The sequence below is a fragment of the Conger conger genome, chromosome 2 (genome assembly GCF_963514075.1).
Source record: "Conger conger chromosome 2, fConCon1.1, whole genome shotgun sequence".
NCBI lineage: Eukaryota > Metazoa > Chordata > Actinopteri > Anguilliformes > Congridae > Conger > Conger conger.
In genome coordinates, this window is record NC_083761.1 from 18,766,665 (window position 1) to 18,910,843 (window position 144,179).

The 144,179-nt window shown below is 39.4% G+C and overlaps 1 protein-coding gene and 1 long non-coding RNA gene across 2 annotated transcripts; both read right to left on the reverse strand.

Moving 5' to 3' along the window:
* Window positions 1-3,332: 3,332 nt before the first annotated feature.
* On the reverse strand, window positions 3,333-95,769 carry tcerg1l (transcription elongation regulator 1 like). The gene is made up of 14 exons (XM_061232461.1): window positions 95,497-95,769; window positions 92,679-92,825; window positions 92,234-92,414; window positions 79,386-79,552; window positions 69,136-69,162; window positions 27,800-27,905; window positions 25,342-25,424; window positions 21,559-21,647; window positions 18,341-18,495; window positions 17,351-17,426; window positions 10,800-10,938; window positions 9,269-9,358; window positions 9,028-9,146; window positions 3,333-6,247 (listed from the first exon to the last, which is right to left on the reverse strand). The coding sequence occupies exons 1-14, from the start codon at window positions 95,767-95,769 to the stop codon at window positions 6,091-6,093; spliced, it is 1,809 nt and encodes a 602-aa protein (XP_061088445.1). The 3' UTR covers window positions 3,333-6,090.
* Window positions 95,770-114,937: 19,168 nt separating this feature from the next.
* On the reverse strand, window positions 114,938-120,913 carry LOC133111820 (uncharacterized). Its single transcript, XR_009705020.1, has 3 exons — window positions 120,819-120,913; window positions 116,135-116,271; window positions 114,938-116,036 (listed from the first exon to the last, which is right to left on the reverse strand). It is a non-coding gene; the product is annotated as an uncharacterized LOC133111820 (long non-coding RNA).
* Window positions 120,914-144,179: the final 23,266 nt, after the last annotated feature.

Consider the following 144,179-nt stretch of genomic DNA (forward strand, 5'->3'; position numbering starts at 1 on the left):
TGAAGCAGCAGACAGGTACCGGGTGGCCAGAAGGGCTGCGGCTTCGGCAGTCACTGAAGCAAAAACCCGGGTATGGGAGGAGTTTGGGGAGGCTATGGAGAAGGACTTTTGGTTGGCCTCGAGGAAGTTCTGGCAAACCATCCGACGACTCAGAAAGGGAAAGCAGGGCTTGTCTCAGGCTGTTTTCAGCAGGGGAGGAGAACTGCTGACCCGGACTGGGGATATTGTCGGGCGGTGGAAAGAGCACTTCGAGGAGCTCCTGAACCGGAACAACACGTCCTCTGTGGAAGAGGCAGAGCCCAAAGACTTGGGGGAATCTGCACCTATATCCCTGGCGGAAGTTGCTGAGGTAGTCAAAAAGCTCCTCAGTGGCAAGTCGCCGGGTGTAGATGAGATTTGCCCTGAGATGCTGAAGGCTCTGGACATTGTTGGGCTGTCTTGGCTGACACGCCTCTTCAGTGTCGCGTGGAGGTCGGGGACAGTACCTGTAGAGTGGCAGACCGGGGTGGTGGTCCCCATTTTCAAGAAGGGGGACTGGAGGGTGTGCTCCAATTACCGGGGTATCACACTCCTCAGCCTCCCTGGGAAAGCTTACTCTAGGGTACTGGAAAGGAGGCTCCGACCGACGGTCGAACCTTGGATTCAGGAGGAGCAATGTGGCTTCCGTCCTGGCCGTGGAAAAGTGGACCAGCTCTTTACCTTGGCAGGGTTGCTGGCGGGGTTATGGGAGTTTGCCCATCCAGTCCACATGTGCTTTGTGGACTTGGAGAAGGCTTTCGACCATGTCCCCCGGGGAACCCTGTGGGGTGTACTGTGGGAGTATGGGGTACCGGGGCCGTTGTTACGAGCCATCAGGTCCCTGTATAACCAAAGTGAGAGCTGTGTCCGCATTCTCGGCACAAAGTCAAGCACGTTTCCGGTGGGTGTTGGACTCCGCCAAGGTTGCCCCTTGTCACCAGTCCTGTTTGTGGTATTCATGGATAGGATCTCAAGGCGCAGCCGAGGTGAGGAGAGTGTCCGGTTTGGTGACCTCAGAATTGCATCTCTGCTTTTTGCGGATGATGTGGTTCTGCTGGCTTCATCGGACCGTGACCTTCAGCACGCACTGGAGCGGTTTGCAGCCGAGTGTGAAGCGGCCGGGATGAGAGTCAGCACCTCCAAGTCCGAGGCCATGGTTCTCTCCCGGAAAACGGTGGATTGCTCCCTCCGGGTTGGGAACGAGTCTTTGCCCCAAGTGAAGGAGTTCAAGTATCTCGGGGTCTTGTTCACGAGTGAGGGTAGAAGGGAGCGTGAGATCGACAGGCGGATTGGTGCAGCGTCAGCAGTAATGCGGGCGTTACACCGGACCGTTGTGGTGAAGAGGGTCGATCGAGGGTCGATTTACTGGTCGATCTACGTCCCAACCCTCACCTATGGTCACGAGCTTTGGGTAGTGACCGAAAGAACGAGATTGCGTATACAAGCGGCCAAAATGAGCTTCCTCGGTAGGGTGGCCGGGCTCAGCCTTAGAGATAGGGTGAGGAGCTCGGACATCCGGAGGGAGCTCGGAGTAGAGCCGCTGCTCCTTCGCGTCGAAAGGAGCCAATTGAGGTGGTTCGGGCATCTGATCAGGATGCCTCCCGGGTGCCTCCCTTTGGAGGTTTTCCAGGTTCGTCCAACTGGGCGGAGACCCCGAGGGAGACCCAGAGCCCGCTGGAGAGATTATATATCTCTCCTGGCCAGGGAACGCCTCGGGATCCCCCAGGAGGAACTAGAATGCGTTGCTGGGGAGAGGGACGCCTGGAATACCCGGCTTTGCCTACTGCCCCCGCGACCCGACTCCGGATAAGCGGGTGATGATGGATGGATGGATGGATATATATATATATATGCTGAGAGTTTATTAATTCATGGCATTTTTAGAAGCAATTCATGCTTTGAGCGGAAACCAATGCAGTGTGATTTGGCTTTGTTACATGGAACACTTGTTTCTTGAAGGTGTAGGTTGCAATTCACTCTATTTAACAATTATTTGTCTAGTATCACCTCTATTGTTAGAAGCAGGAGAAAATTCTGTCTTTAGAGGCATTGAGCTTGAGTACCACTTAGAATATTCATGCTTGTTAGGTCTCCTTAGAAAGAGAATAAAATCATGAATCTTTTCATAACAATATTATACTGCTCAGTCCTGCTTCTAACAACATAAGAACATAAATAAATAGCTTGCTAGTTCAAACTAAGATAGTTCCACCGACATTTCCAGGGAGTCAGGATAGTGGACATTTGGCAGGTTGAGCTGCTGCTGTTGCTGTGCACAGAGCAGCTGCTCTGGCAATTTCTAAATTTTCATCAGTGATTTCAGGAAGATTCAGTAATTTATTTGATAATTGATATCCTTTCATCATAATTGACAAATTAAATTGAATACATTTATTTTACATGTTGGATAAGTAAAGGGTTTTAACAATTGATGCACTTGGTATTCACAATTCCGAATATCAAACCAAGATGTTGGCTGTTAAAATGACTTGATTTGGAAATTGACCATATTTCTTCTTAAACTTCACTTCCCCGACAATACTGTATAAATGATAATATTTATGTTAAGAGCAAGATATAAGAAAAGACTTGGAGAATACTCACCATTTAACTGCATGATTAGTTAGAAAGCTTGTTGAACAATGATTCAGTCACAGATTCTAGATAGACTAACCAGATGGTACAATTAATAGTGAGTAAAAATGCTATATCTATCTTTGGAAATGAAACATTCATATTGTAATGCATCTTAAACATGAAGGTAAGGAGAAGAGTAAGGAAGAGTAAGGAAGGAGAAAGGATGAAAAAATGCAGGAAACAACCATCTGGTTACTAAAGAGAATTGAGCAAAACACAACAGAATGACAGAGGTGAAGACATACTGTAAACCATTGTGTTTATCTGTGGAAAACTTTCACATGCCCTGTGGATTTTCGAAAGCTGTTCGGAAGATGCAGTAGCTTGGATTAACTGCTGTGAAATCATTAAAGCTCTTGAAATCATTCCACTCAGAGCAGCATGTAAGTGAAATCTGGCCTCTCCTGAACTGGCAGCAGTGATCACACATCCCTCAATGTCCATCTTCTCCCACCTGTGTGATGTAAGTACCTTTTATCCCCGTTCTTACCTATCTGCTTTTGCCTTACACAACATTGTATTGCACATTTTAAAATATTTTTTTTTGTTGTTTATTTTATATTTTTATTTTTTTACCGCATGTTAAGACCAGGGACCTCATTTATTTGGCTCTATAGAAAAAAGATTACTTTTTAAATTGAATTTCCCTTGATTTAAATATTGATTTAAGCCAGAGGTTAATGTATCAACACAGAATCCACAAAACCTTTAATTGAAAAATAAATGAGAAAACATTACTTAGTAAAAGAATCAATTAGTACCTATCTAGCATTTTAACAAACAAACCACTGCAAATCCAAAACGAATACTAGTCTTTAGGATAGTTTTCAGAATGTCTTCCTACACATAATGCACATTTATTAGCTTTTTTTTACATTAATGATGACAGTGCCGAAACTCTCTTAAGTAATGTCAAACAATATTCTTTCCATACAATACCATTGTTTGTTTTTAACCACAATGCACTTTTAGACAACATCAGAAAATCCATCAATACACAATACCATTAATAAATATTTTTGTTCTTCAATATTTTAAAATGTTAATTCTTTTCCAAAATTTTAGTGTGCATCATCAAACATCCAGAATTCCTTGTATATTTACATATGTATGTCGGCATGTGTATTGTGGTCACATACAGTCAGCTCCAGAACTATTGGCACCCCTGATAAGAATAAAGAAAAAGGCTGCACATAATAAACATCACAGACAATAATCTATTTGTTATGTTCAAACATACTGGAAAACAATATAATTTTATTTCAATCCACTTACTCTCATGTTTCAATATTTTTTATTCAGTAATCTATTTTCTGAAAACCATAAGTGTCAAAATTATAGGGACCCCTAACATTTATCATGAATAAAATAAAAAAGCTATACAATTTTACCTAATTTAGTTCATCTCAGTCTAAAGGAACTACATTGTGTCATGGCTTCCTGTTTAGAGTATAAAAATGGGGTAAAGTATGCAAAATCCCTTTGTCAGCCATTAGCATGGGAAAATCCAAAGAACTGTCAATACAGAAGAGACAGATGGTAATTGACTGCCACAATTCTGGTAATGCCGGATAGTAATGCCAACATAAACAGTTAAACATACCACACCACTTAGCACCTTCAGGGCACTTACGAAAACATGGAAAAAATCTAATGGTTGCAAACTTGCCAGGAAGAGGATGCAAGTCCACATTGTTCCCACAGACAGTAAGCTTCCTGGAGAAGGAAGCAATAAAGAAACTAAGGACCACGGCTCAATAATTGCAGTGATCAGTTGAATCTTGGGGTCATCAAGTCTCAAAAAGCCATAAAAGAAACCTCTATCCTAACAAACTCTATGGAAGGGTGGCAAGAAGAAAGCCCTTATGAGCACAATAAACAAAATTAAGCATGTGGAGTTTTCCAAACGTCATTGGAATTATGACTGGAAGAGAGTGCTATGGTCAGATTAAATGTTTTGGCCATACACCCAGTGGTACAGGGGTTCAATTTTCAATGGCATATTTAATTGAATGAAATCATATTGAATTACAGAAAGTACCAGGAAATTTGGGTGGAAAATCTGGTTGTCTCTGCTAGGAAGCTGAGACTTGGTCATAGCAGGACTTTCCACAAGGTCAATGATTCCAAACATACACATGAAAATCTACACAGAAATGGTTAAGTGAAAACAACATCCATGTTCTGCAATGGCTCTCACTCTCTATAATTAAATGCCATCAAAAACCTGTGGTCTGAACTGAAGAGGGCAATCCATGAGTGCAAACTCAAGGATATGAATGATCTTTAAATGTTCTGCATGGAGGAATGGTGAAATCCCTCCAAATGTGTTATCTAACTTTATCTAACCATTCTCTAACCATTGACATAGGAAAAGACTCATGGCTGTCACCTTTGCCAGAGGAAGTTGTATAAAGTAAACCTGGGGTGCCAATAATTGTGAAACCTGTTTTTTGGGGAAATACATTTTTTATTAGATTCTTTAATCATTAAAGCACACTACTTCACACATTTTGGAAAATAAAGTTTATGTCAATAACAGTATAATTTTTTAGTTGACAGTATTATTTGTGCTGATTCATCAAGGGTGCCTATAATTCTGGATCTGACTGTACATATGTAAGCCGGGTCTCACAACCCAAATAATCAATGAATTTCTAGCACAATGAAATTTGTACCGATCTTATGAATGAGGGCCTCCTCATATTGCATGTCTTGATCAGTTTCTCAGAATAAATACAAAACAGAATAAAAATTTTCTTTCACTAAAAGGTAAGCCACCAATAATGGCTGGGTACCTTGCTTGGCAGTAACACAACACAGTTGGGACATGGCACGTGGGATGGAGATAGCCACCCACACAGATAAAGGAGACGTGATAAAGTTTCAAAAACCAGTTAGTTATTAAAAACCAATCACGAAATAACAATAAAATAAAACATGTATGTTGGAAATTAAATATCATTGGCTTCTCTTTATTGTGAGGACTCATTCATTCATAGGATAACATATTCATATAATTTTAGGGTGCCTGGAAATTCACTGGATAGATATGAACGGGTTGTGAGAACAGGTTGCTTATCAGACATACACATGCATACTGTATCAAAGATAGTTATACATGTAATTATGTATTGTACTTAACAACATTAATGCTAAATTCATGTTTTTCACTGAGAGTTGAGCACGTGAAACACTGAATTTTAAAACAGAGCTTCAATATGAAACATTTAATCGCTGAGCATTGACTTCATATTCCACACAGTCAAGCCAGGCATCACCAGTGCACAGATGTACTGGGTGCATATTTGTCTGCTTCATCCTTGTATTGATTCAGGGATATTGACAGGTACTTTACAAAATTGACAATCTGATTTAGTGGTCAGCAACCCCTTCACAGTTTAAGGAATAGTTCATCACAAAGCTTGTGGCTTCTCATCTCATCTTCCGCAGTCTTAGTCTGTTTTCTTTGTCTCGTTTCTTGAGTGCATTGACAAACTGATTGAAGAAGTGCTCCTGATCTTTCTTTTTCTGAACTTGCTTGAATCGTTGGTCTCTGCCATACTTCTCTGAGAATTCTTTGAAAGTTGACCTGCAGTGCATAAGCAGACAGAGGAAATATGTGCTTTAAATTCCAGAAATGAAGATCAGCACCCCATGAATACGCTCCTATATAATGTGAGCTCTTCAGTTCTACCTCAGATAGAACAGTTCTGTGTTGCTAGTTCCAAATGTTTAACTAGCTTGTCTACATTGTTAATGTTACGTAATGGTAACACTTTAATTGAACCCCTCAACACAAGGCTGACATAACACTGTCAGATACATGACAAATCTTACAATGGCATAACAGATGATGTCATGTCAAAACACATAAAACACTTTACAACAGTTTGCCATAAGAGCAGGGCAGAGAGTGTTTACCAAAATGACATTTCCATGGTATTTTTCTCCAACTTAATGAGATTTCTTAATTACACAGAGCTGGAAGACAAGAATAAATAAATAAATAAGTAAATAAAAGACGAACAAGGTCTATGCACTTGTGCCAGTTATACGTTCTGGTATACTCTGGACTGTTAAAGTAAAAAGTACAAGGATACGTCTTTTCTCTAACTTCAATGATTTGTTTTCATCAGTCTCAGCTCTTTGTGTTATTCATGGAGAAATCCAAGAAAACCCAACGTTAGCCTGCCTGACAAGAATTCATTCTGTTTTTATTTCATTAACAATTCCCATGATCAGATTTTTCTTCAATTTAGGTTTAATGACTGGATGAAGTGCCTGGTAAGAGCTGTTCAGACAACTCATCCTTGTTCACTTCTACAGAAGACATACAATCAATGAGATACAGATCCAATGCTCTGTAAAAAAAGTAAACCCAAATCAATGTTTATATTTTCCAACCGTCTCTAAAGCCCGGCCCTTAATTCAATCATCTGGACACAGGGGGTTGTATAATAAGAGGTATGTGCTTTGGCACTTCTTATTAGAAACCGGCAATTTGTCCTCGCATAGCCACTGCTGTATACAGTGGAATGATTTCAGCAAAACCTCATTCATGGAGAACATCATATAAAATCTAGCCAGCACAGGATGTGAACATTGATACATTTTTTATAAAAAATAAAATAAAAATGCTAATAAATGTACTATTCTACTGGTAAATGTGACTTGAATAAACATGTAATAAATAAATAAATAAATAAATAAATACAACTTTGGTAGCTATCTTTTTGGGTGAAGACAACAAGCACACCAATCAGGCGATGCCTGGAGTACTATTGACCATTGATTAGTTACTGTAGATAACGGGCTAGCACTGTCCTATCCTTTCTTAAGTATCTGTTGTGATAACAATAATGTATAATAGAGCTGTGTTTTGTAGCTAGCTAGCTGCATAAGTAATGGAACTTTCCATTAGAAAGCAATGATCTAGCAGTAAACAGTCAGGACACTGGCACTTATAAACACTTTATGACGTTATATGGATTATGATCAATGTCAGCATAATCACAAGTAAATACAATTGTGTGGCCCATTATTTTTAAAATATTTATTTAATAGTAATTTAATCCATTGAAAGTGTGTGATGAAAGTTGAATATCTTGACCATGAAGCTAAGATATAGCAACTGCCTTTCCATACCCAAATGAAGTCTCTGGTTGTGTATAAACTAAGTAAAATAAGGCTGAACATATATAATACATAGCATGTCTGAAGAAGTCTATCCTTCCTGATTTCATTTTCACAACAAATCATATATAGCTAAGCTGTATACAGTTCTACAGTCACTAGCAAACAGGCTATAGCAAGGAGTGCTTCTAGCAACACGTCACTTGAGACAGAGCCAAACCGGAAGCAATTTCACTAATGGCAGTGAGCAAGTGCGGGCTGGCAGGGCGAAATCCCTCCTGGGCCGCGAACGGGTTATAGCGAGAGCGATATAGAAACAAATACACTTGAGCTGAAGCCACAACTAACTACCTGGTACAAGGGTGTTCGTAATTCGGTCAGAATTAGAACCAAACCAATCTCCCAATCAGCTGCAATATAGTTTGATAGAGCAAAGCACACTATGACTGAAATGCCCAAGGCTGAGGCACTAGAAACTAGTTAGCTAACTACACTGTAGGCTACAAGCTTGAGAAGAAGCTGTAACCAGACTGAAGAGGTGAGGAACATCTGCACTCCCATTGGAATTTCTTAGAGCTTAGATATTTCTGGTCAATGATGAAGTGAGAACATTCTCTGAGACAAAAAAGCAGGGACAGTATACAGTTCCACAGTCACTAGTAATATCAATGGTACAAATGGTTGGCATTTATATAGTGCCTTTATCCAAAGCGCTGTACAATTGATGCTTCTCATTCACCCATTCATACACACACTCACACACCAACGGCGATTGGCTGCCATTCAAGGCGCCGACCAGCTCGTCAGGAGCATTTGGGGGTTAGGTGTCTTGCTCAGGGACACTTCGACACAGCCCAGGCGGGGGATCGAACCGGCAACCCTCTGACTGCCAGACAACTGCTCTTACTGCCTGAGCCATGTCACCCCTCAATACAGCAGGTTGAGAGAGTGGACAGTTCCAACAGTAGTCATGAAGCTTCAGGGGAAGTTATTAGACGTAGTCTAGTGGCAGCCCTTGTGCATGACTTGCGAGTTGAACCACGAGCAATGAAAAAGTGCAGACCTGGGGCGTCCTGGGATTTTAATGGGGCACGCTATGCAGCTCAGGTCACCCCATGTGACGTGTGACTCGACCTGCGCATGGCTTGAGGTGGAATACCCAGTAGTTTAGACTACCTCTGGTGGGCTGGAAGAATGAAATAGAACAGCATATCTAAAATAAAAAAGTAAAATTACCTGGATGTAATTTTGGACTCCTCAAGAAGTTTTCTAAATTCCTCTTTAGCCTGCTGTAATTTTCCCTTTTTTTCCTTGTACTCCTCTTTCATTCTAGCCTTGACAAACTGATCAAAGATCTGAAATTGAGAGAAGGAGAGAAAGGATCCACAATTACCTCTTAGGTGAGGCAATTCACGATGCTCAAACTGACAACACTGAAATCTGCCAGAAGATGAAAAAAATATGTTTGCCTACATACCTGTTTTCTTTCTTCTGATGTTAGTAAGAGATATCGTGGATCAAACACTATTTTATGCAACTCTTTTTCCCATGTAGAGAATGCTGAAACCTATGACAAGAGAAACAAAAATAGTGCAACAAAGTTATATAAAATATACCTGTATATCAGCCTGATAACCATTTTAAGACTGAACATTCTATATTTTCATAAGAGCTGCTCTCTGGTTTCCATGCAAAATGTGACAATGCCAATGTCCTATCCCTAGTTCCTTGTCTCTGAATTTTCGACCGTCAGCATCCAGGGTTTGGTTTCAAAAAAGTCAGTCACAATATTTTACAGTATTGTGAACTAAATTTCTCATGGTTTACCACAGATCCGCCTTGCCTTCACACCAGTCATTCATGTCGCTTGTTCAGCGAGTCGAGCAGTTCAATCGCTTTTCATTTTTACCTTTAAATGTGGACATACTTTTTTTTTATTTACCATATTTGTTTGCACACAGTGATCTATGCATTCTGGGCACACTAGTGGGCTTATCCTTTAGCATGTGCTGCACTGCTCGTCAGTGTTTAATTTAATTTACATTGCTTGACTTTATCATCCGCAACTTTTTCCAATGCATCTTTCCCTTTAATATCAACCTCAGATCAGGATTTTGCTTTGTCTGACCTCATCATGCCATACAAAGAAAAATATATATGTCATATACATTTCTTTTTCAATATGTATATTTATTGCCATTGTTTTGTTTACACTACTGTATAAAACTGGCAATGTTCACCAATTGGGACATCTTCCCTGCAAACTGAATTTATTGCGTGCTTAATGTGCTCAAACTCATGCATCGCTACAGTAGCAAGGGAACGACAATGATTTCCTGAGCAGCTGCTTTCCTGCTTTCCTCAATGCATGCATTTTACAAAATGTGCTAGAGATGCAAAATTATGGTTAGATTTCTTTCTCTTTCATTCTTTTCAGTTTTTTTTCCCCCTAAATAAAAATGATCACATCTCACACATATCCGCTTGCACATCACTTTTTCTTTGTGAAACGAGCCTCCGGCTATCGACATCGCAATTCCCCTTGAAAAGTGTAAGGGAGGCTTTTTTTATTTGCAAACAAAGTATAGCAAGTTGTTCATGATTGTTAAACTGTATCTGTGCAAAGGAAGCAACGTTGCTTCGAAAACTTTTTTGGCAAATCTTGGACAGAAAGAATCCAATTTACATTTTACCATATGAAGGAATTAAATTGTGTTTTTCTGAATAAATGAAAGAAGGGAAAATCCTCGCTTTAAGTATAATCTCATTTCTAATGTCACAACAAAGACTCAGTTTTGTCATAAATATTGTGACAAATACAGATATAATATAGGTCATACCATTTACTCTGAGGGTAAGATAGAATATGGCAATACAAACAACAAAGAATACATTGTACTTCAATTAAACAGAGGCCTACTGTATATGAATTATGTACAAGGATGACACTATGCTTATTTTCATTCCAAAAACTTTCTTGCACACTACGCGACCAAAATCTACATTACCCCTCTTTCAAGAAGCATATCCCTGAAGTGGGCGATCCTCAGTTCCAAGGGTAGAATTGTCCGATGAGGAAAGGTTTTGGCACATTTTTCTTCCTCCCCCATGTTGTTCTCTTCATCTGCTTCAATGGGATCCTCCATTCTGATAATCAAGGTAAAACATACAAAGGTATAACAATTAGTAATCACACAATGGCTACCATGCCATTCAATCGACCACACTGAAATGCATATTGGAGATTATGGTCAAGATGATCCCCCCCTCCCCCAAAATGGATACATTTTCCCCCCAGTTCTCCCAAATTATGGATCATCAATTCCATTTTTTTAAATTAAATGTGCATGCAACACATATTGCATACCCTATAAGTGTTTGTGTTAGCATAGCAACCAGCTGCATTTGTTAATAATTACCACAGCTCTACTCATAAATCTTCCTATTTTTAGAAGGGGTGGGGGGGGGGGCAGGGGGTATCAAATCCAGTGTTGCACATCAAGCTGAGGCTACAGATGGTTAGTTATATAGACACGACACCCTGCGTAATTAGCATCACAGTGCTAATTATCCGCTTTGGATTAAGTGGCTAAAGTTCATACCATGACAAGTCATGTGGATTCACAGATGAATTTATAGCATGCCTTTTGCAGACTACTAACCATCCCCAAGGTATAGAATACAGTATAAACAAGGATTTAAAATGTTCTTCCAGCACCTTGTATTCTATTGTGACCTGTGGGGTCAACATTACTCATCATGGAGGCAGTATTCAATGGTCAAAGAAAGAAATGGGTTTAAGAGCCACTAGCAATTTAATACAAGAGATATCAATGTACAGTAAATGATTGGCATTCATATAGCACCTTTTATTTTTAAGTGCTGTACAATTGATGCTTCTCATTTACCCATCCATACGCGCACTCACACACCAACGGAGATTGGTTGCCATGCAAGGCACCAACCAGCACGTCAGGAGAATTTAGGGGTTAGATGAGGTTTTCTCAGGGACACTCTGACACACCAAGGACAGGATTGAACCGGCAACCCTCCGACTGCCAGACGACTGCTCTTACCACCTGAGCCAGTGTCACCCCACAGTAACATGTCATTAACACTGTGGGGAAGAATCAGTATTGTGAAAATGATGATAATACCCAACATAAATTACACTCTGAGCATGATGCCAGAAATAATAACAAAAACATTGTTTTACACCCTTCACCAACACATCCGAGTTCATCTGGGGGAATAAAAAGGTACACTGCTCCTTCAGCTGGCTAAGCAGTCCAGCCAACAAGAGAGGGTAAAATGTCCCAAAATACACCTTCACTATTTGGAGATGGGATCACTATAAGACGATGGTTTAAATTCAAGACTGGACTCTAAGCTACAGTATTTCTACAATTTTCTCAACATGACAGAGCACTCATTTGGAAACAGTGCTGAAGGTTGGACCGAGGACATAAATATTCCCCTAGATGTATTAAAAAAATAAAAAAATACATTTGAACATTGGACAATAATGACTAGGAATGAATAAGAATCCTCACTAGTAGAATGTGCAGCTGGTGATTTTAGTAATTTCATATGCATTTTTAATATTGTATGTGCATTGAAATAGATTTTTATTTCCCTGTGATATAATTCAGTTCCATTACTTTCTGGAAATGGATTTTCCCATAATATGCTTTTGCCACTCAGAATCCAATATTAAGCAAACTGCTAAATGGTATGGTTAATTAAATGGTATATTTCATCTGACCAATAATGAAGATTAATTCATAAATATGAGCACAGAGAGAATTGTAATCTCTTCCCCGTTCTGCTTTTTCATTCTTAAAGATTTGGTCTTCCATCATCCTGCCTTCCATTGTCTTATCACCGATGTGAAAATTTAACGAAGAATGGCTTTGTAAAATGTCAGGGATGCTTGCGGCATATGAAAAAACCACATAACAATGCCCACCATTTTCTTTTCAGGCACGAGTTCTCCATTTCTGCAGCCATGTGTGTTACTGTCACACTTAGTTTCACAAGACTTTGTGCATTAGGAACCAGGCTCCGAGGACTATCACTACGCTCTATACTTGAGTTGTTTATATATTCTTAATATATAAAAAAATGCATTGTTATGTACAGAAAAGCTGTGCTTTTACTGAATATTTCACAAGGTATTCAACATCAGATGGTTCTTTTTGCTGTAATATTTGTCCGCTATCGTCATTCAAACACTTTTACCTTAACTTTCACAACTTCCATAGATTTATGGTCTGTGTTAAAACAACGTAACCCTCAGATAAAGGCAATAATGTGCTGTTCTAACTTTCATTCTCTCTTCAAATAACCTTGATGACATGCATGGTGTTCACCTAAATTAATACATAGCAGTGCTTGTGCAAAAAGAGCATGTATTATTTGCTATGGCAAATGATGATGGACAATATAATTTAGCAAATCACCAGACACATTTCTGCAGCAAGGAACTCACACACACTATTGATTTATTGTACATTATGTGTCATTCACAAATTGCAGGGTTACTTATATAATGACATGGCACTGTACTATATGTTAGACCATAATAAGGGCAGCATTTCATCAGACACATTTCCCCTGATATTTAATCGAATGCAATGTCAGTCACTACAATAATAATAATAATAATAATAATAATAATCCATCCATCCATCCATCCATTATCTGAACCCGCTTATCCCGATCAGGGTCACAGGGGGGCTGGAGCCTATCCCAGCATACATTGGGCGAAAGGCAGGAATACACCCTGGACAGGTCGCCAGTCCATCGCAGGGCACACACACCATTCACTCACACGGGCAATTTAGACTCTCCAATCGGCCTAACCTGCATGTCTTTGGACTGTGGGAGGAAACCGGAGTACCCAGAGGAAACCCACGCAGACACGGGGAGAACATGCAAACTCCGCACAGAGAGGCCCCGGCCGACGGGGATTCGAACCCAGGACCTCCTTGCTGTGAGGCGGCAGTGCTACCCACTGCACCATCCGTGCCGCCATATTATTATAATAATAATAATAATAATAATAATAATAATAATAATAATAATAATAATAATAATAATAATAATAATAATAATAATAATAATAATAATCAACAAAAAAATGAGTTTGCTTGTCAGGTTCTGCCTTATGCATATGAATTGGACCTATAATTGGACTGATAATGGAAAAATGAAAAAAAGCTGAGCTTCTGTTAAAAGATTCATTCTCCAACTTTACAATCCTGACAGAGTTTAATCAAATTAATACAATTAAACAAAATGTTTAATAGGACATGCCTGATGATATATGTGATGAGGTCCATAGTATGGCCATAGCATCTTCCAGTGAGTTTTGAGGAATTTGCTTGGTTCTGAACTAAACCTTCAGAATTTCATCAATAAGGACAAATGAGTTTGGAATTCAATCATGAGCAGTTCCTTTCTTTCTCCACTCTTTACTCTTTCTATCACTCTGTTGCAGGTCAATACTGCTGTCCATAAGAGTTTGTTCCAGAAATAACTTTAAATGCAGGACTTTAGGACTTTAGGACTTTAGTTTTTAGCAAACTCGAAACCGGTCATTCTGTTCTTAAACCTTACGATATGTTTGCATCTTGCAGTGAGCCGAGGTTATGCTGGTCTTCTCTTTATTTTAGTCTTTGACAGACCAAAGCCTACATTCTGGAAAATGTTCTTTATCTGCTCGGAAGTTTTTCTTCAGAATTATTATTAATCTTCGGTCATCCACTACATTGGTCTTCCATGGTCTGACAGGTTGTTTGCTTTTGCTCAGCTCACCAGTTGCAGATTCTTAACAATTGATATTGACACACCCAGTGTTTTGCCTATGTCTTTGATTCGATCGATTATTCTGATTTTCCCACCCTGCTTTACTGGCACTGACACTTATTTTGGTCTGCATCTAAATACAACAGATTCAAAATTCCAGAATCAATTGAATGTTCATTAACTTTATAATGCATGAACTAATGATGCACCAACACAGCACCTACCCAAAGAAACTATCCAAATACTTATGGACTGCATTGTAATTCCCTGCATTATATAATGATACTGTTGTCCTTCACAGCTTGCATTTGTTTTTCACCATTATTTAATCATGAAAAAACCCCATTGAAATCAAAATCTCTTTTGCAAGGGCAAAGTTGTGGGATAAAAGGATAAGCATTCTGTTGTGAAACCCTTTGCAAATAGTTTGGTGTGCACACTGGTTCCTCATTGTACATGTGCTTTGTGCTTTTGTACTTTGTGTTAACCTTCAGCGAAATTCAGAATCGCACAGTAATACTGGTGTGAGGAGGCTTATGGCACCAGTGCAGAATGTGTTGCTATTCCTACAGTGCCTGAAATCATAATGTACTCTAAGTACTGGTCTGTTTTATATACAACATTTTTAAACAGCACCCACACCATGCATTTTAATACCTCCTTTTTATGATTTCAAACAAAACCACATAGAGTGTACTGGATAATAGCCTTGCCATGAAAGAGAACATTATGGAATACATGGGCAATGAGTAAAGCTTTAAAAAAAAGAGGAAAAAATCAGATTTGCTCTCAGTTGCAGCCAAAAAGGCAATCAAGATGTCTTTTCTTTGTGCGCCACCCGCACACACTCCTACATATCTGCCTCTATTGCACTAAGCCCCCCTCAATAACATACAAGCTAAAAGTGAATGTTGTTTCAGAAAACAACTACAATGCTGCCAAAATCTTGCAGTGCGAATTCCCCCTTCTCTCTTGGCACAGGGAAATGTGAAATGGTTGGAAAAAAGCTAAAGCTGTATATAATCTGTACAAGTCCCAAGCTCTCTTGGGAGACCATTCAATCTAACTGTATGTCCTTTGCTTTGAGTCCCCATGTAAGTGGGAATTATTCTCACACAGCAGTTAAATTTTTTTCCCTAAACTAGGGAGGACAACCAAAAATTGTATTTCCGGAACTCAACATACACACTAATATTGTGATTAAAATATCAGTTTAACATTAAATTAACATGTTGTGGACAATAATTGTCCTTATGTGGAATTTTAATGTGACAAACTGAGGCAGGATACAAGCAGGAGTCCGACGGCACCGAAAAACAGACAGATTTCACTGAACATTCCATTTTTTACATTTATGGAGCTGGAAAATGGTGACGTAACAATTGCTCTTAAAACCTTAAAACTTAAAGGTCCCAGCTGATTGGTGAATAGTGGTGAATAGAAAACTGATTTTGATAATAGATGTATCAGGCTCCAAGCATGTTAATGGTTATTAGCGTGCGGTAAGATAGCAAATAACAATGCTGAATCATTCTGACGTAATTTACATAGCAACTGTACATTCAGATCACACGGACTCACTCACAGAGGGCAAGAGAAATTGATAACGATTCAGAAAATCTATAACTTTTAGAGATTGCGACTTTTGTCATTTATGTCTGGTACGACAGACATTTTTGGAGCCGTTGAGCATAATCAAATGCTGCCATTTATATCATTTGACTGACCAAGTGCTGTTAAAAAGCTAATTGTATGGGTTAGAACTATTGGTTTATGCTAGCTACATCATATTAACCTCATACAGGGATCAGTAAAGGCTAACAACATACTAGCACTTAGTTATTGTAAGTTTTATCACTACTCCTGGTGAAAAAGTGGACAAACAAAGTTTTCTGTGAGAAATGTATTTTTGCGTTCACATGCACACACTGTGGTCTACATTCTGAAGCTCCATTTTGCCCCCCTGACCCAAACACAATTTATTCTCAGATTGAGTTTTGCCCACGGCTAGTTTAGTCACTAGTGTGCCATTCAGCCAGCAAGGACCCAAGGAGCACTGAAGTGCAGGCCAAATGCAAGGCCACACAATGCTGCAGGGTCAAGGAGATGATGATGTTCACTCACTGACGACTGGCACCCCGTGGGCACCTGGAAATTCAGTGAGAGGAAGTAATGTAACTAAAACCCCAGTAACACTGCTTAACTTAAACCATCCCTCCCTCTGACGGAATCCGACCTGGGTCAAATACGTGACTGTTTCGGATTCAAATACTTTTGTGTGCTCGACTGATCTTTCCTGGTGCAAATGAGCCAAACAAGAGGACCAGAAGATGGGGTTTACACTTTCTGAGAGCATTTCATAGCTTCCAATACACCAGACAAGCTCAGCAATGCCTAGGAAAGTATATGAGTATTTGAATCCAAAACAGTTATGTATTTTACCCAGGTCTGGATAGAACAAGGCTACTCTGACTCTTGGTTTGGTCAGCTAATGACACAGCAAAGGCTTAGACTGAGACCTGTAGCTTCGGTGCCTAGCCTGCAGTTCTGGAGAGCACCTTTACTTACTGAGTCATTTGGGAGCCCTCAAACAGTCCATGACTCAACATTAAGGACAAAATGTCACAGCCGTTTGATTGCATGTGTTCCCTGATTTGATTAAACCTTCTCAAATGCACTGAAGTACTTACTTAGCTCCTCTCAAAGCAGATTAGCCAGGCACAGAAGAGCAGTAAAAGTTTGCACGTACTTGTTCCTTTTAGTTTTTGCAGTGTGCTCCTCGCCGTCCTCATCATTGCCAGAGGACGAGTTGGACCCTTCTTCAGCTGAAGGAATGAACAGTGATAATATCGTTACTATTCCACTACCAATCGTTGTTTAACATTCAACTTCACTTGGTCCTTTCAGCAATGAAACCTAACTTGGTGAGCTCAACCATCAATGGTTTTGGAGAGCTAAATTAACTTGAGCAAATAGTCTTGTTGAAGCTCCAAATAATTATCCTTTCCAACACTGTCCATTGATTTATTTTTAGAGCATTTATCAGAACTAAAATAACTATTCTATCTCCCAGGGCACCTCTGGCATTCTTGTTATTACAGAATGATGATCTCTCTCTCTCTCTCTCTGTCTCTCTCTCTTGCTGTATCTTTCTCTCTCTGTCTCCCTGTCTCTCTCTCTCTCTCTCTCTCTCTCTCTCTCTCTCTCTCTCTCTCTATTGCGTGTATTTTATTTTTTTATTGCCATCCCACTGTCCCTTATCAAGCCCGACATCTACAATATTAAACTATTAAATCATGAAGCTTCAAAACAGACAGTGCTTTCAAGAAAAAGAAAATGTTGTTTGAACAGTGGTGTTGAAATGGTTTAGGTCATGAGCATATCAGACAGGGATTGTTAATAAAGCTAAACTAATAAAGCACACATTTGACAAAAAACCCTCAGGGAAATCTATCAAAGGAGATAACTTGCCAACAAGATCAAGAGTAATTTGGTATTTACACAGTTAGTCACTCATGGAAAGGCTTTATAATCTAATCTATACAAACACATATTAAGGAGCTTAAACAGTTTCATTTTGAGCAGTAGCCTTGTTATCCTGATAATGCATGTAGGTCATCAGATAATTACAATTTATGAAACAACTACGAAACAATCTATGAAAAATCTATGCACTAGGCACATAATAAACTGGTGTGTGTGTCCGTGTGGGTGTGTTTATAAAAAACAGGTCACATACCTGATAATGAATCCTTTTTGCGCTTGTGTGGAGGATCTTCAAGAATCCTGTTTAGATCCCCACGGCCTTTTAAATCCCCTGGTTTCTCCCAAACAGACAGCTGCATTGTGGGATTGAAGAAGAACACCCGATCATCCCCAGTCCACACCACGCACCTGTAAACACAGGACATATTTACTTAGAAATGCAAAGCATCAGCGATATTTAGGGAACATTACCTGTCAACAGAATACGTGCACAGCTGAAATAGGGAACATATGGTAGATTAGTTTGAACGAACACATTTTCAGCCCAGATATACAGTACTGTCCTGGGTAGCCCAACTAAGGCCTAATGACAACCCATGAAATAGCTTACGAAGAGCCCATATTCAGTTTGCTGGACTGTAACCTCTGTTTTCTACTGTTTGCCACGCTACTATGCCTCACTGCTTTTCTTTCACATCAAGCAATATAAGAAACCCAACCCTCCATAACAGAGCACTCTCATGTACATGCAATATTCTTATATAAGGGAGTTTTCAATTGTATTTGAAGTCCGGCATAAGTGACAGAGTGGTATATACTGAGAACAGCGCCATGTGGGACACATTGCTTTCGTGTCTTGGGTTTATCATCGTTTCTTTGTTGACACATATCTCATCTTCTGTCCTCAATATGGTATTGATCTCCTTTGAATGCTAATAATTTGGTTTTATCCTCTGGAAAGAGCTTTTCTTTTTCTTGTCTAAACGTATCGATTCAATGCCAGCTATAATGGAAAACAAAGCGCCCTGGAAATGGCCGCCTCTTGAAAGCACTCTCTCTGTGTCTTCACGGCTTTTGTAACTGAGCTAATAGAAAATGTCAGATTCATTCGCGCAAGTTTCTGGGTTGGGTGACAGGAAGCAGAGGTTTTTGTGTGGCATCTGTATCTGGGCCAAAGCTTAAAAAGGAAAGTTTACCAAATAATCGATGACATAAAAGGTTTAGAAGGAACCAAGTTGGCTTTTCTGTGGGATACAACGCAGTGCTAAGAAATAAGGACAGATTTCATAGGCATAAATGAGTAAGGAGTTGTATACACCGTCTAATGTGAACATGAAATCAAATAGTTCGTCACTGACTGGCACGGTAAATCAAAAACCAAGCTCACTGTATATGCAAATAATGCTTATGACAAAAATATTGGCAAGTTTTAAGTCACTACGTGATACATGGAGATGAATATTTACAGCCTGTAAAGACTTCTAAATATACTCTACGTCAGGGGTGCATAACAAGGGCCGATCTGTTTCAGTATTTTGTGCCAACTTCTGGTCTTAATGATGTAATTGACTCAATCGTATCTAATCTGACATGTGTATGAGTACCGACTACAGTTGCAGACTGCAAGTGTATCCTAAGGATTTTACTGTGTTCAAGTACAGGCTTGAACCAGAGTAATTTATACCCTGTCAGCAAATTAAAACCAAGGCAATTGGTTGGAACAAAAACTAGTACGCAGACCGGCAGGAGTTGTGCACGCCTGCTCTACGAAGATCAAACTTCATTAAGTATACAAATATATTTATTTCTATTTTGGCTTCTAATCTTTTTATTTTTCTCCTTAATTTGAAATGTTCAATTGTATTTGTTGGCCTGCTCCATTATTGCAAACTACTGTTCAGTACTGTCAATTCAGTAGGGCACAGACTATCACACGGATCCTCTAGAGTATTTTTACTCTGCATTTTCTCTGCATTCATCCAGTTAAGCTGTGCAGCCTTTGTGCCAGAAGAGCACATTACTTGCATGGCTGGCACAGATAGACTGCAGGTTCTTGGCTAACCAGAGGAGTGTGAAGAGGTTGCAAGAACAATGTTGAATGGAAGGCTAAAATATGGCTAAATAACTATACATTGTCACAGTTGCAGTAAGCTGAGCAATAAATTTTTTGGAAGGCATCACTGCAGTGTTGCCTCAATGGTTGCAACTAACTTACATACATATGACAGTCAAACTAAAACAAAAACAAAATAAAAAATATTATCATTCACTAAATCAGGTAAGTAGTAGTCCAGTACCTGGCTTACTTCTCAAGATGTTGAGTAAAAGTCTCTCAGTGGTGTCCAGAAATACCACAATTAACAGTATCTAAACAAGCTAAACCTAAAATAATAAAAATAAAGTAATTATCCTGACCAGTTAGAGGCAGCGACACATCCACACCAACTGACGAAATGCAGTCGCAGAGATAATTTTCAAAACTGAAACCAATCAAGAAATAGGCTATGCCTTATAAATATGTCTGAGTAGGCTACTCAGTAGATTATCAAAATGCTGGACCTACTGTATTAGCCATGGGAGGGGGTGGGGTGGGGGGGGGGGGGGGGCTGGCAAAGAAGCTGTGCTACATCTTTAATGGATTTCGATGCAAACAGATTCAAGAGGTTCATGACCCTGAGGCAGCAGGATCAGAACAACAGTTTTGAAGAGAGGCCTTTTTATTTTAGGCTTTCCTTAGAAGTTTATTTTTACCTAATCTATCAAAAAGCAGATCCTGAGCAGCTTCTGCACCTGCCGCATGCAAATCACCGATTATTCACAGTAACTTCTCTCCATGCCAAATTCATTTTGACACTCCATTTAGAATTGGTCACCCCATATAAGCCATTTCCAGGGCGTCTTGCTGTTGGATACCATATGTTTCTGAGGAAAAAAAGGTGTTTCAGACGGTATGCAAAAAAAGACGGACAGTAAATGTCCTAATCTGTCTTTCACAAAATTGTGGGCTCCGTTAATTAAGCTTAAGATCGCTCACAATATGATATCATGAAAGGGTATATGTAAGCTTCTGTGACCAATTGAACAGGTTTGATGGCCACAGTTGGAGAGAAAGAGAGAGCGAGAGAGAGGTGCTATAAAATAGCTTGGTTCGTACCTGCCTTTCAAATAGTCTAGAATTGAAAATACCCGGGAAGTAATGGCTGTTACTTGTGTGGCAGAACAAAGGAAGTTGAAGGCGAAAAACAGATTACTGTACGTTGCCCTGCGAGCAAGTATGGTAAGCTCATAAAAAAATGATTCTCTGTGCAGAGCGGTTTGATTCTGAGCAATAAAATGCTTGTTACTTCGAGATGGGTTTTGCTCTGTGTGTGTGCGTGTGTGTGTGTGTATTGCACATTGTCATTCATTTCAGGCAGCCGAACCAGAGCATTTGAACAACTGGTTCGGGATGGCACTGTAATAGTCTTTTACCAGGGTGATCCGGGTACAGGCGTGGAGGCCACGGGCCTCTTGTCTTTTGGTGCATTATCTTCTTCCATGGAGATCTTCAGTGGTTCCACCTTCAAGCATACAGAGGAACACAGGGCAAGTGAACATCAGCGAGCACTGTAAGAAATCGGTCCCTGGTGCCAATATGTCTGCTGGCTACACATTCCCTTGTTCAGTGTTATAATACAGTTGGTACAATGGTAGAATAGGGACTGGGAGTGACACATCAGGAGCTACTTGAGTCAACAGACATGCTTATTCAGTCACAGCAGGATAGCCAGTAAGCTATTGCCTAATTGATAGGTGCCAAAAAATTGTCTGCATCCTCCTATTATGTGTATTGGACATTCCTGGTCAAGGCTTGGAATGGTATAAAAGCGAGCCCCTGCAAGTGTTCTGGGTTCAGACTAACTCCAGCATGTTTCATGTATTTCTAACAACTGCCGTTCCTGCAAATACATATACATTTCACTAAGTTTGAGAGACCTGTTTCTTCTCACAGTACCATCCATGGAACACGATCCTTATCTGTCAATGCTTAGTACGGGAACATAGCATAATGTCACAGCGCATACAAGCCAATCACCACCACATGCAGAAGAACAAGAGTAGCGACGCTGGAAGACAAACAAGGGTACGACTGAGAAGTCACGCTTCCTTTTCACTTAACCATGCATGCTAACGCTGGCTCGCTGACTAGAGTGCAACAAAAAACTAGAGTGAATTAAATATTTGTCAAAGGATGAAGCGCAATAACACAGCGCTCTCAAGAGTCATGTCTCATAAATTGCATACAGATTGCATTTTTATTTTCTCATGTCACCTGTGGCTGTACAGTAGCTGTTTGTGAACTTATCAGCCTAAAATAGTTGCAACTATCGAGTAAATAATAATGTAAACATGCCGTGCACTACGCCTTGGTTCTAGTGAGATATCAGACAAATTTTAGCACTCCTGCTTTCCATATAAACTACTGAAGTGCGCTGAACATTTAATTAAAAAGACAAGATTACAGACTTCCGTGAAAAGGTGATGCCTGAAATTGCACAAAGGGAGTAAAAATTAGATAGTGAAACACGGCAGGGAAATTAAAGTTTGTTCGATGGCTTTAGCACAAATGAAACAACGTGCTGAAATGAATTACTGTACTGCGAGTATATTTCTATTGACATCTGCTTAGTTTTGTGCATTTGCATGCTTATGGTTTTATTTTGCCCACTGATCTATTGAAGGAATAGCAAATTCCAATTAATTTCACTTTTTACATGATGTCCAAGGGTAATGAGGAAAAAAGGAGTGGAGATTATTGCGCAATAAACTGTTTACCCCCGTAAAGCTCATGACAAACTCCAATTACGCTAGCAATGCATGGGCAGCCATGCAGATTACTGATTGGTCGTTTATACAGAAGACCTGATGGGCAGATATCTACAGAGGGCACTCAGCTGTTATCTCATAATTAATTAAAATACCGGGGAGTTTCTTGCTAATTAAACTTCGAGTGAGGGGTTTTTTTTCTGACAATCACTGGAAGGTGGCCCACTTCACATCAGAAGGCAGACAAAGCACCTGAAACATGACCTCAAGTTGTTCTTTCCCCTTCTGTTGTTTCAGTCTGGGCACAGTTTCCAGTGCATAAAAATAGATTAAACCCCAGTTCTATGCAAAAAAAACACTCTAGGATTCATAATTATGGAGCAGTGTGATATTTACGTCAGTTACATTAGAATAATGTTAGGCACCAGCAGTCAGATGGGCTGTTGGAAGTTTGCCATTTCATTTATCTTGAATGAAGGAAGCTGTTTTATTTGGCTATGGATACTATAATACTGTAGACTAGTCACACTACCCTTATACATATATGCGTTTAATGTCAGCTGTTTTTTTGGCATTTAACTTACAGTATATACAAAATGTCAATGTAAATTGAGGGGTTGCTCTCCCTCCACTCTTGGACAGCAACTAATACGAGGACAGCAAATGTAATGACCCAGATGTTGATGCTTTTGAGCAGTTTCTATTTCCCAGGTAACCGCAACTGCAATTTGCAATTTCACAAGACTGATGAACCATTATCTAGAATGAGTTGATGATTAGAACATTCATACAGTAATCACATGGACATGCTAGGCCAATGAAGACCTTTGATGGACAAAGAACTGTTGCCATTATGAACCCCAAAACACCTGTCACCTGACTGGAAACACTCTCAAAGGGGCAGTTGTTGATGTGTCAGTGACTACTGTTTGGAAACACAGTAGTGGCTACACAAGATGAAAAAGCACTAAGATTGGATGGCCAGGTTACAGCTTGCTAAGAAGTACCTAAAGAGCCTGAAAAAAAAACAGAGTGCTTGTGGACAAAAAAGGCCAAGATTGACTTGTATCAGAGTGACGGCAGGCTAAGGTGTGGAGGCTAAAAGTAACAAAGAACCAAAGCACCCCCCTTTCATCTGTGAAACATGGGGTTGGCAGGTATTAAAGTTCCACCATGTATGGTAATATATAAAAAAGAAGGGATTATGTATAAAAATTGATGTAATTACTACATGGCCACCCAATATGAATGTAAATAACCTCAAATTAAAGGTAACAGCATATTCATTATTTTATTTCAAATCCAATGTGCTGGCATACATAGCCAAAACAACAGAAATTTTACCACTGTCCAAATACTTACGGACTACACTCAAGGCTAATACAATAATGATAGTATGTTTCAACTTATTGTTGAATTAAAAAAATTAATGGAAGACAAAAAAACTGTGAGTACTTTGTGTGTCAAACGTTTCCCTTGCTTTATTAGCTTCATACTGCTTGCCATTGATTCCACCAGCTTATTCAACAACACATTTTCCATTCCGTCTCAGCGCTTTCTCAACACTTCCCACAGATGATCTGTTGATGTCACTTGATCTTTGGCCTTTTTCCTCTTCAACTGCTCCTGTAGATGTTCAATTAGTTTCAGGTCTGGTGACTGTGGTGGGAATGACACCCTAATAAGCTCTCCTTGTTCTTAATAATTCATTCTTGAATAAGCAGTGTAACTGGCATATCATAATTGCATTGATTAATTTAAATCATTTGCATAATTGCATTCCTTGATTAATAATGGACACAACAAACAACTTCTGTGCAGTACTTATGTGGTGTTGGCCACAATACAGTATAAATTCTAGCTGTATAAATATCTTGCCAAAAAGGAGCTTCCTTGTTGAGTCTTCCAAAATGTCAACAATGCAACAATCTTTTGGTATGTTTCAAATGATGACCCAAGTTTACTGATTTCTTAAAATCAATACTGTCTTTGTGGTTTCCTGAATCATCAATAAAAATGACAGACATCTGAAATGAAAGAGTTTTGAGACTGCACAAGACTGAAATTTAGCAGGGCAGTGTTTAGCTTCAGATTAGCTCTGCTAGCCATGTAGAAATGTGCATACATTTGCGCATTACGCATAACGTATTATCCAGTGATAATTGATGCATAATGCAGCTCTCAACATACGGTACAGTATGTACAAATGCTCATGTATTCGGTATAGTGATGAAAAGTTCTATACAATGTGTGTGTGTGTGTACCCTTGTTTACCTATCTAACAGAGGACCATGGTTTCATTACACATCCACGAAGACGGGACATAGAAACCAAGAGGGGGCATGTGTGTGGGTGGGTGGGTGTACAGCATATATAGACACACAAACACAAAAATGCACAGACCTTTTATATAACAGCAAATTAAATCATATGTACGGTCATACCAACCTCATTTTTCTTTTCAGGCTTCTGATCATCGTGCAGCACCAAGGTCCCAGCACATGGGGCTTTCCTCATATCTAGGCTTTTATCTGCCAGAAGACAGACAGTTTAATATGTTTTACACTGATTCTGTGCTGCAGTTGCTATTGAACCCCAGACAAATCTCTGTCTACAAATACAAGTCTACAATTTCAGATTTGGAACATATATTAAAAAAATAAAAAAATAAAAATGATTGTAATAGCAGCAGTAATTCAGCTAAGAAGGACAGAGAGAGAACAGGCTTGTTAATTAGTGAGCAGAGGTTTGCATTTCCATCTATTTACCAAGTACCAATATACCTTATGTGAAAGATAACAGTGTTGCACATTTAATTAACCCCCCCCTCCACCCAGCAATAAGTATTTAATTGAGTTCTGTACTTCTGAGGCAGTTCCCAGTTCTCAAAGATAAATTGTGACATACTTTGCTCTGTGTTGAATTACTTCAAATTTTTTTTTTCGCATTTCAATGTACTGAATTACAATGTAATTTTACTGACTAGTGTGTTGTGCACAGTCACTGAACATTTGTGTTTATTCTTTTTAGTGAACACTGTAATTTCATAATGAAGCGTTCCTTAATCATGGTACTGGATTTCAGAGAGTTTGAGAGAGGATAGGATTGTATTTGCTTCACTCACTTTTCCTATGAGAAAGACTACTAGTGGCTTGCAACACAAAGCAGGCAGGGTTCTATTAGTTATGATGCTATCTCATACTGGATTTGCAATCAATATTTTTCAATTGTTTATGCTCCGTAAAATAGGTTACATAGATTCTGTAATAGGTATGGAGGTCAAAAGTAAAACAAAAATATTTCTACATGAACCAACACTGTGTATCAATACCTCAGCATTGTCAATTAGATTAATCTCATTTATCTGCATCTTTCTGGATTGCCAATGTTGAGATCAAAGATGAAAAAGTATAGCAGCAAAGAAGGAACAGAGCAATGCTCACATAAATTTCACTGTATTTTTACAGTTTCTTACAGTTTTTTAATTAGCCATTTTACTGTTTGTTAATTAGCTTTACAGCCCTTAAACTAAAACTAAATTGCCTTTACTCTGGTTGTGATGTCCATTGATAATCTTGAATGATGTTACACTGATGTCAAACATCATTAGCATATCACATCTTATATCATCATCATCATCATCATCATCACCCTCCTTCATAACAATTTAAAGTAAACTTTTTCTGCAACTTATTATTTACAAAGGCAAAGACACATATGACAGATGCAGATAACAAAAAACAGCAAGGAAACGTGATGTACCAAAGAAACGAGCTTTTGTTTGTGTCCTTTTATGCATGTTGCTTGTACCAGAGTTCAAAAGTTGCTCCGTGAATCGCTAGACGTGAAGAGAACTTGATCTGTGCCAAAGCGGTGAGCAGACAATGTACATGCCCTGCATATCAAATCAGTTTGATTCCTACTGCCTGAGAAACAAAGGCTTAGACCAAGCCAAGTTCTATTTTAAGGCCCTGAAAAACCCAAGAGTATTTAACTGATCTCAACACGATGGCTGTGGAGTTTAAGAAATGAGGTGGAAACCTGCCTAGTAAAATAATGGACTGAATCAGAATCTACCGTACTGATGGTAGAGGGATATAGCTGAAACAGAGTTTTAAAAGAAACGGCTCTATGAATATGAACTAACAATGTTTATTCTAATAATACAGCGGAGCAACTAGCAAGGCAGTCTATAAACTGTACTCGTTCCGTTCTGGCTTCGACTGGTACAGTTGTAGCTCATTAAAACAGCGACACTCAAACTTAGACAACCTGTTTCCACAGTTCTGTGGAACCAAGAATATAATGCCTCCGCAGCTTATACCGAAAGGGATGCTTGCATGGCTGGGTTTCTGGGAACACCAAAACACCTGTTATGCTGTTCCCATGTTCCAAAGGGGGAAACCAATTTTGCATAACAGGAGGGATGATATATAACGTAATTCAACAAATTGCTGTCGGCAATATTCCGTCTGGCTGGGTAAATACTCAAACCTCATGATTAAGTAATTACATTTTTACGGAGGTCTGCATGTTTATAGCCATTATAAAATAAAATTGGGGCAATTCAACTGGAATTCACAATGCACCTTCAAACTTAATCAAAATGACCTATATCATGACACCATATGCTGGTTTTAACACGGGTAGCCATTCCGAGTTTTCGTCATTTCAAAAACTGAAACCATCTGAGAGTCAATGCATTCCTTCCAGCAAGTCAACATGACAATATTTGCCATCTCATGACTACCATCAACTGCTTCTCTTGTTGCTTGTCTTAAACAATGTGAGCAATGAATAATGATAGTGATGTGTGTTTCGGTATACTGTAGTTGTTTGCATGTAATAGTAATAGTGTTAATAACTATTGACTTGACCATTAAGGGGTTTCATCATTTAGCCTCACCTGTCACCGGCTGCTCTGTCCAATCACCAGCCAGAAAAGTCACTCCTGGCGCGGAGAGTGATGCCACCCTGGCAATATGCGCTGGCAGTACTGGGCCAAGCCGTCCGTCACGAAAGCTGGCACCTGCAGGAGGAAGAGCAAGGCGCCCTGGGTGAGAGAATGAGAATGATCCCGCTAACGGAAACCCAGCAGATAAAACACTTGGGGAAGTGTACAGTAAGACCAAAGTCTAGACTCTAACTGCTCGCTTACAGTTACATTATAGTTATTTATAATACAGTTTTCAACTCCAACAACAGTTTGGCAAGTCTACAGACACACTTGCAAGAGTGCTAAAGGTGATGCATGGGGGCATGGCTATACTTTGGTTTTTATTTTAAATGTTGGCACCTCCGCCCTCTTGTCTGAATGAAAGCCTTCTGGCATTTGGCTATTGCTGAGCAAGGTTTGATAACTCTATAAGAAACAAAAGCAAAGCCAACTAAACAGACAAAGAAAACAGCTCATGCAAATGAGTGCCACTGGTCCATCAATCTTAACACTGGTGGTGACTAATATAATGGTCATTGGACATATACCTATCATACTATTGGACATACAACTATCATCATCGACTGTAGATGACCCAGGCGTTTTTGCCAGTAGTCATCCATTAGCACAGCTAATGTAAAATGTATAATGTCTATGATTAAACATTAGTTATCATCACATGATTGATTGAAAAATTATAATCATCATTTATTGAGCAACACCTTTTTATGCCACAAAAACGCTGGATGGTTGTGTGAAACATTAAGTATGTGAATATCCTGATCGCCTGAATAAAAGCCACCCCCACCCACATCTGCATCATCATTATACATGTTCCCAGCACCAAATAGTAACAACGACAACAATGACTATTACGACGACTACTATAAGTACTACTACTAGAACTACCACTACTTTTGCTACTACTATAACTAATGATAATAATATACAGACATAACTGAAGAGCTGTCAACATGAGCAGATAATAGCAGTCAGCAGCACTTCATGCATTTGGAATCTGCCTTTCACAAAGCAGCACGCTGAAAAGGGCACGACTCTTCAGCGTAGATGCACATCCCACTCTCCACAAGTGTAGTCAAAGCTAATTAATAAATGGCCGTAATTAATTGGTAATGATCATTCACGAGTTAACGCTTCAAACTGTCAAGTCAATCATGCCGGATGAGATGATTTCACCAGCAGCTGCAGCCACTTGTTCACTTGTTTCTCCATCGTGTTCATGAAGACATTTTTTTCAAGCACATTATTCAAAAAAAGAAAAGTGTCAACATAGCTAAGCTCATTTCATTCAGCATGACATTGAGTGGCAATCATTTTCATATAGCCTGTCTGAATCCTTTTAGATAAGTGCAGTCTGTTTGGAAAGGTTAATTATGTTTGAAATTAGCAGGGGGTGAAAGAGGACTACTCCAGTTATCTTTCAAATGGAAAACATTTGTTCGACATTGCTACACTGTAGGGAAGAAAATCTGAAATGTCCTATCCATAATGTGTCTGTAAAATGCACTGATATAACTCGAGAAAATGTACATTATTATGAATATTACATAATAATTAATCATATAAGTTATGTCATTATTGAATATTTGTTTGCAAATTCAAATCAAAATAACAATAACAGGTATACAGCAAGTAGAGTGAAAACATGTCCCTGATTTTGCATGATATATTCTTGTTTTTCATGGGACATATGGACTCTGCATGTTATATTGTTTTATTGGGTTGATTAACATGATTACATGATTATTACAGTACTTATTTTTCAGAATTAAGTCTTCTGCTGCTGCAGCCTATCCACTTTAATGTGTTGTGTGTTCAGAGATGCTCTTCTGCATACCACTGCTGTAGCATGTGGTTATTTCTGTTACTTTTGACCAGTCTGGCCATTCTCCTCGGACCACTCTCATTAACAAGGCATTTCTGACCACAGAACTGCTGCTTGCTGGATGTTTTTTTTGGGGGGTTTTTTGCACCATTCTCTGCAAATTCTAGACTGTCTACTGTGAAGATCCCAGGAGATCAGCAGTTTCTGAGATACTCAAACCCTCCTGTCTGGCACCAACAGTCATTCCACAGTCAAAGTCACTTAGATCACATTTTCACCCATGCTGATGGTTGATGTGAACATTAACTGAAGCTCCTGACCTGTATCTGCATGATTTTATGCATTGCACTGCTGCCTCATAATTGGCTGATTAGATAATCACACAAATAAGTAGGTGTACAGGTGCTCAGTGAGTGTACTCTGCCACATGCCCTAATCAACAATGCAAGTGCATCTCCCTCTCCCTATAATGTTGAATCTTCAAATGTTGTACAGAATGCAAATTAGTAATAATAATAAAAGAATACTTTTAGGTTTTCGCTTAATTAAAACATATATACACATACTAGATCAAATTCTTTTTTTTATCCAGAAAGAAGATACGTATCATTGCAAAGACTATAGACCATCGGTACAGTTTTAGGACATTCCTAGGGATTACAGTTCAGTCGAAAGTAGTGAGAGTGAAACTATTCCAACGTACCCCGGCTAAAAATCTTTTCTGAAAAACATTACTTGCATAGTGCTAAAACACAGATTTGTTAGTAACTATTGATTAAGTTTTCAAATTCTCATGACATTGACACATGAGAAGCACGTTGCTATAATACATAAGTGAAAATAAACCCATCGTTCTTGCACAAATGCAACAATGCAAAATCCCAATGTTTCAACATGCCCCGTGTTAGTTTGTGACCCGGTTTCCCAGTAGTTTGCAAGACAGTAGTGAGATACAGACTATACCAGTGCTGTGTTTGATAGTAAACAAACTGGGAATGAATGAATAAATGAATATTGTATGCCTGTTCATCCTGAGAATGTCCTACGAAGCCATACTGTTGACTTTGGACTGTCCAAAAGTAGTGACCCTGAGATCAGAAAGAAGGCAAAATATTAATTAAGATTAATAAATAAATAAATGAATAAAATAAACATTTTATATTTTATTTTATCTTCAACATTTTGTCTCAAAATTGATTATTGCTGATTATACTTTATTAGCAGTTGAAGAGATAAAGATGGACACTGACCGTAGTTTATTGAAAAACATTTTTATCTGCCATTTTGCATCACAAATCATATCCAGCCTATACTGCAGTGATATAAAGATTGGTCCAATTTCCTTAATAAAATTTTAAAATACTCTGTATGTGGTTTTATATGGAGAATTGTCAGTGACAAGAATGCTGTGACTGGATTTGAATCTGATTAACCCAATTTTACAGGACCACTACCACATCTGGCAATATAATATAAAATTGCGCTCAGGATAGCTACTGGAAAAGAATGAATAAAATGTGCACTCCCTCGGAATCAGAGAGATCATTTTCCGAAAGATGAGGAAAATAATCACAACAAAATGGCTGGGCCTTGAGAGAAAAGGATTTGAAAAGCAGTAGGCAACGGGAGTGTAAATTATATCATGGATCTAGCAGTTGGTGGACAGAAATAAGCCAGACACAGATGGAATGAACACAAATGAGCAGGGAAGGTAAGTGAAAAATGGCAGTCGGAGAAGGGTGAGCAACTTGTCCATATTGCCTTTTATTTATTTAATTATTCTCTCTCTCTTTCTCTTTCTCTCTCTCTCTCTCTCTCTCTCACACACACACACACACACACACACACACACACACTGCTGAGTACAGGTGATGTGAGGTACTGCCAAAAACGTCTTAAGTTAACTTTGGAAAGTGCCCCACTCAGGCAAAAATATAAAATTGGGCTTAGGCTTTAAAATAGTGGGTCATTGTTTTTAAATCAGTCTATTTTTAAAAAAACGTGTTCTACCTTCAATGTTGCAAGTCGGACTCGGATAAAATTACTTCCAAATGGGTTATCAGTGATGCAAGATACTGAGTATTAAACCAAATGGGGAAGCCGATAGCCTAGTGGCTAAGGGACTAGGACCAGGAAGGTAGGTGGTTCAAGCCCCAGTATAGCCACGATGAGATCTGCACAGCTGTCGGGCCCTTGGGAAAGGCCCTTAACCCCAGGGGGATTGTCCCCTGCTTAGTCTAATGAACTGTAAGCAGCTTTGGATAAAAGAGACAGCTAAATAACAAATAAAACATTTGTCCACATTTGATCCCACTGATATATTACATATTGCTGCGGGATAAAATAATAAACAAATACACACCCACATTCTAATATGTTTTTGCACATATTGCACATATTGATGGATGTGCTTATTCATTATAGTGTGGGACACAGCTTAAGCTCAGCTCGACAGTCATACTGTAAACCTTCTGCGTGTTGGTAGACTGCTACTCGACTTTCCAGTTTTCATTACTAGCACTTTGTGGTTTCTATCATGACATTAGTTATGTAAGTTTGCTTTCTACCCAGTGCCCGTATCAGTCAATAACTTTCAGTTTCCATCCATCCATTATCTGAACCCGCTTATCCTGATCAGGGTCGCAGGGGGGCTGGAGCCTATCCCAGCATAAATTGGGCGAATGGCAGGAATACACCCTGGACAGGTCGCCAGTCTATCGCAGGGCACACACACCATTCACTCACACACTCATACCTACGGGCAATTTAGACTTGCATGTCTTTGGACTAAGGCGGCACGGATGGCGCAGTGGGTAGCACTGCCGCCTCACAGCAAGGAGGTCCTGGGTTCGAATCCCCGTCGGCCGGGGCCTCTCTGTGCGGAGTTTGCATGTTCTCCCCGTGTCTGCGTGGGTTTCCTCCGGGTACTCCGGTTTCCTCCCACAGTCCAAAGACATGCATGTTAGGCTGATTGGAGAGTCTAAATTGCCCATAGGTATGAGTGTGTGAGTGAATGGTGTGTGTGCCCTGCGATGGACTGGCGACCTGTCCAGGGTTTATTCCTGCCTTTCGCCCAATGTATGCTGGGATAGGCTCCAGCCCCCCTGCGACCCTGTTCAGGATAAGCGGGTTAAGATGATGGATGGATGGATGGATGTCTTTGGACTGTAGGAGGAAACCGGAGTACCCGGAGTAAACCCACGCAGACACGGGGAGAACATGCAAACTCCGCACAGAGGGATTCGAACCCAGGACCTCCTTGCTGTGAGGCGGCAGTGCTACCCACTGCACCATCCGTGCCGCCCTACTTTGAGTTTCCAAGTAAATTAAATTAAATTAGTGGGACCACATACTTATAAAATCTATACTATCAAAATAAATTGATCTTGTCATCACTGGAATATAAAATATACAATTGGCTACATTATATACATATACATATGCATAAGTATAAAGGAAATGCATAGCAGTCTGATGCTGAGTGTGTATTGTTCTTGAACCCTGCCAGAGCACCTGTGACTGCCCCACCATTCAACACAGCAATTTTTAGCATGAAGACGAAAACATGATATGCAATTTATTTTTTGCGTGAGTGTGATGAAGATGTGTGATGCAATTTTTGATAATTAAATATAATATCATTTAGTACTCACAATGATTAAGTTTATATGAGGCTGCATGTACGGCTAATTAAGCTAATTGAAACTGCAGTATAGCCTCACTTAAAAGCTTTCCTGTGATATTTCACACCACCCTTTTTAGCCTTCCCAAAATGCCGTTTTAAGCCATATTAAGGTCTCACTTAAGTTGAGCTATTATGCAAAAAACTTGCTTCACACATCCCTGCAGGCAGTAGACTCAGTAGTCATGTGCGCAAACCCACATACTGTAACATCTACAGTACATCTATCTACAGTAACTTATGCAGAGAAAGGATACACAAAATGTTCCATTACAGATTTTCTAAAAGTATAAATAAATGTTATGGCTCAAAAACATTTCCAATACATTGCAAGCCAAGTTCACAGACTTAGTCCTGGACTAAATTGAGTTTTGTAATTCAAAATTGAATTAGTGTATCACTACACCAACTGCTTTCACTAAGTAACATACTCAAGCAGAGAGAAATCATATTGTGTAATGATAGGTTGGAATGCATAATCTTGGCTCTCCAAGGCACAGGATTGCCCACTCCTGTTGTGGACCGAAAAACGTAGGTCATTTATTTTGTAAGATTTTTTCTTTTCACTGTAACCACTGTGGTGATATTTTATTCATTCAAAGACAGGTTACACATGATGGGTCATGATCTGACATGACCTGTTGTACAAATGATGTTACTGGACCTGGAGTACTGTATATATTGTTCATTGAACAATTAATGAGGTTAAAGTGCAGCCTGTCAGCTCTAATTTGAGGGTTTTTACATCCGTATTGGGTGATCAATGTAGGAATTATAGTTTTTTTGACAGTATATGTAGTCCACCCATGTTAGGGGCCAAATGTAATTGGACAGTTGGCTCAGCTGTTTTGTGTCAGAATACTGTTAATTATTGTATGCGTCAACTGATACACTGTTAAGAAGCAAGAGCACACTGGTAAACTCAATGGCAAACAACCTGGTAGACCATGGAAGACCACTGTTGTGGATGACACAGGAATATTTTCAATTGTGAAGAAAACCCCATCGTCAACTGTCAAAAAAAGCTCAAGGACAATATGTAGACACAGATGTGTCAAAGACTACCATGAAAGAAGACTACACCAGCATAACCTGTAGTGTAGTCTTCACCACAACATGCAAACCTCAAGAACACAATGGCCAGAATAGAGTTTGCTAAAAAAAAAAAAACTTGTGGAAAAACTTTACTGGAGTACAGAGCCAAAACAAAATAAACTGTCTTACTGTCCAAGTACAAACTATATGTGTAGTTACAGTATATGTATAATTATTCATGAAAAATCCCTGTAAGCGTGGTTTTTATCAAACAATTACCTTGAGTTTGGTTTTGGTTTTTTTTCATCATTCTTCTTTTTCCCCCCCCCCTGGGAAACCACTCTAGGTACCCTTTAAGCATTGCAAATTGATGTTCCTTCTCACACCAAATGTGATGTAGCAAAGACACACAACCATTATAGCGTTTAATGGGGCGGTGTTGAGTGGTTAATGCACTGGGCGTGGGCAAAGTTGTTGGGAGTCACGAGAAGTGTTTAAAAGACACGGCGGTTATGTAAAACAACCTCTTCCTCTCTTAGCGCTCTCATATTGAGACTCATTTGATCACATGAACCGAGGACCTGATGGCTGTCTGCACTTCACCGATGAGCAATCTGCGAGATAGGATGGAGTTCTCTCTTGATACAAATACATTGTGATATTCTAAGCAAGTGTAAATTACAGGGAGCTCGTTTGGGTGTTCAAGGGTGACAGCATTTGTTTTCTGTGGGGTACAGAGCATAGAAGTGGATATGCACATCAAAACAATTTGAGGTAAAAGTGCTGCCTTCTGTCAACAAAGGTCCAAGATAAAGACAAAGTACTGTATATGATGAGGAGACATATTATCTGTACAGTGATGTTCCTCCCAAATCTGTAATGATATTATGAAATGACAAGTTAATATATTGATAACACAGGTCTTCATGAGTTGCAACAGGGAAGGAGTCTGATCTGATCATGGAAACAGCTGAATTGGAGCTTTACGGTCACTTGGGTCTTTACGGTAAGAGTACAGCGCACTGAACCTGTGTGAATGTCAAACTTTCATCAAAGCTTTTTGAACACACTTTAAGGAAGTCTGAGAGCAAATCAATGATATAATAACAACAGCAATCACAATAGTAATTACAGTAGCAGTCACGGTAATAGCAGGAAATGCATTAGTGGGAATACATGCATAAGTGATCTGATAACGGCAAGTACATTTTGGTCAAAATCCAGTCACAGGATGTAATTTCTCAAATTGGGGCAAAAACAGGATATCATAAAGACTGACTGGGAAGTGATTAATTTGCTGAGTAACTAACCAATAAAGGCAAATGAGAAAGAATAGAGCAGGAAGTGGAAGGAAATTAGCCTGATTGACAGACCTCCAACTCACTCAACTTTCTCCTTAAAGTGACTGAGCAAAAACAAAACTCCATTAAAGGCTCCAGGCCATCATTTTCAACCTGTCCTAGCCTATCAGGTTAGAGCCCTCTAGGCAGGCTGAGAGTAGGTAGGAGGGTCGATAAACAGCAGATATTACTTAGGGAAAGGGCTTAGGGGCATTTGTTTGAAGTGACTTGATGGAAGATGACAAGAGAACATTATCTGTAATCTATTGTTATAGAGGCATCAAAAGAGACAGAGAGCCACTTAAAGTGGCTTTTGACCGCAGTAATTCAAACAGCGTAAACCAGGGTAAGGGAAAGAAATACGCCCATAAGAGCTTCTTAAGAACATAGTCATAATGACTGTAATAACAGGAATACATTCGGTTTATCAACGTGGATTGTGGCAGAGCGTGTGAAGGACTACAATTTGGTCTTTATTCATTACAGTGCAGGATCCACCTTTTACTCTTGAGTGCATATTGTACAAAATAACAAACAGCATAACATGAAGTCTCCCATACTGCTTTACTTCAGACATATCTGAAATATTCCTTCAAATTCCTGCATTAGTCATTTCAAATTCCTGCCATGGCAGGGATTGGACCCATACTTGTGCAGGGGCATATCGAGAGTGGGTCACCCTAAGGACTGTGGCACACATCTTGACTAGGACAGACACTTTTAAGGTTTATTTGAAGTATTTTGTCTTTGTAGCAAGACAGACCTTCAGGCGCTTGGGGTCAGGAGGGGTCGAGGTTGGGGGGCTTACCTTATAATTACTATTCAAAGTTTAATAGCAAAGCCTTTTCATCTTCTGTGTTACAAATCATTACTGAAAAGTCAAAGGTTATGCAGAGATTCAGAGCTGAGAGCACCAACATAGCTCAGTCAGAAAAGGCCCTTGCAACCAGCATTGCTAGGCCCTAATCATAAACATTTGTAAAAAGCATACAAGCAAAACACCAGGCACACATATACAATTTAAAAAAGCATATAAATCCAAGTATATTAACAGAACACAGCCACATCCTTCTAAAGTACTGTGCATAAAGTTACTTTGACAAGTTCACAAAAGGCCATTCATTATATTCCTTATTATGTACCTGGAGACAATGGTCATAGCTGTAGGTCTTTATGACTACATATTAATTTGAGTCAGGGCTTTCAATTCCTTGTTCAAGTCCTGTGTGCTGAAGTATTAAATCAATTTTAATGTGGGCTGGGATGCAACATTAGCACTATGGTAATACTTTAGAATTGTTTCTTTGTCTATACTGTCTATGTATATCACTGCTGCAAGTGCATGGTCCTTCAATAATAATAATAACAATAATAATGATAATAATGATAATGATAATGATAATGATGATGATAATAATTTATTTTAAAGTTGTATTTTGAAGTGAATTATGCTCAGGAGCATTAAACAATTAGAATTGTTTTAGGAAATAATTGACTAGGAGCCTGAAGAAAGGTTCAATTTATCATAAATGAGTACCGTGGTAAAATAAATCTCAATCATAGCTAAAAGATGTATTCCAGCAGGATCCAGTTGTAATTATAATTTTTCAACATCACATACTTGATGACATAATATTTTGATCAATGAATCGCTGGTTTCTTAATTTTTAAATACTATGCAAACAGCATGTTTGCGTTTCATTATTCATATTCATATATACAGTATATTTCACATTCTTTCACGGCATGAGTGATTGCTTTCGTAAACCCAGAACAGCACAGATCAGCGTGCGCATCCTCCGGAACATGTGAAGCCACCTGCTGCTCGGTTTCGTCCGTAACCCGCCTGTTGAGTAGCCTAGTCGTGACGGATGCAGTTACGCAGCCTGCGCAGATACCCTTCAGGGACCAAATCAATCAGTCGCACTCTCAGTGTGCCGGAGGACGTCCCCTGCTGACTGGAGCCCCTTCTCCCTGGGTGATGCTTTGGCAAGTTATGAACCCTCCTGCAAGCCTGTCAGTAGCTGTGCAGTCGGGATTAAATTCCAGACAAGGCGCAATGGACCCTGCGGCTCTCCAGGACCGGGAGTGAGGACCACCGCTTTTGATAAAGTATGTCTTCCAGGTCAAATTTTAGAAAAGAGGAAAGCATTCGAGAACTCATTGAACACTGATAGTGCTTGGAATAAGGAACTCATACATAATCTACAGTGATTTTAACTGAACCTAACACTCAGTGCCCCGAATATCCAGCTCAGGAATTTCAAACAGACCTGCTGCCTCCCCTTTTAAAAAGGTGCCACCAGTCAGCCGACGTTGCAGCTTTAATTACCTGCTGTGTTCCCAGAACTGCGACTTCATTACAGATCTAAAAAACCAGTGCTCTTCCCTGTATCGATAGCAGTTTTCCACATCGAAGACATGCCAGTTACAGGCAATTGCACATGCATGACAGCACCTGTTCTACAGGCATTGCATGCATTCCCAAAGGTGTATAAAAGGATTCTACACCATAAACACAGGGATACTCATCGGTTATTGGCATTTCTAAATACATAAATTATCTTATAAAATTATTTAATATTGGGACAGATCCAATGGAGCATCATGCCATCCTATTGGTAAAAAAGTCAGTTGTGCCCTCTACACACTACACGACTTTCAAAGTCGTCAGATCGCTGTACAACTACACAACTTTCTGTCAAGTAATCGGCCATTTTGAAGTCCTTGTTGATTGCAAACTACATGACTGATCAGCAACAGGGGGTCACACATTCCAAGATATTTCACAAAGAGGTATCTCTGATGAGTCTGTCTGGTCTCCAAAACTACGTTTTATCAAGAAAACACACCAGAAGTGAAAGGAAAAAGCCGGAAATGTGCAAGACAGAGAAACATTACTTTTTATTTTATAATTAATTTTTAGAATATGCACTTATACTTTATACATTTATACTTTGTACAGCTCACTTACATTTCCTAATGAATTCACTTCTCTGGTATTTTGCATGAAAGCAATATGCAAATTACAGGGCGCACCACACAGTTACATGTAGCCTAGAGTATGTTTTCATATTAATGCCATGTTTGTTGATGTGCCAGAGGGGAGGGGTCCCCCTCGTCCAGTGTCCAGTGCTCTGATTGGCTGTAGGCCGTCGCTGCCGGTCATAACCCTATTCACATTACAGGATTTGGACTCCCGGACAGGTCCAGATATTTAGCCCGCTTGATATCTCTCAAGTGGCTGCGACGCATCGGCGAGTCTCTCGAATTGCATCTTTCAACAGTTTCAGACACAGTGATCAAGCGCTGATTTTCGAGTGCCGATTTACCTCTGATCTGGGGCTTTCGTCGCCGATCTTCAAAAACTGTTGGCGAGTCGTAAATCAGGGCTAAAATCGTGCAGTCTAAACTCTGCATAAGGTATGCTCATACATATACATTATTGTATTTCTCTTAATTTCAAGAAAAATTCAGGCACTTGCTCATCTAGTACAAAGAAGTATGCCCACCATCACACAAGTAAAGTCCTTTGTTTTCACCTGACTTCAGTGAGGGATGTGTTGTGACCCTACATGGTTCTTCTTCATGACTGGAGCATAAAATCAACGGAGACAGCCATGCCTGATGAATATTAAAGCAGTGTGAGGCTTACCGTGCTGACAATGTTGTGCTGATATTTGACACGGTGAAACCAAAAGATATGCTATCACATAAACAAAGCTGTCTAGATTGACTTCTCAGTAGTTAGTTAGTTAATGGCATTTCATGTAACCTTATTGTAAAGTGTTACCGAATACACTTTATTAAAAGCTGACAATCTGAAAACTACATTTCTCATTTCTGCAGGTTAAAAATCTGATTATGTAAAATGACAGAGAAGTGTAGAATTATTATGGAATGATTAGGGGAAATTAATATAATGTCTGCGTTGATGCACTGATTGATTTTAGTATTAAAATATTATTCTACACTAAAAATACAGATTCGCTAAACTGTCAAAAACAAGGTGTTCAATTCATTAACCTGTGGGTAGAACTGAACTAGAAATAGCATTAATAATCAATCGGTAGGATGTGGCCAGCACTCTCACGGCAGGTTTTTCCACTTCCTTTCACTAATCAAGCGTCTAACCTTCACCATTGCAACGCAGTGCTCTTGAATAATCACAGTTCCCTTTTCACTTGGCAAGCACAGCACATAGGCAGGCCATTTCCACCCTCTTTTTCAAGTAATTTTATGCTCCTGAAACTCTGTGTATAAAAGGAACAAAGGAGCAAAATGTGACCGATTCAAGTCCCGAGAAGGAACAGACCTAAGATGTGCTGCTTGTCAAAACCAATCGGGCTGCGATGGTGATGGCACTGCCAGGTCCTCAGCTCCAAGCATTCCAGGTTCAGGAGGGACAGGGAAATCGCATCTTCCCACTTCAGAGCAAACAAGAAAACAATTTCTGTCTTTTGCGGAAGTGACATTAACTCCATACCGAAAATCTAAACCTGTGTAGCCAAGGGGTAAGAGCTGCTACTTTATTGCTTTTTTATACTTCAGTATGAAATGGAATGTTGCAGGAATTATTGGAATCATAATACCCCTTGGATGGCAAGGCTAATTAACATGAAAGCCTGTGATATGGTACTTAACTGTCAAACATTTGTTTAATTATCTGTGCAGCGTATCTGCCGAAAGTGTAAATCTCCAGTGAGTACCTGTCCACTCACGTGCGGATAATTATCTCCAGGGAGTTTTATTCTCTGTCTTGTATATCGTGTAGGCATGTACGTACTGCCAAAAGAAATACATGGGGAAATGTCAGGGTGTCTGTGAAGCTACGCTTGCTGGTGGAGAGGGCACGTGCACCTTGGCTGCGTTAATTCATTAGTTTAGGTGATTAAAGTGTGCTCGTCTCCATAGGACGTGGCCAAGACTGGGAGATCACTCCAGAGTGCCAGTTTGGTGGTAAGGTTTGGTTTCACTTTGTTTATTCCTGAGTTCCTCATGAGCATTTGGGAGGAAGACGCCACTGAAAAGTGGGGGAGCTGGTCGGCTACAAAGCGGCCAGCTCAGAGTGGCGAGCTGGAAAGCTGTCGCTCGTTTTGACTTTCTTTTGCCTTTATTATTTTAGTGTATTATTTTTGCCCAGACCCCATGAGGGGGAAAGGACTTTTTATTATTTATTTTGTGTTGGTGTTGGCACTCTCTCTTTCTCTCCATGAGGCAAACAATGGGGAAAATTCAAGTGCTGCATCTCCCTCCCAGGGGAGCTATATGGTGTGTGACAGGGTAAAGTAACAAATTACATTTATTCACATTACAGTACTTTTTTCAGTAACGGTAGGTGCACTAGTATATATTGATATTTCTACTTTCACTTTTAATTGAGTACATTTTTGAAAAGGTATTCTACTTTACGACTTTTATTTTGGGACACATTAGTGAGTGAAAGTCAGTAAAAAAAAAGATGTGAGCCAGCCTGCCCAATAAAAACAAATACTTAAATACTGCATATCTGACCAATGTGCTTGTTTTGAAAGCGGCCTTGCCTCTGATATGATTGCTCACAACAAGAGTGTGTACATAGCTGGTCACTGGCATACAGCAGATTCAGTCGGCAACTTGTCATAGGCATGAAGGCCGAGCCTTCCAAGAGTGAAAGCAAACTTGCGTCCATTGTTCTGAATAGGGTGCTATCGTAGATACATGCTATGTTAGTATTTGAATAAATAATAATGTCAGCATATTGAATTCAATCATTATATTTCAAGACCAGCTGGTATTCTGGCAAAAAATAAACTGAACAGGACTCAAGTGCTGTCCTTATGTGCTTAGAGTGGACAGTCGATCCAGCTCAATCGCCTGAGGGTATCACTCCCAATCGCTGATAATAACTCCCTTATTATCTTATTAAATATATTAAATCCCACATCAAATACATTATAAACATGAAAAGTACACTATCTAGACCAACCAGACTACATAGTTGATCATAATTGTTCAGTTCCGCTCATCACATTTCAGAAGCGGTACTAATGATTTCATTATGAACGCCATTTGCTGTTGTTAGCCACAGACTTGATTAGCAATTAAATACATGTTTTAACCTGTTTTCTGTGCGGTAATCTACACAGCAACTATCTGGTATTTCTGAGATCTTACTACATGACCAAAGGGACAGAATAATATTTTCTGAAAGTTTCGCTTTTAATTAGGCAATCACAGAAACTGCTAAGTGCTAAATACGTCGAAGTGCGATACGTCACAATAAATCATTATACGGAAGAACCCCATTATACGGTAGACACTGACAGCTGCTGTCCTTAACAGGAGAGGGGTTGATTGTGTATACAAAAATTAAAACATTAAAGTTATACCCTGAGATCGACAAGGGGGGCGACATCAGAAATTGTAAAGAAAATTATAATACATGACTGTTATAATACATGACTTTGGAATTGTTTTCTGGAAAGCTGCTTGGAAAAAAAATGTGATGTTGCTTTTTATTCTTATTTTTTTGGCTTGTTTTAAGAAATCTGCGTGCTTTTTTTGGAAATGTATCAACCAACCTGCATTTTTTTACATCCATACTGTTCAAGCCCCCCCCCCCCACAAGCGGTGTACTCCCTGCTTGTTTGGGCTTGTCTTTGACGCCGAGGTTGCTTATTTGTCTCCTGAGAGTTGGCAACACTGAGTTGCGCTGACAGGAAACTGATTTTGACAGATTCCTGTCTGTGCAGCCTCTCAGTTTTTCCCAATTTTTGGCATCGCACTGCTTATTTTGCTTCATATGTCATATGGCAGTGTCTATCTTGCTGTAGCACCCAATTTTCACATTTTATTTAAAACATACTTATTTTTACAAATATTGGAGTAAAATTTAATTGATCACACAAAGGGAAGTACAAAAAAGAGAATGTTTTAAAGTTCTAAAATAAAACTTTTGTCACTTTCAATTCATCCCCATGTCAGCTGAATATGTGGTGTGGGTTTTATGGCAGTATCTTGCTCAGAGTTTGCTCGCACTGCGAAATCTCCCAACAGCAGTGGGTGGGATACAGCATAATGCTGTAACCCATTTACTGCAATTGTTTTGGGACTTTTCTGTAATACATATAAATCAGTGACTGAGATGCTGCCTCATAAACCACAGCAGATATTCGCCTGACACGAAGATAAGTAGAACATGACAGGAAATATTCCTTTAAATCTTTTTCTTTTATGGTATTTTCTTTTTGTATCATGAAAGTTACTTTTACTGAAATACTTGTCTAAACTTGAGACTTTTTGTGTTATGTACACACTGCGACGGAAGGAGTTGTTGAGCAGAAAATTTGAAGGGTGCAAAACTTTACTATGAACTGATCAAGTACACTTAACAGAAAAGATACACCGCTCTGTTAACTACCGCGTTAGCCTTCCGCATAACCAGCAATAACAAACCTGAGCTTCAAGATTGTTGCAGATGCTGCAGATCTTTGCCACAAATATTCTTCTAGTGTGAGCGTGGAAACAAATAATGTTGATAAAATGTGCAAATGACAATCATGTTATTACTCACTAAATGGCCTAATTAAGGAGAGCTAGCTATATCTCATGGTATTTTGTAAATTCATCCTTGTATTGATAAGCAAGGAAAGTAGGCAGAGACCAATAATCAGCTTAATGGAAACTGATTTAATGGAAATCAAACACTGCACACCCAATATTTTACTGAAGATGGTAATGCAAACAACATAGGTTTACATTTTATGGTAATGACTTCTTCTTCATGGGGAAAAACAAGGCTGATTACACAAGCATCCCTTGAAAGAGAAATGACACTGACACTAACAGGAGCAGAAACACTGGTGGAAACACTGACAGCCATGGCACCAAAATGGCTGCCATTTTCTATTGTTAACATCTTGACAGGTGGTGATGGCACTCTGCAGGGGAAAGATATGGATTGCTGATTAGCAATTTGGTGGCATCACAAGAAGATGACAGGACGCCAGGATAAGCAATTTTGTCATAGTTACCATCAATCTTTTTTTTCCTTCAAATGGCACTTAGATGGAAGAGGTGACACAGCGTTGACACAGGACAGTCTGCTGAAAGGTTTCAAAATAATTGCATGCTACCTTGGCAAAGACAAGAAATGCTTTTATTAAAATACTATTCAAATCTGTTGCCATTTCACACACACACACACACACACACACACACACACACACACACACTCACACACACACTCACACAGAGAGTGATAGAGAGAGAGATGCTCACTAGTTTTGTCCTTGAATCCAGACTGAGGCAGTGTGGTCGGCTGCATGTGCGATTTCATGTGTGAAAATGCATTGTGGGGAGTGGGAAGACCTTTTGGTATCACCAACACCCCTCCTCCCTCCTAATATAATGAGAAAAGGTAATACAAATAACCAGCTGACGCAATCATAAACAATTACTGTATATATGATATTAGTTGGTGTATGGGTGCCATATTGCATGTTGACCTGTCTTATATAAAAGGAATATCATGTGGGCGGAAGCGTCTTGCAAGCTTTCAATAAGGGGGCATGAAGGTGTCTCCCTGATTTGGAGAACAATTACATTTTCATCAAGCTTAGTTAGTCTGGCTATTTATACATGAACTGTGAAGTACATTACCATATAAAATCAATCATAGAAATGTAAAAACTACTAACTACTACTTAGTGAAAACATTACTAAAAACGTGTTCAAGCCATCAAGCGGGCAGGAAATTACAACCAAATGCATGCATGTATCCTACTACGCAACTTGTGCTTGAAACTTACAAGCAATTTTGTAGCTTTAAATGGACTGACCCTGATCTCATATTGGCTACGGAAATATGAAAAAATAACGATTATTATTGGGCCATTTCTTCAACACAGGACGTCGACTTTGACAAAAAGCTTGTCCCACTTCCCCACCCCACCCCACTTGGTCCTTTGCTCCACATACTTCCACATGCAAGTGTGGAAGAGTCGTAGTGGGGGAGTGGAGTAAAGGAGAGTGGAGTGAAAGATAATGGGACACAGCCCTGCAGTCACAACATATTGCCAGGATTGAGACTCCATCTTTGCCCTGCTGGTTTGACTGCATCAGAAGAGCTGGTTGCTGTGACCCCTCACATTAGTAGTTGTGCTGTGTAAAGCTCACTGCATCACCACAGCTGGTACAGTTGTTATTACTACTATGTAGGGAACGGACACACATCCAACCCCAGTCTGTATGTCAACAACACCTCACCCAAATAATAAGTACGCTGAAATCATCTATTTTTCTGTAGACTGAAATGAGCGTATGCCCATCTAAAAATAGTTTTAGGCGCAAGAAAGCAGATATACGTCCTGTATATGAGAAGTCCTCTTGATGTGAAAGCACTTGAAAAACATAAATACATGTTTTTTTATTATTATCTATATCTTCAAAGTCATTGTCCTTCAACCCAGTGGTTCTTAAGTTCGGTCCTGGGGAACCCCTGTGTATGCCGGTTTTTGTTCCAATCAAAAATGCAATCCCAGAATTTTAACAAGCTGTTATTTGTTCTTAATTAGGTGCTTTTCATGTTTAGAGGGATTACTTACCCTCTTAAACCACATTTATGTCATAAATAGCTATGCATGCCATGCAAAATAAAAGTCTGTTCACATTGTGCTTACCAGGCCATATTGCAATAAAAATGGTTGAATTTTTTTTTTTTTTTCATCAAATGAAAGACTTTGAGCCATAAAGAGGCAAATCAATAAGCTCCTAATTAGATTGTTGAACACATGTATTTCACTTCTTTCATAATTATTTCCTTAAACTGATAAATACAACGCAGGTTTGGTTCATTATCTTTTGGTTTGTCTTTTAATTCTTCATTATCTACCAAATGGTTAGCTTTAGTGCCCAGTTGTTCACACGCTCACCAATTAGGAGCTTACTGATCCATATTACTGCCCAGTCTTTAATTTGATTAAAATAGTTCTACCTTTCTTTTTGTAGTTATTTGCAAATACAGCAGATTGTGAATATTGAACTTTTATTCTTCGTGATACAGCATAAGTCTTTTTTAACATAATGTGTCTATAAATAATTCCCCTAAACAAGAAAAAGGTAATTAAGAAAAGTGAACAGCTTGTGAAAATTCTGGGATCGCAAATGTGGTTGGAAAAAAGTCCAGCATACAGTCCCCAGGACTGAACTTGAGAACCATTGCTTTAACCTACAGTACACATCAAAAGAATCATGAATACAACTATGTATTATTATTATGTCGGATTATGTATAATTCTCTTTGTTCATTCAGCCTGTTCCCACTGCCACAGTGCAACAGTTCAGATTATTTCTTACTTACTTACTTGACATAATATAATGACATGGAAAATTAGCGGGATCATATGCAGGAAAACAAATACTAACCTGAATTCTTGTCATCATATTTCTTTTGTTAAAAATATTTGTTTTTGTGATCAAATGTTTTTTATTCTGAAGAAATGTTTTTACAATGTATTTTTCTCCCAACTCCCCCCAAGACTGCACTCTAGCAGCTGCTGAATGCCAGGCATCTAATTTCTTATGACTAGCTCCATGAATCCAAGCGATTGATGTTTCCATATAAATTATTATTTTGTAAAAATATGATTAAGGCCTGTCTATCAGTCTGTCTGCTTATATATTTTGATGCGAGTAGGATATTATGGTTTAGAAGTGTCATAATTTCCCTGGAAAATATAATGCAGTGCCAGTGCAGATTAATTGCAAATTAAATTGTCAACTTTTTTCGCCACAAAGAAAAACTTTCTAAAGGTTGATATGAGTAAATGAATAACCCCTGACTAATTTTAAATAGTGTATAAACTTGAATAAAGATTATTCTTTCATAAATATTAGTCTTGCTAAACCAATGGCTCACTTTTAAAATATATTTAAAAGTATTCACAACAAACCTTTGAATCTGTTTGATTCAAATAATAGTTTTAACCTAAAACTATAGTGAAAAGTAAGAGGCTAGGATTCATGAATTAATTCATTCTGCCTTCAATATGTTCCATTTGCACAGTTGAATAATTGCTGAGACAATTCAAATTAAGTTTGCAACATAATGACCAACCAGTGATTCCTACATAATGTCAAGCTTGGTCCACTCAGTCTTGTCTTTGTAACACTGCCACACAACACTGCCTCCACATTCATGAGTGGATTTTTACTGTATTTGGAAACACACAGAGTGGGCGAACACCAGCTGCCCTCCTTCCAGGACATTATTATAGATTTTTACAAATAATTGCAAAACAAAAATGGCTCCGTAATGGGTTTCGGTTATGATGGTTCCTCTCAAGGTCTGAAGAACATTTGATGAAGGCATAATTCATATACACACAATATAATTTTACTGGGGCAAAATCACAAACCAATAATGACTGTATCCGACTTTTGTAGCCGGGCTTAATTGAAACAGAGTTGCGGTCTCTTTTCTGATTTAATGACACATGCAAATCCTTGATCCTCAGGACAGCAACTCAGGAAAGTGCTAATACGTCTTCATTTGCATTTCTGCAGATCGTTCAGATCAACATTATTTATTTATTTTCAGTTTAGGGTTCTACTTAGAGTCTTTAGAAAAAGTTTCCAAAGCCAGGATTAGGAGGAGGGGGTGATTCCAAATGGATTAGTGTATATTTTCTATAGTAATTAAATTATATTGAAACAAACAAAGAATTAATTACAACCCCATGTAGATTAAGTGAGTGCTGATGTTTTTTTACAATGTTGTTATGTTGTTTTTAGCCCATATTTCTTTTTCTATTATCCCAATTTGTAATCATAAAGCCTTTTGGTAAGATGCAGTGCTGTAAGCTCAATGCTGTACCATCAAACAAAGAACCATTTATCTTGACACATAACCATTTACCTAGATAGGATTCTTCTATGGAATCACAGGGAAGTTTTTTGTTACCGAGTATAGTCTAAAGATGTCCAGTATTAAATCTGAAAGATTAGATTTTACCCCGCTGGAATGCATTTGACCTCTCTTTAAATCATGTCAGCACTAAGAGTCCAGTTAATACTGAATATTTTACTCTTGTCAACCATGACTTTTCACCCAGGAATACAGGAGTAGCGTTATAGCGTACTTCATGTGCAGCTCCTTGACAGGTGTCCGATCGATCAGAGACGTAATTGAGCTTTTGCTTATTGTTAACAATTAGCAAGTGATAACGTTCTTATTATTAACACCTGTGCTATAATTATAGCAAGCTCCATTCAAAAACTGCTAATAAATAAGAATATAGTATATTTTGCAAAGTGCATTTACGTGTGCAAACCCTTTCTTTTCATGAGGTATTTTTCGTTTTTGGTATTACACACCAATCTACTCTCAGCCAGTGGTTGAGTGCGATAGGTTTTTGCTAGTTAGCTGAGGACAATCCCTTCAACCAACTCTCTTCACCTTTCCTGCGACGTTATGGCCAATGTATGAACTGCCCTGCATGGCTGCCATCCACTGTTGGCATATGACACCAGACACACATCACTGAACCACTACTTCAAAAGCAGCTACCTGAGAGCCCCAGGACAATATTGCTTTGAACATTCAGATCCCCAAGCAGAATGCTCATCCAGAAAACAAACCACCAGCCCATATTTATGCAAGAACACATATGAATATTTATATGATTTATATTTATTGATGTATATAAATTAAAGGTCATGCGGGCAACATGAAGCAATTTATGCTGCTGATGTCCACAGTGGTTTTCTATTACACATACTATTCATAAGCTGAGACCTTAGATTTTACTGCATTACAAATTAAATTCAAAACTGAGTTTGGCTCGCTGGAAGGCAGTTCATTTAGATTCTCTTATTGTGGCATGTCTGGTTATAATTATGCAGAGGCGCTACCTCTGAGGAAGCAATTAATGCAGTAATATTCCTAACATGAAAATGGCAAATAGTTATGTAAACAGCAAACAACATTTTTCTGTTTAGTTTATGGCATAAAGTATGAGTTTGTCCCCTAAAAAGAACCTTGTGATCCACAATATCTGCGGCATCTAGGGACATCTGATCAGTGTCAGTTTTATCTACTCTCGAGGAGAGCTTAAGATAATTTAGTATTGCTTTTCACCTTATGAGTGGTTCTCCTTGACAGTAAAATTTAATAAGCAATTTACTCTGAGGGTATTAACGTCAATGACCTGGTCAAATCTGAATGTTACACGGTAAATTTCCTTCACACTACTTAATTACCTTAAGTCACCCTCCCCATTCTCTTTACAGAGTTCACACACACACACACACACACACACACACACACACACACACACACCCTAACGGGCTGAAAACATAAACCGACCAACCTTTTGGATATAATGCTTCCAATTAAAACAGTCAGTGGCACACAAACACATTATAGACTCATAGCCCCATTGATGCTGCTGTTACAGATTATTCATCTCATAGTTTCATTTCCACTTCATGAAATTAACAGCCTTGTGTGACAACATACAGCAGTGAAGTATAAAAAATATTGCATGAAATAATACTTAATTAAAACAGACCAGCAATGGAACAAATAAATATATTTCTTGAGAAGCAAACTGTTACTTCAATCTATGCCACTGTTTCATAAACGTGCATGAAAAGATAAATCAAATGAAATCAATTCGATGTTTGAAATATTTTTCTCCCGTATACGATTTATATGTTTGTCAACATGAAAGGGTTCAAAGAGCGAGCAGTCTGCTATTAAACCCTTGGATTTATTCAATGCGACCGTATAAATAAGTCTATAATAGCTGCAATCAACGAAGTGGAAATTGTCTCAGGCACATCAATAAAACCAGCAATATCTTTGTTTATATGAAATTCCTCGCTGGCAAATTGCTAATTGAATATAGTTTATTGCCTGCAAATGTCACCGATCCCATCTGCTGCGACTGTAAAACATTTAGTGCTGCTGGACACACCATGCATCAAATCCCGGAGGACAAATTCCTTTCCTACCAGAGAAGGGATGATCCCTGCTTAAATCAATATACATATATTTCCCTCATCTAACCATAAAAATACAAACATGTTCTCCCACAAATACATTATACATACTGTCTCAGTATACGTGACAACAAACAGTATGGGAATTTTGCTTTCAATAGCCTGATGAGTAGTGATTATCCTGTGTTTTTTTCAAAAGATGCCCATTGATTGTCCCATAGTCAATCAGATGGCCATACACACATCACAGTAAGTGAGGAGAATATTTCCCTTGACGGATTCTAATAAGTTAGCATTATACTTAAACATTTTCCCGGCGACAGAGCAGGCAGAAGACTTTGAACCCGCAGAGCATTCGCCGTGGATGCATTCACCATGGAAACAAACTTCAATATCTCGATGTCAAATCTATGACCCTGCAGCCTTTTCCTCCAATATAAAGTATGGGTTTTACTGCAGATACACCAGCTTTATTCTGGCTATGACTCTACTTTGGGATTTTAACAGCAGATTGCAGCCAACAGCAAGTGAGTAGCAAGTTCTTTATTATGTTTAATATAGCTGTGCAACAAAAGGCGTAGTTTATAGGGAGGGTTGGGAGGGGCGTTGTATGCCCTCCTCGTCAAATGCGAGGACATTATTCATTCTATCCACAAAGCCAGGGCATGTTAGTCCCTGCACAGCCACCTATAAACAAAGCCCTTCTTAAAAGAGATGTGTACCACTCTGCGTAGTGATGTTTAATATTTGACCTGCAAAGAGGGTCTGGAGGAGGGGGGGAGTTTAGGTCAAATGGGGCGGTCGCACAGATCATCGAACCTATGAAGGCTCTGCGCCAGGCAAGGATTATTTAATTGATTTATTTTCCTTTAATACATTTTCAATGTTTACACATTAAATCATATGTATTATTAATCAAATCCAGAAAATCTAGCATACTGGAGAATGACAGAAAATTGATGTGGCGGTAAACTTCCACTTAAATTGATTACTGGTGACTATACCCGGCATCATTTTCCTCGACTAACAATACAACGATTAATTATATTACCCGATACCATCAGAACTTAGCTGAAACTGATATCTCTGAATTTAATGTATTATTTACTCTCCCTAACATGATGTGAGGGATTTGCCTGCCGATTGATTTTTCAGATCATCGGCACACTTAATCAAGGAAAATGAATCAAACCCAGTAGAGGTCAATGATCAGTTTAAGATGTTATTTTCCCTGTCTGTTTTCAGCTCACCAGCTGCCAATGGTTTTAGTGATAGTGTGTGCTTATTCAATGTGGAGATGACTGCTTTATGAGCCTTAATACTAGAATACTAGTATTTAGCTAATCTAAATATTAGTAACTATATTATTTTCTATTATCTACAGGGTATCAGCACTGTAGGGTAAGGTAAGCTGTGGAGTACATGATGAGTGCATTGGTCACAATGTATCACACCTGATAAAAGAAGACCTGCATGTGTGTGTGTGTGCGTGCAGTGAATCATGATAAAGGCCTTGCCCTGCCAACTTCGCACCGTGCCTTCCAAATCTCCTAGACAACCCTGTTTGTCTCCCAGACGTCACATATCTATTGGTTCCGCAGTACTCCAAAATACTTTTTTTACTTTAGGCCGTTCTGAATATAAATACAAACTGTATGTGTGAATCCTTCTGAATACGTTTTTCAGGAGTGCATTTGCACCCATGTACCTTTTAACACTGCCTCTATTGCCCTGGAGGTGCTTCAACTCCTCATCGGATGTACCAACGCCTACAGTATGAGCCAGTTACACACGCAAATGTCAACAACGACAAAAAGGATATAATGCTTTGGAATAGACAAAAATAGACTGAACGAACAGACTCTTGGCAGACTCAACGAAAATAGGAGAACCTCAAACTCAAATTCCGGAAAAAGAGACACGTAGTCCTCGCATTCCATCCTTTCTCTCATCACGGCGTATACCGTTTCAGCTGTGAATGTAATTGTGCAGAGCAGCAAAGACACTCACCTCATTAGCGCCAAATCTAGACAGACGGTTTTACAAAATGGAGGCCTCCCACCTGCTCCCACCGACTCGCTCTTAAGTCTGGCAGCGAGATCTCCCAAAATTTTGGCGCGTGGGAATACAAGGCAGACTTCCTAAAAGAGATTCCCTTGATGTCAGCAAACAGAAGCTCTTCACACGTCTCTCATCTAGGAAATGCATAGCTACATCACGGACTATTGTAGAATATGCGGTACTGTGTGACAAAATCAAAAGGGAAAGTCACAAAAGAGCATTACGGCAACCCCCTTTATTGTCAGCGCAGACGTGTGTTTGAAAACGGATCTCAGAACGATCACAGGGTAGCCGGGCTTTTTGAAAAGCTTTACTGGGACACAGACTGGGCTTGCAGTCAATGAGCTGGCACTGAAAGCAGAACAGAGATTCATTAAATAGTAATGAGGCACTGCTTTCTGGTGTTCACCTCAGGGGAAAGAGTGAGACATATTCAAGTCAAATGCAATGGAGGGATGGTGAGAACAAGTGGGCCAATCTGTGCAGGCCTGACAGCTGGCACGTCCCATGCCAACGCACACAGCCAGTGTCAGAAGCCACCCCGGAAGCCTTCGAGAGATCACAGTATGAATTCCCAGTGTTAAGCCATTGTACATCAAGGAGATTATTGCTATAATGTTTTACGTGGCTCTGAGTCTAGTAATATTAACCCTGCAATGTACGTTACACACTTACTGAGCACTTGTACACCTGTACACCTACATATCCATGCAATTATCTAATTAGCCAATTGTGTGATACAATAAAATGATATAATCATGCAGATATGGGTCAGGAGCTTCAGTTAACGTTCACATAAGTGGATAGGGTACAACAGCAAAGACTTAAGTCTAATAAATACCTAATAAAGTGCTCACTGTACATCCTTTATCTGAAAGATACCACAAATCCCATTGGCTTTGAATATTAACTATATGAATTGAATATTTAGTGCCAGATGATGTTTCAGTGTAACTAATCCTGTCATGGGTGACATTTTCCAAGAAATTCAGTTGAACTTCTGCTGCTGTAATAAAGTTTACATGGTGAGAACTGTTTTGAAGCATTTGACTGTAGGCAGTGTTCTTTCCATTTCCTCAGTGCTCTTTTGTCTTTTCTCATCCTTCTAAGTATAATTATTGATTTGATGAGGAGCCACGTTTATCTAGTGTGACTAATATACATTCAGTGTGCACTTTATCAGGTATTATACTTATTTTTTTACACTAAAATCTTCTGCTGCTCTAGCCTATCATTACTGTCACCTTCCTGTCAGCTCTGACCAGTCTGGCCCCTCTCCTCTGACCTCAACATATTATATAGAACTGCTGTTCACTGGATGTTTTTCACATCATTCTCTGCAAACTCTGGAGACTGTTCTGCATGTAAATCCCAGGAGATCAGCAGTTTCTGAGATACTCCAACCCCTGTATCTGGCACCAACAATCATTCCACGATCAAATTTGCTCCCCATCCTGTGAACATTAACGGAAACTCCTCACCCGTATCTACATGATTGTATGCATTGAGCTGCTTCCACACGATTGGTTGATTAGATAATTGCATGAATAAGTAGGTGTACAGGTGTTCCTAATAACATGCTCTGTGAGTGTAGTATTGCATTGTTGTTGTTTTTTTATCATTATTTTACAGCTGGTTATTTATCTCAGCAACTCAACGGTAACTAAGCATCTCCTCAAGGGTGGCTAAGTCTCTTCCCCTTTCCCAAGAACTGAACCCATGGCCATAGCTGAAGAAACTATGGATGTTGAGAGTGGAGGTAGATTTTTTTTTTTGGGGGGGGGTGAATAAATAAATAAATGGTAGGAGATTGATAGCAGACCTTGTGTTTTTGGGTGGTAGGAGGGTGACACCAGATTGGGTATTGGAGCTTATGGGGAGCTAGTGATTGCAAAACTGCACAAAGAAAAGGCATGACATTACATTACATTATTGGCATTTGGCAGACGTTCTTATCCAGAGCGACGTACAACAAAGTGCATACCCATAACCAGGGATAAGTTCGCTGAAAGACCCTAGAGGGAAGTACAATTTCAACTGCTACCTGTACAACAAAGATAAGGACAAGGGCCTTTTTTTTTTTTGAACAAACAAACAAACAGAGCAAAAGTGACCAAAGTTAACTATCCAAACACTGCTTACCTAGCCAACTAAAAATACCGATACACAAAGCAAGTCACAGAGACAACAATTAAGGTTCACAGGGAGGTAGGGAGGGATGGGGAGAGGTGCTGCTTGAAGAGGTGTGTCTTCAGCTTGCGCTTGAAGGTGGGGAGAGATTCTATAGTTCTGACCTCAACGGGGAGTTCGTTCCACCACCGTGGAGCCAGAACAGACAGTAGTCGTGAGCGTGAGCATGACATTATTGTTTTTTTAAATAACCCCCCCCCCAACAGATGGATGCTTCCCATCCTGACTCTAGGTGACCTCCCTTGTCACCCATGCCTAATTCCATCCATCAATCATTTTCAAGAATTCCTGAAAGTGGATGAGCAGTAATGAAAAGCTTTTTATACCGTGGCACTCGGCTAGCAGCACATCGCTTGGCAAGGACGCTCATCATTATTTTTACATCCACTGTCCACTTATAAAACCAGATGGAGAACATATTCAGATCGGTATAGTTCCTGGTTCAAGGATGCAACTGTAGCATCCCCCTCCCCCTTTAGTATTCAACCCTATCATTAGAAACCTGTTTCCCTAACAGCAGCACCGAGTTGCCCTGACTGATCCTGTTTAGTATGCTCCAGTGAACTGTGACAGTCAAGCAAACAGGACACCTTGTCATATTCATCATTTTTAGCCCAATACACCTTTTTAGATTCTGCAGAACAGTTTCTTCTCTAAACTCTCAAAACTATTTCTTGTCTCAAAATAAAAAAACATTGATTGCACTCTGCGGCTTGGAGGTCATTGTAGGACACACTTCGGCTAAACTCTTTTAGATAAAAAAAGGCCCATAGACCACCTATCATCCTCACTTGACCAATGCAATCACTTCATAATGGGTGGTCCATGCAGAGTTGCATTGGATATAATTAAATTAGTTTGTCCCACCCGCAGATAGAAAATGAGAATTTTGTGTGGAGTGCCAAGCCCATTGCCAGTTCCTTTTTAAAAACCAATTATTCAGCGCTACAAGGCATGGGTAACTTTAATTATAAAATAGACGGCAGTATATACATTTAAAGGGATTCCGTTTCTGTATCTTAATGGCCCAGATCCCCAAATGAAAATGTGGCTTGCATGAAACAACAGACCCAGGCACACTATTAAATATGCACACACTTAAAAACTTTTAATACACATAGCAGGCTCTATTTTTATTTCAAAGCTATTAGAAAGTGGTATATTTTCATGAATGCAATTGATTTTATTCAATTTAGTCTGTGAAAATAGTTTGGTGACTCTAGACTGCCTGTGTAGGTGTGTGAACAACACGTAATTCTGAAAGTTGCTATGTTTTTTTAATTAAGCAAATAAAGTAAAATAAAATATTTTTTATTACTACTACTTAAGTTCACCAATATCATGGATAATGCTTTGGGTTAAGCAGCATGCACAGTTGAAGTTGACATAATTAAACAACAAGCCCTTACTCCTTTGCTACAGTACAGTGGTTTCGTGTTTTAATTGCCGTTTTTTGCCTCTGCAGCAAGAGTGCTGCCGGCCAGGAAAAAATACTTTTGTGGTTCCGACAGTAGAGGGCAGCCACGTTGCACTACGGCCTGTCGCAGTCAGTTTTTACATTACATTATCCAGAGCGACAATACAATGAAGTGCAGATCAAACACAGGAACAAGTGTGGACCTGAGAGGACAGTACGGTTCTGAGTCCTAGCGTGACCATACAGATACAATCGGAACCCTTGAAGAATACATCAACTTACAAACTAGCATACCACGGTTGGCAGCTAGAATACCCCGAGTACAACAATACAATAGCTAATACAAAACACAACAATATCTATATATAACTATATAAGTGCCATTATAGTCTATGGCATATACAAGGCTAATCATGGTGGTGAGATAGGGAGGGAAAGGTGCAGCCTGAAAAGATGAGTCTTCAGTCTGTGTTTAAAAGAGGTCAGAGACTCTACTGTTCTGGCATCCACAGGGAGGTCATTCCACCACCGTGGGGCCAGGACAGACAGCAGTCATGAGCGAGAAGTGCAGGTGTGGCGAGGGGGAGGTGCCAGACGGCACGAAGTGGCGGAACGGAGGGATCTTGCTGGTGTATATGTCTTGATAAGTTATTGAAAATATACAATCACTTATCATTTGTAGTAAGATTACCCACAATCCATAGTTCTTTAGGATTTGTTTTTCGCAGAACCACCACCAGGTGGCAAATGTGAGCACTCTATCCACAGAGCCCACCCTTGCTGTGATGGACTTAATTTTCCTCACCATAAAAGAAAAGAGCAAGAGACCTTTGTTGTGCATGTTATTGATCTCGCTCTGGTAGGCAGTGGTGTGCCTAGGCCCTGGCTATTGGACTCACATGTTTGCGAGACTGCTGGTGTCAACGTGTTTGTCTTCAATGCGTTATGTTAAAATGCAAAGTTGTATACAAAGTTAATTTTGTCAGAAGGTCTAGTCTATGACCATATCGCTAATAGGCAATTTCTCTGTCCCATAATAATAAAAACGTTTTAGGCTACAATCTACACATTGCAGATATGTTGCTAAAATGTGAACAATTTCGTAATACAAATAAAAATACATACATAAGGCACATATACTAAACTGCCTAATTGGGGTGAGCTGGCTTATGGTACTGAGTATTGAGTGAATTATTTGCTGTATTGATCAAGGAAAATCAGGGGAAGTCTCCACTCTCCACTTTCCCCGGATTTTTCGAAACTGTATTTATTATTTAACAGAATAAACTGTGTGTTAATTTCCGACGGATTACTCAGATCATTGGCACACTAGTCAATCAAAGAAGATTAAAGGTTGAGATCAATTTACTGTATCCTTAGATAGTTTTGAAGGAGTTCATAGCCTATATTAGAAATACGACACTCTGCTGCCCCCTACTGTAGGAAAATTGCAAGTATTTCAGACAGCTCTGGGAGTGTTCACATTTGCCACCGTGTGGTGGTTGTCCGAACAGCACGTAGCTACTGTGGGAAAACAAAGTAATATATACAAATTTGCCGCAGCCCTGCAGATCTCCTGAGGCAGAAGGGCCAACTGAAACACAGTATACAGTTTGTCCATATAAATCATTAATCCATCCATCCATCCATCCATTTTCACCCGCTTATCCGGAGTCGGGTCGCGGTGGCAGTAGGCTAAGCTGGGTATTCCAGGCGTCCCCAGCAACGCATTCCAGCTCCTCCTGGGGGATCTTGAGGCGTTCCCAGATATATAATCTCTCCAGCAGGTTCTGGGTCTACCTCGGGGTCTCTGTCCAGTTGGACGTGCCCGGAAAACCTCCAAAGGGAGGCGCCCGGGAGGCATCCTGATCAGATGCCCGAACCACCTCAATTGGCTCCTTTCAACACGAAGGAGCAGCGGCTCTACTCCAAGCTCCCTCCGGATGTCCGAGCTCCTCACCCTATCTCTAAGGCTGAACCCGGCCACCCTACTGAGGAAGCGCATTTCGGCCGCTTGTATCCGCGATCTCGTTCTTTCGGTCACGACCCAAAGCTTATGACCATAGGTGAGGGTTAGGACATAAATTGACCGGTAAATCTTCACCACGACGGTCCGGCGCAACGCCCGCATACTGCTGACGCTGCACCGATCTGCCTGTTGATCTCACGCTCGCTTCACACTCGGCTGCAAACCGCTCCAATGCGTGCTGAAGGTCACAGTCCGATGAAGCCAGCAGAACCACGTCGTCCGGAAAAAGCAGAGACGCAATTCTGAGGTCACCAAACCGGACACTCTCCTCACCTCGGCTGCGCCTTGAGATCCTGTCCATGGATATCACAAACAGGACTGGTGACAAGGGGCAACCTTGGCGGAGTCCCACACCCACTGAAAATGTGCTTGACTTTGGGCCGATGATGCGGACACAGCTCTCACTTTGGTTATAGAGGGACTGGATGGCTCATAACAAAGGCCCCGGTACCCCATACTCCCGCAGTACCCCCCAAAGGGTTTCCCGGGGGACACGGTCGAAAGCCTTCTCCAAGTCCACAAAGCACATGTGGACTGGATGGGCAAATGACCCTGCCAGCAACCCCGCCAAGGTAAAGAGCTGGTCCACTGTTCCACGGCCAGGACGGAAGCCACATTGCTCCTCTTGAATCCGAGGTTCGAACGTCGGTCAGAGCCTCCTTTCCAGCACCCTAGAGTAAACTTTCCCGGGGAGGCTGAGGAGTGTGATACTCCGATAATTGGAGCACACCCTCTGGTCCCCCTTCTTGAAAATGGGGACCACCACCCCGGTCTGCCATTCTGCAGGTACTGTCCCCGACCTCCACGCGACACTGAAGAGGCGTGTCAGCCAAGACAGCCCAACAATGTCCAGAGCTTTCAGTATCTCAGGGCGAATCTCATCCACACCGGCGACTTGCTGCTGAGGAGTTTTTAACTACCTCAGCAACTTCCGCCAGGGATATAGGTGCAGATTCCCCCGAGTCTTCGGGCTCTGTGTTGTTTGGGTTCATGAGCTCCTTGAAGTGCTCTTTGCACCGCCCAACAAAATCCCCCTGCCCGGGTCAATCATTCAAGCTTGATTAATTCTGTTGTAAGCAAAACAAGACTGATAAAGAGGAGGGCTATACAGTAGCTATACACTGCACTGTCTCTTGATCTAGCTTATATAAGGGTGGCCATGGCTATTTACAAAATGGGAATGTACAGTATACTCTGATTAGATTTTTATCAATAAATAATACAAATTATTTACAGTTGCTTCGTAATATGCTACCAAATTTGAATTTTAAATATTTTAACAAGCATCTTGTTTATATTTTAAAGGTGAACATAAAGTTCGGAATTGTCATACAACAAACTGGTTGATTCAAGTTTGTCAGTCTTGCCAGGGTGCACTTAGGGAAAAAAAAACACTTAACTTGCACAGAAATCCAAGTAAAGCATGCATTAGACCCTGTATTAATGAGCATTTTCCTAAACCAAGGATCTGAGACCTGAGCTGAAATTATAACACATAACTCCAAGAGTATAGCCTTTGTTTAGACCAGCAATTATGACCAATTGGCCTTTATTTAAAACTCCCAAATGTTTATCCTTTATGTTTATATGCATTCAGTTATTGGCAAGAACCAACAATAAAGTAACTTCACGGACTGTTCAGTTTTCCAAATAATTAAAAATGGATGAGAGAACACAAGTGGCCTGTTATAGAAAGCTGTGATCCACATCAGAATTTAAAAAAAGTAAAAAGACGGGATGCATTCTGTTATGGATTGCCAATAAAAATATAAAAAACTGTTGTTCACCACATTGCAAAACATTTTTACACTATGGTAAATAATTCAACAATGCCAGTCTCCCTTGGCCTGCAATAAACTCTGAGGAACAGTGCCATTTTGTTGTTTTATGCACTGAGAGATCATGCAAACAGTATACTTTGTGTTAGGAAAAAAAAAAAAGTATGGAAATGTATTCATGGAAATCAGTAAATTATGTATCCACGACTTTGCATGTATATGTATCAATACCCATTAAGGGAACCAATCCACTCCCATCCCTGATTTTTGTTTAGAGATGCTTGAATCACTCGACCCCTTTTCATAAATATATTCTGAGTTTATTCATATCTGATCATATCTTTTTTTTCTATCTAATCAAACATATGAAATAGTGGACACTGGAATTTTGTGACAAGGAGTAATCAAATCTAAAATAGTTTACTATTGTTTTTCTTAAAAATGTACATTTCATTATTTGTAGACTGCTCAAATAATTACTGTTGGTTTTGGGTTCCCAAATAGCATAACTAGCTGTGGCACAAGACCCTGCAAGTCCTGGCTATGGAGGAGGGTCACTGCTCATCTTTATAGAATGGTTGAATATTTTGTATAAATTATGTGCAATAACTGACACGTTATAATGTACATGGTTTAAACACTTTTTTTAAATATACAGTTTATATACACAATTACACAATACTTTTTCATAAGCAAAGGAATTGAGTATGTACAATTGCTTTTTCCATATGAATTCAGACAAATGTGCTGCCTAACTATTGGACTTGTGATTTCAAAATATTCTCGCTTTTTGGGAAGGTCTCTTTGGCAGACATTTCCTGATTGATGGGAAAAGTCTGTTCCCTTTGGGTCCATACACTCTGTGTACAGGAAGCTACCTTTTACTCTCCCCTTGGTCTCATAAAACCATTCTCACAAAGTTCTGCTGTTCCATGAACATCCATTTTCATACTCTAAGTTTTCCATTTGAAATGTCAAAGCTCTATTTGATTTTCTCTCTTGTGGGATATGTCCTATTCCACTGGATGAGGTTAATAAAAATGTTTTACTGCATGCTTTGTCAAGTTAGCTTTCTTCTGTCGTTTTCGTAGCATTCATATGCAAGTTACCATGTGTGATTTGAAAACAAAAAGTCAACCATATTTGCTCACCGCAGAATTGCATAATTGTAAACCAGTTAATCAGATTGGTTAAACCACACAATACTTTCTTTATACTGTATCTGAAAATACATTATATCTGAAATTTTAAATATAAAAGTTCAATAGTGCCGGTTGGTATTGTGCTTTCATTTATCACTGCATACCAAATGAAGACAATCTGAGATCATCTTATATAAATGATGCTTTCAGATATTTCTGCTTAACCCTAGAACGCATAATTGGGGCCTTTTTTTGCCCTACTGTGATTTGTTTTTAAATATCTCCTCAATACATGTAATTTACCACTTGATATTTAATGAATTGCTCAACAACGTTGTTCTTAAGCATAATCATTTTGAATTGTTTACTCTCGTAATTCTATCCCAATTGTCCATAATGGAAACTTTTATTAAGGGAATTTCATTGGAACCTTTGGTTTTTGCTTTGCCATTGTCAGGAACATACACAAACTTGACTGTCACTACTTTTACAAACAAATAGGCATTTTATTTAACTGGTTAGTTAGCTACTTAACAATTGTGACTGATTACACTTAATACAGCATTTATTTTTATGACTGTGTCCCATTAATTAGTGCTAATTGTATGTGCAAAACTGCCCCCAATCCTACTCTCATCATAGCCCCTAATTCTAACCGTAATCCTCTAACCACCTAGGCTATCAATATGTCCATCTAACCCTGTCCCCACACTGTACCTCCGAGTTAATTACACAGTAATGCAAAGAAGGTAAAGTGTTACTGTACGGTATGTACACCTTCATGAGCACACATAGATTTGACTATTCTTTCTTGTCTGTCTTTACATAAAGCATGGCACAGAACAGAACCTATGCTGCTAAATATACAGCAGAATTTGTGGAGGAGGATATCTGGTCAAAAACAAATAAAAGCATGCTGTTTCTGAAAGCATAGGTGGCGTTTATATTTAAAGTGCACAATCAGTAAATAACATAAGCAGAATGTATCTAAAATTATGTTTGGCTAATTAAAATCTTATGTTTTGCTTCCTAGTAACTTCAATCTAATATCCCTAATGATGTAGTCAATAACAAAACACACGCTTATTCTGAAGGTAACATCTGTTTTGAACATAGTGTTGTTTGTAATGTTTTTTGAAAGTACTAAATACATTTATTTAAAACATCTGATACATATTTTACTCATAAAAAAGCAATATAAATCATTTGAAATCACATCATATAAGACAGAGAAAACACCGCTGACTCCATGATAGAGGGCTTTTTCAGTGACGTGACCCCATTTTATATCGGAGACCATCTAGATACATTCTCAAAATAGTTACTTATTTTTCAGTATGCTTACAAATAAGGAGCCAGCCTGATTTTCAAAAATAAACAGCATGTGAATTTGTGGAATGTGTTCTTGTTGTTCATGGGGGTGGGGTATCTGACAAAAACTTAAATCAATTAATATATTAGTATATTATTAGGATATTACCATTGTGATTATTGTACTTATTTTCTATGAGCTTCTTGACCTGTTGCTGTCTGAGGAGAATGCAAGGAGAGGGAGATTGAAACAGAGAGAAAGGGTAACAGATGGGGGCAAGTGAATACACCTTTTTTCAGGATAAAAAGTGTTGTATAGTTTACTAATGAGGTGTAAAGTACAGCATTCTGGCTGTGGCTCCACTGTTTCTAAGTGTACCAGCCACGGACACAATGGGGCGACATGTAGACACAATGGGGCTCAGGCAGTAAGAGCAGTCGTCTGGCAGCCGGTTCAATCCCCGTCCGGGCTGTGTCGAAGTGTCCCAGAGCAAGACCCCTAACCCCCAAATGCTCCTGACGAGCTGGTCGGTGCCTTGCATGGCAGCCAATCGCTGTTGGTGTGTGTATGAATGGGTGAAAGAGAAGCATCAATTGTACAGCGCTTTGGATAAAGGCGCTATAGAAATTCCAACCATTTACCATTTACACAATAATATGAATCCATGAAAATATTTTAAGTGAGAAAAAAAAGCATCTACTTTCTAATATTTTGAGTAATTCTGGAAAGTAATTCTGGAAAATAAACCCCAAAGGGTTACCTTTCAGAAGAGACCAGGATTATGTCTGTAATGAAATAGTAACCATTTTATTTTGGGCATGTGATTTTCAAGCTTGTTTCAAGAAAAGGGGCAAGACATAAGGGGTTAATCTCCTTTTACTTCTCTCATACTTCATCTATTATTTGCAAGGATTGTAAAGAATAGCTGGATGTAAATGGTAAATGGACTGCATTTATATAGTGCTTTTATCCAAAGCATGGATGATTGATTGTCTCTCATTCAACCATTCACATACACAGTCACACACCAGCGATAACTGGCTGCCATGCAAGGCACCAACCTGCTCGTCGGGAGCAATTCAGGGTTAAGTGTCTCAGGGATACTTTGACATACCCAGGGTGAGGGATTGAACTGACAGCCCTCCAACTGCAAGATGGCCGCTCTTACCTCCTGAGATAGGTAAAAGGCCTCCTAAGAGATCAGAGGCTTCTGAGCTAGGTAAGTGGCCCCATGCAAGAACCACTCATACAAACAGATTTGTTCTGAAATCGCTTGTAACTCACCAATTGTCCCATATTTTGAATTTTTTATACCATATACCAGTGGTGCCAACCTGTCCTACGAATCATGTAAACACGCATTCCATTCATTTCATACAGAGCCTTGCAGTGTAGAACCTTGGATCAAACTTTCAAGCTATGTGTTACTGATCAAATATGAATCAAGATTCAGCAACTGTATTGCTTATTTCTTGCCTCAAATTTTTGTTCTTGCATTAGATCCAATATTCCATTGTAGATATTCCATCCATTTTCTAAACCACTCCTGGTTAGGATCACGGGGCTTTGGAGCCTATTTCAACAGTCATTGGGAGAAAGGCAGGAATATACCCTGGACAGGACACCAGGTCACCAGTCCACACACCACTGACACACACACACACACACACACACACACACATTCATAGACAGAGGATAATGGAGATTACCCACTTAACCTAACCTACATGTCTTAGACTGCACAGATATTGTATTAAAATATTACAATAAACTCACTGCTGGCCATAAAAGGTATAATCTTTGTGCCATAAGCACAAATGAGATAAATGGCAGCCATTGACGCAATACTTGTCAGAGGCCAGTGCCAAAGAGGCTGCACAGTCTGCAAGTTGTGTTTTTACAGATAAAGAAAGCAATGTTAATCACTTCCCTTGATAATCCTGAGCAATTTGCCTAAATTATGCATTAAAAATTAAATGGTCTCAGCAAAAGCAGCAGCGTAAGGAAAATAAATACTATTAGTTTTAACACATAAAGCAATTGGGGAAACACAAAACAGAACATCCCAAAAGGTGTATTTTACTCCTGTTTTAAATAATTCATAGTCAATTATCTCCAGTGAAAGGCAAAGGGGATGATTTAAGAAATTTCCCTGAACTCAAACACTTTAGCAGATGCACACAAAGACCTGTTTCACAATAGCCCTTCTCACTCAACGGCATGTACCCCCATGCTTTGTGCAAGTTCCTCTGTCCAAAGACCTGCCACTGACAGTCAGTGTTCAATGAGCCCTCAAAGCACACCAAGGATTGAGCCCAAATTAACTGCTTAAGACACACTGGCCTGGTTTATTTTCATTCACTCTTTTCAGTGAAATTTAACATCAGTATGGTCACAGCATATAACATTAATAATAGCATTAAAACTCACGGTTCTATCTGCATAAACTATTTCATGATGCCTTTGTTTCAGCGACAAATGGTTCCGAGACCATTACACACCGGCAAACAGTTGTTGAGCCTTTATGCCTTAAAAGTTTGATGTTTTACAATAAAACATTTATAATTAAAATATTTACAGTATTTTGTGATGCCTTAACTTAACCCTTGTTTCTTTATAGCCCTGTCCTAAGGTTAAAAAATTACCTACCTTCACTAAACCTGTAAAATGAAACAGCTTAAATCTATTTTGCATTAAGATACAACTTGTCACTCATCACAAATTTGAAGTTGAAAAAAGATCATTTAGGGGGTTTTCTCTGCTGTTAAACATAGTGCGGATCATTTCTGACCCTTAAGACAACACAAGGGTTGATCTAAATAGAATACTCTGCCTTTGTAGGCCTTGGAATAAATCTCTACTCCTGTAACATTGTTTCAATAAAATTTTGAGTAATTCTGACACTTGGAAGACAAACTGTTACCTTTCAGAAGAGACTCCTGCCTGGAGTCAAAATGGTTCAAGAATAGAAACCATTTTATTTTGGGCATGCCATTTCAAAGCTTGTGTTAAGAAAAGGGGTGTTACTTAAGGTTAACTCGCCCTCTTGTATGAATTGTAAAATACTGGTAAAGGCCTAAATGTGCAGGCATCAAAAGCCTTGAACTTGTCTCATTAACAAAATAATAATGGCAATATAAATAAAAAATGTATGCCTGCTATAAACATAGCAGATATTCTGTAAGCAGTGAGCAAAGTTATTTATATATGCAAAGATTTCTTCCTGAGCTGGTCTGAGATGCTTTTCTCATGCCCAAATTGCTGATATGTTGAATAAAAACCATAATGAGATATCTGGAAATAAAATAAGTTTTGTTTCTAAACACAATTTGTGGAAGGAGGTTTGCATTGAAGAGAAATGCACCATATATATTATGGAGAGGCATTGTCTTTCTCATGAATTGCAAAATCAATACCACATATGAGTTTGATTCTCCCGTTAATCTGCCTCCTGAACAGTTTAAAGTTCTGCCACTATTTTCTTATCTCTCCTCCCACAACAGACAACAGTGCTCCACCAGAAGGCAGTATGTACAATCCCCAGCCTTTCATACCTAAATGACTCACAAAAATGCAAATATATCAAGCTCATCTTTAAGTCTATTCAATTTCATTAAGTTTTGACACAGAAAAAATTACCTATTTAGGACAGGCAAAAAATAACACGAGGGCAATATCCTTTCATTTGCAACATTACTTCATGGTATGGAAGTAGGCTGCTGCCTTGAAATTGAATGTCTCATAAGTTTTAGGGCATTTTGTGACTCACATTATTCATGCTCAAGATCTATCGGTGCAGATTCTTTTGGTTATTATCCCATAGAAATTGTTGCTTCAAACTGCAGGGACTTTTGAGGTGATGACAATGATACAATATGTTGTGCCTTTTAAAGAAAACAAGTGTAAATGCATGTTTTAAATTGTAAAGAACATTAAAAAAAAATAAAAAATTGCTCAAGCATTTTCTTTTTTTTTTTTGAAAGGAAAGGGTAGATTCTATCTCTCAACAATTGGGCAATACATAAAGTGCAGTCCGTAAGTAATTTATATTATTTTGGCCCTGTACTCCAGCACATTGAATTTGATATGAAGCAATGCATATGAGGTGAAAGTAAAGACTGTCAGCTCAATTTTGTATTTATATCCATATTGGGTGATCCGTGGATGAATTACACCATTTTTATACCAAAAGTAATTTGACAGTTGGATTCTCAGCTGTTTCTGATTAGTCAGGTGTATTAAATTGCTTCCTTATAGTGCAGGTTTCAGTACCGAGCTTTCAGTACCATGATTTTAGTGTTTTTTATTGCCTTTGGCATTTTTATTGGCGCTTGTCAACATGAGTTGTGCCAATGAAAGTCAAAGAAGCCATTATGAGACATACTGTAAGAAAAAAATCTGATCTGTCCACAATACCTTTTTCCAGAACTCTGTAGGCTCTTTTAGGTACTACTTAGCAAACTATAACCTGACCATCCTGTTTTTGCAGCTAACTAGTGGTTTGGCATTTGTAGATACATATCTGTGAAGTCTTCTGCAGAGAATAGTCTTCTGACATATCCATGCCTGCCTCCTGAAGAGTGTTCCTGATCTATCAGACAGGTGGTAGGGTTTTTGTATTCATTATGGCGAGACTGTAGGGGTCTTTTTTAGTATACCAGCTCCTCTGCAATCACTGAGCTCACCAGTGCTGTCTTTCTTCTTAATGATGTTCCAAAAACTTTATTTTAGTACGCCAATTGTATGGCCTATATTTCTGACAGTTTTTTATTTTTATTTTCTCAGCCTCTGTCATTAGCATGACTTTAATCCTTATGTTGACAAACACCAATAAGATGCCAAAGGCAATCAAAAGCGTTTAATCAAATACTGAAAGTTTTCTTATATCTACACTAAGGAATCAGAAGCAGCTGAGTAGCCAACTGTTCGATTACTTTTGGTCTCCTAAAATGGGGGGGACTATATACAAAAAGGAATGTAATTTCCAAACGGATCACCCGATATGGTTGTGAATGCAAATGAAAGCCGACAGTCAGTCTAGACATTCAAATCCAATGCGCTGGAGCACAGAGCCAAAAGAACAGAAACTGTAGTACTGTCCAAATACTTACGAACTGCACTGTCTGAAGGGCCAGCGAAAACCCACTCACAATCCAAGCTCGTATATGGAAAAGTGTCACAGTGAAATATTGTCTGTGACAGCGCAACACCATCTTAAGGCATGTGACAGCGATGGCTTGTGTCTCTCACTTTACGGAAGCAAGCACCTTCGGTCAGCCACAGCTATTTTTCTCCAATCAAACTGCAGGAGTTATAAGAGCGTCATGCACAGAGAACCTGGTTCCTAGGAATTCGGTATGCTGGGACGGCCCTGTAGTGCACCCAGGGGACCCCATAACAAAGCCAGCGCAGCCATTCTGAACCAACGACTTCAGAAGAGAGACCTGCATTTCTTTCACTGCAGCAACTGTGGGGAAAATTACACTGTGTTGATAAAGAAAAGTCCATCCATCCTTTTTAAGCCCATGAATGGCTGTGAAAGGTCAAGGGTAAGTAAGCGTTCCTGTAATAAACCTTATTGTGCTGCATGTTACAACGGCAGAATTATAACCAAAGGCCACCGATCAATATCTGCAGATAGCAGCTTTGAGTGAGATCCACAAAACCGAAAAAGGCTGAAGGCAATGTCTATCATTAGTACAATGCCTATAATTAATGAAACCAAATAGCCACTATGAGAAGATAAAAACTATATATATGATTTGCACTGAAAACGTCAACAGCCAAAAAATAGTAATTGAAGAAAATTAATTCTACAGTCAATGAAATCTATATATTAGGCAGTTTCAGAAAACTATTCTTATTGAGTTAACCACACACCAGCTTAAAACTGCTAGGCATGAGTTTGGTGCTCTGCAATTAATCAAACTAACAATATGACTATTTTAGTTGTGTTCCAACATATGGCTATTAAACTAATTACAATATGGTAAAACCTTCCATGATAAAATTAAGTGCTAACAGTAAATTCTTCAGTTTGGTGCCAACTGGAAATTAATCACCAGCAAAAGAGGCTTAGGTACTATTCCAGTACGCAGTCCAACTCCAGATCCAACTATGCAAAAATAAGTTTTATCTTTTAAAACAATTTGAAATAATTACTAAGATGTCCATATGGATGTGAATGTGTACCTGTGTCAAGATGTCAGGCACCCATGTACAGTACACATAATGCATTGTCCATGTCCAAATAATTATATCAAAGAAGAATAGGGATATTCCCAGACATGGCTCTTCCCATAATACAAATCAATCCGAAAGCTCCACAACCACTGGTACCCACCCCCCTACTTCAACATGAAGCACTAAGGCTTATGATAGGCAGTTCTGTTTACAGTATGTCGGCTAAAGACAGCTGGTTGCAGGTTCTCTAAGTTGTAAATGGCTGCAATCCTGCACAATCCTGTGAAAATTGTATTGACACAGCCATTTTTTTCGACGCATATGGGCCACACAATGTATGCCAGGACATGAAACGTATTCCGAAATGTACATGTCACAATACAATGGCAACAGGTTCCTTCAGCACAAGAAATATGTAAACGTAGGTTTTGACTGAGCAATATGCTGCAAACACCATAATGAAATGTGCTTCACTGAAATAGGGCCCCATTTTTGTGACAACGTAAGTGCAAAAGTGCCTTGGCGCAAGTGGAATTATTCGTTTCATTTCCTGCAAAAGGAATATTTGCCAAATGCACCAGTTTTGCTAGCTTTGTGGTCTGCATCAAAATGTGTTGGGTGTTGCAATAGGGGGTGAGTGGATAAAGATTTGGCACTGTCTGGTGGTCAATAATGTGTTGGCATTTTCAACCTAGACCAAGTTTAGACTCAAAGGCTGTTGGCTGCACTGTGCTATTTTTGTGGTGTTATGAATATAAAAAGTGCATAATCTGTGTATACTGTACTTTGATGCAGAAAATGAAGAAGAAGGCAAGGACTGCTTAGCTGCAGAGTTGTTTCTCTATTGAGTATACTACATTCAGCTTATCAAGTGCATGTCCTAAATTAATGAAAATTGGGATTTTCTTTCATTTTATAAAGTGCTAATTAACAAAAAATAGCAACAAAGAAGCAAAAAAATAAGCACTGGCATATAAATGGAAAATGTGTTTTGTTTGAGGGGGGAAAAGAAAATTAAAACTATTAAGTCTCACCTTTGTTTTGATATCATGATTAATGGTTCGTAGAGGGTCTCTCATAATGTGCTCGCTCTCTGGCTATGATGAAAATAGGAATTGGCTGTGGTGCTAACACATTGTTTTTAAGGGGAAAGAACCAGGGAAATTCAATTGGCAATAATGAAACCAAACCTCCATCACACCTACAAGTTATTCCTATCGAACCAGCCTCCTTTACAACACCGCCATAGTTCCACTAAAGTCTGCCATCACAAAATTATCAGAATTTAGTTTGACACACCCAAATTTGCCAGCGCCTTCTGTTAGAGCTAGACTGCTAAAATGGGTCCCATAGATTTAACTGTACAGTATACGTATGTATAATAAAAAGTATACTGCATTCATTTATAGTAACAATCATTTTTCTAAATTGTGCTATGATGAAATGAGTGGATATTTATATATTTTAGACAAAGGATCGAACAGCAAGCAGAGGGGCTTTTAGAATTAATCTTGATGAAAATTTGAAATAGTTTTTTTGGGAACCTGAATGCCGAAAAAGCAGTAGAGAGAGGGCAGCTAAGGGACCTGAATAAGCCGTCTTAAAGAAACACCAAGTGACTGTTCTCACTGTTTTAAACCTTCAGTGGCATGCACAAGTGACTATCCAGCAAGCCTTCAACATACAGAAATAAAGTGGAGGCCTGTCATGGTTCCCTCACTTGGCAGGGAGGGCTATGTGCCCCTGATAAAATATTAATTGACTTAATTGAGATCATAATATTGTCTCATACTTTGTGGGAGGATAATCAAATCTCAGAATCTAAGCTGATTCTGGGGCACATACTGAGACCTCCTCGACCCAGTCCTGTAGATTCCTGCAATGTGGGGTGAACATTAGGACAGGTTATTCCCTACAATGTTTCACCATCATGGTTACATAATTCAGGTATCAAATTCATACCAATTAGTATCAGATTAGTATCAGATAAAGTGGCCATTATTTATCAAGAAATAAAAACTTTCTTGAAAATATGTGTATCAAAATTCTTGGCACCACTGGGGAATTATATATTGCCATTTATATTTCATGTTTTAAGTTCACCTGAGTCTTTACAAACTTGCAGTCATCCATAACTTCCCGTTTCATTGTTGTATATGAGGTGACATATATGGAAAATTCCCTTAGTCATCCATCAACATGGGGAAGGTCAGATAACACACAAATTAAATGAGACAAAAGGTTGTTCACCTTCATAAGCCAGACAAGGGCTATAATAGATAAATACCTGAAAATCTCCACTTTTAGGGCAATAATTAAGAAGTCTAAAACAACTGGAGCTGTGATGAACCAAGGATCCAGAATGTCCTTATGTGGTTAAGTTAATTAGCTTCGTAGGTGATTGACTCATGAGGGCATGATCAACCAAGTAACCGCTGATGTCACATATAGGGCGGCCTGTAGCGTAGTGGTTAAGGTAAATGACTGGGACACCCAAGCCACAATAAGATCCGCACAGCCATTGGGCCCTTGAGCAAGGCCCTTAACCCTGCATTGCTCCAGAGGAGGATTGTCTCCTGCTTAGTCTAATCAACTATATGTCGCTCTGGATAAGAGCATCTGCCAAAATTCAAATAATGTAATGTAATATACAGGGCTTGGTCCTCTGTGTCCCCTGCACATCTGTTATTGGTTCCGTTCATCTTTCTAAGTAAGAATCTTTCAAAACATCAATTGTTTGTAGTTTTCTATACCCTTCTAAGAGATTGTCAAAGTTACTATATATCACTTCACCTTTCAGTTAAGAGAGAGAACTGCTTTATCTATAATATACAGTAAAGTAACGAGTGCACCTGATTGAGTATTAATGAGATTGGTTTAGGAAATCAAAGGAGCTGTGGCATATTTTAATCATGGCTTTTTGAAAATCACATCACATCATAAAAAGATCAAAAGATGGATGTTAATAAAATATTCTAACAACAATATATTCAAGACATCTATGTATGCTTTCTCTAATTAAGTTCCTTACCGTTCGTGATTGCAATTATGAAATAATTTGCTCTTTTGGTGGGCAATTCAGTACATTCTGTCAGAGGCTCCAGTAAATTCAAAAGCCACCCTCTTTATAAGGCCAATTTAATAGAGAATTCCAGGAACAGCAGGTTTGGTGCTTAACTCTGATTAACTCACAAAAATTGTATTTACATAATTTGTTTGTATGACGATATCCTGTCATATTTGTAACAGTGAAGTGCAGATGATGGTTGATGCATTAAGAGACATTTATTTTTTAGTCTTTTTGTCAGGATGGTGGTGGCATGGATTTATCTTTAAATAACTGGCGAGCCTATTTGGTGGGCATTTATGTAAGAAGAAACATCATTATTTTAAATAACAGATGTTTAAAAACAAGGTCTTTGCCCAATGCACCCATGAGTAATCTGGTTGAAATCTGTAATAACGAAAGAAAGTACTGTGGTCATGCCTTAATCGATCCGTCCATAATTTAGATTTATGATTAGATTCAAGTGTTTGTTTTTATCATTGTATTATTATTGTATCATTCTTATTTATTTATTTTCCTTCATAAATGTGGCTACGCGCCTTGGCAAGATCCAAAGTTAGCTAGCCAAACTGACAGTGTTTATGAAGAAAATAAACTCAGACCTGCTTTCATTTCAGTATTGACAGAGTTGGTCACGATTGTTTAACTTGCAAAATAATTGGCAAGTTCTCACCTCATTGTAGCGCTGTCTTCTTGTGCAAATTATTTGTCATTGATGACTTTGAAGAACAGTTCCATCAAGACAAGTTTTCTGACCCACTAGGGATCAAATAACCTAAATAAAATAACAACATAAAGGAATTTGTGTGCCAGCTGAAAGAAAAGCAGTAATATTTTGTCAGTTTCTCTGTAACTTCTGAATGTCTTATTTTTTACCAGCACAGCAGTATTTCTTAAGATGTCAACTCCAGGTTCACTAGTCTGGAATAGAAACGGAGGTACTCAAATCGAATGGTACAACACAGCAGCATACCAACTGTCCCATCTTGTTGTTTTTATGGCTCCGGTGGGAGTTGTTTTGGTTCATATTGTACATGCTAATATGTTTTTGTTTTGCCTATGTGTATGGATGAATTGCAAACTGCTGAATTAAATTGAATCTGTCTATGGATACTGATATATACAATGCGATTACTGGTGTACTTTATTCACTTTTTATTTTTTATTTTTTTAATCCGGTCCATTTCTCTCCTCTGTATTTGTTAGAAAAAATTTTTTTTGTATGGAGGGTCACAATTAGATGGCAATGGATTAGTCAGGTGATTTTAATCCAGTGCATATGGAAGCCCATTGAGAATTGTAAGGTTGTGGGCATTAACCCGTTTTGGGTTTTCAGTTAAGCCACTCATCTAGGTAGTGTACTCTAGTTCCAGGTCTTAGCACTCACATACACACCAGGGAGTTTGAATCCAATGCAGCTGCAGCTAACGTCCCAATGTGAAGCCAATCAATTATTAAAGTATTTGATTAAGCTACAAACCACATCTGACATTTGTGCTTTGACAGTGGACATTGCAATAATATACAATATGGTGCAGTCTGAAAGTATTTGGACAGTAATACAAATTCTGTTGCTTTGTATTCCAACACATTTCATTTGGAATTAAACAATGAGGTTAATGTGCAGACTTTTATTTACCTCCATATCTGGTGATCCGTGTTGGAATTACAGCCCTTTTTATAGATAGCCCCCCCATTTCAGGGCACCGTAATATTTTGGACAAATGGTCTCACAGTTTTGATCACACAGGGGTGGTTAAACACTTGCTTAGTGCAGGTATAAAAGCATTTTCAGTATCTAGTCTTGATTCTAGGCTTGATGGCCTATGGAGTCTGTTACTGCCGTTTATCAACACGAGAACAAGATTTATGCCAATGAAAGTCAAGCAGGCCATTATGAGGCTGGGATATGAGAAAGAAACAGTCAGTCATAGGCCAAACAATAGGCTTACCAAAATAGACTGCCTTTGAACATGCAACATAATTGTCACAATTGTCACATACTGTATTTATTTGCCACTTAATAAGTATTCCATGTGGCATGCATGCTACCAAATGTTGCATGCTGTGTTTTTCAGCGATTTTCTTTCTACTTGTCTCTGCACCAGATGCCGCTGAGTAGATGGGTCAGAGCATGTATAAAAATGTGAACATTGTGTATTGCCCTGTATAAATATCCCCACTGACCTAATAAATAATGCAATAATATAACCAGTCCAAAATATGAATAGGCTCCACAAGAGACAAATGTGCTGCACTGGAGGGTTAATAATGAGCTGATGAAGAGCAGAAGTTGAAGGGATGTTTGCTTTCACCTTTCCATGTCTGTGCCCAGATAAGCTGCTGAAAACAACTGGGACATTATGAGCAAATCAGTGGTCCCCTCTGTCCAGACAGAACGGACATCCTTTAACTGAACCTGCCATCTTAAGTGTGTGGGAGGATGAATGTATTAACTATCACATCTTTTAATCTGGAGTTTCATTAAGATTTTTAAATATTTTTTTACGAGCTCCTGGTGCAGATCAGCAATGTAACAGAATATGTGCAGTCCTGCATGCATAATGATTTGGGGAGTATTTGCTTTAATATATACATATATTTTTTTCAACCACGATGCTGTTTTTGGTACTAAAGTGTTATGGAATAAGAGCCTGTTTTACATCACAAATATCCAACTAATATCAGCACAGATAGGCTGTTATTGGACACAATGTTAGATGAAGGGTGGCAAGACAGATAACACATGTTCTCTTTAAATATAGCTTTTGCAAAATGGATCCATCCAAAGATATCCATATAGACTCAGAAAAGCACAACAAGATTTATTGGACTTGAAGGAGTTTCCTTTTGCAATCTGGAGTAATTTGGTTACTAAGCAGCACGCATCACATTTTAGAACTTAAAAGCATTCACACAGAACTGAATTACCTTTTGTTGATGTTATGAAGTTAATGGCTCTATTAATTTTCTTCTCTGCATATTAGTAAGTGAATCACCAGCAGATGTGGACCTTGATCTCATCTATGATGTTAAAATTCTAATTTTCTCCTGTAACAGTTGGCTGGCAGCAATCTTTGTAGGCACATGGTGTTTATGTTAATGGTAGCTCAATGCCTTTAAAACAGTGCACAAACATTTTATTTAATCATATTATAGCATGAACACCACTGCAAGGAAGGCTGGATGAGCAATTCACATCCAGGACAGGTTTATTGCATATGCTGTTATTTTAAGTACATTCTGAGACGACTCAGAAGTACATTCTGAGTAGTTCAGAGACTTTGCCACCCATAGGACTGCAAGTCTCTGGTACGTGCAGGAGCAATTAAATATTTGAGCAGCATCATTTTAAAAGGGCACATTTAATCACATAATACTGTCATAGCAGACTTGAGCCCTCCGTCAGAGTCGAAAGTAATCTTCACTAAATTCGATACTCTAATGTAATCACTCTACGTTTGAGAACATTTCATAATGGAGGAAGCCCATTTCTTTGAAACCGAAATGCTGACTGAAGTCGTGTCTTGACTGAAGTCATGAAGGCTTTGTGCTGACACTTAAATAGTGGAAATTATTCAATTTTATGTTAATTCTGGCTATTCACAAATTTGTACTCTTTAAAAAGATTTGAAAGTTAACATGATCAAAACCGTATTTAAACAAAGCAGCACCATCCACGCATCATTTAATATTTTGATCAAAAGAAATGGGGAGAGGTTTCAGGTTGCTGTTACAGTACAATTATTATAATAACCTTCATCACCGTGAGTGAAGCACAGACAATGTGATCTCCCCCTCGATGTTAGTCTGTCTAACATCGAAGGGGAGATCATGGGGTTCTTGTGTGCCAGTTAGTTTGGTCGCCCACCTATGGACAGGAGAGCATACAAAAGCATGGACGTATGTAATTGAAACTTTATTAACCGATCATCAATTGAACACAAAGAAAATAACTAAATGGAACCTAGGCCGACATTATTTAATACACTCTCCCCTGTCAGTCTGATTAGCCTTTTTGCTGCCTGTCACATTGTACGTGCACGTTTGACCAGCAGTGGCATTACCAGAATGTCATCCTGGGGTGGAGGTTTGTACTTTTGTACTTTTTGATTACTTACAGTAATTTACATCCATCAATTCGCGCCAGGATACTGCACATATCTAAACTTCACTTCTATCTATGGTGCAGATAGGCGATTTGCGGGAGACTTCTGCCTGCTCATGGGTCTCTCCAGGGGTGGGCCACCTATAGCCCACCCATACCCAACCGCTCGCTGACCAGGGTGCCTTGGAAAGGTGACCGACTCCCAACACAATGAGTTTCGCTCAGCGCAAACCCAACTCACACGCCGTAACCGAGGGAGAAAAAAGCCCCACCCCGGAGTGTTCTGCTTCCTGCACGGAAAGCAGATGGGAGTTGTTTGGAGAGACAGACACAAGTCAAGCGCTCCCGTGGGGCCTGCTGTCTGTGAGCTCCGTAAACAGTCTCGTCAACCCTGCGGACCACTGAGGGACAACAGGGTGGGGATCGCGGCAGGTTAATGCGTGGAGCCCAGCTGACGGCAGGCCTCTAATTATGAAAGATGACAACTGTCGCTCCAAGACTCAAACCTGCCAGGGCGATCACACAGCTCTGGAGCGATGCATTAGCAGAACGCTGCTGCTCTATTTTTGGAAATTACCATTTGAATAAAGCCACTTACACAAGAGCACTATAGTCTTGAAAATGACAGAACTTTCAAAAATGTCCAAAAATGTGCTGCGTAGAGATAAGAAAACACTTGAAGGGAAAGGGGTGTATGCATAATGACAGGTTCCATTAAATATACATTATTGTATACATTTTAATTGTGTAATTTCTTTAATGTTAGTCAATGTCAGAACTTGTCTTAATTTACAGGGTTATATGCAATGAACATCACACCACAGGGTTGATGTTTTAATGTGAAATGTTTCCCCTTTTCAAGTGAGACATTAGCTAGTTTCTCAAATCTCCAGACCCCAGTGTATTTTTAAAACCATTTTTTACAGTTTCTTCCTTCCTCCAGTTCTAAAATGGTTCATTGTATTGGTAAATTGCTCTCATCTGTGCAATAATCACTGTACATTAGAATTGAGAGAGTACAGTCAGTCACTGCACAGGTTGTGCAGACTTGCAGGTTGTAGGGTCCGACAGTCACCCCCCCCCCCAGTGAGCACTAAAATACCCCCCACAGGTATTGTAGTTTTACTCTATTTTTTATTTTTTACTTAATAGCTTCTGCCGCTGTAGTCTATCCACTTGACATATTCTGTGTTCAGAGATGCTTTTCTGTATACCACAGCTGTAATGTGTGGTTATTTTTGTTACTGTCAGCTTACCAGGCCCTTCTCCTCTGACCTCTTTCATTAACAACGTGTTTCTGCCCGCAGAACTGATACTCACTAAATGTTGTTTGTTTTTCTCAACATTCTCTGCAAACTCTAGAGAATGTTATGTGTGAAAATCCCAAGAGACCAGCTGTTTCTGTGATCACCCTGTCTGCCCCCAACAATCATTCCACGGTCAAAGTCACTTAGATCACAATTTTCAGAATTTTCCCAATTCTGATATTTGGACTTAAAAACGGCTGAACGTCTTGACCATGTTTGCATGCTTTTATGCATTTAGTTGCTGATTGAATATTTGCATTAACAAGCTAGTGTACAGGTCTACCTAATAAAGTGCCCGCTGAGTGTATGTGGAGCTACCAGACACAGTCAGAGCTGGAACATTCTGGATTCAGTACCAGTAGGGTCAATGCACACACTGGAACTGCATATTAATAGACTAAGTCATGTTCTAAAAAATAATCAATAGGAGAGAGATTGCACATGTCCGTATATAGATTTTAAAATTATTTTAATGTTCCGTACATTTTATTTTTATTTTTTCCCTTCTGTCTCTGTATCTGGCTCAGATTCTTATTCCATGTAAAGCAGTAGCCTCCAACCTTGGAGCTACTGGGTCTGCTGGTTTTTGTTTTCACCTTAAAATTAGCACAGTGTTGAGACCCAGGTAACCGGGCGAGGAGAGTTAATTGTGTAATCAACTGCTCTAATTGATTAATTAAGTGCAGAGTAACAACAAAAACCAGCAGACGCAGTAGGTCTCCAGGACCAGGGTTGGAGACCACTGCTGTGTGACGTTGTGTGTCTTGAAAGGCGATTCATAAATAAATTGTATTATTATTGTTACAAAGACATGAAATGAAACGAATGAGGTGAGATCTGAGATCTGCATATGAAACAATGTAATCAACTGGCATGGCAGCACTCAAACTTCAAAACGACTGTGTTCCAAATACATAATCAGGTAAAAAAAAAAAGACAAAGGACATGAGAGGAAGACTAAAGCAAAGATTTTTATTGCATTGCATATAGGAAATCATTTGAAAACTACAGTAGATGAGGATGCCAATTAGATGATATTGGATCCTATGGGCACTTTAATAGAAAGACTGATAAGCTTAGAGGGGTGCATTACAGCCAAGGAGGCAATGCTTTTATCATGTTTCCTTTGACTGATTATTGTGCTTTCTAATACCATTGCTTTCATCATAGCTATCTAAATCCTTTCATGATGATCATACGAGTCACCTCAGTTTGATGTATTACACATTTTGCATAGCTTTATTGTTGTTGTTAAAGGTTGTCACAGAATCTTTATCAGCCGAGAGCACCGAAGAAAGATTTTAACGCTATTCTATCATCAGCATACGTGCCGCAAATTTGATTTAATGTTTGTCATTTAAAACCGCTATTATTTCTCCATCAGGCACCGCAATAAGTTACAGCTTCAAATATTCTCAGTGTCAGAGAAGCATGAATGAAGGGCCCCTTCAAAAATAAACAGATGGGTAGAGTAGGGGGTCACGCCAACACAAAAAATAAATATAAACACACACACACTGGGGGGGGGGCTGTTGAACCTATTGAACCTGTTTGCAGGCTGCTAGATCTAGTTCTTCCCTATATTTTAAATGTATGCAACAGACAGACACTGCTAAAGCAACAGATGGAGATTTTTATGATGCTGCAACACTCATGACACTGATCCCCACCAAGCCAATCCACCCCAGCCCGCACGGACCCGGAGAAGCATATTAACTCTAGCTCTCCCATAGCTCTAGCTCTCATTTCAGGATATACATACAAACTATACACTCACTGAGCACTTTATTAGGAACACCAACGTATTTGTGTGAGTATCGAATAAGCCAATTGCGTGGCAGCAGTGCAATGCATGCAATCATGCAGATACAGGTCAGGAGCTTCAGTTAATGTTCACATCAACCGTTAGAATGGGGAAAAAATATGATCTAAGTAACTTTGACCATGGAATGATTGTTGGTGCCAGACAGGGTGGTTCAATTATCTCAGAAACTGCTGATTTCTTGGGATTTTCACGCACAACAGTCTAGAGTTTGCACAGAATGGTGGGAAAAACAAAAAACATCCAGTGAGCAGCAGGTCTGCAGGCAGAAATGCCGTGTTAATGAGAGAGGTCAGAAGAGAATGGCCAGACTGGTCAAAGCTGACAGGAAGGTCACTAGGTAGCAGCTTCCATCTGAAAAGTACTTTTGGTTGACCACCTCTTTTTGTAACCGGTATTTGCTTATTTTGGTTATCTTTCTTTCATAAATGGCTTTAAACCAAGCAATTATTTTGCTTATGTTTGTCTGTTCCCAGTGGCCTCCCCCAGTCCTGCATTGCAGGGGATAAAAATATGTCTTAGATTCCCAGCAATCAGGCCCTCCTATGCAAAAGAAAGAATCCATATGCACAGTGTGAGCCTAACTCCTTCAGTAAATCAACCACAAGAATCAGTCAATTTTTGGAATGCGATCATTGCCCCCTGACCTCACCTTGATTTAAACAGCTTCTCCTCAGGAGCCTAAACCACCACTCAGTATCTACCAAAATAAAAATAAAACAAACAAAACAAAATAATAAATAAATAAAATCAAGTGCAGGGCTCAGAATTGCACCCACTTGAGTGGGATTTATGGTTTCTGTTCCAGACTCATTTTCACCAAGAGTGTGAAACAACTGCAACATTCTCTTTCTTTTTTTCAGTGGATGCTCTTTTCTGGCTTTTCTTTCTGTTCGCTTCATGGAAAGAAAACCGTTTGGAAAGAAAAATAAAAAAGACCCGGAATAAGAGAATCTGACAACATGAAATTAGCGCACGCATGAGACCTTCCAATTAGAATGTGAAAACGAAAAAGTAAAAATAAAAACCTGAACGTTGATTCAGAAAGAGCCTTCAACGGCAGACAACATATTAATTAAGGAATAGCGGTTGAAGGGATCTGAAAAAAGAAAACACCTTTTGTCCAATTTGAAATGCATTAATCATGGGCGCCAGCTGTTTACCATGAAACAGCTCAGCCGGGCTCCTCGGAGAGGATGCTTCCAAACGGTAAAAAAAGTTGGTTCTTCCACCGCACACTGTACCTGAAACTGGAGCGGACAGGATGGGGATCCTGATTGGGGTCAGGGAAAGCAGGCGGATGGGCTGGCTGGACGAGGTCGGTGAAGGTCCGCTGTCCGACTCTATGGCCATCATGGCCGCCGCCGCCAACGCGATCCTCTTGTGGCTTCCCACCCTCTTGATGGCCACGGGACACCCTGGCCCAGGAAAGAATTAAGACTGAATTACAAAGACAGAATTATCACCGCTGTCTCATCTATTGCACATGCCTTGATACTGTATGTTGGATAAATTGTTGGCCTTGTTCGAAATATTGCTTAATTAAGAGTTGCCAACTCTCATGCTTTCAGGCTCTGTCTCACACCATCATATTGTGATTTTGTACAAGGAGGGCAATGTATCTCATGCTAACAATGTGATTTATTTTGGAGGGGAGCATGTAATCTCACAGCATGACAGCCCTGAAAGTTGGCAACTCTGGCTTAATTTTACCTGTTAGCTGTTGTTTTGTTTTCCGCAGAAGATGTTGACACATTGCCTTATTTGTTAATACTCTCAATTTCTTAACCTGTATACTACATTTATTAAATACATTACTTTAGACTTATTGAAGTACATTCTGAAAGAGCAGTATGCCATGTGCAGCATCTAGAGCAGAACCTGTTTTTTATTTTTAGGTTGAAAACCCAGTTCAAGGTACATCAGAACCCACCGAGAAATTCAAAGGTTGGACAGCTATGTGGACAGAGTCTAGTTGTAATTTGTTTAAATAAAGGGCAAGGAAAGAATTTAATGAAACAGGAGACAAAGAAGATGTTATATGTTTGCCTGTGCGGTCCATTGTCCGTGAATTAAAGTGGATTCTTTGAGATCCATTATTAAAATGCAAATTTCAGGAGGAGAGAAGTAGAAAAGATCTAAGGGAAGCTTGCTGAAGGGGCCCGAATCAAGGACACACTACAAGCCCTTTCCTTTCCATGGTGTCGGCCTTGAGCAGATCGTTTCTGCTCCTGAATGAAGCGTGCTCCTTTCTTGTTCTCGGATTTCGCTAGCTGCCAGCAACAGCTCCTCTGCCTTTTCATCTTTGGCTCATCCTCTATGCAAGTTCCATCAGGTCATAATCATTCAAGGGATGGCTCATAACAGCAACCAGTGGGGGAATTATCAAGCCTACACACAGGCTTCTATGTCAGGAAGGATGCCAGGCAACGTGTATTCTCGCCCATAAGATAAGCACTGTGATGTGCGGCACTGCATTATTCGGATTATGCTTTCTTTTACATTCAATGCATCTTCTTTCCCCAAGAATAACAGCTTGAGCTGGTTTCCCATGGCCCATTTTGCCACGCAGGCTATAAGATCATGAAAACAAGCCATGCATTTGATCTTGATTAAACTGTGATTTAGGGAAAAATAAACTTAAAAAAAGAAATAAATAATTATTGCACAAAACCAAAAGCTGGAGAGGAGACTTGGGGGAATCTCTCAGGCTGGCAGGCATAGCATTAGTAATTGTGCCGACAATGCTTTCAATCTGGGACTTCAATGCGACTTTAAACTCTACCAATTCCCCCTTATCTAAACGTACATTCAACGCTTTCATTATTCTCTCTGTCTGCATGTGTGCTGAGTTGAGAAAGTAACTGCGGTTTGCATGCTCGGTCCAAGGTTATTCCACGGCGACTGCACTGACATTTCCTTTGAGTTAGGGCCTCCAAAACAACGTGCACTAACGGGTCTGAGTGGAAAGATCTGAAACGGGGCCTTCAGCTCGCAAGAACACACCTCAGAAATGAGCCCCTTGGGGAACTCTTGTATGGAATAATTCCACAGCCCCTAGCCCTCAACTTGCGTTAAAAAAAACATCTTGTCATCTGTCAGAAGTAGCGAGAGAAGGGGGACCTGGGATTTGAATCACGCTTCAACAACTGCCTGCTCTGCACTGATGAAACATTAAAGTAGAGAAACTTTGTTTTCAACAGCACATCTGCACAGATGAATGGCAAGCCACTAAAAATAAATAAACAGTGGGCAACCTTTGTATACTTGGTATGCCCTCCATGGATTTCTCTACATACGAATATTGTGGAAAATGCAAGGCACCAGAGCCTGCATGATAGCAAGGTGAGAGCTAAACCCAAAATGAAGATGTACAGAAAGCACAACATTCATCAATAATTTCAGGCCTGCCCACTGCATCTTTGTTAATAGCTGTATTGCGTGACACAACTGGTCTCGCCCTTAACATCACTATGCCAATCCACTGAAACAAAGGGCATGAGTCTAAGTTAATAACACTTGTGAACTTAAAAACATCAATGTTATGTCAATCCTACACAGTAAAACTCTCTGAGTGAATTCTCCTCTTACAGAGTACATGTGAGACCAATCAGGACCATATGAATTCTGTAAGTTTTCATTTGAGACTGAACAGTTAACTGTGTATTGTATGTGATGTATCACAAAAGTGCGATCTATTATTTCAAGAGCTACTATATGAATTGCTTAGAAAGTAACCTGGCCTCATGCCATTCATTTCAATAGCCTGATGTCTGACCATAGCCACGGTGAGTCTATGAGAGTAGGCTGTGTCAATAGCAGAGACTTAACTGAGAAATGTAATGACAACAGAGCCACTCTGGGAGTTCCAAGCACACTGGAGCTGTCCATTCCAACTGAGACAACACAGCTAAGTGACCGTTGAATATGAAGTAATTCACTCCCGGTCATACATTTCACATGCAACAAATTACTGCGTCCTTCATCAAGACTGAATGTAACTTTTAAAAACGTTACATTCAGTAAATATAATATTTCACCAACACATGCAGTTGCCAACAGGCTACAGCCCATATTCTTTTTTTTCTTCTTTTTTTTTGCTGAATTATCTTCACGCTCTCGATGTAATGGAATATTTTTACTAAACAAAGCCAGGATAATAATGCCCAGGGCCTTTGTTTGCACAGAAAAATGGATCAATGTAACCTACTTGGGAGATATGCTTTCCCACACTAATCTATGAGGCAGACCCTGCCCTGGAGGGGACCATTTCCGAGGTGCTGAGGGAACGGATTATGCTCCCCGGTTCTTGGCTTGTCATACCCACAGCTAGGCGCCTGCCCAGCTTCACCCACAGCTGGTGTAGCGGAAGCTGCGCGCAGATAAGATGCGTTTTGACAGGGGGTAAATACACCAGCTCGGATCAATGAGTGCACAAAACATCCTTCAGAAACGACTGCGGTTATTATTAACTCTTCAGCTGGCGCTTAAAAGATACGTTCCGTTTTCAACCCGCGTGAACACGTGAGAACGCGCTCGCTCCGGATGATGGAACAGCTCGGGGGGGGGGGGGGGGGGATTGCAACCTGTCCCGATCGCGGAGATGAACCGATATAAATATTCATGAATCGGTTGAGAAGACGGCGAGACTCTGCGTGCAACAGCCCGAACGACTTTAGTGTTAGTCAGGGAGACGGAGTGCAGGTCTCCACTGGAGGCAGCAGACCGCACATGTTAATGTCCGTGCTCTTATCGATCGGGGTCCTTGAGACGTGATTTAATCAATCCTTTTGAATATTGACATTTTCCCTGGGAGAAGAAGCACGGGTATTAAAAGGCTGCATGCAAGAGCAATTAGCTCATCTCACTCACTGATTATCCACTCGATGGCCTGCACAAACCAAAATTTCACATGAGTTTTTTTTTTTTGTGTGTGTGGCTGCATATCAGCTCCGTAGTTCATTCTAAGTGACCGATCACTTCAGATTCTATTGGTGAGCACACTGAAAGCCTCAACTAGGATCTCAGAGAGGCTAGAGACATCCCAAATGACATCACATTTCATTAAATCCCCTTGATGGCCTCTCTTTGAAATTCAGGGCAGGAAAATGCAGGAGCCGAGTCTTTCACTAAGTGTGAGTCGAGGGGAGAATGCCTCAATCTCACATTCCTGTCCTGTCGTTTCAGGGTGGACTGAAAACCAACGATTCAGACATAATTTACAAAGCTCTAATAAATGAGGCACTGAGTACTCTGGTGATACTACTGGTTGAGTTGCAAAAAAGGCTTCCTGCATCGCCGTTTGCCATTTCTCTGCTACCAGAAAATAGAAAGTGCAATTACAAAGGGACATGTAAATACTTACTGTATACTGTATACTTACTTTTTATTGTATAAATAAAAATAGTTACATCGCCATATGAAACCATGTTTTTATTCAGTCATTAGTTTTACACGTAGCACTAGTTTCATGTCTGTTTTGTTTCAGTTAATTCTTATTTTTATGTATTTGTAAAGCTCAGAATAACACAGATTGTTTTTCGAAGCGTTTCACAGTCACTACCCTTGAAAGGAAGTCCCTGCAACCTGCATGTCTGCACAACCAGTACCATAAGTGATGCACTGTAATGACTGGCTGTACTCAATCCCACAGTGATGATTGCAGGGACGAGACTTAGAAATACGACTTGACATTTCAGAACTGGTAGACAAAGGAAAATGCTTTCATAAATTAATTTGAGTCTTCAGAAAATTAATTTGAGATTTGAGAAACGAGCTCATGTCTCACTTACAAAGGGGAAAACATTTTCATATTTAAACATCAACCCTGTGGTGTGATGTTCATTGCAAACTGTCTACCAATGGAAATTAAGGAGACAAAATTTCAGCTCAAGTTTATGGTCATGAATACTTCATAGCATTATACAGCCATTCCTAGATTTGCTTTTAGGCAAGCTGATCGATTTAAATTATACAGTAAGATCACATTGCTTCTTTGGTTTTTTTATTTTATTTTTTATTTGTTGCTTTTGCATAATGGTCATGTAGGCTGTATGGCTGTAAGTTGCAGAAAATTCACCTAGCACATCAGCAGTCAAAAAGTTTAGTACAGAACACTATACATTGTTATGACACTCAACATATTTGTACATGATGAGGACTTCAAGAAAGAAATGACCAGTCATGAAAACAAATCCTTTAAATAGACTTAAAATTGCAGCAGGCTGCAAGAGATAGCACAATTATTTACTAACATGATGTAAAGCAATTAAGAGGGAGCACACTCTCCCACATGGAGAGTGTGATCCTGTTGCTGATTAAAAGTCAAAGGGATGTGTAGAAACCAACAAGTGCTGTATGATGCTATAAAACACAAGCCATAGTGTGAGCCATCTTCTCAGTGGCTGCTTTATTGATTATTATTGTCGTACCATACTCTCATCAAAACAAAGAGAGGCAGCGATGTGAACACAGATCAATACGTATTCCCTAAGAGAACATACCGAGGTCACTTTTCAAAGCAACTTCCGATGACCCTTGAAAGATTTATGCAGCACTACTCTGTAGAGTAGTTCAATACAGGAAATACTTGTTTAACAAAATCAGAATTTGTGTGACCATTTACAATTACAAGTTTGGTCATTTGGAACAATAGGCAGCATCTGTGGGGAACTGTGTCGATCTTTCACAGTATTTGTCTGAGTGAAGTCTGGATTCAAATTTTACCAGACTACCAGATTGAGGTGATAACATAACTACCTAACAAAGCATTCACTCCAAAACTTTTTACACTAATTTTACATCTTTTCAATTACTGTGGATCACTCCATCCTCCTGTTCTCCCTGTGAGCAATGTGGATCTGTGGCACAGCCCTGAGCTGGATTGAGTCCTACCTCTCTGGTCGCTCCTTCCAGGTTGCCTGGGCTGGTATAGTATCAACACCTCGGCCCCTTGCCTCAAGAGTTCCTAAGGGCTCAGTCCTAGGCCCGCTTCTTTTCTTTCTTTACACTCGTTCCCTTGGCCCGGTCTATCCTACCACTGCTATGCGGATGATACCCAACTCTTCATCTCATTCCCACCATCTGATGCACAGGTTTCACCCCGTATCTCTGCTTGCATTACATTACATTATTGGCATTTGGCAGACGCTCTTATCCAGAGCGACATACAGTTCATTAGACTAAGCAGGAGACAATCATCCCCTGGAGCAATGCAGGGTTAAGGGCCTTGCTCAAGGGCCCAATGGCTGTTCGGATCTTATTGTGGCTACACCGGGGATCGAACCGGCGACCTTGCGGGTCCCAGTCATTTACCTTAACCACTACGCTACAGGCCACCTCACCTCAGCTTGCCTGAGTGACATCCAGAGCTGGATGGACAACCACCATCTAAAGCTCAACCCAGGTAAGCGGTTTGTTCATACATTTGCGTGTTGCGATATTACGATGAAAAAAAAAATTATAAGATGATCAGGCCCTGGTCCTTATCTTTGTTGTGCAGGTAGCAGTTGAAATTGTACTTCCCTCTAGGGTCTTTCAGCGCACTTATCCCTGGTTATGAGTATGCACTTTGCGCTTTGTTGTACGCCTCTCTGGATAAGAGTGTCTGCTAAATGCCATTAAAGTAATGAAATGTAATTAGACTTGTTTTGTGTTTTGGATTATTGTCTTGTTACATATGGCAATTTGGCTTCAGCTTCAGCTTCAGCCCATGGGCAGATGACCAGACATTCTCCTGAAGAATTTTCTGGTTCTGATCAGAATTCATGGTTCCTTCAATAATTTCAAGCGGTCCAGTCAGCAAAACATCCACACACCATCACACTAACATCACCATGTTTGCCTGTTAGCAAGATGTTCTTACTGTGAAATGTTGTATTTGATTCACAGCAGACATATTGGGACCCGTATCGTTGAAAAAGACATCCATAGAAGATTATCCCAAAAGGCTTGGGGATCATCCCGCTGCTTTTTTGCAATTGTGAGATCCATGTTTTTCTTGGTTAGCAGTGGTTTCGACCTTGCTACTCATCCCTTCTTTGCCCAGTCTGTTTCTATTGTAGAGTCATGAAAATTGATGTAGCTGAGGCTAGAGAAGCCTGCAGGTCTTTAGATGTTCTTCTGGGATCATGTGTGACTTCCTACATTAGCTGTCACAGCGCCCTTGGAGAAATTTTGGCAGGTCAGCCACTCGTAGGAATATCCAATTGTTCTTTATTTGGAGATAATGGTTCTCACTGTGGTTCAGTGGAGTCTCAGAGCCTTGTAACCCCTTCCAGACTGATATATTTCAATAACCTTTTCCCCCCTCATCTCTTTGAGAGTTCCCTTTAATCATGGCACGCCAAATCTATTAATTTATTTGAATGAAAGCAGGTCTGCAAAGAAAAGTGGGCTAAAATTTAAAAGCAATGTGAAAGAATAATTTTTTTTAAGATTAAGGGGGCAATTACTTTTTCACAGGGGCGGTTTGGTTGTGTATTTTTTTCATAAAATAAATAAAATTGCAATTGGTGTGTGTTATGTATTTTGTTAACTTGCAGTTAATACTTAAAGGTACAATAGGTAAAACATTATAAATCCCTTCCTTTCATTGAAAAAGGCTCACTGACATGTTGACTCACCCTCTGCCTGTGTTTATAGTCCTTAAATTTGGGTTTCAAAGTGGACATTTGTCGGGCCGTCAAATGTATCAAAACATTGTACAGCTGTACAGCAATTCAAGCTCATTGGTTGAAAAATGGTTTTAGTTACCACAGCCAATGGCGTGGGGCTTATTCTGACTGTCCAAATTGCACTCCAGACAAGCAATGACTGAAACTCTGTGTACTATTACTTATTATCCAAGCAAATACCAATTTGTTATCGGTAGCAACAAGCAAATTAGCTATAGTTAGCTTGAAGAATTTACAAATATCCATATCAATATCTTACCATAAAATATAGCCAATACAAACATAGTAGCGACGGCACAAGCATTGCGCTTCAGGTGGATATTTGTACATTCAGGAAGCTAACTTATAATCAATAATTTGCTTGTTATAGCGAATTGGTATTTTTTTCCAACTAGATAAGCAATAGCATACAGACTTTCAGTGATCGATTGTCTGGAGTGCAATTTGGGCAGCTACACGTCTCTTTACGTGACAAATCATCCGTAAAACCTTTATTTCCCTCAAACTATAAGTTGCATTTGCATTGTCTGTGGTAGACTATCATATCTTATTTATATAGCCAGCAAATTATGCAGCCAGAAAACTTGCTTGCTCACAATATCGTTGGTTAGCTAAAGTGAAAACTATAAATAGTGTTACCAAGTGTTAGTCAAGATCTCATGAAGTCACCTGTTCGGCGAACATTTTCTTACTAGAACACTACGAAAAGACAGCAGGCTCTGTTGCATTTGTCACTGACAGCTTTCCAAAACAGTGCACGAGAACACTGAACTCTATAATAATGAGTTATATTACATATTATATACATAGACTGTGGGAAGCATAAATAGTGTTTTGGTTTGAGGTTGTCTGTTGTCTGCAATTCCTCTCTTTACCCTTAGTCCGAAATTACCTATTGTACCTTTAACTGTTAATACTAATAATACTTCTGTGCAATATATATATATATATATATATATATATATATATATATATATAGTACTGTGCAAAAGTTTTAGGCAGGTGTGAAAAAATGCTGTAAAATAAGAATGCTTTCAAAAATTGTTATTTTACTATCATCACAGCACTAGCTAATTAAACATGCATTAAATCATAATTCTTCATTGACCTCTATGGCATTCCACTAGGCCTTAGTTAATAATGTAACACAATGCTGCTGTTTAAAAATGTATGCTTGCTGAAAACCACCACAGCTCAGCCATTAGACCACGCTTTGAGATGATTTGATTTAAACGTGAGACTGGTTTAAGTGGCATGTGTCTCCAGCTCTCCTACACTCATTCATTAATCAGCCAACCTAAAGTGAAAAGGAGATGGAATGTGGGAAAGCTCCTGGGTGAAATGGAGGAATAAGGTGGAATTAATGATGTACAGAGACCCCCTACCATTTCTTTGCTTTGATATCCGTTAAGAAGCCAATTGGTACTAAAGGGGTATTAAAAATGCAACAGCTATGGTTCCCGTTTTCTTCCTAAACAAGGCAAAATGACACATTGTTTTATTTCTTGAGCCGAAAATATTAAAATGAGTATACTTATGACATATTAATGTTTGAATCCAATGTTGGATCAAAGGATGAAAATACTACGGGGGTTCATTTCCCTGTATAAACAAGTTCTTATTTGTTCTACATCCTTTGTTTACTACCATCACTATCTGTTCATTTGACTTGAATTTGCTCAAATACAATGAGGTATCAATACAATGAGAACATGTTGTTATTTATCTCTGATAAATTATATTTGATTACATTTCTATGGCCAGTACAAATTACACAAAACTGTTATATTGTAGAATAGTTTATGTACTGTATCAGCATATTTAGAAAATTCCTTAAAATTATGAGACTACATTCGCAGCCTAAAAAGTATATGGGAGATTCTGTAGTAACGGGAACAATTGGGCATTTAAACTTTTTTTTTTTTAAGTCATGGAAGCACCAGTCTGTTGGTCTCATCCAAAAAATTTTTATCATCTTCAGACATGTGTCAAAGTAACTTTTAAATTGAAATGACTTACAAGCACTGTTGATGTTGTGATGGGCATGTAAGCTTTCTAATGATACCAAAGTTATCTCTCTACTCCAGATATCAAGGGAGTTGTGTCCTGTTTTATTTTGAGTGGCACCAAACCATGTTTTTGAGAAAAACGGTTTCAAAGATTTGTCGCGAGAATTACGTGAGGCTGGGAGATTACCAACACTGGGCTAACGAAACTCCGGGCTATAAATTGCTATCTTATGTATAAACCCAGTAACCCACTGAGACCCACCGGGCCACCAACCGGCAGTAATGCACTCCTAATACTCTCCTTACTAAAACCATAATTTCCTAACACATTTTCGATCTGCAAAATGCATTTAAAAGATAAGATTTGCAGAGCTGATGGTTACACTATTGCATTTGTTCAAGTAAAGTCAGTCCTATGTAAATGGGGGTGGGGTTGACCATAAATCTAGCAATACAAAGCTGCATCGATCTATAACTACAACGGATAACATCGAAGAGCCAATGGGGGGGTTCCATTGAATAATTAATCCTCGTAGCTTTCAGTAGACACTCTAAGCCAGAGGTGACCAACCCTGGTCCTGGAGAGCTACTGGGTCTGCTGGTTTTTGTTTTCACCTTAAAATCAGCACCCTGTTGAGACCCAGGTAACCAGGTGAAGTGAGTTAGCTGTGTAATCATCTGCTCTAATTGATTAATTACGTGCAGAGTAACAGTGAAAACCAGCAGACGCAGTAGCTCTCCAGGACCAGGGTTGGTGACCTCTGCTCTAAGCACTCTAAACCAATCAGAGCTGGAGATCAAGAATGTAGGCAGTCCAGCTGCAACGTCTCCCACTCTGCCTCTGTCAAGAACTTAATGGAGTGAGGGATGCTTTGGGAATATACACTCACCGAGTACTTTTTTAGACTTATTTTTCAGACTAAATGGTGTTCTGCTGCTGTAGCCTATCCACTTAGAGGTTTGACGCATTGTATGTTCAGAGATGCTCTTCTGCATACCACTGTTGTAATGTGAGGTTATTTGCGTTAATGACACCTTCCTGTCAGCTTCAACCAGTCTGCCCCTTCTCCTCTCACGTTTCCTTCTCTCAACGCCTTTCTGTCTGCAGAACTGCTGCCCACTGGATGTTTTTTTTTTTTTTCGCACCGTTATCTGCAACCCTAGAGACTGCTGTGCATGACAATCACAGGAGATCAGCAATTTCTGAGATACTGAAACCACCCTGTCTAGCACCAACAATCATTCCATGGTCAAAGTCACTTAGATCACATTTCTTCCCCATTCTGAAATTTGACATATGCTCTGAAAAACAGCTGAACCTCTTGCCCATGTCTGCATGCTTTTATGCATCCAGTTGTTCCCACATGATTGGCTGATTAAATATCAAAATATGCTTTGGTCTCTCTACAAACTATATTTTTAACATTTACTCTTGACACAAAGACATAAAGATAATGAAAGCTGGCTAGCCCTAAAACAATGCACAACTTGCGTTTAAAAGCTAACAAACTATTTTTTTACTGAGAATTTGGCATTAAAGCATGTAGATTATGAAAGGCAAGATATTCTTCGACAAAATGAAGATGAAAGCCTAAAGCAGCCAAAAAAGATTTTTTTTACATAAACATTGATTTATGATTCGTGCCGTTGAGACTTATGAATGATGATGATAGAACAGGTCACATATTATTTTTCTTTCCACAAAAAAGAGTGTTTCTCAACTCTGTTAAATCAGCTGTGTGTATGCGTGTGTGCCTACATGTACGCATAGGTATATGTGCTTGTGCTTTGAAGTAATATGTGTTTGGACTTCAGTCATGGTTCCCATGACATTTGCTCATTTAAACAGGCTTCCCTCAAAAACCTTTGAAATACAAATTATGATTATATCCTCTGACCAGCTTATCGTTTGACTAACATATATTACAGTACATCCATGCCACAGAGCATGGGGGACACATTACCTGAGGCAAAGAAACCAGCCTGTGGCGGACAAACCAATCAAGGCATGCTGGTTCTCCAGCGATCGATGGCTTTAACAACATCAGTACCGCAGCTAAATGCCAACAATAGCAGTCAGATAGGGGTGAGAGAGTCCAGCTGTTCAGCCCCGTGCATGAGCCACACGTGTTCATTGAGACACAAATCCACCCGCAGCCTTTAAACTGCATCACACAGCAAGCATGACCACAGACAAGCAATCAATCGCAAAGACAATAAATTGATTGCTTAATTACAGCGCAAGCTACGATACACGGCCATCATTCTCATTCGCAGTCAGACTTCCACGGCAACGCTTTTGAGTGAGACAAGGGTGGTCTCTCATTGAGAGACAGGTGCACTGTGAAAAACAACTTTCCCTCAAAAGTCATGATTTAATGATGAGAACTACTGATGGGCGGCACGCTGGTAATAAAATGTTAACAGAAAGTTCCAGAAAGTGCCTGCACCTTCCCTGTGGTCACAGTCACCACACATTCTTAAAATGTAGCAGGGCTTTAAAACACACAATGCTCTGACTATTTGGTTTCACAAAAGACTCGTAAATTGAACTGAGGTGGCTTTACGCTTCATTTAATCTGCGGCCAATTTCAAAATGAACCGCTTTAATCTTTGCTCATTTCATTTTTCCAGTCTTTTTACAAATTACCATTCCTATTATGATGATTGATTTTCTTTCTTGCTATTTGCTCTCTAACGACTGGCCAGTTCCATGCTAGGGACTGGGATATGTTATCTCATGTGGTCGATTACATGGCTGAGATGATAAAATCTATGCTTCATACTTTTTCTTCAGGCGGGAACACACAGAATATTGGCTTGTTTTAGATTTGGCAAGTTGGAGACAGACAGGACACCCTTGGCATGCACATGCATGCGACACAATAGAACACAGGCAGAACTGTCGATAGCCTCACTAAGCCTCTCAACATCACTTTATATAACCCTCAATCCCCAATTAATTTGCCATGAGAGTCAGCAATATTCCTGTGGTATTCTTCTGTTAGAGTGGACATATGCGCACATCTGAATCTACAGGGACCAGGGCTGACAAAATATTCCTTTTCACACACGGTTTTTCTAGTCTCAGTCTAATAGCCTCTCAGCAGATTCATAATAAATCAGGTAATGTCCTACCTCCCACACATAGTAAAAGAGAGGGGGGGCAGGGAGAGAGCGAGAGTATAGCAACCGTTATGGCTTTTTACGAGAGCTATAAAATACAAACTGACATTCTCCGTTCTCTTTTAATCCGGTTAACGGCGAGGATTAAACTTTGAGAACAGGCACCTATTAAATGGAGAGAAGGAGGGGAAACTGATGGAAAGAAAAAGAAGAAAAGCCCTTGATAAATTGAGACTCTGCAATGGCCAAGCTTGTAAAGCCGGTACAGGTAATAAATTCCAGCACTAACCTGATATACGCTGAGGTGACACAAACAGAGTGCGAAAATTCCTGGAGGCAGTGGTTGGCCTAGATATGCTCATTGCCATTTGATTTGTCATCAGCAGAGGTTTCTCGTGCCTCTGGAAAATTCCTATATCCTCCGGACCCGGCCAGGTGGTGTCCAAGGTTAGTGCATTGTTTACATAAACCTGGAATCAGTGAAAACACCGTCTTTAGTACCTGGAAAGCACAAACTCATGCTCATGTTCAGGTTACCTCTTGAGATTCATCTTCACACACCTATACTAGAGGCCATGTAGCACATGGGCCCAAGCTGGCCTGCAAACACATGGTCTGTAAACCAAATGGCTAATGCTAGCAGTTGAAATATAAAGAATGTCAATTCAAACAGACATCGCCCCATCCCACTTTTGCTTCTTTAGGAGTTCATTTGTTGATGTAGTCGTTCTCACCTTGTATTCTGGAAGCCTCTTTTCAACCCATCCCTTGCCAAAAGGAGGGGGTAGGACCGAGTGGTAAATATGGGGGAATACCGGGACCAAATCCACGGTCGTGGAAGGCTGAAAGCCCAAGACCGGGCGTTGCGATGGCAGCTCCCACTGGAAAGCAAGGGGAATGAGAACATTAGGAATTCACAGACACTAGGAAGGGACATAAAAGGCCTTAGTGCTCCAGTTCACCACATGAAAAACAGACTGACAGGTTCAGAGTAGTATCACGTTACAGTGAAGTGCGATGGAAACCTGATAGAAAACGTTAAGTGATGAAGGCAACTGCCTGTGGATGAAGATGCATGTCTTTCCGAGGTAACGTCACCTGGGGAAAGAGCCCTTTTAACAGTCGCAAGCTGCTATGAAGCAAAACTCCTATATAACATGTCAGGACTCCTGCCTTCGCATATGTAACTTAGTTATAGTCACAAATCCATTTATAGTCTCATTGAGCCATCTGGGAACATACCTGAAAATGCTGTGCACAGAGAGAGATACTGTACTGAGAGCAGGTCTGCTCAAGGAGGCACACTAGGCCCATATCAATTACAGCTCAGAATGAAATTCATTAAGGAGTTATGTTGTTTTTAATGATGTAACAAGAGCTCTAGATACATTAAATTATATTTCCTCCATCAAGTATGAACTTTTTACACAATAACGTGTGAACTTTATCGTGTGAAATTGATTGGTGTAAACATGTATGATGATGTTTTGTTTGCCGCATATTCACACAATTTGTTAAGTTTGTTTGTTATAATGTCCGACCAAAAAAAAAAATTTAATTCATTAATTCATTCACTCAAGTATATAGTTGGGAGAAATATAAATGTTAATATGCATGTATTGTGAACATTTCCATACACTAATGTGAACAAATAAATTACCTTCAGCATATGTGGAAAATGTAATACAATTAAGATAATGCCATTTCTGCATCATGAATCATCCCATTCAGCCCCCCAATTATAAGCACAAAGTAATTAACATTTTATCCTGTGTGGCTTAACATGTGGAAATGACATGCCTTTCAGTTAGTCTGTGTGAAACACACTATAGAAACCTGACTGAAGTAAACAAATGATATTGTTAAGTAGAACAAATTACAAATTTACTAGCATGAATTTTGCCTATTTCTTATGGTTCTCATTTACCATTTAAATTATTAATAGTGCATTAAGGGCAAATTTCTTTCCAGAACCTTCTAAATACGTTTCTAAAAATCAAAACAGACACTATGTCTCACAGTTTACTTATTTGTCCGTCTGTCTGCTTAGTTTTGTAATATGCAAAGTATCAATCAATAACGAAGTAACACATTTGTATAATAAGAAAGCCAAACAATTTTTTTGACAGACGGTTGTGTGAGCACAAAATAAGCATGCAACAGACACATGCAACAGTGGTGAAATTCCTCTGGAGAAAACACATAACAATGCAGTCCTTTGAGCCTTTGCCTATAGGCAGTATCTCTGTGCTTTTCAATTACAATCCCTGGGTGCTATTGTGAAAGTGCGCTATACGAGAGTGTAAGCCTCCTTTTTTTTTTTTTAAAGCACCATTACCATGTACAAATACATTGCTGAGTCATCCCATGTTAGATTAAAAATCAATACAAGTATTGAAAAAGCACTGGCAAAATTATTCTTCAAACTATCTGTTGCACACTCTCCACAACCTCCCTTAACACGCAAACACACACCCCCACCACCACCCCCCCACCCCATCCCCCCAAGATCTGAATAGTCACGTTGAACATAATCACATTGCATTTGCTACTGTAATGAAGCCTTCTCTTCACTCTGATCGCAGATGAAATGTCACGCTGGGTTTTGGGTGCATGATAAGGATTTCTGGAGGAAATAGACTCTGAGCTTCTGTGCACACAGCACCTCTAGTGGTGCCGGGAACTGCTGCAGGCCACATGTAGTTGTTACTCTGTCAACTGTCTTATCAGAAATACATACAGAAATAAGTCCAATAAAATAATACTACAGCCTATAGGTTGGATGTAGCTAACGTGTATAGCTTTAATGCTTTTCATATCGTAGTCATACTACAAAATATATCTTACCATTAGCATGAAATACTGGGAGCTGATCTTGTTGTTTTTGTTTCTGTGGTTAACAGTATACTTGATATAATTATTGTGTTGTTTTTTTTGTGACAGTTTTTGATTCTCTAGGTTGTCTCGATAGTTTTTTTTGTTTGTTTAGTTAAAGTACACAGTATCTAATTTGTACTTGTATTGCATAAGTGACCGCTCTGACATTATAATTCTTCCCAAGACAGCTGATAGTACAAGTATGAAACTACACAAATGTGTACAGAGAAGATAACAGAAATTGTTCACTGTTATTCTTGAAGTTGAAATGTCTACTACCTATGGCTGCATGTGTGTGTGTGTGTGTGTGTGTGTGTGTGTGTGTGTGTGTGAGAGAGAGAGAGAGAGAGAGAGAGAGAGAGAGAGAGAGAGAGCATGCAAAAGAGAGCATGTGTGCATGTTTGTGCATGAGAGAGAGAGAAAGAGAGAGAGAATAGGGGATTGTGTTGTACCATATGTGCATGCATGCATAGACATGCATCTTTAGCTTTGTGTGCATGTGTGTGTGTGTGTGTGTGTGTGTGTACCTGTGCTTGTTTGTGTTTGTGTGGGTGTGGGTGTGGGCCAGCATGCATGTGTGTGTTTGCCTTACATGCACATGAAATAGTAATGTGCAAGAATACCCCATTGTGCATTCATAAAATCAACATTGTGAAACCAATAAGACAACGATACCTGAACACTCGGCAGGGGAAACTGATGGAGAGTTGGTTCTGGTGCTGACGGTATTCGCATCAAAGGCAGAAAAGGATCACAGGACAGCTGCCAGCTCGTGGAAACCGCTTGCAGCAGCGGAGGTGGGTGAGAGGAGATTAGGAACGGAGGGGGTGCCGATGCGCCCATCCTGCAGAGCCCGGAGGTGGCCGGGAGGACCCAGACCCAAGGAGGAGGCTCTGCACTCATCGGCCACAGCTGCGGCTGACCCTTTAATCTCCGAATGGGGAGCATTCTACATCCTACACCCAACAGACTCGGCTGGTATCCTTAAGGGGACATTACCAAATAAGATGTAAAAACATGGAGATATGCTTTCGCAAACAATGCAATTTGGAACACCGTGCGCTCCGGTTGACCAAAAACGCAAGTAATCACAATGTGAGCGGTGTTCCACGGAAGGAACAGTGCTTATCTGACAATATGTGTCACCACATGCTGAAGTGCGAAAATAAATACGAAGACTGGCAACAGATTAAGAGCGATGGAACTTGTTATTTGAAATCAATGACACATGCGATGTTATCTATACTGTTAAAATATTAATTACTTTCCTCAAGGCATACCGCATCTCTCCGTGCGCATGTAACCTACTGCGTGTGATACCAAGACAAAATAGAAAATAGTCATCGGGAATATGTGATGGAGGTTAATCAGGCGCTTGCAATGACAAATTCACACATTTTGATTGCATTGTGTTAAAATCCAAGAATAATTATTCTGTAGGCGAGAAGAAATATATGATGAACCGTATCTCAACCTATCGTATGTTACTTTATTCCATTTTATGTCACCAACTTCCAATCCGAATGTCGGAAATGAAGTATCTATTCAATATAAATAATTTGATAAATGTTGTCAAAACATAAACATAATTGTTCATCGCTGTAACGTCTTTGTTCCATTTAAATATTAATAAATAAATACGGTTCGGTTCTCCCTCCCTACATTCTGCAGTAGACACCCGTTGTCAGAGACCAGAAGCGCTTAAATTTAACAAGAACAATTGTTTTAAAATTGAACACATTGCATAAAGATGGTGAAAAAAAGGCTAACTGATATGCCTTCGGTGATGTAGCCTACGTGTAAAACTTCGCAAAAAGTTATTGGTGAACATTGCATGTAGCAAATTATCAAACATATTAAACTCACCTTAAATGTGGCTTATGGATAGCTTCAGTTACGTGCTAGTATCATCACTGGTATCACCGTTTATCCATCATATTCGTTTATAATTTCCCCAAGTAAGAAAAATTGCAATTGCTTCCGGTATCCAAGGATATTATTTAGATTTTTACACTTTGATTCCGATTGTCAGAACAGTCAGTAATGGAAGGAATTTAAGATACTCTCACAGTCAAACCATGTCTATGAGTCAAACAGAAGACGCACGTTTTCCAAAAACATCCTGAAACCGTCAGACCTAAGTAGAGGCGAGCGTGTCTTGAGAGCTCTACGGCAATCCTGCTGAGACATTCAGTGTCACTGAGTATCTCTGAGGCGGTCCACCCTCCTCCCTGCTAGAGAACGCCACCCCACTCTGGACTGGACCGTTCATTAGAAGATAATAAAAAAAACACCTCAAACGTTTTCCTGAAGGCGTGCGCTATGTTTCTCTGACTAGAAAGTTGTTCAACGTTAAACGGGACTGAAATGTTTAAAGCGTGAGCTTTCCTTTTGAATCTTCGAATAGTAAGATAAAAGAACGCGGTTATTCCAGCAGGACCGCTGGAAACGTCCGTCGCTTATCTTCTCAGAATTCAATAGCAACCACCATCAGCCTAACACAGCATAGGAGGGATGCTCTAGGCTACGAAGCGTGTAAAAAAAGTCGTTGGTTAAAAAAAGCTGCGACAATATCCGATTTCTCATAATAGCAGATATGTTTACTTTTGCTTCCTCTTTTATACGAGGGAATGGTTGAAGTCAACCCTGAATGTTTACTGAAATTCTGAAACTCATTCAACTTCCATTGAATATGCAGTCCTTATTCACAACATAGCATATTTAACCAGAATACACCGTTTTTCATGAACATGTCCATTAATTATCTGACTGCATGACACATTTCATTAAGGTTACTCGTCTGATATCAGTCCATGTCTGCATCAAATCCGATAGGGTGTCGATGTGAAAGTGTTTCTCACCACTAGGGGGAATATTTGAACTATTCCAGAAGCAATCATGCTCATGTTTTACAGACGAAGGGTGAATGCTTAATGTACTCTAGTTTCCAGCACTGGTTTATATTGTATATATACACTTAGTGCATAGTACAGTCAGCGATCACTTTATTAGGTATGTATTAAACTTAGTTTGTGTTGCTAAAGTATTGATCTTATGCTGCTGTAGCCCATCCACTTCAAGGTTTGGCATGTTGTGTGTTCAGAGATGCTGTTCTGCATACCACTGTTGTAACACGTGGTTATTTGAGTTACTGTCTCCTTGCTGACAGCTTTTTAATGTAGGCTGTGGGATGCTTCATATGTTCTATGATTCCATATCCACCTACGCAAAAGCCATTTAAAAGGCACTCTTTAGTGTTTGTGCCTTCACATTACATTGACTGTTCTGAAGCAACTTCTCAACCACAGTTCTTGTGGGGTTCACATAATTAATTATTATATTTTCTTTTAGCGGCACGGATGGTGCAGTGGGTAGCACTGCCGCCCTCACAGCAAGGAGGTCCTGGGTTCGAATCCCTGTCGGCCGGGGCCTCTCTGTGTGGAGTTTGCATGTTCTCCCCGTGTTTGCGTGGGTTTCCTCCGGGTACTCCGGTTTCCTCCCACAGTCCAAAGACATGCAGGTTAGGCTGATTGGAGAGTCTAAATTGCCCGTAGGTATGAGTGTGTGAGTGAATGGTGTGTGTGCCCTGCGATGGACTGGCGACCTGTCCAGGGTGTATTCCTGCCTTTCGCCCAATGTATGCTGGGATAGGCTCCAGCCCCCCTGCGACCCTGTTCAGGATAAGCGGGTTAAGATAATGGATGGATGGATGAATATTTTCTTTTAAACTTATTCTGGAACATACAGTGCAGTTAATATGAAGTTAGAGCTGAGGTTATTGTTACAATGTACTGTAACAACCAAAAATGTTGACACATAGCATTTCAATAACACAATATTGTATAAACTAATATGGATATTGCTAAGTTTTGGGGAAAGTTTAAACACAGGTGAACCTGGGGCTTGCATCAAAGTTAAAAATAACATCAGGACAGTGAGAGAAATGGAACGAGATACTCTTGAATAAAGCTGACTCATATTGGGATTAGTAAACCAGAGGAGCACTTTACTCACTGCTTTAAACCAAAGGCCTTATCAAATGTGTTTTAATTTCCCCAGTGTCCAGCAGAGCATCTCTGTGTGATTGTATATGTCCGTTATACTCCTGGAAGCATTTTAAACAGAAAGTAAAACTGTAGTAACAAGCTCTAGACTGATTAGAGACATTATTTACAGAGATTTATATAGTTCAGTATATATAGTACTAAGTTGCTAACATACTGTAAAAGCAAATAATTATGTAGGTTCCAGCTTGCAGATTGCATATCCTTTGGCCAAAGAACCATCAATTGCATTGACATATTACCTCTAGTCCAATACTTTCCTACTCGTTTATACACTCGGTGACCACTTTATTAGGTATTTAATAGACCCATTTTTTTTATTTAAGTCTTCTGCTGTACCCTATCCACTCAGAGGTTTTACGCATTGTTTGTTCAGAGATGCTCTTCTGCATACCCCTGTTGTAACGCATGGTTATTTGCATTAATGTCACCTTCCTGTCAACTTTGACCCTTCTCCTCTGACCTCTCTCACTAACAATGTGTTTCTGCCTGCAGAACTGCTGCTCACTGTATGTTTTTAGTTTTTTGAACCATTCTCTGCAAACTTGTGAGCTGAGAATTATAAGGTTCTAACTGAGTTTTATACAAAAATACTACTTACAATTATGAAAAAAATGCATTCGTATCTGCTTGGAGCCCATTCACTTTTCAATCTTTAAAACTCAATATCTCTAAACTGTCAGAAGGCAAATCAAACTTTAGAGGCTGTTTTATGTGAAAATCCCAGGAGATCAGCAGTTTGAGATATTCAAACCACCCTGTCTGGCACCAACAATCATTCCATGGTCAAAGTCACTTAGATCACATTTCCTCCCCATTCTGACATTTGGTCTGAAAAACAAAACATCTTGACCACATTTAGTTGCTGCCACATGATTGGCTGATTAAATATTTGCATTAATAAGCTGGTGTACAGGTCTACCGAATACAGTGATAACTGAGTGTACATTAGAGCATGCCAATCAACACCAATATAGTAGGGATAAAAAGTTCTCTATTGGGGTAAAATGTACTTTATTAGACCAGATTTAATGCCAAATATTTTACTGAGAGTAGTTTTTTGAGAAAAAAGTGACATGCATTTTGAGATTCAGCAGAACTACCTGGTAGATTGTTCTGGCAAGCCCACACAGTTTACAATGTCATCTCAAAATCAAGAGCAAGGAAGGTTATATTCACAATTACAATTTGGCCGACAGCAGCTGAGAAACAGCTGGATTACCAGACAGTCATTACCGTATATAACCTTGACTCTGTGAATATCTAATCAAATGTGGTACACCTCTGCACAGTACATAACCCACCATCACTCAGTCCGGGGACAAAGACTAAGCAGTTTGTTAATTTGATCAATATGCCAATAAGAGCCTTTATGGAACATTTATATGTTGTCTTCAATCATCAGAGGAGGTGTCTAAACCGACTGTTGTTCAAAATAAGAAATGGATTTTTTGTAAAAATGCATGACAAATTGCTGCAGCCTCAAAGAATGTTTCATTTTTTTGTCAATGAGTCAGTTTTCCTTTATGAGATGCATCAACATCATATTCCTGTCCTTTGAGTTATGATTCCTGGGAATCATGCCCATTTCAACAGATTCAACACGTAGTTTGTCAGTATATCCCTAGATGATACAGCCTGCATGGGCCATACTGTAGGTATACTTCTGCATATCAACACTCCTGATAGTAAAGTTTTCCGCTGCCCCCAATACCTCAGGAAGTGATGAAGGCTTTTTTTATACTCCTAAATCATTGCAAAGATCACAGGATCTATTTTCTACAGTCTCTGAAATATTTTCTTTCATAAATGATTTATTTTGCAATTAGCAAAAACCACCCTGACCGAGAACGGTCAGCTGCCAGGATAGGTCAGAGAAGAGCACACTTGAACACCTGAGGCTCTCGAACTTGCCTCGATTTACAACAACCGCTCGGTCATAATCAGGCGATTCAAACTTTCGCCATGTTTCCAATTGCTCCCCTGTACATGACATTAGCACAGCCCATTCTCAAGCTATTAGACAGCACATCTGGCTAAAACTGTGATGAGAGCATAGTGGCGTGTCCTGATAGTGTGATATTGATCCTGGCCATAACAGCGCTGACTGCGGCAAGCAGGTCCACAGGTGGCACAAAATTAGCAGTATAACCGTGCAGAGGTTTGAGACGGCAGTGGTGTACTTGTCTTATAATGAAATAGCGGTTTATTTGGGATTTGCAATCTGCCAGCACCAGCTGCATGTGGCACACTCTTCTGAAAAAATGACCAACAAATAAAACCAGGCGTTTGTATAAGGAAACAAAGAAAAAGGGAAAAATTGGTCATGCAGGGCATTGTCTTCTAGCAAATATGCACTCTCTACTACAGTACTGGTGGGGAAAGCCCCCCTGCATTATTTAGAATAATCATTATGACAGTCTTTTTATTTGAACTGCTACAAGTTAAGAATTGAAATCTGTCTTACATAGTGGCCTCCATGGGATGTAACAAATCTGGGGAATCACAATCTCCGAGTAGAGAGCCACTGTAGGAGAATAGACAAGAGCCGTTGTGATGTAGTGCCTCTATGAGAAGTGTGACTATGAAGATGCCTTCAGGACTATTTGGTGAATGCAGCAACACAGCTGGTGACAATACTCGCAGTACCAATATTCCCTTGATGCACTACACCAGCAACAGCTCAAACAACCCCCCCTCCCTCTCCCCCACCCCCCAGACATATTACATATACTTTTATTGATATCTTACTAGTATAATTGATTGGGGCTTCTTTTTCGTTAGTTTGAAATTGGGGTCATGACTGACCCCAGTTGGTCATTAGCGTGTGCGTAATAATATTATGCTCTATTTGCTTATATGAATGAGTCTCCTGACTACAAATGCAGCGAATAAATATACGTTTGTGACCCATATCCACTAGAGTGATGTGCCCCTTTGAGAATAAACAAAACAGCACTTACCTAGATGTTCATTGCACAGGAAGTTAAAAATACTCTTTACAGTGGAAATGTGATTGTATGCCTCCTAGCTGAAGTATGGTTATTGGTGTTTGTATTGCCATGTAATCATATTGTTGACTGTAATTCTACTCAAGATTATTTCCCAAAAGTCGCAAAATGGTTTCTCTGGAAAACACGTCGCCAGCTTGTAGCATAAAGTTACCCCTATAGTCACATCATTGGGAATTGCCTCCAGACTAGCAGTTAAATTGGCATCAATTGGAATAAGCTTTTTTTGCACATTGTCATTGCTGTGTTGACAATATGCCTCCCTACATCTAAAGCCTGGAACTAAACACTGTTTTGTTGTTGTTTCTGCTGCACTGCTTACACAGCCATGTATATTTTGTATTGTGTAGACAGATACAGGCTTTATTCCCTGCAGTGGTTTCATTGTAGAATAGCTGTCTGGTATTCAATTCTTAGGCCCTCCCATCTATCATGCCCCCCAAAAGTATGGGAACAGACCTACCTCTTCAAACGTGCTTTTCATTAAGAACTATTTTACTCATTTTTAACATATTTAATTTGAATTTAATTTGAACCTTTCTTGCAGTTTTATCTGGAACATCTCTAGTCCATAACATGACTCCTGTTACAAAGACCAAATGGATATTGATATGGCCTGATAACCGACTGTAAAATAACACAATAGCCAAATTGTATGGGAGGGTGGGTTATTTTACAACTGAAAGGCAATCATTTACTCAAAAGTTTGATAGTTAAAGAAAGTATTAATTTAAAATCTATTGCTCAGAAAATCATTACCTATTCGCCCATATTTAGAATAGAATTTAGAATAGGTTTACAAACAGGGAATGTGGATGTGATTAAGAGATCTTTCACATGTCTTTGTACAGTACCTCTACTTCAGGGATAAAAAATGGAAAGGAAAAATAATGTCAATGGCAGTCTTTTAAAAATGCCAGGACTTCTTTATTAGATAAGAAGTCACTGGGTTCCCGAGGGTTTGAATGTCACCAACATCTCTGATCCACGACATGACTCCTGTCACTGAGACCCAATGGATATTGCCACGACCCAGCATTGATAGCCTACTGCCTACAATAACACAACAATAGCTAAATGCTTTACTTATGGTGTGGTAAAAGTAAGGCAGTTGGCACCAGGCATTTCCAAAAGAAACCTACCAAACACTGATTAATGTTGTTTTGTGTTGAATGGTGAGGTAAGGTTCTGTTTTCTTTCTTATAGTACAACAACTACAACAAACATGTAGTCAGGACATTGTGCTGTGTAACTGGACTGGTTCAAGGGTACAAGCGTAATGGTATGTGTTGCAGTATAATATGGTTTTCAATCATCATTATTGTTAATAAATGGTTTACTAACTTCACTATGCTGAAGATAAGTGTTTCTGCATTTCTGCATTCCCACATCATACATTACTTACTGCCAAAAACAAGTTCGCTCACACTTACACACATTTAAGGTACTTAAAGTTATCCAAAATGTCAGGCACATTTCTATGTGAGTCCTACAAAGCACCCACTTTCTTAAGTGGCAGTCTGCTGGCCCTAAATCATAACCCTAAATGTTTGTAGTCAAAGCTAGGTTAATCGTTAAAAAGCCGTGGTGTTTTGGCAAGACAATGCCAGCTAGAATACAAGCCATTGCAGAGAGATGAGGACTGTTCCAAGGTGTTCTAAAACTCTGGCATCTCATCTATGACAACAAAGGACATTCTGAAACTCAGTAGCTTTCTAATAAAACATTACAGCCATGTCTCATTTCATTGCATCTTTCATTTCAGCTGGGGTTAGAACTACAATCACCAGATGTAATGACAAAAGGTCACATCTCCTCCATAAGTATGGAGAAATAAAATACATACAGATTGTCACTTTAATAATGGTGCTTGCGATGGGAACAGAGATATTTAGTTTCAGACTAACTGAAGTTATAAAGCTGGGCCCACAGGTGTGAGAGCAGGAGTGAGTGATAAGACATTAGCCATGATGATTGCTTCGCACTCAAATCAGAGATATAGGTAAGGACAATGTTGAGATTCACTCCACCTTCAACTGTAATTTAGATGACTCCTGCAAATGTGTGGGTGCGGTAAGATCTTTTTTTTATTTCAATAGTTTTTTGTTTCAATATTCTAACGTTTTATAGTAAGGTTACATGAATTGGCATGAACTAATGTGGTTGTTAATTATCTTAGATTATCCTTATACTTGTGTTTGATTTGCACTTCGTTGTACGTCGCTCTGGATAAGAGCGTCTGCTAAATGCCATGTAATGTAATGTAATGAAAATACTGAAATGTTAAGCTGTCACTTTGTTTATGTATTTGTACATCATGAATACATGCCAACAACTACATTAGTTAATGCCAATTCATATTGGAATGAGAAAACCAGTTCATATATCTGTTAATGCTTAACCAATTGTACATTTATCCTATGGTTTGCTAAAGTATACATATTAATTTAACTAATACATTAGTTAGGGGTTAAGAAATACATTAACTAATGAAAAGTGAATTTCATGCCATTAACTCATGTTAACAACTACATTAGTTAAAATGTCAATTCACTTGACCTTGTTGTAAAGTATTACCCAATATTCTGTGCTGATTGTGGTGCACAGTTTCTGGCTAACATTTAAGACTGTAATGCTAGATATGTTCATGATTTAAATGGCTTACTGTCAAATCAAAATAGTTTGGCTGTTGTACTGTACTAGTATAGTTCAGCCTGAACTGACTTGACATGTTTGATTGCCGATAGGCTTTCTTTGCCTGTAGGCAGTCAAGACTGTAGGTAATGATTTAGTTTCAGTGATGCACTGTAAAAAAAAAAAAAGTTCTTCTATGGGCGGCACGGATGGTGCAGTGGGTAGCACTGCCACCTCACAGCAAGGAGGTCCTGGGTTTGAATCCCCGTCGGCCGGGGCCTCTCTGTGTGGAGTTTGCATGTTCTCCCCATGTCTGCGTGGGTTTCCTCCGGGTACTCCGGTTTCCTTGCACAGTCCAAAGACATGCACGTTAGGCTGATTGGAGAGTCTAAATTGCCCATAGGTGTGTGAGTGAATGGTGTGTGTGCCCTGCGATAGACTGGCAACTTGTCCAGGGTGTATTCCTGCCTTTCGCCCAATGTATGCTGGGATAGGCTCCAGCCCCCCTGCGACCCTGATCAGGATAAGCGGGTTCAGATAATGGATGGATGGATGGAAGTTATTCTATGGAATCACAGGAATCATATACATTTTTTGTTGTTCTTTGTATGGGAGTTTTCATACTTCACACATTTGACCGAAGGTTCCATAAAGAACTGAAAAGTGTTCCCCCTATGGAATCATGCAAAAGAAGCCTTTTAGAACCCTTTTTTCTAAAACCGTGTGGTTGGAACTGACATCTACTCGTTGAAACATGAAGCATCATGTGCATAATACTGCAACAAACAGGCACAGGCATTACTAGTGTTTTTTTATATCCTAAAACTAAATAGACATATTTTGCCTCCCAGAAAATCTATTGCCTATTCATGTTCAAAACTGTGTATTATAAGAGTTCAGGTAATACTCTGCTTAAGTAGGCTTATGGTAGGACAAAAACAGCAAAATCAGGTATAACATAATGTACACTGCATAAGCCTAACAGGACATTGATGATACCCCAAACCAGGGTACATCTACTGAAGGTCAGGCATTCACAGTGTCAGCACACAGTCTCTGGTTGGGCTCAGACTGAAAATAATGTAGTTGTAGTAGTAGTAGCAGCAGTAGCAGTGGCAGTAGCAGTAGCAGTAGCAGTAGCAGTAGCAGTAGCAGTAGCAGTAGTAGCAGTCTGAAGCCTTTGGGCCCAATTCAAGCTCCACTGTAAATTATATAAATGGTCATATAGCTTCTTAGCACTCTGTTGGGTTTCCTGTGATTTCGAAGCCTTTTAATTGCCACACAAGAATGAATTGTCACAGCTCTCAATGCAAATTACAGGTAGCCTATCGGATTTATTGAAAAAGATCTCATAGGCCGCCTACTAAACTTCAATGTAATTAATATTTGCTTACATTTTTAATCAGTATCTGGGCAATATGCATCACCTTCGCACACTTCAAAATTGAGGGGCGGTTGTTTTATCTTTGGTAATTACCCTACGTTCAGATCAAAGGATCTGGCAGATCTTGGAAAATTTTGTATGGAGGAAAGATGAAAGATCTTCCAAATACAGTCACTAATCTCATTAAACACTTTATATCATGACTGTAGTGTCATCCTTTGCAAAGAGGAAGTCAGGCGAAGTATTGAAAGCAGTTTTTATCTTGATATGCCTGCTAAACATGGCAGTACAAAGAACAAAATAATTCATCGTAATTCTGCTTCATTTAATCGTTTAAATTTTGCAAACCCGGTAATGCACTTGATCCAGTTCACATTTCCTAAATAACATCTTCACAGCATGTTAATTATGTATGCTGAGCCTATTCTGCAGCTGCATACAATTAAGTAAAGAACAGAGGGACACCAGCAAGCACGGTGTGTGTGTGTTTGTGTGTGTGTGTATGCGTGTATGTGGCCACGTGCATGCGTGCGTGAGTGAACTTAAAGGGAGAATGGTTGACCCACCTTTTTGTAACATTATACAGATGGGGGAAGGAGAGTGGTTTACAAGTAGAGACAAAAAGTGTTGAAATCACAGTACTGAAAGAATTGACATAGTCGGACAAGGGAATTTGTATATGGGTTGAGTCAGCTGCCCGACAGACAGCACCACAAGGAGTGAGGAGTTCCCACTTTTATTCTACGATTGTTTTGATTTATAGCAATGTGTCATAATGTAAAGACCAAGGTTGTATTGGGTATCCATGATCTGTACCCTGCTCAAATCATTCATTCAGAGTGGGGAACTACAGAGTTGCTAAATGAGCTATCAAGGGGCGGGACCTCACAGTTAGAAAAAGGCACAACAACCTATAGCAATAATTGTTAACACCCAGTTAATGTACACAATATATTTTACCAAAATATGAATGAAAATTACAGCAATGATAGTACAAGTAGTAGTACTAGTAAGTACAAGTAAGTACTAGTAAGTAGTAGTAGTAGTAGTAGTAGTAGTAGTAGTAGTAGTAAGTAGGAGGAGGAGTAATAGTAGTAGTAGTAGTAGTAGTAGTGGTGAAATCAAAGGGGCACATCGGGAGACTGGGGCAAAAAGAGCAGGTGCTTCGCCACCTGGAGAACCCCCACCCCCACCTGTCTGGTGCTGTGGGTACAGCAGTTCAACAGAAGTTCAGTATGACATATCTACAGACTGGGCTTCAGAAGCGTTCTGACATTCCTTCTGGGAGCTGCTGTTTAACACATTCTGTCTGTTCCTGACAACTTGCCTCACACCAAAAGTAATTGAATACCAAATTAAACTGGTGGTCCTAATCCATTACAAATGAGCTACAAAAACTGTTTCAGAAAATGTCAGCTAATCTCATTTGCCTGTAAAACTTTGGTTCGTTTTTGATTATAGGTTTGACAAGAACAGATACATTAATGCCTGGACAATGGCAACACAAAGTAGGTTTGACAGAACACTTGGATGCATTGATGAGTCAGTATTTATTTATTTATTTATTTACCTACTGAAATGTAATAATATCAAAATAGATTTTTTTTTCTATTTTCTTTGAGGAAAGTAAATACACTCATTTAAAGAAATATATATTTTGGAATATTCCCAAAATAAAACCTCAAGGGAAGAGGCTGGGTTCTGAATTATTTAATTCTGAGAGTTGGGTGTGCAGCCATTAACAGAAAGGATAAATCCTGACCTCTAAATGTTCAAACGGTCACAATCTGACTTCACAACTTGTTCATTCTTAGGTGTACAATCCTGGACTGAATGCAATAAGATGGTATAGTCATCTGCTGCATGGGGACTGGCAGTCCTAAATACTGTAGAACAATGTCAGAATAGTCCATATACAACTTAAAATATGTCAATATAGCCAAACGCATTAGGATCTGGTGCTTATGTGGAACATTTACACATAGTATATTGGATATGGAAAATCACTTCTACCAACACATATTCATATGTTGGGCAGATATTATCACTGAGAATTACAATGAAATCTAATTTGTTGCATCCTAATGGCAATAGTCAATTCCCCCAGCTGCAACATATACTGTAGTTTCTCTTCAGTTAGTCCCCCCTCTCCAGGGAGATGCTTTAATTGCACCTGTCAATCTGTGAGACTGTACTTTCAATGCAAATGCAAGCGCTAGAGACGAATCAAGGACAATTGATTTGTTCCATAAAGTTGCTCGTATGTGTTATTGCCATTCTTGAATTAACAATTTGCCATTTGAAGTAACGTTTGCTTGCACATTCAATGTTGTTTTGTGTTCATATACTAGATCACTAAATCCACTTTTATACAGTGCATACAATGCTTTAAAGTATTCACTACCCTTGAACTTTTTTCATATTTATACTTTTTACTGTACATCTGAATTTAATGTATTGAAATATTTTACCCTTCACCAACACAAAGTCGATAAATTGTACAATCTCAGAAAATATATAAATGCTTGTCACTAGGGTGTTACCAGTGACGTGAGGTGAGGTCGGTGACTGGGTAGGCAAGGGATATTCTTAAACGAAATTCTCAAAGATATTAGGCCTAGTTAGACTTTTTAAATTAGGGGCGCAAGAGGTAGTCTACAAATGCGCTTTCATATGACAACCATCCATTCAAAGTGTCATTCAAAGCACTGCGCAGTTTACACACTACATCCCAATTAAGAATCACACAAAGCTTTAAAAAAATCCACCAACACAATGTAGTGGGCGGGACCGAGGAGGTCTGCCACTACGGGGCTCATTCTAGATAGGCCGTGGCAGAAACGACTAGCTGGGGTCCTGCGTGGTGTTCAGGAAGAGCTGTGTATCCATGGGCTGAGGCATCCAAGCCCAGGTACGCTTGCTTCTAAAGCGGCTATTTTAAACATAGGAATCTTTATCTGATAAAGTAAACCTAAAACAGATCAGTTGTGGTGGCCACTCACCCGCAGGACATTTAAATCTAGATAATTCACGGCGATCTCGCCCATGTTTGGATTATCAGTATTCTCTCCCTGTTTGAAGAGTCCATTACCCAGTTTGCCACCAGTTTGTGACGCAAAGAAGAGTTTTATGGAGTTTTACGCAAGCGAGTCTCCGTCTCGCCTTTGCATAACAATAGCTCCGATTGTTTGTATTTTTAGATAGCCACGGCTGGCACAAGCGGGCGAGCGACGCCAGTCGCGGTTTGTTTCTAGCTTGATTCTTGTTTCTTTTCTCTTTTGTTCCTTTAATTAATTTGTCTTTTACCCTGGTTACATCATGCTGTTTAACTGTAAAACCACTTCTCCGTGATAAGCCTGACGAGTTAATAGTTGACAACCTAGTTAAGACCCATTTGTGCTCTACGTTAAATACGCATACGGATCCGGACGGAGCGTTCTGTCCGTACTCTGCGTTCATTACGTGCGTACTTGTGCACGTTTTTTCAAAGCTTACGGATACGGAGGAAACGGAGCAGAGAGACACGAAACGACTTTGGAAAAAAATGGTAATAATATGGGAAATAATTATGTTGCGATGTATTTAATGCTGTCTCCGCTTTTGCCTATTTTAAGGTACATTATTGACTGGTGTGAAATAAAGCGGTCTGCTGGCCCGTTGGCTCTCCTTCCTGCCTCGTCTGTCTCTGTCTCCCTCGGACCCGGAAGTAGCGAGCCTGGCTGCTATAGTCTGTTATATTACGAAAATAGTTCACTGAAATGTGTTTCTGAAAACATTTGAAGCGAGAAATAAGCCATACAGTTGCTGAATCTGTCTTCATTTTAGATCGACAACAGTTCGTTTAAAAGTAGCCGGCTCCTACCCAGACGTTGTCTCTCTCCCTTGAGAAGAGCAAGCACGGAAAACAGTATAGCCTGCTATTGCTAGCTGAGCCACAAAGCCACTCTCTTCTTTCATACCACTCCTGATGGAAGGAGCGCACAATTTTCTGTCCCTTGCGTTGATGAAGTTCGGGAAGTGCTGGTGTTGGTCTGCCTTTTTTAATTAAATCCAACTTTTGTTGGAAATCCAACTTACTAAAGTTGTGAAATTGTTGCACCGACATGTTTCTGACTGTGTTGTAGGTTCTAAGCACCTTGTGGTTTCGCGCCGTTATGGCTGGAAGCCTCGCGCAGATGACACATATGATGACACATATGATATGACACGGGTGACACGTCATCCAGGGTAGGCTTACCCTGGCTACTGTAAAACACGCAAACCAGGCAATACGTATGCGCGGATTCTGAAGTCTCCTGAATGAATGAATCCTCAGCAGGGTCGGCAGAAGAGCTCTTGCCTACCCTGCCATTGAAAGTAATGAGAGGCGGGGATGCGCGTGTTCCACTGAGAGTAACGAGAGGTGGGGACGCGCATCTTCCACTACAATGAAACGGAGTGCTGCAGCATATCCTGTACAGCCTAGCGCCTCACGACATATTTTAACGTCGTTTTAGACATTTTGCGAATTTTGAGCAAAAAGAACAGGACCAATAAAACACATGAAATATTAGAAAAACTATTTACATTTACATGTAAAACATTTATTTTTATTTTTGTTTTGTTTAGTAATTTTGATTGGATTATCACAGGGTAGGCACTGCCTACCCTGCCTACCCTGACCGCACGTCCATGGGTGTTACCATATATGTACATAAAATTGTAGCCATCAATCATTTGTACCTTTTTGTAAAAGGTACATATTAGTGCCAAAATAGTGCATTAATGTACTTTAAGGGTACATTTGGCAAATGTGTTCCCTAAATAACAAAAATGTATGTCCAATGTATAGTACCTTAATTTCTGAGTGTGTAAGTAAGTCTGGGATACTTCTTATCTCCTTGTAGTTTTGTGGGCTGCTTTGAGTCGCGGTCCTGTTTGAACATGAATCTTTGCCCTAAACACAAATGAACACAGACTGTAAACACACATCTCTTACACTCTGAAGTAGGTAATCCTCAAGGATTTCTAGTATTTGGCCCTGTTCATCTTGCTCTTGATGGCAATAAGCTTCTAAGTCCTGCTGAAATGCAACCTAATAACATGATTCTCCCACCACCGTGCTCGACAGTGGGAATGGTGTGCTTGGTTGTTACTTGGATTCTGCTTTCAGGCAAAAGAGCTCAACATTTTCTGAAGACACTGTATAATGAAAGCACGCTATATCAGCTGTGTAATGTTAATGTTTAATGGCTCTGTGATTAATGAAGTTCATGTACAACACTAGAACATGTAAATAGAACGGCAATGTATTACCAAAATGTGTCTCTTTATATACAATATACAGTAAGGACATACTATGTTTCTATATGACACTGACAATGTTTAAATCTACTGTATGATCAAAATGTTGTCTCTTAAAAAAAGTGATGAAAACACTGATTACATCATTGGCTGTTCACTCCATATTGTATATTGTAGAATACTCTGTATTGTTAGATCACCACTGCAGTTCTGTACAATGTATGCATTAAACAAAATATGTTTGAGTGTGGCAATGTTTTATATACTGGAATGAATGTCACGTATTTGGACAAATATTGAAAAACATTCATTACATTTCCTTTTTCACACAGGCATCCAGTAATCCACCCTTCTCTCCAGTCATTTTAAAAATTGGTCTATGAATAACCACATATGCCATTACACGTGAACATTTCAAAGCAGTCCTGTGAAGTTCATTACCCTGGCGACCAGGGGAAAAAGAGACTATTGAAATTGGAAAGAGGTCCTATGCCTTTGAATGTCACAGTATAATCACATTCAATCAGCCATCAGCCTCCGCTTAGAGTCTGTCAAGTCCAATTCAAAAGAACACCAGTTTGATTAATCTTAGTTTCACCGGGAACAGACATTCTCATGCAGCTGAAGATGGATAGTTATGTCTAACCCTCCTATTATGTTTGGGGTCAAATTTCCCCCATTCAGTGTTTGACATCTCTTAAAAACCAGTTAACCTTTTTTTCATCTTGATACTGTATGATTTTTAATTTGACCCCAAACATAAAAGCAGCCATAAACTCTTAATATAATAGGAGGGTTAAATATTGGAAAACAATGTGTGTTTGCTGAATGCCACAACTGAATTTGCTCCTGGAAAAATAAAGATATATCGCCTATTTTTTTAATGTGGTTTGTTGATGAGTTCAGGCCTGAAGACAGCTCAATCTAATGGGGTTGTTGTTGACAGTACCCCTCTTGAAAGTAGAATGAACTAGCCCTGGCTACTTGGCACTTTACCCTGAATCTATAAAAACCTGATTAGCAAGTCCACAGGCAAGCAGCTGAGAAGGATATCTGCTGTTTTAGCATAGCAGAGATGAGAGGGGAAGGTTGGGAACAGAGGGTGCTATGCAGGAATAGTAGAAAATGCATCTGAGAATATTTTCTGTGACTGACATTCTTTAATATTATAACTGGTTGTCCTGTTTTGTGGATCTCTCTGCTCCTGCTTCAGCTTACATTAAAAGGCTTTTTTTCCCCTGCCTGCCCATGAGAAAATAATAATGCCAATATATTCCCTCTGCGAGTGGCCACATCCTGCTGAACCGAAACCACTTACAGGAGCAAAATTCAATTTCTCTGCCATTAAAATTCATCTCAAACAAAACAACCCCGTTCAGTCTCATCACTTAGCCATCTTCATCTTTTTAGGCAAAACACTGCCACTCTCCTGTCCCTTATCCCCCTTTTCTTTCCCCCAATAGCAATCGCTCTATCGATTTTCATCAGGAGTATGAGGCTGCCAGTCCAGCACGGCACCAGGGATCGATAATGATCCTTTGGAGCATTTGCAGCCCTGTATCGGCTCCGGTGATTGGCTTACTCATAATGGCTCTGTGAATCCAGCACATCTTGCTGCCGGGGTCCCATAAATTATACACACGTGGACCTCTCGGGTGACCCTATCTTTTGAGGCCCTCAGCTCCTGGTCACATCTTTGTGAGCGAGCGCAAAGGAATAATGGGGAAAGTTCCAGAAGGCCTTTCACAGACTGCTAACTCTTTGACTTTGAACATGGAAGTAGCTTTTTTAAGTATTGAAGAACATGTTTTTGTTATTCTCTTTGCTGTCAGCCTCACAGGTCGCAGTGTTCCTTGAGAAAGCAGGAAAGGGTGACAAGTTCATTTTGTCTTTTTTGAACACAAACTGAAAAGCAGGAGGACTGATTGGATTATTCTGGTTGTTTTGTAAATGCTTCCATAGAGCTGTATTATAAATGCATCTGATAAGCAATATCATTAACACCCTACATGAAAGGGCGAAGTATCTAGTGAAAAATAAATAACATAATATTAAGTGAAACCCTTTAAAAAAACAAATGTTGTGTATTTATTCTTCCATCTGTTATGATGAATGTAGCTTCTTTTTAATATTGAAATCTAAACTACAATAAAATGATAAAATTGTTTTTGGTTGTTACTGTCTTGAGGGGCTGAAGAAATTGAAAGTAGAGAGTGAAAACTCATCTGTTCAAAAACACAAAGTGCAATACAGAAAAGAAATACTGAAATTATTATTATTCATTTCAAGGACATGGCGAAACATTGAACACAACCTTACATGCTTTTGGAGGGCATTCATAAGGAGGAATGGAGGAAGGAAGAACTCTCCTTCAGAAGGAATTATTTTGAGGGACTCATCACAATCTCACCCATTGAGACTGCCTCTGGTCATGAATACAAACACTCAGCAGGAAAGTATTATTTGACATCAAATCAGTCAAGCCAACCATCTATTCTGAATTCAGATCTATCACCCTTAGTCTATGAGACACATAGAAAGTCCACTGTGGTGAGCAGTGTAACTTAGGGACCTGAAATCCAGGATGGGAGACTATAGCCTTGTCTTAGCCAAGCTGAGCTATGTTTCCCAGTCTCACATACACTCACACTCTTCTGCTGCTGTAGCCTATCCACTTTGGATGCTCTTCTGCATACCACTGTAGTAATGTGTGACCAGTCTGGACGTTCTCTTCTGACCTCTCTCATTAACAACGTGATTTTGGCCACAGAACTGCTGCTCACTGGATGTTTTTTGTTTTTCACACCATTCTCAGCAAACTCTAGAGACTGTTCTGCATGAAAATCCCAGGAGATCAGCAGTTTGAGATACTCAAACCACCCTGTCTGGCACCAACAATCATTCCATGGTTAAAGTCAGTTAGATCACATTTCTTCCCCATTCTGACATTTGGTCTCAAAAGCAGCAGAACCTTTTGACCATGTCTGCATACTTTTATGCATTCCGTTGCATGATTGGCCGATTAAATATTTGCATTAAAAAGCCAGTGTATGGGTCTACTGATTGTATATGAATCAAATGGCACCTAGGGCTGTGCACTCCATGTGTTCCGAAATTCTATGTGGGGTAACCTTGTGATTACCACTTAATAAAATGCATATCTAAATGGAACTTGAAATTGATTTGAACGTTTTCTGCAAGAGCAATTTATACCTCAAGGGAGTCTTGTTTGGTGTGCTGAGCACACACAAAGTCAATGTTGCAAATCAAAGACTGATTCAAAAATATTTTTCATATGCCTATATACCTGACTACCTTACACATTACCTAATACCTGGTTTATACAGAAGGAATGTGGAAGGCTCTGATCTTCATGTGTGTATATTTCTCATTATACAATATATTGTACACAGGGTTATGAATAGGTACATGCATATAAACATATTTACATACACACATCCATACATATATAAATGTTTTTTTGTCTATTTTAGTTTTTTAGTACTGGCACCTACTGCACCTTTAAGGGTCTAGCTCTCTGCCCCTCTAGAGAGGTGTGACTACCTCTTCAATAGGATGGGATTTGGCAGGATGAGGTTTGGCGCTGCGGTGATGGCGGTGGTGACACAAACAAAACACCGAGCTGCAGCATGAGGAACAGAATAATAGAGACGGTGAGCAGACTCAGAGAATTTCTCCTGGCCCGATCAGCCAAGACGGGGGGGGGGGGGGGGGGGGAGAGTTGAAGTGAAAAGGGAGAGAGATCGCGGAGCTGGTCGCTGAAGCTGCAGCGGAAAGCAGGACCCTAGACTGGTGGATTGCACGGGGAGCACGACATCCTGGTTGGAACTGAGGGTATCGCCCACCTGTATTTAGAGGGTGACGGCGGGTGCCAGTGTTTTTCAGCAAAGGAGGGGGTTTTGAAACACGCGCATCACACACACACATTCACGTTACGCCCTATTCCCCATCTTTTCTGTGGTCCCGGCTGAATAAAACGAGCTGAGGCGATTATGGTTACGTAATAACAGTCACACAATGGGTACATTAAAATAGACACCATGTAGAGTACCTGCAGAAGCAGATTGCTGCCATTGCGCAACCAAATCAAAGAGAAATTGTATGCTTTACCACATTTCTCCAAAATTTTGAATACCCAATTGTATACGTCCGTGCTTGTGCTGCAGTCTCCACAGCTGATGCGGTGAACTCTCCTCCTCCAAACTTGCAAATTCTTAAGTTAAAGGGATACACTTCGGGCCATATTTTCCGGCTGGTGTCTGCCGAGTTGTGAGTTGTCCAGCTGTTGATTTCACTTTTTTCGGGACTCGCGGCACGCTGAAGTGAGAGGATAGCCGCTGCTCGGGGTGTGCCAGTCAAGTGTGAGCAGCTCATTGCCAATTTTGTGTAGCTTATCGCAATTGTCCCAGTAGACAGGTCCGCATTTCACCTTTCTGCCAACCCAGGTCTAAGGCATAAGTTTCAGTAATTAACAGTTTTTGTGGATAGTATGCCGTTCAGTTTGTCTTTGATATTGCTAAGTTAAGATATTGGGAAGTGCATCGGTTACATTGGATTTATTGTTCGCTGTTAAATTTTAATTGCTGTATTTATTTAGGTTATTTCATTGTTTGTGGCTATTCTCACTGCAGACTGATCGCTTGGATACGGTATTTCGTTCCACATACGTAAATACATTTCAATAAATTATCCGACAGGAAAACAGCCTCGGCCAAGCTAAGCAGGGAATTATCCCCAGTCATTATCCCAAAAAGGATGGGTCTCTTCTGGTATGCCATTGCCTTCTTTGATGCATACCCAATGTCAAGGATTGATGACCTGCAGGAGAGGATTGGAAGGGTCAACGGCATCACCACCATGGTCCTCAGTAAGGGGTACTGGAAAGTGCCTCAAGAGGAGCAGTCCCAGCCACTTACTGCCTTTCAAACTCCCCTTGGCCTTTTCCAGTTTACAGTCATGCCCTTTGGCCTCCATGGGGCCCTAGCCACTGTCCAGGGGCTTATAGACGGGTCCTCCGGGGATATTTAGATGAGGTGGTTATCTTCAGCAGAACCTAGAAAGAACCATGGTAAAGGGGTTACCCTCAATCATCAAAAATGTGAATGGGCAAAGCAAGAGACCCAGTACCTGGGCTACCAGCTGGAAAAATCTCAGTTGGACAAGGTGAAAGCCATCAGGAATAGCCCTCAACTCATATTAAGACTCAGGTGAACCCTTGGTTTAGTAGGAATGTTATCGGTGGTTAATACCTACATTTTGAACCCTGGCTACTCTAGACTGTCTATTGTTGAGCTAAGGCTGATGAGCTGAGACTGATGTTGTCTCAGGGCCAACACACTGCAGGCCTACTGGCCTCAATCGTTACTAGTGCTAATTGGTATGTGCTCCTCATCCTGACATGTCCCAGTCTTTTTGCTTTGGTGTCCATTCCCACAGTTCAGTTCAGTTATTTAAATTACAATGTTGTTCACAATTTGGCCTTAGGTACTTTTTATAAGATTGGATCAATTCTCAGAGGACACAGATTCTCAATAGCTGGGTGGTCTCTGGACACAGTCTAAGTGATAGAGAACAAAAGAAACATTACAAGAGCCAATGTAATAAAGGACAACTCCAAAGGCAATCTCAAATGTTAAGTACAGTCAGATTGTTCAACATTTTGCAACTAAAACACTAAAGGTGAATCATTGCAGTCTGTCAAACTAATTTTATATCTGGCAACAACCACAGAGGGTTTTTGGCCCAAACTTTATTTCCACCAGACACCTGCATTCACTTCAGATGGGGGCTGTGGGCATGTCTATTTAAATATTTTTGCGCTGTTATGAAAATAGTGTGGTTTAGTGAATTGTGTGGCATAAAAGGGACCATTTGTATGATGATATAACATATGTATACTATGTATATGCATACATATACTATGTATATGTATGCATTTTTTAAATTAATTGCTACTCATTTCACCTCTATAATAGTCCAAAACTAATTAAAAAATAATGGTAATTATTCCAGTTTTCTTCCTTTGATCAGGTCTTCTAATATAACACAAATACCGTAAAACAAGGTGAGTGAGAGTGTGTGTGTGTGTGTGTGTGTGTGTGTGTGTGTGTGTGTGTGTCAGAAAGTGTACCTGAGCAGAGACAGTCATGCATTGCTTCATTTTTGTTCAGGGATCATAAGAACAAGCCTTCGCCATACTTTGTCAATTGCATGCTATTATGAAAAACCTTCATTATAATTCATCTTCAGACATTGGCAGGATGTGTTCCATTTTTACAAATATTTGCTGAAAAGATTAAAACATTGCTTGAATATCAAAATGAGAATTGACACCGATTCAAAGGAGTAAATCCGGCATGTAATTTTAACACTTTGATTCAATTAATACGTAGTCAGTTCCCTCATAACCTCTGCCTTCAATAAAGATTCAGGCTTTGTGTTTGAACACTTCTCTGTGGATTGGCAGTCTTATGCAATGGTTAAAGAACTTGGCTTGAAACTCAAAGGAATCCCAGATGGGGTAATGCTGCTATACCCTTAAGCAAGGTACTTTACTTGAATTGCTTCAGTAAAATATCCAGCTCTATAAATGGATTAAAAAGGTCCTTGTATCTGCAAAGCTGACTTGTCAAAAAGGGACATTTTAATCTGATGGTGTGCTATAATTAGACACTAAGCACCAATGTCTGGTGATGCTATATTACATTAGTGAATTGATGGCTCAATTGTCTTCCTGATCAAAGGAATGCAAGTTAATGATGCCAGGGAATCATTTAATAGACACAGTAAGTGAAGGGCAGTTTGTGTGTTTTGGTTTAAAGGTGAGTGTGGATTATTTTTTAAATGTTCTGTGAAAGCAGCCTCATTCTTGGATTTTCTGGTAAAGGTGCTTGCCATTAAGACTATTTTTGGTTGTGTCAGTAGCGAAGCTACTATAAGTATTGCATGCAAGCTTAGAAAACATAATTTAATTGGTTTGCCTTTTTTAATTAATGAAAATAAAAATTTATAAAATATTTCATCGTCAGAGTTCAGAAAATTTGAAACAACTTTCATTCCCAATACGCTCGGTTCATAGAGATTCTATTGTACATCGGACTGTCTTTAGGTGAGAAACAATCTGCCCATTCTGTATGGGCAACAAGGTAACTGAACATGTCCAGTGTTAATTCAGTGTTAACGAAGTACATAGTCCAAAATTTATGTTGAATATTTTACTGTATAAAATGCATAGCCAACTCTCTGCGCTGTTCATCAGAAACCTGTGCACTGTGATGATCTCTGCAATATCAAACTTGATTGAAAGGAACCCAGAATTCTCCATACACACTGAATATATCTTACACTATACTGGCACAAATAATGGACTCCAGTTATGTTTGCAGCAAGGTCAGCATGCCCAACTGTCTACTGCTAAAGTCTCTTTCTCATTTTGTGTAAACAGTGCGAAAACAGTTAAAAGGAAACTCACTTTATCTTGTGAACAAGCTAGGAATTAATGGAGAATAAAATGATATACTGCCTGCATAAGTAAATTAGGAGATGTTGCTGACCATGCCAGATGTAGTGCAGTAGTCAATATTCTTTTAAACAAAGCCAGAAAGCAGCAGATTGGTTCACTAAAACTTTCATTAGCTTAAAGTCCAGTTTGTTTGGGTTGTTTTTTGTCAGTTTTGTTCATAAGGTGAAGATAAAGCAGTTAATTACAATCCTACTCAACCATCTTGTTGTAGACTTGGGTGAATACATATAGATAACCTTCATCACAAAAGTCTCACCTGGCCATCCTGGCAGAAAGCAATATGCCTATGACTGGCAGATGCCCAAAATAACACAAAATGGCACCGGGAGGGCATAGTGGGGAATCCACAAAAGCACTGTTGTCAAGCCACGTCCAACTGATAATACTTCCCTCTTGATGTCTTCTGCAGGCCCATGCCTCCTGAGAAGGAGTGATGGCTCAGAGACTTTGGATGAGCTCATGACCTTTGCGTTCAATACTCAACATGAACTGGGACTGGCCCTACCTCATAATCCATAGTCCTCATAAGTCCCATCCACTAAATATCATGATCAGTTATTTGCAGAAGAAACACCCTGACATTGTTAATTTAAACTTTTCTTTCATGAGACTAAAATTAACAAGAGTTTAACCACATTAATCATATTTATCCCAAACTAACCTTCATCCAGTATTGATACCACTACTGATCTATTATTTTATCACAGAGTACTGACCATTGACTCAAATTCATAGTACCAATTCATGTTTTCCCTCGTAAATGTCTTATTAGAAAATCTATATATTGTTCTCTGTCATCTATTTGCATCTATTCCCTTTTCAATTTATTTTTTTATTTATTATTCAACTGTTATTTCAATTTTGGTTCTGCTGCCAATAGAATAGCAAAAATTTCAATATTTTAAATCATTCATTAGTTTGGAACAATTTCACCAAACCTCATTTCATTTTAATGATGTATATCCTAGTGTGTATTAGTGAGTATGTCCTAAAAATTATACATGTGTCCAACATATTTAATCAAACCTACAGAAGTGTGCAACATACTGTAGAAGGGGCAAAGCAATTTCAAGCAAATGGATCTGTGAACTACCAAGAAATAACACACCTCAAAATTGCCTTCACCGTAGAGTATTCCGGTGTATAAAATGGGAAGTTAATTTTTTTCTGCCATCAAATACTCAAATACAGTAGCAAGTGAGACAAGGTTTCTTTTTTCCGGTGTCTTTAGCATACCTAGCTGAAGTGTAGCCAGCTGCTGCATCAGTATTCATGAATGCATCAGTCAAGTGCTCCACTCCTGACGCTTACCACACTTTCTGTGATAAGCAGCTTTCATCAAGTTGTAGCACCCAGTTGATGAAGGCTTAGGAGAGCTATGGACTTTTCAGTCTTAATCGTATGTATTTTTATGAAGACTATATAAAAAAGAAGAATACTGGTAGCAAAATGTTTGGAACAAATGTGTTTTATGTGTGTTTATGTGTATACACTCAGTGAGCACTTTTAGGTATTTATTAGACGTCTACTGCTGTAGCCTATCCACTTTGATGGAGGTATGATGCGTTATGTGTTCAGACATGCTCTTCTGCATACCACTGTTGTAATATGTGGTTATTTGTGTTACTGTCACCTTCCTGTCAGCTTTGACCAGTCTGGCCATTCTCCTCTGATGTCTCATTAAGATGACGTTTCTGTCTGCAGAACTGCTGCTCACTGGATTTTTTTGTTTGTTTTTTTGCACCATTCTTTGCAATCAGCAGTTTCTGAGATCACCAAACCACCATGTCTGTCACCAACAATCATTCCACAGTCAAAGTCACTTAGATTACAGTTTTTTCCCCCATTCTGATGGTTGATGCGTACATAAACTGAAGCTCCTGACCCGTATTTACATGATTATATGCATTGCACTGCTGCCACACAATTGGCTAATTAGATAATTTTTACTTAATCGCATGAAGTAGGTGCAATAAAGTGCTAAGTGAGTGTATAATTGACCTCCCCCAACTTTATTTACTTCTACCCTACACCATGTCCCCATCCCCTAAAAAAGGTAGCCAGTTGTGTGCACTTACCATTTCAATACACTTTCTCACCATGGCAAAATAAATTTATCTACAATCCTCCTCTATAATACAAGGGAACCGGTGATGATTGGACAGACTGTGCCTCTCTCACAGGTGAGCCACTTAGAGGTGATGATGCAGGTGTTACCTGAGGAAGGCTGATTTAAGTACACCTGCAGGTCATTCTGTCGGAAGGAGGAAGCCAATCGTGTTCTGTCACTCAAAACTCTCAGCTGCAGCTATCATCAGGTTCATATCCTAATCTCAATCATTCTTACTGTGTTTTTTTGTTTTGTTTTTGCATTCAGAGAGCCAGCTTTCTCACTACAGACAGTTTCATTCACAGATCGCCATATAAGTTATTTAATTATTTCAAATTGAACATTCCATTTTCTTTTACTATATGTCCGGCTCTGATGGGATTGATTGATTGATTGATTGATTGATTGATTTATTCAGTTCTATTGAAATGTGATGCAGCTTGGTTAGAAAGCATTTAGGGTGAGTAATCCTTTTTGGAGAGCTTTTTGGACACTTTGGGCATGCTTCCTAAAAATATACTCTCATATATGTGAATAAAACATGATTGTTATTTACATTTTGTTTCAAAAATCAGTTTTAATAGAAAAATATGCTTTTCTTATCATTCATGTGTCTGGACAAAAAAAGATAGAAGGCACTTTTATAGGACTACATAGCTGCCAACTCTCACGCTTTCGGCGTGAGACACACGCATTTGCCTGTTTTCACACGCACATGCAAATGCGTGTGTCTCACGCCGAAAGCGTGAGAGTTGGCAGCTATGGGACTAGTACAAAAAAAGGTGGAAATTGCCCTCTAGGTTGGCAAAGGCTTAATACAGTCTTTCACATTGCTATGGAAGAATTTCATCCCTGACTTGAACCTAAGAGCGATGCTATGGCAAGACCTGAAACGAGCAGTTCATCCTTGAAAACCTGCCAATTTTCTGAATTAAATCAGTTCTGGTTTACCATTTCAAGACCTGCCATAGCACCTCCATTGGGTTCAAGTCAGGGGTAAAATTCTTCTACAGCAAAAGAATGATATCTTCTGTGGAAGAATTATATCAAATTATAGGAAGGGGTTGGTTGCAATTATTGCTGTTACAGATGGTGCAGTTATTAAGTTATTAAGTTCAAATACTTTTTCACAGGGGTGATTTGGGTGTTAAATAAACAAAACAGTAATTTAACGATGTGCTTAGTATTTACTTAAGTTCCCGTAGCCAAATTCTATATCTTTGTCTACAGATCAGGAACAATTCAGTGTGACAAATATGAAATAAGAGGAAATCAGGAAGGGGGAAATACATGGCACTGTACATGCAAGGCACATGCAACCAGCCAATGTTTATTTTTGTCATATCTTACATCAGCTGCTGTGGGAATCTACTGTTTGCAGTCGATTCTGATCTGACCTATGGTCTGTTCCATATAGCAATTGCGTAGTTACACCCAGGAACAGCTCTTTTTTCTTCTCCAGTTTTGTGTTTTACTCATTGCAGTTATCTGGCTAAATCCTGCTATAATGGCCAATTGACATCTACTATTCATCAACCATTTATAATGAACTGCCCCCTATAGGGCTGGATTCGAGGGGCCGATTTGATTTATACAAGTGCAATTCGATCCATTTAGATTTATGAAGAAACTGTCCTGTACAGTCCTACACACCCCCAATATCTAATCTGGGGAAGACAGTAAAACAATAACAAAGTTTTGACAATGCGTAGGACTATGTATGAATCTTCTAGGCTAAAAAATCATTTATCTCCCAAAACCCCATCCCACCTTATCAGAGCCAGAGGCAGTTTCTGTGTTCCAAACAAAACAGTCAGAACTACTCTAACAAAATATTCAACATAAAATAGCAATGATCTACAACAGTCTGTCTCAACCCAGATCCTGGGAGAACACAGCAAGCATATACTGCTTTTTGGGTCCACGTTTATTTTTTTTATCCATTTGATTTTATTGAACTTTTAATTTAGGTAACACATAATTTGAACTAATGTATTTAACTATTCAATATGTATTTAACATTTCTAATTTGTGACAACTTTCTCACTAACTAACCTCTGTTAATGAAGTGTGGGGGTATGTGACACATTTGTGATGGAGAAAAGAATTAAATGCATGTCTTATTATATTTAATTGTTAAAAAAACTACGTTTCATTAAATTTAGGTCAGCTGTATAGGCTGTTCCATTATTATCCAAAAATGTGTTATAATTACTATAAATCGAAAACAGAGGTGAAAGCCAATTTGTGTTGCTAATTGGATCAGGGTAGGACAAATTGATAGAAATGAATGTGAAGAAATAGCATTTACAGTATCCTTAGCACAAACGCCCATCTGAGAAATACACTTATGTAACAGTAGAAAGACCCATCAAGGAGTAATTTCAAAATCAGTATTAAATTTAAAAACTGAATCAGCTGTTTATTAGGAATATTACAATATCGACTTATGATTGTAATAGCCTGCTTTTTGGTCCTGATATGGATGTTAGCTATATGCATCTGATTTGTTTTTCTTCTAGGTAAGAATAACTTTCATTTAGTGCCTTATTGATGGAGCACCTAGACCCACTGGTCTGGGAATGCTTTTAGCCAGGTCTGGCACTGCTGTTTACCCAGCTCTGGTGAATGCACTTACGTGCAGTCCAGATAAGAGCTTCAGCTAAATGGAATGTAATGTAATATAATGTAATGCAATGTAAGGTTGCTGATTAAGAGCTCATCCTGGCTGAAAAGCAGCAGTCTATGCCCTCCGCTTGGGCCAAGGCTGGGGAACATTGGTCTATCGAGCCTGAAGTCTAAAACCTGCAACATCCACTTTAAAAAAAAGAAAAAAGAACATAAGAGTATACTGGAGGGAGCGTATAGCATATTTGATGTGAGCCCCTCAAACCTCAAAGACACATGTTCATAAATAATTTATAACCTATATTCATGATATGTTAGCAATATAATCATTAACAAGTCCCGTGTGCGTGTAGCAATAGTGTTGGGAATCACATGTGGTGTGATGGGGATGTGTCATGATTTTCTGGGCTACGGTATAAGGGTATAGGCCTACATTTTACATCCACTCTCATCACTGTTTCCAGTGTATCCCAACATCGCTATACTGTGTGTAGTGTGCTGGGTGTGGTGTACATGCTTGTGTGTGCATGTGTGTGAGTCCTTGCCATAGGGAATCTACCTATAGTGTTATTTAAAGGTTTATAAAGGGCTTTTTCTTTTTTTTTAGACAGGGGGGTAAGTGTGGATCTTCCTTGTTTTATGTTTTACCTAAGCAACCTCATACCTCATCAAAAATGATAAGCATTTATAATGTCAAGCAGAATCCAGTTCTTAACCTTTCAGTTAAGACAAGCTAAAAGATTTAAACTTTTCAGCATATTCCTTCATCAGTGAAATTATGATCTTTCTTAAAAATGATGTGAAAATCTTATGTGATGGATGACAAAAACGTGCTGCAGTGAAAATATTAGTTCTTTTCTTTGTTATCGAATATCCCGGTGTGTCTCAGCATAACAGAACACACGGTTCTTGAGATTAAGACCAAAGACACATTTCCCCTACAGGTGACAATAATTAATTGCCTGGTCTTTGGAGGTTAAAGCTGAATGAATGGATATATCCCTCTACCTAGAGCATTGTATTCGCAAGCCCTGGAAAGAAAGAATATTCCGTGGGCGGTCAGCAGCAGCCCTGTGGTGAAAAGGAAGGTTCCAATTGAGATCTTTCTTTGGCCCAGAACCGTGGCTGTTTTCTACAGCTATCAGTCAATGTCCCATATTAGGTGTCCCATCCATCATTTCTCTTCTTTTCTGGAAAGCTCAGGCAGATACAGTCTGTTATCAGGTCAGTTAAATAAGATGAAAAATACACTGGTCTCACCCTGAAAAGAATGAGAGACATCAGGCTACAGTAGCCAACTACATGTGTATGAAACTGGGAGGACCACAAACCACGTGCGCACAATAAATTGTATTGTGATTGTTTTTGCTTTTTATTTGACAACTGAAACTTTCTTGAGTTTTTTATCAACTGAAAGGTTTTTGTTTTTTGGAATAACATTTCTGTATTTGTGAATGTTTCTATATCTGAGGACCCTGACAAAAACAGCTTGTGACAACTGCCCCTCTCCCATTTGTCCTGTGCTTGAAATATCTTTTGACTCATTTACTACTGAGAAGAGGACTTCTTGAGGACCTACTGTACAGCACATCCATTGCTTCACTGAACAGATATCCCTGACGGTACCCAAGAGATCCTTTACCAAGCATATGCAAAGGTCCACACAGTGAATGAATATTTGGTTGATGTGTTTCATAAATTAATAGTGATTTAATGAGGACTACATAATGTGAAAAGTATTTTATTATCCAGTTATATTATTTGGCTCAGAGAAAAACAGCTTCAACTCTTTGTTTGCCATTTCAAATGAGTATTTAAACATCCTCTATAGACTTGCACGTTATTAGCAACTTTCACCTTGGATTTTAAACTCCATCAATCACAATGATCTGTTGGAATGTGATGGAGGATTCTGAAACAGAATTTTAAAACACTTGTGTAAAGCACATCGAGATAAATGACGTCTGGCCTACTTTTCAAGTAACTGGGGCATAGCAAAACAAATAATCAATGTGACAGCTGATTAATTGAAAAATGCAAATTACAGTCATTTCAAATATATCCGTATTAAACACGACAATGTAACTATAATTTATTTATAATTGCTTTGATATGGTGATGCATTTAATTTTCTTTTATTTGTTTGCTTCAAGGATTTATCAAACAGGAGACAGAACCATTAAAAGTTAGTTGGTCATTATTTTTGTTGGTGACTGCATTTGGCTGTTCAAAATCCAGTGACAATTCGTAACAATAAATTATGGATGGGTGTTTCATTTCAGATCTTGTGCTGTATTTTGTAAATTACGAAGACAATTCCTGTGTTTCAGAGTATGATTTTAATAAAAGTGCAGAATAACTTTGCTGAAATGTATGATCCAACTGTGAATGCATGGCATCTGTATTGATTAATGTTTGGGCGGGGGCTTTCCCAGCATGCAGTGGGCAGGAGGCAGGAATACACCCGGGAGAGGTTACCAACCCTTCTCAGGGCCCACACACCATTCACTCATACAGTCATACCTACAGGCAATGTAGAGTCTCCAGTTAGCCTACTGCATGTCTTTGGACTGGAAACCCACGCAGACACAGAAGGAGCAAACAAGAAAGGCCCTCAGTCAGGATTAAAACTCGGTGCCTTCCATCTGTTAGACGACAGTACTATTCACTGCACCACTGTGCCACCCTCTCATAAGATTTTTAAACAGTTAAAGGTACAATAGGTTACATTGTTACAAGACCATTGTAAATCCCTTCCTATCATTGAAAAAGGCTCACTGACATTTTGATTCACCCTCTGCCTGTGTTTATAGTCCTTAAATTTGGGTTTCAAAATATATACTTGACAGCCCGACACTGTACCAAAACATTGTATAACTGCACAATAATTCAATCTCATTGGTTGAAAATTGGTTCTAATTGCCACAGCCAATGGCGTTTCAACATCAGCGCATTTACAGAGAAGGGGGAGGGATAAACAGTGTTGTGGTTTAAAGGTGTTTGTTGCTGCTATTCCTCTCTTTTGACCATTAGAAGTCTACCATTGTACTTTGTAAGCTAAATTCCTCTTGGCAGATCGTCTATCAATAATTTCAGTACGGTTTTGAAATTACATAACTGCACCTATACTTAAACATCTAAACAACCAATTCACAGAACTTACTAAATAATGGTTATTAAATTGTGTATTCATTCATTCATTCATTCATTCATTTGTGTTGTCCTTACAGGCCCATACTTAAAATGTAAGGACATCTGGTTTAAACTAAAACTATAGTCTCGTATAATAACTTAAAATATCACAAATGACAGTGCTCTGCCCCTTGGTCCCTTGACACAAGTTTGCAGTTCCTGTGTAGACTTTATTAGGATGATATATATTATATGTGGCATTGAAAAATGTTAAATAAATCTGTTGGATTTATTTAAAATCTGTTAAGGAATTATATATTTCTAATGAATTATATGTTTATAAAGTGTTCTTATCCAGGGCGACTTTTACCCATAATGAATATATGCATACATGTTTTTCTGAAGCAATTTATGTTTTACTCAATGGTACAATTTGGGATTAAAATCTACACTAATAAAAAATACACGCCTGGTTCCTTAATCATGGTGCCAATGATTGGAAAGGTCCTTATCCTATCTTGTGTTTATGTTTGAATTAATTACTTGGTTTAAGGAGAAAGAATGCAAAAGCATATATCATTAGCACAATGTATACAATTAGTAAGACATTGACATTAAACGTCTATGGTATCATTACACATGAAAGTAATAACATCTCATCTCAATCAAGAAGAGCCTTCAATTACTAAATTGGACTCATGTTTAATAGCTATGTGGTAATTTTAAAAAAAGAATCAATTTGCAGCAATTACGCACCACTTTAACCAAAGGCCTCATTGGAAAAAGTAATCTGAAGAAAGGTTTCCATGACAATGCAGAATGCGTACATATGTGGAACAATCACTGCGCACTGTTTAGCACAATCTACTCAAGGACCATCACACTATGGGCATCACATGTGTATATATACAATGAGCGCCATAAGTCTTGGGGCAAATGCATATTTTTTTTGATTTGACTCGGATCTCCACAATTTTAGATTTGTAATCAATTCACATGCAGTTAAAGTGCACATTGTCGACTTTTATTTAAGGGGATTTTTAAACACTGTTATATATTCAGAATCAAGAAGGACTACACATTTCTGTACATTCATACCTAGAGTCTCCAGTTAGCCAACTGTATGTTTTTGGACTGGGAACCCACGCAGACACAGAAAGAACAAACTCCACCACGGTTGGAATTGAAAAGGCTTCAGTTAAGCAAGTATAAATCAGTAGGCTAATTGCCTTAAGACTATAGTTTAAAACGATAACTGACCAAGCTAGCTAATGTTGATCACATTGATCGTGCAACTAGCTGGAGTAACACCACTTGTTTTGGATTGGTTTCAAGCTTCTTCTTTTTTTCCCGATTTTTCAGCATCAGCATAGATCTGTCATTATTCACATTTCATTGAAACTTTTTAAAAGTTTATTTGCTTTGGACGAAGCAACAGGAAGCACAGGGAGCAAGTAGCTCAGAGATGATGGAAACGGCAAGGCTTCACAGGTTAGAAGAGTCTAGCTGGCTAAGGGAACAGCTATAGAAAAATATTATACCAATTTCCACTGTGATTTCACTTACACCATTATTAATTTATTCATTTCACAGTCTACTGGAAACTATTAAGTAAGCTGATTCCGTTGGAGCTTTTAAGAAAAATTAAGCTAATTTGCAAAGCATGTAAAGCATTTTGGTATGTAAAGATCAAATGAGCAAAGAGGATCATTCTATAAAGCTGCAAAAAAAATGATCTTATTCCTAAACATGGTGTCCCCCTCACTCTTGAAACAATAGCTCTCCCCCTACATGTGACACAATCCTACCTACTGAGTGTTACCTGCTGAATTAGCCCCTGCTAGCTACGTACAGGAACATTTATTTATCTACTGCCATAGAAATGATTAATTGCCCTAAATGAATTGCTTAGGTGTTTAATTTCAATTGGATTGGTATGATTGATTTATGGCATTTTTTAGAATTTGTGTTTGGTACATGGCATATCGAGGACTATCGTGCTCAGTACCCTGCAGGGTCTGACAATACAAGCAAAATGTGGAATGAAAAGTGAAGAATTATAGCATTTAGTCGGATCCATTTTTTATTTATTGCAAATTGATTTTTTTTTTCCCAAGCAGCATTATCATTCAATTCTTTTCGATGGCTATTGTGAAAAATAGAACTCCAAGAAAAGGAAATTCAAAATGTCACAGTGGCATCTCAATAGCTGAACAAATACAATTAGACTTTTTATGGACAGGAGAGTGAAAACATAATAGTTCACACCCTTGCCTGTTATTTGTATCTTTTTCATATTGAGTTTCATCACACAGTATGCCTGCCAGATGTTGATTGTGCGTCCAGCATTCAGGTTTTCTTGACAGAAAGCTACTTTTAATATGCCTGCCTTGCCTGCAAAATCCACAGCCTGCACATCTGTGATTGTCCATCAAAATGCATCCATTTCAAAATGTCTCACCAAGAAACAGATCCAATTTACCAGAAAGTGCTTAGTCATGCTAAAAATCAATAACAATTCAAAGTGGCAAAGAGTTTTATCATTGCTTAATACTCAATGTGATAGTCATACTGTGAAAATGTGACTTTGAGTATATCGTGCTGAACAGTGAGGCTGATTGACTGTTTATTTCACACCAATACGGGTATTCAATCGAAACATGTTAATGCACCGTTCTGAATGTCGGTTTGTGCGAGTGGCCACCTACACAAGTTAACAACAGTGATCAGTGATGGAGACCACACAATATATTGATGAAGCTGCCAGGCTAACACCACGCAGACCTCTTTATTTTTCTACCCTAATTGACTAAGCATAGGGAGAGCTGACAAACTGGCCCAGTAAACTCGCCAATGATACATGAGAAGCCTACTACTCTGACAAGCTTACACAGTGAGTGACAGTTGAACAGATGTTAGGAAGAAGACATTTATAAAAAAAGCACCATGTGGGCTTTATATGTCTATCTTTCATGACGATTTTATGCTGATAATGTAAATTTGACCTTGAATACATCCACAATTCAAATTATTGTGCAACCTCATGAAATAGATTTCCACGTAGTATGTACAATATGTACATATCTTTATTTACCATAAAAGTTTATTCTATATTTCTTCAAAGAAGAAGGAAATTAAGTTCATTCCAATGCATCAGGAATTTAGCTTTTGGTACAGAGTGTGTGGTTCTATTATTCCTCAATGCTGTAGACCTCCTGCACCCTGAGAATTAGCTTGTGCCTCCATTGGAGTGGTTGTTAATCAGATGCTTTGCAGCAGGGATGGACTCTATTTACATGCAAAAGAAATCTGCGCAATTGTTAGGCAGGAGTGACAGTATGGTCCTTGACAGACTCTCCTTGTTGAGTTTGATCTATGGGCTTTCCAATTTGACAGATTATTTTGAAGCATTTCAGTTGTTAGCTCAATCCCAGAACACACTGTCAGACTCCACTCAGGGTGAGGCTAGTGTGATCATAATGAGGTTTATCATGAAGATGTATAATTTTACTCCAACATTGCCCCCCTAGAGGGCAATTTTCGCATATTTTGTACTAGTTCTATAAAAGTGTCAATCTCTCAAACTATTTACTGCACACACATGGTTTAAGAAGAGGCTTGCTTCGACAGCGCCCCTAAGATCTGGACAAAATTAAATGGTTTGCCGTTATATAGCGCTTTTATCCAAAGCACTGTACAATTGATGCTTTTCCTTCACCCATTCATACACACTCACACACCACCTGCGATTGGCACCAACCAGCTCATGAGGAGCATTTGTGGGTTAGGTGTCTTGCTCGAGGACACTTCAACAAACCCAGGGTGGAATTGAACCTGCAACCCTCCGACTGCCAGGCAACTGCTCTTACCTCCTAAGCCAATGGATTTTATAACATGAAATCCTTCAAATGAAATGACTTCAAGAAAATGAGTACACCTTCTAATGCAAAGACAGGGGTGAGAATATACTTCAGCAGGACAGGAATACTGCAGCTTAACGTGTCCACTGCAGCTCTCTTAATTATGAAAATACTTGTGATGAAGATGTGGTGTGAATCCAACAAGCCAACAAACGGGTGAAGCAAGGGGAAGGATTCTGACATCACCTACAGAGAGGACATGAGATGGTTGCTATGGAGACGCATTAAATGGCCAGAATTCTTCAGGAAAATAATTTACTCTCCCAAATCTAAGGACTCATTGAAATTCCATGTTTGTGGGACAATTTCAAGCCATGACCCTGAATTCTTTGCAATTTCCTCTCCAATTAAGTATTCCTGGTTGTGCCCCTCATGTCACTATGACATATGCACCTGTGCAAGAAGCTCTGAAACGCCGGTACTTTCCATGATGCACTACTATGTGAACCAGTGACTTTTTTTCTATACTATAGGAATCTTGCCTCAAGTACCAACTGGCTTATACTGCAGTAACTCAAATTTATGCAACTGTAAAATGTCCAATCCCAAATGTGTATGACTTTCCACATGGACATATACCCTGTACATCATTATGATTAGCCAACCAATGATGGCTTAAAGTTTCTATAATTTACCCGTCATATTTCAAATGTCAGAATATCTTCAATGTCAAAAAAAGTTTGCTCGCCAACTGGTTACATTGTAGTGGTTAGAGATGTGGGTATGCATCCTTTACTTCGTACCTTCAGTTATCAAGCGGTAATACCATTGTACCTTAGTTTGAATTGCTTCAGTAAATATCCTGCTCTATAAATTCATTGTACGCAAATGAATATATGCTCTGTCAGTCTCACAGCCCATCAGTGGCAGCTGAAAATTAGCTGAAAATGAGAGGGCAAAAACATCCCTTTTAACTGATCATTAGTTCTGATCAATTTTAAATATTTTTTCTTGATTAACAAATGGATTAGTACTCAATACCATCAGGTGCAGCACATTCTCCTCAATTACTGTTGGTAAAATGGGAAATAAAACTTTATTTTCACACAGAACTGTGCACATATCATTCAACCTTACCCAACATAGCTCCATCTTTTCTGCACTCACACTCAAGATAATATTCATGGCAAAGATCACTGAGCGCTTTTAGGAACACCTACTTATTCTTGCGATTATCTAATCAGCTAATTATGTGGCAGCAGTGCAATGCATAAATTCTGGCAGATACAGGTCTTGCATTAATGATCATATTAGATCTATCCTTTCCCCATTCTGATGGTTAAGTGACTTTGACCATGGAATTATTGCTGGTGTCAGACAGGGTGGTTTGAGTATCTCAGAAACTACTGATCACCTGGGATTTTCACACTCAGTCTCTTGAGTTTGAGAGAATGGTGTTAAAAACAACGAACAACCAGTGAACAGCAGTTCTGTGGTTCATTGCTAATAAGAGAGGTCAGAGTAGAATGGCAAGACTGTTCAAAGCTGACAGGAAGGTGACAGTAACGCAAGTAACCTCACATTACAACTGTGGTATGCAGAAGAGCATCTCTAAACACACAAACCTCTAAGTGGATAGGCTGCAGCAGCAGGAGACTAAAAAATAAGTTTAATAAATAAAGTGCTTACTGAGTGTATATATAATGCATGATAAAAGAACTGAAGAGATTGTGAAGCACTGCATGACAGTCATTCAAAATAAACATTGACTGACAGATTGATTTAAGGGCACTTATGTTCTAATTATGCAAATTATGTGAAAGAAAAGTATGAGAGCAATTTTTGGACAGTAAACTGACTGTGATGGATCTTGGGATGGTCATATATATCATTCTATGAAATTACAGTAATTATAGAGAATTATTGCCTGAAAGATAATCTGAGAATATTGTGCTGGTCCCAATGTGTGAGAATACTTTGATAAACGTAAGGTAACTTGTCACTGTCATACATTGACCATGAAAAATATATTTATATATTTAAAAATATTTTATATAACCCTTTTGTAACTCCAAATATTGATGGGACAACAAGTGTAATAGTCTGATGATGGTTATACAATTTTTTTGAATACTCTCAGTAGTAAGATTCTGGATAAGATTAGGATAATCTTCTTAGTTAAACTATATGTATTTGATATGTGTGCAACATATTACAATATGTTATTTCACTTAGAAGATGATTTTATACCTTTGGCTACATCAAAGAATTGTTTGATAATCCAAACTATTTTTTTGGTATCTATCAATCTATCTATCTATCCGTCTGTCAATCCATCCGTACCTAAATTTATCAAATGATTACATTGCCCATAATGGCCTATGTAATGAAGCGGTACTAACAAAGGCCATTTTGTCAGATATCCTCCGACAGATAGTTCTGATACTGCCCATAGACCTCTGGATGATGGAGGAAACTCCCCTGGATGGTAGTTCATTGATTATTTATGATGATTCCAACTGAATAAATCATTCCATGTATTCTCTCTTTTATAGAGCAATTTCTCATACATTGTTCTTCCATCCCTACAGATAATGTATAGTGCAGTCATACATATCCTGCTTAATCGCACATCCAGGGGCATTAAAGGCCGTCATTCAGATGCCTCTGAGCGAGATGGATACATCACTGTCGAGATGTACTTAAGTCCACACTGCCTGTGTGTGGGGGATCACTGCTGTGGTGTTGTGGTGTCAATGGACAACAGACAGACAGCTGCACTGGTGTGAACACACAAGTTCTAATGGGTCCCTGGTCACCATGCACCCGATATTGAGGGCATGGGATTTTATCCATGGTGTCTGTAAACAAGTTTTCACTCATACCTTGGGCTTCAGTTTGTTGCATTTTTTTCTTGCATGTACTTCAGTCTTCTGTCAACATGAGGTTGATAGTCTTTTCATCACGTGTCAAACACATATGTTGTACAGGGGTGCTAGTTTTGCAGTTATAACTTATGCCTACTATTAATAACAATAATATTCATAATAATTGTTATAATATATGTTTTAACATTTATATGTTATTATTAACAATACAACCATTGTGGAATGCATATGAAACACAAGTGAAATAATAATAAAATAAAAATAATAATAATACCATGTAAATATACATAAAAGAAAGGTTGCACACTCAATTCCAATGCAGTTATTTAATTGCCAATGCTTTGTCAGGGCTAAACAAGGTTTGAAATGTGATGAAATTTGATCATGGTCATTTGCTCAACAGTCTCTTCTGTCATCGATTGATGGTGCTTGTCCATATTTCTGCACTATTCAAGAATTCACCCAGTGAAGTTGCAATGTTGTTTTTTTTGTGAAAATTATTTATAACTGTCTAGCTGAATTACATACTTGGATCTTGTTTGAACCCGAAATTGACTCTAATGTGAAGGTTGTCACATCAAGTCTTGTCTGGAACCCCTGCCTGCCTGCCTAAATGAATCTGTGAGCTGGTTGACAGAAATGCAGCTCATTCTTGAGTTTATCAGAGTCGCACTACATTACACAATGTTTCGGCTCTGTCTCTGATTGATTTATTCAGATCCTTCAGTCTTGCGACAGCCTGCTTTACTGCTGTCGGGGAAGTGAGGACAGAGTAAAACATGTTTATGTTGTGAACCCAGAAGTTGTAACTGCTAACATCCTCGTTTAACATCTTAAGTCCCACCGGCCAGCCAGAGTAGGTTTATTTGTATTCATTAATTTATTTGTTGTGTTTTTTATTGGAATTTTTCAATCAATCTGGGAACACGATATACCATTTGAACACACAGTTCAATCTCTATAAACTATTTTATGAACTTGTGGTATCCTCACCTTCTATGCTTTTTCCAAATCTGCAGGAATCATAGTAAAGTTGGTATCTTTATCACAGCAAGGATCCAGCAAACAAAATCATAGCAGTTTATATTCAAAGACATGCTAATGTAAAAGGGCTAGCTGGGCTATCTGGGCTAGCTGGGCTAGTTTGCCCGTAGGCGCTGTGTGAAGTGCGGTGAAGGCTCGGAGCAGGTTACCACGACAACACTCCCCGATGACGTAACCCTCAAATTCAAAATAACCTCGTTGCCCTTAGCTATGGGCTAGTTCGCCTTTAGCTGGCTGGTAACATGTTCATCTGGTGAGAGGCCGGGGTTCAAATCCCACCATGGACTCAGGCAAATCCCTAACTCATAACGACTAAGACAGTGATAGAATGTGGATTGTTTACTTAGCAATTCCCCAGAGGAAATATCATTGTGAGATATTGTGCCTTTGCACACACAGTTGAGTGTTATTATTTCTGGTATGTATGGACTCTCTGGAACAAGAAGACCACCTACAAGGTTCTCTGACCACTACTGGGCAAGCAGTCTCTTAGTATAGCTAATGGGACCCACTGCGCATACGGAACTACAGTACTTCTGCTAGTGGCAAGATATATTATCAGAGATAGCAACATATTGAAACTATACATAAAAAGTGCCATAATTCTTACACAGATCACCAAATATACTGTAGGATATTCCCTCCAAACTGAAAGCTGACAGCCTGCAAATTCATTTCAAATACAGGGTGCTGAAGTACAGAGCCAAAACAACAACTAAAAATCTGTCACTGTCCAAACACCATATGAACTTCTGTCTAGTGTTGGAATTGCCCCATCTTTTTACATGATTAAAATGAACTTTTATAATAATTTGGGATTATCCACTTTCTCCAGTGGAGTACTTTCACTAAGAATGCATCTGTCACATTTTGAATGATATGCAGCTGCCACTCAAGACTATCATTACTCCCCGTTGACAGATGATTCACTTTGTCCCCCGCAGCCCTGGCCAGGAACCAGCTGGGTAGCCAATAGTCATTGTTTCATTGCAAATCCAATGTGCTTGAGTACAGAGTTAACTTATCACGGTCCAAGTATTTGCAGACTGCATTGTATGTCTGGGACTCTTCATTGTACAGTATGTGGATGTATTCAATCTTAAGGTCTGGGAATCATGCATTGTGCTCATAATTTTCTCGTAGTATGCCACCCTCAGGTGTTGTCCATTTGCAGCCATCTTATTTATCCACGAGATTTGAGGTCATTCCTTCTCTCTGTTCATCATGTTGATTGCGCAATATCTCGATATTTGCTGCGCTTCTCATCAGCTGGCATAGCCATTGGTCAATGGCCCAGTTTCTCAGAAACCAAGAAAAGGTGAGGTGAGATTCCAAATGAACTACAAAACAACTTTAAAGCAAAATAAAAATGTTGCATAACTATGATTTTGTGAAATTGAGAGGGTTCATGACTTACAAATTATGGCCTACTATGAATTAACTCCTTTTAATAGGTTGCCAAGGGAATAAGGAAGGATAAATGTGAATACAAATATGAATACAATACAAAACTGTAAAATTGTTATAGTATAGTATGGTATGTTCACATAAAAATAAAAATAAAAACAATTATTATTATTATTATTTTTTTTTCATACTTTATGTTCTTGGACATATACGCATCGGTTTCATTTTCTCCAGACTGTAACCTTCATGCCACAGATGTTCAGAACTCTGACAGGTTAGCCTGTATGCTGAAAAATACTGTAACCATAGCAAGGCTGAGAGCTGGCTTTGAAACACAAACAAAACCCACAGTGAAATCGGACCATAACTCAATTAGCACCATAGGAGCTGACCTAAAGGCCCATGTGCTGGAGCTGCCGCGTTTCATGTAAGTGGCTTCCAGGAAGAAGGCTTCAAACTATATCAGTAAGATCCCCAGGTAGTCTACCACTGGGCAAAAGCAAAGGCAGAAAAAAACATGACTTTCATTCTGTGATATACTGCTGCTCTTTGGTGTAAATAGCATAGAAAACATCTATGTAGTGGCTAGACCCATAACTTTGTGCTTGTGATCTTTGTGCCCTGATCTGATCTTTGGGCCTGACCTTGTTTCTAACTGCTAACCTGGAAATTATTTTGCCCTGGTCCTACAGGTACCATAATGCATTTGATAGCTTTTGTAGTGGAGGCTTCTCTGTTTGTTCTCATGTGATTTGCCCATCAAATGACATCACAATGCATTATTAACTAGCTTGTATATATATTTTTTTCATGGACTCAATTATTTAGCAAAGAAATATGAATAAATATTAAATATAAATCTTAAATGTGAAATAATTCATAACAATTATGCTGGCTTTACATTGCCAAGAGAGCAAAGAGATGGTGTGGTGCTTTAGGATGTTGTACAAATAGCACAGAAACTTTATATATTTTATATAAAATCTTATTTATATTATTAATTTTAGCTGCATACCTTCTATGAGAAATGTAAATCATCAAGGCTGCAAATGTCATCTTTTTCCAGAATTTATTTCCCTGAACATATGATCTGTACGAATATAAAAATGCCAAAGTAATTTATGTTTTTTACGTTACCTAAATCCCTATGCCACATTGAGGTTTCTATGTCACCCTTTTTTCTCTGTTATGCTGTCCTCTCCCATGCAGGGGCAATACTGGCTTTGAGCTTGGCATGCCTCCGATTCTATACTTCAAGCTGTGCGTGTACTCTTAGACTCACTGCTGGTGCAGATCATCCACAACAAAAAACCCTCTTCCCAACTCTGCATTGATTTCTGTCTTTAAAAAATAAATAAAAAAACTAATCTGTTGTAAATTTCATAAGTAGAACAGACTCCTCTGAACATAATAGCTTGTAGTACATAAGCTCAATTTCATTTATTCTCAGCCCAGTCCAATTTGCAGTCTATGACATACATAATTTGATAAATGTGATAATTGACATTACTACCACAGTGAGAACACAGATTGCGAGAAGTGAACATGAATGCACATGGTAAATGTTTGGCAGTTATATTGTGCCTTTATCCAATTGACGACCCATTCACCCATTCATACACATAGTCACACACCAACGGCAATTGGCTGCCATGCAAGGCACCAACCAACTCATCAGGAGCATTTTGAGGGCTAGGTGCTCAGGGACACTTCAACACACCCAGGGTGGGACAACCTGCAACCCTCCAACTGCTCTTACTGCCTGAGCCAACGTCGGCTCATGCGTCCTTGCTTTCCTGATTTTGCCCTTATTTTACAATGGAAGGGATCCGGAATGGCGGCTCCAATATTCTGCGCCCTGCTCCAGGTCAGTTGAATGCCGCGGAGGACTGCCGGAGGGAAGGCTGCCATGGGGTGGGCGGGAAACGGAAAAACCCCAGCAGCCACCGCGGGGGTTTCCAGGGAAGCGCGCAGAACGTGCGCGGCATATCACAAACACCAGGCTCCCTCCTCGGGACCCGCAGCACGGCGACCTCCCTGCGGCTGGGGGTCGACCCCTCGGAGCTCCCCCGCGCTGTTCCGCAGCTCGGGGGAACGCACGGCAATATGTGATTAAGGAGAGGAAGAAAAGAGAAAAATCCTGCATCGCGTTCTTGTCAGCGCATTAAGTGAGCAGAGGCTCTGGCGGTTCGGAGTCAAGGCCTGCTTTAGAATGAAGGTCCTGATGGATTTACCCTGGCAGGTGTTACACACGCAGAGTGATTAGGAGCCTGGCTGGCCTCGATCGGGGCCTCGTGCCTTCGGTGACACCGCAAGTTGCATTTAGAAGGTTTTTTTACTTTCCGGGCAACACCCCAGTGCTACAGAAATTAGAATTTGATTGTCCAGGAAGCCGTCTTCAATCAGGCCAGACCTCACTTTTAAACCACTCAGTGATGGAAATGAACAAAAGCCTGCAAAGCACAGTGTGGCTAGACCTGGGAGCCCTGAGTAACGTTATTGATGAAAGGCTAAAAGGCATTTCCAATGAGGGAAAATTCACATGGAACGCTACCCTCATGTAGGGTCCAATCAATGTTTTTCAATGCAAGTGAATACTTGAGGGTTTATATGATGAGGTGAGGCAGGGTTATGGACTAAATGATAGTGTCATTGAGAATAGTTTTTTTTCATGCTTTCTTAACTTGGTGGTAATGTGAAATAGATAAATACATCCCTTCTGCATAAGCTTATTGTTCTACAGCAAATGCTCCCTGCTCTGGCCAGTCCCTCATGATGGAATATTACTGCTTCCTCTTTCAGTTTCAAGGTAATATTTCCGTCAGGCATTAGGCGAAACTACAATGTATTGTCTGGACTGAATATGATAGCTATTTTAAAACACGGCTGACACGAAAATGCTTTTTAGGCCCAAATAAAAATTGTGATGAAGCACACTATGAAAATGGATGCAATGCTTATGAAAACACGAACTTGCCTTTGTCGAAGCTGGTTTATTTGTCCCAAAGTCTGACTTATTCTCACAATCAACAATAAAGCACATGCTGTGGCAGAAAATTATGTTTATTTGTTTGTTTTGTTTATGCTGAAGGTTTGCTGGAGCCCCACAAGCTGGAATCCAAACAGCTAGACTTAACACCGCTGAAGGAGGGAGGGAGTCTGTTGGCGGGTCACTCCCAATGGCATTATGCAATACTGCCTCCTCCGCTCGATTGTCTGCCTGTCTTCTGCCTGTGCCGCCTATGGCAGCTATACAGACTTCTGGCATCAAACTGCAGCTGGTGTACTGGAGAGAGGAAAGGCAAAGGCAGTTTCAGAGCCCCTCCACATTGGAAAGACTCAACTGGGCATAACAAAAGCACCTAAAACTTAAGGAGCAGGCCTCATTAGATGCCTTTAAATCCCATATGAAGCATTTAGAGGCAAACTCAACAGTCTGCCTACGTTTTAACTAGCCTATTTTCCCTTGAACATTTTATTCTAAATTGTCCTGCTTAATTACCTAGGTTAACTATTATATTTATGCTTGTTAGTGAACTTTGTGTAATTTGCAATTTGTGGTTTGTGTGAAACTTGTTGCCGGTCTTGGCCAGGTCTCTCTTGAAAGAGATTTGTAATCTCAATGGGACATTCCTGGTTAAATAAAGGTTAAATAAAATGAAAATAAAATGTGGAAGGGTGGTGCAGGAGCAGAGGAGTTTCTGTCTTTTACAGCACGTTGGGTGTTTCTGGAACTGTACCAGGGATGCCATGGACACTATAGTGTCAATCCCACTCACAGCATAACAGCTAGCATCTCATTGCAAATCGAAGCACTTTCTACCCATTGCCTAAACTGATGGGCTATATAAGGGCTAAGTGAGAGACCATTCGAAAGCCAGCAACTGTTCTTCTCATGAGCCCTCTGGACCAGTTTTGTAGCCATCATTTGGAAAGCAATTGCTTTTTTGTGGATTGGAAGCTTTTTGTACATTTTCATTTTTTTTGCTCCTCCCATCCCAAGAAGTGAAGAAATGGCAGCAAGCCACAACTTTTATCATGTCTAGTCCATTTACCACCTGGCATGGTAGTCATCCCAGAGTCATCACAGTGCCACTGCAATCAAATTTGAGAGAATGTGGGAAGATGACAAAATCATCCGATGACAAAGCAAGTGCTTTAGTTTTGTCCAAACCTGTTAACAAAATAACTTTAATACCAATTGAAATATCTGTTTTATATGTACTGTAACTGCCATTTAGATTTTTTGTAGGCTTCATTAATTGTATGTGAAAAGCCTAAGCAAAGGTTGAATGCTGAAAGCCATACTGTAAACAACTAACATTGTCAAGGCAAGCTAAGGAGTGTCGCATAAATCATACAACCAAGCAGAGCACTTGTATGTCAGCGACAAACTGCAAGGTACACGCATGACTGACCTTGGGAGTGTGTTTTGAAAATGGTTTGATTTATTATGGTTATGGAAGATAATCTCAAAAATCAAGCAACCAGTAAGATTCCATTTGATAGATTGCTTTAGAGCTTCCTTGCGTTGACAACAGATCTCCCAATCTAGAGACCAGGAGGTACTTCCCTCTAGGGTCTTTCAGCGCACTTACCCCTGGTTATGGGTATGCACTTTGTTGTACGTCGCTCTGGATAAGAGCGTCTGCCAAATGCCAATAATGTAATGTAATGTAATGAATGGGCCTACAGATATGATCTGGCATTCCACATAGGGAGAACATGTTGAAAATATGGAGAAAAAAAAAAATTGAGCTTTATTCACAGGTAAAAACAAGATATAAACATGAAAGGTGGGTTTACCTTTAAAAGAAGATAAAACAAGTCAAAAAAATAATGTAATAATGCCCATTCTTTATTGACTATTTCTGTTTTACTGTCTCTGTTGTTCCCTGAGAAACATTACATAGCTTTCTTTTCACAAATAAGTCAAGATAATTTAATCTGAACAGTCTTGTGTTCAGACAAGAAACCACTTTCTAACCGGCACTATTTTTGGGTTGCTTTAATAAAAAATAAAAAAATCATGCTCCTCCACCTCTTTCATCGTTTCATCATGAATTTCTCACCCCTTCCCACGCGTGAGCCAGAAGCCCTAACCCTTCTATAAAACATCAGAGTCACCATTTGCAGTTATTGACATTAAACATTGTATTCACAATTCAAAAGAAAAAGGAACAAAATCTTTGGAGTGAGTCACCTTTGACTACATGATATGTAATGAACCAAACGTATTATAGTCCATGGCGTCTTCAACAGCCCTCTCACACACTGTCATCATGAACATTTTCTGCAACCCTTCCACATCATCTCAATTATTCACACTGTTGAATTCCAATGGAGAAAAGAGATAGATTTCTATCCTTGGAGTCCTGCTCGGGGATACAACCCCACAATCACACAGGCTGGTGTGAAAACAACGGCATGAGTGCAGCTATCACAGAACGATCATCACCAGTTGACTTTGGCTCTGCAAAGGCCTGACAGCATTCATTGTAATGAGACATGAGGCAATGCTGTGTAAAAAGAAAACGAGAATGGTGAAAAGCAAATTAGTGTGTGTGTGTGTGTGTGTGTGTGTTGGGTGTGGCATCTACAGCAGATGTGAAGTGTTTCTGGCCTCTTAGCGAGCACTGTGGCAGTGGGACATGACAGGTGTCTGGATCTGACTATAATCATTTCCCTACTTGAGCACTCCTTTGATTTATGTATTCACATATTTATTTATACCCTAGAAAAGAGACACCTGGTTAATACCCTGATGCATGCAAGCGGACAGCATTTGACATGAGGAAGAATGAGCGAGAGAGAGTGAGAAGGAGGTAGAGAGAGTGAGAGAGAGAAGGGTACAGACATCTCTCTCTCCCAAGGAAAGAGAAGCAGCTGCATATGACAAAGAGAGTGGGCGGGACATAAATGGGAAAGTTACAACTGCAATCTGTCTCGGCTCCTGTCCGTAATTTGCAATCCGCAACACACATCTGTTTCGCGCTCTCTCCGCGGTCAATCAACAGCTCATATCTCGGGAGTGGGTCACACTCCTCCCCTTTCATTGCAATGAGTCAACCGGAGGGAGTTTGGCAGGGTGTAGGTTTGGAGGAGGACTGGTATTGTTCCGAGAGTTCAGGCAAGGGTTGCCATGCTTGCTGAGCACATCATTTTGAGGTTCTAACTCAAAATAGCAACCGTCTATGAACAACAATTGACTGTGGACTGTGTTTTTTGGGGGGGGGGGGGGGGGGGTTTCCAGAAAAGTGCAGTTTAGCTTATATACACACTCTGAGCGGTTTATTAGGTATACCTGTACACCAACTTGTTAATGCGAATATTTAATCAGCCAATCATGTGGCAGAAACTAAATGCATAAATGCATGCAGTCATGATCAAGAGGTTCAGCTGTTCTTCAGACCAAAGGTGAAAATGGGGAGGAAATGTGATCTAAGTGACCGTGGAATAATTATTGGTGCCAGACAGGGTGGTTTGATTGTCTCAAACTACTGATCTCAGTAGTCTCTAGAGTTTGCAGAGAATGGTGCAAAAAACAAAAAACATCCAGTGAGCAGCACTTCTGCTGGCAAAAACATTTTGTTAATCAGACAGGTCAGAGAAGGGCCAGACTGGTCAATGCTGACAGGAAGATGACAGTAATGCAAATAACCACACATTAAAATAGTGGTATACGGAAGAGCATATCTCAATACACAATGCGTCAAACTTCTAAGTGAATTAGCTACAGCAGCAGATAAAGTAAAAAGTCTAATAAATACCTAATTGTGATTCAGTGAGTCTAAGCAACATCATTAAGCTTCGTACATCTGTACAAAGACAAATGAATGGCATTTTCAGCATTTGTTCTTCACTATTGGTGACTTTTGAATTGTTGTTGTAGCATGACCAAATTTGACCTTTTGGAAAGGGCACATATTGCCTTGTTTCCCTGCTTTATAATTTGCATTATACAGGTATTTTGAGCAAAAATCCACAATAATTTTTTGGTTAAAATATCCATATTCAATGGAAATTACAAGCCTGCACTTTGCATTCTTCCATCTCGTGTGCAGTGCACATTTGCATCTCACGAATAGATAATGGCCAGCATCCCATTTAAGAATTCAGTAGAAATGCAACTCTCTGTATCCACAGTGCATTCTCCCATCAGAGGGAATGCATTATTCATTGAAAAACTCCCCTGTAAAATGTAAACTAATTTATTTGAATTTTAACTCCAAACTAAATTGTCGATTTTTTTTTTCTATTAGTAGGTTTGCAAATATGTCTACTTATGATCAGGTAAAAGGTTATGAATCTCTAATTCCTGTTAATTTCCATAAGTAACTCTAATTCCCATATACACTTGGTGAGCACTTTTAGGTATACCCGCATATAGCAGCTTGTTAATGCAATTATTGAATCAGCAACTAAATGAATAAAAGCATGTCGACATGGTCAAGAGGTTCAGCTGTTTTTCAGACCAAATATCAGAATGGGGAAGAAATGTGATCAGAGTGAGTGGCATTGTTGGTGCCAGACAGGGTGGTTTGAGTATCTCAGAAACTGTCCAGGGTTTGAAGAGAATTGTGCAAAAAACTAAAAAGCAAACAAAAATGGCTGGTCAATGCTGACAGGAAGGTGACAGTAACACAAATGACCACGCATTACAACAGTGGTGTGCAGAAGATCATCTCTGAACACACATAAGTGGATAGGCTACAGCAGCAAGAGGAATACGTCTAAAAATAATATAATAAATAGCTAATAATGTGCTCACTGAGTGTATAGCCATTAATTCAAATAGGAAGTATCCATTCCATGAAAATTCCCAAAATGCTGCCTAAAGACTACTCATATTTAATCTATGTATGCTATATGTATGCTATATCCTATGGATCTACTTTCTTTTACAAACTACCAAACTACATGAGATGCACATTGAAGAAGAGGAGATTGTTCAGAACTCTGAAACTTAACTGAAAATAATATGAAAAAAACATCAGTTTAAGAATATAATCCTTTATCAATTAGAGCATATACTTACATTACAGTGGTAATATTTCTGTTCTAAATAGACTAATTTTTACTCCTAAGAAACAATTCAGTAGTTTTGCCTCTTATACAAACTGTTTATTTTTTATTCTGCATTTCAAACATTCTTTACTTTGTCACATTGTATTCAATAGTGCCAATAGTATTCTGACTTTTGATCAATGAGGGATGACCTGTTTGTATTTAATCCTCATACTTTTGCATCAGTGATAAATAGAGCCATAAAGGGTAAATTAATACATTACTGCCCATCTCATTCCTGCTCCAGTTGCATGATTATGTCCGGATCCAATCAAAATGTTGTTTATTTTGACTTGGTAGCAA

Excerpts from the sequence above, each read along its gene's own strand:
- tcerg1l (XM_061232461.1), bottom strand. The coding sequence starts at position 95,769 with ATGCTCCCCATTCGGAGATTAAAGGGTCAGCCGCAGCTGTGGCCGATG. Across the intron at positions 69,163-79,385 it reads TCCCCATCCTGTCCGCTCCA|TCTAGCTCTAACAGAAGGCG; the intron begins GTTTCAGGTACA and ends CCATTTTAGCAG. Across the intron at positions 10,939-17,350 it reads GCAAAAACTAAAAGGAACAA|AATGGAGGATCCCATTGAAG; the intron begins GTACGTGCAAAC and ends CTTGATTATCAG.